Below are 144,179 nucleotides of genomic sequence, written 5' to 3' on the forward strand. Positions count from 1 at the left end.
TATAATATGATGGATTTAAATCTTCTTTCATGATAATGGTGACAATTAAGCTACTGCAACATGTAGGGTGAATCAATCACAAAACCCCATTTTAGAGTTTGTAGAGATTGAGATCTAGAGCTTTTTGATTACATATTTATTTGCTTGTTATTGTTATTCTGATTACAAGAGTAAAAGTTGCAGTTTTGTTGAATTATTTTTTGGGGTTGTTTCAGTAAGCAATCCAAGGGAACAAGTTGCAGATGCAGAAGCCCTTTTGGACATTGCCAACACCTTAGCAACCTCAGTTAAATCTCAGTGCAAAGAGGGAATAACTCTGTCAGATTTCATGACTTCTCTGCTTCAAGACTTTGGGAACCAAAATGGGGGAGCAAGCATTGTGGATGCTCGGAACTTGATGGCTTGGGGTGACATTGGCCTCATCGTTTCTCATATTTTCGGCAAGGTTCCTAGATGCAGCACTATGTAATTAACACATACTTCCTCTGTTTCGCAGTTTTTTTTTTTTTTTCTCGATTTTATAGTTTTTGAGTATCCTATTTTTATTGTTTTTGTAAGGCTTGGGCCTATGGATACCAAATTGAAACAACGGAAGACCGTGGTTCGGAGGAAACGGGAGAGGCCAATTGGACGTGCTTGCCCTGAAGAGGTGCGCTTGTGTTTATTTATTTTTCCATCTTCGCAACTTGTTTTCAAGATCAATTTAAATTCTATCTGATCTAACTACTCTTCTACGAAGGAACTTAATTGATTAATTTTTGGTGTTGAGCTATACCTTATTGGTTATTTTATGGTGTTGTATAAGTTCTTTCTTGTTCAAATGCAGCTCGATAATAGTGGTGCAGAAGACAAAACAGATACCGATAAGAACATGGCAATTATCTTTGATATCTTGAAGAAGAATAAGAAGGGAGTACGTCTCGAAAATCTAGTGTTGAACAGAAAGTCCTTTGCACAAACAGTAGAGAATATATTTGCTCTGTCGTTTCTTGTTAAAGATGGACGGGTTGAAATAACCGTGAATGACAGTGGTTTACATCTAGTTTGTAAGTTCAATCATTAAAATTTTTAGGTTTTATTGTAATTACTGCTTATGGGTTTTGTGTTTATTTATTATTGTATTTTTTTTATTAGCTCCAAGGAATGCTCCTACTGCAGAAGCAGTAGTCTCAGGGGATGTTTCTTACAATCAATTTGTCTTCAGGTTCAGCTTCGATGATTGGAAGGTACGCATCAGAATTGCAATTACAAATGAAGAAATTGTTTCTAAATGTTCTTTTTTTCTGTCTCTAAACCTCAAAATTCAACATTTGTTTTGTTTCTATTTTCTCTTTCGATCTCTTATGTTAGTTTTCAACAATCTGCACTGATTGTGGTTTGCAGTTGATGACGAACACAATGACAATCGAAGAGCTCATGCCACTTAGGGATCACAAGAATATATTTACTTATTCACGGAGGAAGCGTGTACTTGGAGTGTCATAGACCACAATGCCCACAACACTGATTAAAAAAATTTCATGGAACCATGATCTTGTTGATAAAAAACAAATTGTATTGGAAGAGTCTCGAAATTGATTATCAGACTGCAAAAGTTCTCCCACCTTGAAGGGCCATGCTTAAGCTTTGATGACATGGGTTCAGAGAGTTCTTTTTTTTTTATTATTGTTGTTATTTTTTGGTGGATGGTCTTTTGTTCTTTTTGATCAGCTAAATTAGAGTTCTGTCTACTAATTATATATATATATATATATATGTAACTAATTATATATGTAAGCTGCATTTTTCTCTATCTATTAAATTGTGGATAGCTTTATGTAAATTATGCAAAACCTTCACAGATGGCCGTCTTTTCAGTACAATTAACATTAACATGGAAGCATGAATACTAAATTAGTCTATTTGTATTCATGATGTTAATAGTTCTTTCTTTGCGACAAACAATGTAATTTTAAGTTTATTTGTATTCATGATGTTAATAATTATTTCTTTGCGACAAACAATGTAATTTTAAGTCATCTTATTTGAATTTATTTGACTCATCTCAAATGAATCCTCGACATAGTCTCGGTTGGTCGAAACCAACTTGATTTTTCACTTTTCACTATTTTTATGGTTTGACATCTGCTCTAAAAAAGTCCTTTAGTATAAAACAATATCAGAAACTCCCTCTTGATTTCTCCAATATAAATAATCCTCTCCTGGATTTTAAACAAAAAAAACAATTTTTTTTTATCACAGAGACAAGGTTGGTGGTGACTTAGGGCTTTCAACCTCTATTCTTTGATCCACTATTCTTAGATTTTTCTACAACCGGATAACCGAGGTTGTAGAGATTTACCTAAATATCGTTGCACAGATTTCATATCACATAACTACTCCATCAAATCTAAATTCAATTCGAGATATGGTAGTTGTTAGAACTAAAACAACCAAGCACAAAAAAGATAATAATTTATTTTTTCAATTCCCTCCATTATCTCACTCTAACATGTAATTTACCAATAAATTGTTTAAAATCAGTTAAGTAATGAATAATTTTGAGGATAATACAATTAAGATTAAAAGGGAAAATTCCTACAAATTCTTGAGAGATATTTATTTTAACTTTTGAAAATTTATAAGAAAAAATCATATGAGAAATATGGTTTCAATAATCATGTCAAATGTATTTTTCGTCTACATGTTCTAAAATAATATTTATGTAGTTTGTTGGACAAGTGTCTAATTTCTTCAAAAACGGTGCATGGTTTCTGCATGTCATTCATGGTTTAGATATGCTAATCATTCTATCTATTTAACAAATTACCATTTGGATTGGTGATTATGACCATTAATTCTTGAACTATACCTCTTTTTGAATAATACAATAAACAATTAAAACTTCGTCCAATTCAATTCCATGTAAAAATGGACAACTTTTTGACCTTTCTTGAATTATTCACGATTTTTTTTCAAATTAAATTAATAAAAAATACTTTCTACAAAAGGAATTAAAAACACAAATTAACCCATATTATATATATATTATATATATATATATATATATATATATATATATAGGGAGCGGTTCAGCAACCCTAAAGTTTGCGAAACATTTTTCAAAACATGGGTTAGAAGCTTTGGAATGAGCTGGTTTGTGAGGATGATCTCTACGGTGAATAGATCATCCTCTCCAAAAATCAGCTTATTTTGAAATTTCTAACCTTAGTTTACAAATTGAAGAATCGTTGACCGTCCAATTTTTGTAAATCACTTTTGATGGGGATATAAGCCTTTGAATGGGCTGATTTTTGGTGATGATGATCTCCTCAAAAAATCAGCCCATTCCGAAACTTCTAACCCATACATTGAAAAAATGTTTGACTCTCTTTAAGGCCTTCGAATACATATATATATAATATAAAAAAAAAGAATATATCATAAAACATTACTATGGTGTTAGTTTTAAATTTATTCTATGCTATTTTAGAATTGGAATTCAAATATCTATTAAATATAATTAAAAGTATTAACATTTTAATTACGGCCTGAGATCTGTTGACTCCTAAGAATGACTCATGAAAAAACACATGATACCAGCCCTTTAAATGCAAAATCCAATGATTGAGATTTAATCTCGGAATAAGTATCTCCGAGATTTATATTATTAAGATACTCATAAACCTCAAACATTGGATTTTGTGTTTAAAGGATTGAGATCATGTGTTTTTTTCATGAGTCATTCTTAGGAGTCAACGGATCCCAACCCTTTAATTAATATGTGTAGAAGTATATATTCTTGATTTGCAAAATGGCATAAATATTTGATAAACATGCATGGAAGTATCAAAATTTCTTAACTTACATAAGGATGGATTTAAAGATGAAGCTGATGGTGTCCATTATGAGAAATGAGATAATGAAAAATAATAAATCTTAAAGATTAGGGAGTTCTTTAAATATGTGAATATGTGTAATGTGAAAATTTTAGTATATTTACGGAACAATTTTTTAACGTTCTCTAGAGTATTGAAATCGAATTATACCCCAACCATTTTTGCAATTCTTTAATTTTTTGACTAAATTTTTAAATGCACTTGAATTAATCTCATAACTTTTTTATTGTACACTGAATTGCTAATTATGATTATGACCATCGAAATTGAGTTTAAACATTTCTATGCTTCATATTCATAATGGTCAAGGTTGATAATCTTTATCTTTACTATTCAAATGAGAAAAGTTCAAGTAGAAGTTGTTTGACACAAAATTTTGGTTTCTCGCAAATGTCTCCACATTTACATTTAAATTTAATATTATTAAGGTAATTTGTGTAAAAGCTCCAAATGTTGCAAATCTTGGGCATGAAGAAAGCTTGTGTGGGGGAAGTAAATTCATCATGAAGGCAAACGGTATGCCACTTGTCTCACACAATTATGGAATATAGAAAATTTTAAGGGTGAATTACTATTTTGTGAGCTGAAAATGAGTAATTTACAATTTCGACAATTTTCTATTTTAATTACCAAAACATAAACAATCATGTTTTCGTTAAAAAAAAGAGTAGTGCTACAGTGACCTTAGCGACAGACACATAGGGACACCTTAATGTGGTGGTGTGCATATTCGTAGATGCGTTTTACTCATATCTCAGAGAAACACATCTACAAGTATGCACATACCACCACATCAAGATATCTCCCGTGTGTCCTCCATTAAAGTCACTCCAGCATTAATTAAAAAAAAAAAAAAGAGTGCTGATTTTTTAATTCAACCTGATAGAGAAACTCAAAAATTCACTAGCGTGGCATGAGCAAAGAATCGTAGATTTTGTCTCTTAGGATACACAACCAACCTGCCTTATGTAGTTGTGTATAGCGAAGGTACAATTGTGTATCCCAAGCGAAAGAATATGTGATTCTTTGTGCATGACCCATTGGTGAGTTTTGAGTCCGATCCAACTGTCAGGTTGAGTTAAAAAATCATTGTTAAAAAACAAAATCAAAATGAAATGACTATTTTGCAAGTTTAGAGTAAAATTGTCACTTTAAATTACAAACCTCCAATTTAATTATCATTTACGTTTTGGTAATTAATCTGAACAGTGAGCTGGAATTGTATATTCGTGAGAAGTCGATCATTTTTTCATAAATATCTCAAAATTTTAAAATAAAATTAATAATTTTAAATTTTAAATAACGAAAAAAATAGAATTTAATGGATTATAGGATAGTAGTTATGGGTTTCAAATTCAAATCTTATGGAAGTAGCGATATTTACGGAAGAGACTTGAATTTGGAGGGAATCTTTTACCATACGGATCCCAAACTTTTTAGTATTATTTATATATTCTCCCTAAAAAATTGAAATAATTCCCCTCCAAACCTTGTCTTTTGAACTTCCTAATATGTTCTCCCTTCATTTCATTGTTAACCTATTAAAAATAAATAATGTTATTCTTTATAACAATTGACAAGTTATTTATTCTTTTCAAAATATATTATTTAAAAATATTAATATATTTATCTGTGAATATTTTGAACTTTTATTTTTCACTTAAGAACCTGAGAATGATAAAAAAAAAATTGCCACACCAAATTTCACTGATACCGCACCAACTGTGTGTAATTCTTTGGTGATTATATAGGAATTGGTATGGCATTAGTAAAAGTTGGTGTGCCAATATCAACTATTTTTTTAAAAATGAATTACATAACCTACCACAATTTTAAAATTTTAATATAAATAATGCAACTGTGCAAGAACTTGAAAATGTCTGTATAAGAAAACATCAATTAAAGCCTCTTACAACAGTCTATGAAAGTGAAGACATATCTCTCTTGACCTAAGTCTTCTTAAGAAGAAGAATAATTATAAATAAAAAAACATTTTCAATCTCAAATTTAAAATCCTCAATTTTTGTTTCCAAATCATTTCATTTTTGAAATCTGCATGACATATTCTATTTTTAAGAGAGCTACTATTGCCACACTAATCTTTACTTAAGAGGACATTTGGTGTTAATTCTTTGATGATTTCAATTGGAGTGCTCTTAGCAAAAGTTTGTGTGGCAATAGATTTTCTCTTTTTTAATTCTGCTGACCTTATCTTCAATCTATCTTTTCAACTAGCCATTAATAATCCTTTCCAAAAAACAAATCCTAGATTTTTCTATCCAAAATGCAATCATTTAGTATACATAAAAGACTTTCCTTACTAACTTAGTTACATTTAAAATCTTACTAAGTGTCATTGAGTTCACATGAATTATCAACCAATCCAACCTAGTCCTCTAGTTTTTGGGAAAAACCTATATGAAAGAATTCAATTTTTTTTATTTTTTTTAGAATTGATATAAGATTTTGAAAATGGATGCATAGCCCAAATTTAAGTCTCATTGAGCTCCCAAATTTAAACTTAAAAAACAAAAATAATCATTGAATGTTGTTCTTTATATCCCTATGGCATTGGATCAACGTTTTTGAATGCTACAAGGTGAACTTGAAATTTTATTAAGTAAGATTAACAATATCATATATTTTTTTTCCTTCCAAAACCCAACAATTCAAGCACTTCAACCTCTATTCTTTCATCCACCATTCTTAGATTTTTCTACACCCAAATAACACGATAGATTTTTCTACACCCAAATAACACGAAGAAAAATGAAGGGTTTTTGGCCTAAGGGCATTAAAAAAGTAATTGTTTTTAGTCTTTTTAAGAAGACCTAGGTGAAGGGAGTCATGCATTGAGTTTCAAAACATATAGGGGTATATTTTATATTGAGAAAAACGTGAGGGGCATGTGATATGAAAGTGTGAAGACTCCATCAACTTAAATTCGAGATACTAGGAGATAGTTAGGGTAGTTGTTACAACTAAAACAATAAATCTGACTCCTTTTTCTATATATCTTTCCTCTCTAAATAAATAAAACCCCCCAACAACAAAAAAAAATTCATGTTTTCACAGTTATCGTTCTCTTAAGAAGGACAGACTCTCTCTCTGTTGTCACTTTTCTTTGTTACTATCATACCTTAAATGACAATAGGATTTACAGATCCTACCCCAGTGATTTTCTGGCTACATTTCTCTGCATTTCTCCACATTTGCTCCTCGCCTTCACCAGAATCCGGTAGAATTTGGGAATACATCACCTTATCAGTAACTAAATCCCGCAAAAAGCAGGTAATGTTTTTTTTTTTTTTTTTTTTAAAATTTTCCAACGTACAGTAAAATGTTTTTGATTTTTTGAGAAAATCTTTATTTATTTATTTATCTTTTTTGGAAAAAATCTGTAAAAATGAATTTTCTATGGAAAATTAATTTATATATATAATGTGCAATGATAGATCTATGTTTTTTTTTTTGTCACAACCATATAGATTGCTTAATCTTATATATATATATTTTTATAAATATACAAATTAAAATTTAAAAAAAAAATAATAATAATTCAAATTAGAATGATAAACAAAAATAAATTTTAGATATTTAAGTGTGAAGATGCATGGGAAATCTTTTGTTATTTAGTTGTTTCTCTCTTTTCACTTAGAAAGTTTAAAACGGTTGTAAGGAGGGCAGGGCAACGTGGATCAGGTGATGTATATGAGTAATTGACTGGTTGTGTTGTGGTAGCCATAAATTAGGAAAAATCGAAAACGACATTTTTACCCTTTTAGTTATATTTTTAATATCTAATCTCTTATGATGTCCACTGAGTTGAGCCAATTCAACTACTCACAAGTTAACTCAGATGAGATGAGTCAAATCAATCAAATAAGAAATTAAGTTTATTTTCTTTTGAAAAAGAGTATCAATTTGGTGAAGTCCATGGAGTAGTCTCAGTTTTGAGTTTTGTACACAAAAGTCTATAGTCTTTAAGGCTTGAAGTAGACAATTAAATCCTAAGGACATCTTAGTCACTTTTCATAATAAAGCAAAATTAGAGAAGACTGAGGTGAAGAAGAGAGCATGTCCACCAATTTGAAAAATAGGTGGCGGTACCTCAAATATTCACCAAAACGTGGAAGGCTTAATTGATATTAAATAATTTTAACAGAAATAAAGGGTAGTGTTGTTTACTGGGTTTATGATGTTTTGACTTTCGTATATAATATATGTTTAACTAATTTTAAATTTATTTAATAACCTCTTAAAAAGAAATTAAAACTAACAGATAGAGTTTTTATTACAGGGTGAAAGTAATTTTCTGGCTACATTTGCTCCTCGCCTTCACCAGAATCCGGTAGAATTTGGGAATACATCACCTCACCTTATCATCAGTAACTAAATCTCGCAAAAAAAGTAAGTAATGTTGTTTATTTATTTATTTTTTTTTTATTTTTGAAATATTTCCAATAGTAAAAATGTTTTTGAGTTTCATATATTATTTCCCTAATATATAGAATGAGAAATAGATGATGCTATGTAGATAATAAAATTACTATTTTTAATATATTTGTGTGCATGGAGCACAACACTAAGTAGGTTATTATTATTCCCACTGGCCTGTATATGATTTTTTGAGGACTTAATACACCAAAAATTTGTTTAATTAGTGTTTTTTAGCCATTTTTTTCTCTTTAAAAAAAAAAAATATATATTAAACTGAATTGAAATAATATGGACTACTCAATCATCATATAAATTTTTTTCTTATTTATTTATTTATTTATTTTTTTTTCTTCTGTTATTTTGTTGTGGGTTCAAGTCCAAATTAACCAGCAAAAAAATTTAGAGTCAATGCATATAATAGGATTTTTTTTTTTTTTTGAGAAAATCTTTATTTATTTATTTATTTTTGGAAAAAGATCTGTAAAAATGAATTTTCTATGGAAAATTAATTTATATATATATATATGGGTCCTTTCAGCAACAAACATTTTGGCAAAACATTTTTCAAAAACATGGGTTAGAGGTTTTGGAATGGGCTGATTTTTGGTGAGGATGATCTCTACGGTGAGGAGATCATCCTCATCAAAAATCAGCCCATTCCAAAACTTCTAGCCCCATGTTAACAGGTTGAAAAATCGTGTGGACCGTCCATTTTTTGTAAACCATTTTTGATAGGTTAGACGTTTTGGAATGGGCTGATTTTTTGGTGATGATGATCTATTCCCTGTAGAGATCATCCTCACCAAAAATCAGCCCATTCCAAAACCTGTAACCCATATTTTCAAAAATGTTTTGCCAAAATGTTTGTTGCTGAACATTTCCCTATATATATATATAAAATGTGCAATGATGCATCTATGTTTTTTTTTGTCACAAGTATATAGATTGCTTAATCTTATATTTTCTTTTTCTTTTTTTATAAATATACAAATTAAAATAAAAAAAGTGATTGAAATTAGAATGATAAAAAAAATATAAATTTTAGATATTTAAGTGTGAGTGAGATGGCAAATCTTTTGTTATTTTGTTCTTTCTCTCTTTTCACTTAGAAAGTTTAGAACTCTTGTAAGGAGGGCAACGTGGATCAGGTGATGCATATGAGTAACTGACTGGTTGTGTTGTGGTAGCCATAAATTAGGAAAAATCGAAAATGACATTTTTACCCTTTTAGATATTTTTAATGTCTAATCTCTTATGATGTCCACTGAGTTGAGCCGATTCAACTACTCACAAGTTAACTCAGATGAGATGAGTCAAATCAAATAAGAAATTAAGTTTATTTTCTTTTGAAAAAGAGCACCAAATACAAGGCTTAACTTGGTCAAGAGTCTAATTTGTCAAGTCTAAGGGTGTCAATGAGTACCCATTTACCCGGAACCGAAATTAAAAATTACAGTTCTGGTTCCCTTTTTATTGGAGTTGATTAGATTCAAATCTAATATGAAACCAAACCGATAGGAGCCAAAAACCATTAGGTTCTATTTGATGGGTACCCGAAACCGATTTATTTTGTCATTATACATGATTCAAGGTAATCTTATATTTTTAAATTAACATATATAATATAAAGTTCTTCAAATTTCATATAAACTAAATATTTGAGTTTAAGATGAGTCATTTCTTTTTAAATTTATTACTTGTAAAGGAAATAAATTTTAATATTTGAAAATAAAAATCATTAAATCATCATTTTAGTAGAACAAATTATTATTAAGTTGATACTTTACAAATAATATATTATTTTTTAAAAGAATTTTTTTATAATGATGTTAAAATAATTTTTCTCATTCGATTCTTAAGAATTGGAATCGACGGGTACCTGTGATTTTTTTATGACTCCAATTCTATTTATTTTAAAATTGGAACCGGAACTGACAAGAACTGAAACTTATAAAATATAAAAAAGGTTATGATTTCAATATTCATAAGAATTGAACCGAAATTGACCCACTGACACCCCCAGTGAAGTCCATGGAGTAGTCTCTGTTTTGAGTTTTGTACACAAAATTCAATGGTCTTTAAGCTAGAAGTAGACAAAATCTTAAGGTTGGAGAGAAGGGCATCTTAGTCATCTTTCATAAGAAAAATTAGAGAAGACTGGAGTCAAGAAGAGAGCATGTCCACCAATTTGAAAAATAGGTGGTGGTGCCTCAAATATTCATGAAAACGTGAGGGGTAAGTATTAATATTAAATAATTTTAACGGAAATAAAGGACACTGTTATTTACTGGGTTTATGATGTTTTGACTTTCGCATATATGTTTAACTAATTTTAAATTTATTTAAGCTCTTAAAAAGAAATTAAAACTAACAGATAGAGTTTATATTACAGGGTGAAAGTGATTAATTTTCTGGCTACATTTCTCTCCTCGCCTTCGCCAGAATCCGGTAGAATTTGGGAATACATCACCTCACCTTATCAGTAACTAAATCTCGCAAAAAGTAAGTAATGTTGTTTATTTATTTATTTATTTTTATTTTTTTGAAATATTTCCAACAGTAAAATGTTCTTGAGTTTGATATATTATTTCCCTAATATATAGAATGAGATATAGATGATGTACATAAAATTACTATTTTTAATATTTTTGTGTGCATGGTGCACAACACTAAGTAGATTATTATTATTATTATTATTATTATTATTATTATTATTCCCACTGGCCTATATATGAATTTTTGAGGACTTAATACACCAAAAATTTGTTTAATTAGTGTTTTTTAGCCATTTTTTTTCGTTTTTTTTTTTAATATTAAACTGAATTGAAATAATATGGACTACTCAATCATCATATACATTTTTTTTTCTGTTATTTTGTTGTGGGTTCAAGTCCAACTTAACCAGCAAAATTTTTTTTTAGAGTCGATGCATATAATAGAAATTTTTTTTTTCGAGAAAATCTTTATTTATTTATTTGGAAAAATATCTGTAAAAATGAATTTTCTATGGAAAAATAATTTATATATATAAAATGTGCAATGGTACATCTATGTTTTTTTTTTTTTTTCTGTCACAACCATATGATAGCTTAATCTTATATTATTTATTTATTTATTTGTTTATTTATAAATATACAAATTAAAATAATAAAAAAATGATTGAAATTAGAATGATAAAAAAAAATATAAATTTTAGATATTTAAGTGTGAAGATGGCAAATCTTTTGTTGTTTTGTTCTTTCTCTCTTTTCACTTAGAAAGTTTAAAAGGTTGTAAGGAGGGCAGGGCAACGTGGATCAGGTGATGTATATTAGTAACTGACTGGTTGTGTTGTGGTAGCCATAAATTAGGAAAAATCGAAAACGACATTTTCAACTACTCACAAGTTAACTCAGATGAGACGAGTCAAATTAAGTTTATTTTCTTTTGAAAAAGAGTATCAAATGTAAGGCTTAACTCGGTTTACGATGTTTTGACTTTCGTATATATATATATGTTTTAAGGTCTTAAAAAGCAAAACTAACAGATAGAGTTTATATTACAGGGTGAAAGATTTGGAGAAAGAGAGATGAATTCTCCTACAAAATCTTCAATCAAAGTGAATAAAGGAGGATGGAAATCAGCAAATCTCTTATTGGGTACTAATAATAAATTAATATTGAAATTAAATTTAGTTTTTTATTTTATTTTATTTAAAGTATTAATTAATTAATTATTTATTTATTTATTTTTTATTGCAGTGAACCAAGGATTAGCAACACTAGCTTTTTTTGGTGTGGGAGTGAACCTTGTTTTGTTCCTAACAAGAGTTCTTGAACATGACAATGCCGATGCTGCCAACAGCGTTAGTAAATGGACTGGAACAGTTTATATGTTCTCCTTGGTGGGGGCATTTCTTAGTGACTCATATTGGGGACGATATTTAACGTGTGCAATCTTCCAATTAATCTTTGTCGTGGTAATTATTTTATTAAAATAAAATTTATTTTATTTATTTATTTTTGTGAATAATTTTAGATGCCCAAAACAAATTTTCATTATTTATGATTTGGGTGTTCATTATGAACTTTCCAATTTTGATAAGATGTTTATAAATAACTATTAATTTGATTTTATTAAACAGGGATTGGTGCTCATATCAATAACATCTTGGTTGTTCTTGGTGAAGCCGAGTGGTTGTGGAGATGGAGAATTAAAGTGCAAGCAAACATCTACCATTGGTATCGTAATTTTTTATTTATCAATTTACTTGGTAGCTTTGGGATACGGTGGGTATCAGCCATCCATCGCAACGTTTGGGGCTGATCAGTTTAATGAGATGGAACCTACGGAAAAGTATGCAAAAGGCATCTTCTTTTGCTATTTCTACTTTGCATTGAATGTTGGCTCCCTTTTCTCGAACACCATTTTAGTCTATTTTGAGGATTCGGGTCAATGGACAGTTGGATTCTTGGCATCAGCGGGTTCTGCTATCATAGGTCTTGTTCTATTCTTGTTGGGGACTCGTAGTTATAGACACTTCAAGCCGTGTGGTAATCCATTGATGCGTGTTGCTCAAGTATTTGTTGCCTCCACTAAGAAATGGAGGGTTTCAGTTCCCACCAATGGGGAAGAGCTCTTCGAGTTGGAAGGTTCAGAGTCTGCAATTAAAGGGAGTAGGAAGATCATGCACAGTGATGGATTTAGGTAAGTCATAATTTTTTATTTGAATAATGCTGTATTGACCTCAATTCACTTCACATATATTAAATTGAGTCTACAATCACTTGGATTATATTACATGCTAATTTTCAATTTATTTGAATTTGTTTCAGATGCTTAGATAAGGCAGCAACAATAACAGAGAAAGACCAACAAATGAAAATGAATCCATGGAGATTATGCACTATAACTCAAGTAGAGGAAGTGAAATCCATTTTAAAGATGCTTCCCATATGGCTATGCACCATCATTTACTCAGTCGTCTTCACCCAAATGGCCTCATTATTTGTCGAACAAGGAGATGTCATGAACTCCAAAATTGGCAACTTCCATCTTCCCGCAGCAAGCATGTCGGCATTTGACATCATAAGTGTTCTCATCTTCACTTTCGTCTATCGTCAACTCCTCATACCGGTAACAGGGAAAATAACTGGAAATCCCAAGGGACTAACCGAGCTTCAAAGAATGGGAATTGGGCTTGTTATAGGTATGTTGTCAATGGTGGCGGCTGGAATCACTGAAATCGAAAGATTAAAATGGGTTAAGCCTGGTTATGATTCTAGTTCTTTAACTATATTTTGGCAAATACCTCAATACATGTTGGTTGGCGCTTCAGAGGTTTTTATGTATGTTGGTCAATTGGAATTCTTTAACAGCCAAGCTCCCGATGGTCTTAAGAGCTTTGGTAGTTCCCTCTGCATGGCTTCAATCTCTCTGGGGAATTATGTGAGTAGCATGCTTGTTAATATGGTGATGACTATCACGGCAAGAGGAGATAGTCCAGGTTGGATTCCTGGTAATCTCAATTTCGGCCATATGGACAGGTTCTATTTTCTGCTCGCCGGATTAACTTCAGTTGATTTCATTTTCTACTTATTATGTGCAAAGTGGTACAAATGCATTAACCTTGAGAAAAAAGAAGGTGATGAAATTGAAGAAGAGATGGATGATATTCTAAGGAGAGTCTAAAAGTGTTATGGGGATGAAGATCTTTAGTTCCACGTGTGCATTTTAGCCTTGTTTATCTTAATTTATTTGTTTGGATTTTGGTCGAATTATTACTCTTATCTAATCCGTGTCTATTATCTGTTTCTCTAGTCCTTCATTACAGGGATTGTATTATCATTATCAGACTTCTTTACTTTATCTCTTGTAACTAATTATATGCATTTAATAAGTTAATGCTCTTTTTATTAAATAAAAGATTTAATATTTTTAAAAATAATAAAAATACTAAAATTATTTTGTAAAAAAATATTTAATAAATATAATACATATTTGACTTTGACCAATCAAAAATCAAAGGTTCGGGCTATAGCAACTAGGGGTGCACCTTGGTCCGGTTCAAATCGAGAATTGAACCAAACCGATAGCTTTGGGGTGGTTTGGTTTGGTTTGAAATAAATTGTGCTTCGGTTCCGGGTTATGAAAATGGAGAACCTATCAATTTGGTTCGGTTCTTGGATCAAGCTTGTATAGAACTGAACCAAACCGAGAACCGAACCCTTATGCAATAAATAAATATATATGTATATAATAATAATTGTAAATTATTTTAAGAGTTAGTACATAAATTAGTGATCTTTTATGGATAAACTAATGGTTTTTATGGATAGATTTGTAATTTATTATATGAAATTTTATGTTTATTTTTTCATTAAAAAATATTACTTCTAATTTATAAAATATTTGCTATTCGTGGAATCGAACCAAACCAAACTGACTTTAATTTGGTTTGGGTTGGTTTGATTCCAATGGAATTTGATTCGGTTCTGGTTCTTATTTAATAGAACCGACCTATGTCGGTTTGGTTCCAATTTAACCTCAAACCGAACCGAATCGAATCAAGTTGCACTCCTAATAGCAACTCTGTACCTTGAACTGAAGGGGCTAATTAGTAAGATTTAAAATCTTACTAAAGGTTATTAGAACCACATAACTCCACAATCTTCTAGATTTCATGAAAAAACTCAGATTCAAAGTGAATTAGAGATAAATTTATTGGACAAATCAGAAAGGGAGCCTGATAGAGAATCATTTATGTGAGGCTGAGCCTCGATATGGTATATATGAAAAAAAATAGAATGAGTCGAGTAAAATTGACATAGTTTAAATGCTTTAAATTCTGAAACAGTTTACCATTTCTTGCCAATGCTCTGGATTGGATCAAAGTTTGAAAAGTTGATTGATGTACTAATTCAAAGTGAGATCTAAATAAATGATAGTTGATCATTGCACGACAATCCAAAATGATTATTGGTTTTGTGCCACGGTTGTCATAAAAGTTATAAGGCTTCATCTTGCACTCAAATCTTCAAGGTGGAACAAAACATAAATCATCATTAGAAGGAAGGAAAATAAAATTAAAATTATTTCCGCAAGTCTTACTTCCCATAGGTGCAGAAGATTGCCTGGATTTAACATTTTTTTTTTCCTGCGGTGTTGGATTTCCAATTTAAAATAATAATTAACGTGTTTTTGAAAATTGTAATCTTGAGAACCGACAAACGTGATTCTAGAATCGTGGGCTACACTTTTCATTGTTTTTTATGAAAATGACTCTGATCATATTAAATTTAAATATAAAAGTAGGGGCATTTATGAGAATTTATCAAGATAGAGTTTTCAAACTTATTTACAAAAATGGTAAACTGTAGCAAAATCATAATTATATGTCTACCATTTTTATTGATAAAAACAAAATCATAAAATTAAAGAAATTAAAAAAAAAAAAAAAACCACTATTTTAAACTCCAGTCTAGTTTTTTAAAGCTAAGAATGCGTTAATATTGAAAGGAGCAATGAATGAAAATATCATCTAATTACTCACCATTTTCTTTAAGCAGAAATTTAACCCAACAAAACCTGTATGCCACCAACCAAATGAGAAACACTTTCTTTGAGAGTAACTTTATGTCCACAGATATACTCCACAAGGAAGTAGGATGACCTGAAGAGAATTAATAAAAGTTAATTTTATTAATTAAAGATATTGTATATTTAAGGAATGAATGAAAAAACAATTACCTTTATCGGCTAATTTTTATTGATTTTCAATTTCCTCTAATATCTCAGAATTTACTTGTAATTCCCCAATAATTATTCTAAGCAAAGTATTGGATTAAAAAGAAAAATAACTTTACTACTTGATATTCTTTAGATATATTTTTTATTTTGCTCTTTGGATATTTATATAAAATAAATCATATGAAAAATGTTGATGAAATGATCATATCAAATGGATTTTTCTGCCAAATGTTATAATATTGTGTTCTAAAAATATTATTTTTAAATACATTTTTTTTATTATTATTAAAAACTAGACTTTAATTTCTTCACTCAAATAGTGTGTGGTTTTCTGTTTCATTTATTATGTAGATGTATTAATCCATACCATCTATCTAATAGACCACCATTGGATTTGATCATCTTTCAAACTGCATTGGATTCATTATGACAAAGATTTGTTTGATATGTACATAATAATGAGGCAATAATATTACCACACCACTATAAAACGAATACACACCATAAGTGAGTTTATTATAAAATCACACCCTAAGTGAATAGAGGTTACATTCAGAAAGAACAATGATGAATGCATGTGAAATCATACACGGTTTATACGCAGTTAACATGGCAAGGGCACAAAATCAAAGATCTTTTTCCTAATATATCCCGAAGAAAAGGATATAAGGTTCTATGCCCTTGTTGTGCCAAGGGCCCGCATTCATCGTGACTCATTCAGAAAACCTCATTTTAGGTGAAGTGATTTCATAATAAAATAACTTTATGATGCATATTCATAATATAATAATGTGCTAGTGCTAATGACAAAGCCCTCATATTATACCATGGAAGTATATATATATCTGCCCAATCCTTCGCCTACAAATAATTGACTACCCCCTTGGCAAAAGATTATTTGATGGGAAATGCTGAAATAACATTAAAATTAACATTGATTCTCACATTGTTGATGTGGATGTATGTATGGAACCATAACTACTTTTCACCAAGATACGAGTGAAAACATCTATGGTTATGGTTATGGTTATGTGTGCACTTTCACATCAGCAATGTGAGAATCGATGTCAATGTTAATGTTACTCCAACACGATTCTTTTTTGATTGTATCTCTTCATATGATTATGTTGAGCTGAATTATCTCGAACTAAACAATAGCAAAAACTTATCACATAGTTACCTGAAAATAGTAGATACATACTTGAATAGAAATAGTAATCAATACTGATGTACTCTGTCGAGCATGAAAAACATGATTAAAAGTTATTTATGTAGTATTGATTTTATTAATAGATGAAGCCCCGTAATTTTCTCGAGATGAAACATTTTTTGAATCTACCTGAATTAACCAGACCCCCTACTTAATTATTGCCGAAAGATTAATATATGAATAATAAGATTTTTATTACCCAGCCTTGTTACCAAGATGATTGGAATAACGTCAACGCTGTATGTTCCTAATTGATAGCTGGCTTTTTGATTCTCAATTCAATTTTGAATTATTATAATCATATTTGAGTGCATAAACTACACTACCCATAACTGGAATCTATTATATATATTCAAATGGTTACGACTTAAAATCAACATTCTTATGTATTGATTAATCAGGTATCCATGGACATCTAATAGTCTGAAGATGAAATTAAAAAAAAAAAAAAAATTCAAATAATAAGAGGGTGAAAATGTAAAAAAATAAAGTTTGAAAGGGTATTATTAAAAAAATTAAGATTAAATGGGTAAAAGATGAAAAATAATAAATGAAAAATTAACTAGTAAGATAATCAAAGGTCATTGTGGACTCAATTTAATATAAGGTAGATTTCTAATTAACAAAAATATTCAATTTTTTAAGAAAAATATTTCAAAATAATAATAATGATGTAACATTGCAAATTTTGCCATCTATTTATGACTTAACTAAATTCATTACTGTTCATGTAATAGGCTCAATTTAATTAAAGGGTAAACAAGCTCACAAAAATATCCAATTTTTCACATTATGCTGACATGGAGGTGCACATAACCATAGATACTTTTCACTCGTATCTCGATGAGAAGAATCTGAGTGTCAATGTTGAAAGTAGCAGAAGCAAAATAATATGGCTGTTTGAGTGTTTGTTCAGTAGGTTCCACTTCCATCTCGTTACATTGATCGGCTCCAAACATATCCCAAAGCTACCAAAGAAGTTGATAAATAACAAATGATTACAAGTCGTTATTTATACTGTTTAATAAAATTAGATCAATAATTATTTAATAAAACAACATTGTTATTTGTACTGTTTTGGTCATCTCTAACAACATTTCTCCTAATTCCCTGAATTTTCTTTGTTGAGTTATTTATCTTATTTTGATGTGTTATACATAATTTTATTATATGAAAAGTGTTGTGTTTGAAAATAGGGAAAATTATTAATAAATAATAATAATAATAATAATTTGCAAACATAACTCAATTTTTTAAAAATTATCAATGGGAAGCAATTTCGGCCGGCCGAAATTTCTCTCTCCAATACTCTCTCTCCTAATTAAGATCTCACGCTCTTCATCATGATCACAATCTTAATCTTGACTTGATCACGATTACGATAATGATCACGATCTTGATCTTAATCAACATGATATTGATCGTGATCGTGAGATCTTAATCTTGATCTTGATCAAGATCGTGATCGTAAAATCTTGATCAAGATCGTAATCGTAATGAAGATCGTGAGATCTTTATCATGATTAGGAGAGAGAAAATTTTAGCCATTTAAGATCATAATAGTGATCATTATCGTAATTGTGATTAAGATCAAGATCGTGATCATGATCATGATGAAGATGGTGAGATTTTGATTAGGAGATCAGGATCGTGATTGTGATCAAGATCGTGATCATGATGAAGATCGTGAGATCTTGATTAGGAGAGAGAGAGAGAGAGAGAAAATTGTAGAGACTTAATTGGATAGAGAAAATTTCGACCATTAATTTTTTCATTCTCTAATTATTTTTATTATTAAAAAGAGGAGAGAGATAATTTCGGTCGTTTAATGGCCGAAATTGGTTCCCATTGATAATTTTAAAAAAATTTGGTTCTTTTTGCAAATTAATTTTTTTTTTTATTCTTTTTTATAATTTCCCCTTATTATAATCTCTTTAAAATTATATATATATATATATATATAGGGTCCCGTTCAGCACCCTAAGCTTTACCACACACTTTAACAAACGTGTTTTGTCCTACATGGGTTAGAAGTTTTGGAATGGGCTGATTTTTGGTGAGGATGATCTCTATGGTGAGGAGATCATCCTCACCAAAAATCAGCTCATTCCAAAACTTCTAACCCCATCAAAAATGGTTTACAAAAAATGGACGGTCCACGATTTTTCAACGTGTAAACATGGGGCTAAACATTTCGGAATGGGCTGATTTTTGGGGAGGATGATCTTCTAATCATAGAGATCATCCTCACCAAAAATCAGCCCATTCCAAAACTTCTAACCCATGTAGGACAAAAAACGTTTGTTAAAGTGTGTGGTAAAACTTAGGGTGCTGAACATTTCCCATATATATATATTCAGAAATTTGTCTTGTGAATTTTTGGATTTTTTTTTTCATTTTTCTGAATTTGTTTTTTGAGGTGAAACAATCAATGTCTTAAAAGTTCATTCTCCTCTCCCCCCTGCAAGGGTAGATTTACAGTGGGAGCACTTGCCTCCACAAGAAATTTCAAAGTCTATGGACTAGGGGCTATTGTGACAGCTTTGAGCGATGGATAACAAAATCTACCACTATTGCCCCCCCCCCCCCCACAAAAAAAAACTCTACTCTTAGCTACCCTCACAAATATTGCTTTTCACTCTTAATTGCCCACACAAAATTTTCCTACTCTTGGTTACCCCCACATGGGCAAAATCGTGGCTCCACCCGTCCCCTATATATTTGTGACCTGAGAAACTCATGAAGAGAGAAACCTAGATCTTTTTGCTCTGTTTTATCTTCAACCTTTTCTCTTTTTTCCATGCAAAGAGACCCAAAATCATCTTCACAGATGTCATCTTGAACATTGAAATCGATTAACATTTTTTTTTCATTAGATCTAAAACATTGATTTTAGATTTTTATTTTATTTTTTTTCATTTGTCACCTTTGATTTCATATTATTTCCTATGAAATTTGTGTTATAGAGATGGAAAAACCACAACTTCGAATTTAAGAAGATTTTTTTTCATCAACTACTTCAATTTGATTTTGTACAAAATATAAAGGGAAAATTTCAAAGCAGTTTAAGTGTTTTATTTTATTAATTTTTCAATACACATGGCGTCATGCCATTGGTTCATCATCTTAGCACATACATTTCTAAACAACAAATCTCTGATCAAAATGGATCACCTTTTTTGCAAAAATTTGTGAACACAAGCAATAATTTTTATAGGCATGATTGAAGAGAAAGAATTAGAAAAACGAGAAAATAGAAAGAGTGCACCTTTTTTTTTTATTTGAGTGGAATCCTACAAATTTGTAATGGGGGATTTTTAAGTGATGAAGTGCAATTGGTAATGGGAGGCATCGGTCCCATGTAATAATTAGGGGTGCAACTTGATTCAGTTTGAGGTCAAATTGGAATCGAACCGACAAAGGTCAGTTTCACTAAAGAAGAACCAGAACCGAACCAAATTCCAATGGAACCAAATTGAACTAAAGTCGGTTTGGTTTGGTTTGATTCTATGGGTTGCCATTATTCTATAAATTGGAAGAAATATTTTTTAATGAAAAAATAAATAAGTAATTTCATACAATAAATCACTAATCTTTTCATAAAAAGTCATTATTTTATCTATAAAATATCATTAATCTATGTCTTAACTCCTAAAATAATTCATAATAATTATTGTATACATATATTTTTATTTATTGCATAAGGACTCGGTTCTCGGTTTGGTTCAGTTCTATACAAGCTTGATCCGGGAATCTAATCAAATTGATCGATTTTCTGCAACTTATTCCAAATCGAACCAAACCACCCCAAAGCTATTGGTTTGATTAAGTTCTCAGTTTGAACTGGACCAAGTTGCATCCCTAGTAATAATATAGTACTTATTTGACTTGCCAAATCAAAGGTTTCATCCATTGGACTGTCACTTGTTTGGAGCTTGAACCGATGGGGGCTAGCACCCCTTTCACCTTTGATCTTGTTTCCCTCCTTCCCATTGGATCACCATCAATCCCGACAACTAACAACACGGTTATAGAATATCCTCATACTTGCCACCACTATACCAATATAATTACATCAACACTTAGAAAATTTAAGAACGAATTTCACAATTTTTACCAGATGAAGCTTGTTACCCATCTAACTTTACTTTATCAAATTTGTCTAAAAAATTTCACTTGCGGGGCCGAATTAATAAAATAATGATGAAATTAGAAAAATTATAAATAATAAGGGGATTTTAGAAAATTGATTTTCAATAGAAAATAAGATGATCTAGAAGCAAAATCTTAAAAAAATAAATGAGAAAGGATTGTTTACTAACTTCTTGCAAGTCAAACACTTGGTGAAAACTGAATATATAGACCTAATTGTAGTATTTTTATTACAAAATCTCCTTTGGAGTTCTGACAATTCCAAGGGAAACTTACTTTAGGAAGTTTGTTACCCACCGTAATTTACTTTATTAAATTTGTTATCATCAAACCTTGTATTGGGGATCAACATCATAAAAGTCAAATTGATGTAGTTAATTTGTGGCATCCAAAAAACATGATCTAATGCCACGGGGTTATAAAACACAAATTCAAAGAATTTTGATAAAGAGAGAGAGAGAGAGAAAGAGAGAGAGAGAGAGAGAGAATTTTCACTATTGAATTTTAGTTTTACAATTGGGAGTTCGGTAGCCATCTATTTTAAACACTTACTTTTTTTTGAATTTTTTTTTTTCTTTTGAATAGGAGTTCTTCCATTAAAACTGAAAGATTGTGGTGTTGGATTACTAATTTGATAATCCATGTGGACCAAACAACCCTTAGTAAGATTTCAAATCTTACTTAATCATGCTAGCTTGATTCATAAATTAGGGTTTGTTCAATAACAAACTTAATACTAGGAGGGCACATTGGATCGGACCAAACTAAGAATCAAAGCGGACCAAAGCATTTCGGATTGGTTTGGTTCTTGGTTCGGAGAATCCTAGAACTGAACCGAACCAAATTCATTATATATAACAAAGAAAAGCTCTCACTATTTGCTTTATGTATTCTAACAAATTTAATCACTAATCTGAGTGGTCTATATGACATGACCCTAACCATTTCATGAGTTTCAGTTTTGGAAACATTGCTAATGTTATTAACTAGATAATTGAGTAAATATTAACATTATATTGTCAATGTCATTCTCTTTGTTATGTCTTTTGATTGAAATCATTGATGGTCGTGAGTTTTTTAACTGTAAGATTTGATGATTGGTGTTTTCATATCTATATTTAGAAGACTCGATAATCGAATTAATGTTAGTTTGGATTAGTTCGGTTCAAGGGGTTGTTGGTTCAATTCTAATTCTGAATTTATAGAACTGATCAAGTTTGATTCGATTCCAATTTTACTCCCAATCCAAACCGAACCAAACCAAATCGTATGCACCCATACTTAATATAACCCCCCCCCCCCCCTCTTAAATCTTGAGTTAGACTTTTAAGCAGACAACCCGCTTCAAAATGTGAAGAAACCATGCTCCTTACATGACAAGTGTTATTTTGAATTTATTTTACGTCCTTACATTTATGCCAAATTTTGAAATAAAAAATGCCACGTGTCATCTAATAGAGAGGGTACTTTCAAAATTTGAAGCGGCCTGACCCCTTAAAAGTTTTTTCCGTAAATCTTTCTAAAAAACTATTTATTGGCAGCCACGTTGTCACGGCCCTATTCTTTCGAAGCGGGGTCGTGCGGCGCAAGGGGGTCAAATCCACTTGCAAGCCTGTAAAATGATCGTACACCACACACACGTAGCTAGCAAACAAGTAAACGAGGCAACACGTGATAAAGCCCGGAGGCAACTTTGTTGATATAATATTGATTACACGGTGCAACGCGTTATAAAAGCAAATAGATGCGTTACAAGCAATTGATGATCCCATGACACGCGGGACTTCCACGGAGCTGGGCTTCAAGGGCTTCAACAACGTGGGTGTAGGCCTGGAATTGGGATAGCACTGACACCCTTCCTACAAAGTGTATGCTAAGTCTTTACTAGATTTCCAGAAGGGAACATCAAAAGTAGAGGCCGGTCATACTCCCTTATTACTAAAATGCCACTAAGCTAACAAGGATGCCCTGGCAGGGGGCTGACACGTACCCTAAGCAAACAGATATGCCCTGGTACGGGGGCTGACATGGCTTCATAACGAGCCTTACATAGTATTACATAGGGGCTCCCGGGTGACTCCGGGGTGAGCTACACCTAAACTCTAGGTGTCAGAGTACATGGCCGTTACAGTCTCCCCCACCTATTCTGCAGACGTCATCGTCGCATTGTCCCTGACAAACTCTTCAATCTTCTGCTTGAATGGTTGTAGGTTCTCTGCTCTTTCCCAGGTGGCTTCACATTCTGGCAAGTTCTTCCAAGTGACAAAGTACTCAATGTGCTGCTGCTTGCTTGAACTGCTGCTGACTTGACGCTCGGCGAGAACTTGGTCGACAACACGTTCCGGCTGGATTGTTGAACGAGAAGGTGAACGTGTTGGAATGCTGCGTGCTGGATCTGCATGGAATGGCTTGAGACAGCTGGCATGGAAGACAGGGTGGATGTTGCGTAACCAGTGCGGTAACTTCAGCTTGTAGGAGACCTTGCCGACTCGAGAGAGGATGAGCATTGGACCTTCATAACGCTGTAGTAGACCCCTGTGTGCTCGCTGTACTCGGTTGAACCTTCTCAACTGATCTGTCTTGAGTAGAACTAAGTCACCAACTTTGAAACGATCTGGTCGACGATGTTCATCAGCCCATTTCTTTATCCGCTTTGACGCTTTTTCAAGGTAAGATCTGGCAATTTCATTGTTGTCCTGCCAAAACTTAGCAAACTTGTACGCCCTTGGACACTGTCCCTGATATCCTGAAACAATAGTATGAGGAGTTAAAGGTTGTTGGCCAGTAATAAGTTCAAAAGGACTCTTGTTGGAGGAAGAGCTCTTCTGAAGGTTGAAACAGAATTGTGCGACATCAAGTTGATTCGCCCAATCCTTTTGGTTAGCAATGACAAAATGCCTAAGATATTCCTCCAACATGGCATTAAATCTTTCAGTCTGCCCATCTGTTTGTGGATGTCCACTGGTCGAAAAGTCAAGCTGAGACCCAAGTAATCTGAACAATTCGGTCCAGAATCTTCCTGTAAATCTTGAATCTCTGTCACTGACAATGTTCTTGGGCACACCCCAATACTTGATGACATGCTTGAGGAACAAGTGCGCTGTTTCTTCTGCTGAGCAATATGTCGAGGTCGGTATAAATGTAGCATATTTGGAGAAACGGTCCACAACCACAAGGATGGACCCATACTCTGCAACCTTCGGCAAACCTGTGACAAAGTCCATAGAAACACTTTCCTAAGGCCTTTGGGGAACTGGAAGAGGTTCCAGTAGCCCGATAGGTTTGTCGCGCTCGATTTTGTCTTGCTGGCAAATGAGGCAGGTCCTCACATAGTCTAACACATCATCACGGATGTTCGGCCAGTAGTATCCTCACTCTAGGAGAGCTAATGTGCTGCGCCAGCCCGGATGGCCAGCCCATGGAGTGTCGTGACACTCTTTCATCAGTTCTCGTCTTAGCCCGTCCGCACGTGGAACAAACATGCGGCTCTTGGTGGTATATAACAACCCATCCCGAAGCCAGAAACGGCGTGCTTTCCTCTTCTGCACCATATCCAATATGGCCTTCGCCTGGGGATCACTGTTCAAACCATCCTGAATTCTCTGCTGTAAAGTGCTGGTAACTTGAGAAACTTGTCGCTGAAGTGCTGCTAGCTCTGCTTTGCGACTCAAGGCATTGGTCACATTATTGTTCTTTCCTGGCTTGTAATCCATGGCCAAGTCAAACTCTGCGAGGAATTCTTGTCAACGAGCCTGTTTCGGTGTCAACTTCTTCTGAGTCAGGAAATGGCTCACTGCCACATTATCAGTCTTCACATGAACTTGTGATCCTAACAAATAATGTCTCCAAACTCTCAAACAGTGGACGACGGCTAACAACTCTTTCTCCTGTGCGGTGTAGCGTCTCTCAGCATCATTGAGCTTCCGACTTTCATAAGCAAGCGGATGCCCATCTTGTAACAACACTCCTCCAATAGCAAAGTCAGATGCATCTGTCTGAACTTCAAACGGCTTGGTGATGTCGGGTAGAGCTAAGACTGGGTCTTGCATAACAGCAAGCTTGAGGTCTTCAAATGCCTCATGACACTTGTCCGACCAGGACCAAGTGTGATCTTTCTTCAACAGGTCTGTGAGAGGTGCGGCTCTTTTGGAATAACCTTGGACGAAACGTCTATAATAGTTCACAAGACCGAGGAATGACCTGAGTTCTGTGACAGTAGAAGGGGTTTTTCATTCATCAATAGCTCGCACTTTCTCCATGTCCATCCGGATCTGTCCATTACCCACAACATGGCCAAGAAACATAATCTGCTCTTGGCGAATGAACACTACTCTATTCTGCTTAACATACAACTAATTGTCGCGAAGCACTTGAAATACCTGCGTAAATGTTGAACGTGCTCTTCTAAGGTAGAACTGTATACCACAATGTCATCGAGATATACCACAACAAACTTGTCGAGGTACGGTCTAAAGAGGTCGTTCATCAAGGTGCAGAATGTCGCAGGTGCGTTCGTAAGGCCGAAGGGCATGACTAAGAACTCATAAGCACCATACCTGGTAGAACAGGTAGTTTTCGGCTCATCACCATCTGCAACCCGTACTTGATAGTACCCTGATCTCAAATCCAACTTGGAAAAGTACTTGGCTGCCCCAAGTTGATCAAACAAATCAGCAATCAGTGGAATCGGATACTTATTCTTGACGGTAACCTTGTTCAGTGCTCGGTAGTCTACACAAAGTCGCAATAACCCATCATGCTTCTTCTGGAATAAAACAGGCGCCCCATAAGGTGCCTTAGAAGGTCTAATAAATCCAGACTCCAGAAGTCCATCAAGTTGCTTGCGTAGCTCAGCTAGTTCCGGAGGACTCATCCTGTATGGCCCCTTTGCAGGAGGCTTGGTACCAGGTACTAGTTCGATTTGATGATCAATCGGCCTCGTGGCGGTAGGGTCTTCGGAAGCTCTTCCGGCATAACATCATCAAATTCAGTCAAAACTGTTTAACCAATGGGGGAGTTGAACTATGGTCCTGATCATCAGGTTCAACTCGTAAGGTAGCAAGAAACGTTTGCTCACTTTCTTCAACCCTTTCTTCAGCTGAAGGGCTGAGATCATCTTTCCCTCTTCTTTACTTGTAGAAAGAGGAATGAAGCTTGGACTTTTACCTAGCAAGCCCAAAGTGTTGGCAAATGGCATCGGAACGGCCCTGTTCTGTCGCAGAAAGTCCATCCCAATGATAACTCGAAACTCATCGAGTGGAACTACGAGAAGATCTAGCTTACCCTTCCATGGACCTATCTTGATGGCCACGGACTTGGCCGTCCCTTGTATAGGAGTGGCCGCGGAGTTAACAGCTTTCATACGGCTTGAATCCTGTTCGAGCCGGACATTGAGGCGCTTCGCCTCTGCAGGGGCAATGAAGCTATGCGTAGCTCCCGTATCTACCATTGCCTGGGGTGGTCTTACCACCAATCTCCACATCAACATACATGAGACCCTTACGCTGACGGATCGTCTTAGTCTCAGAGGTCTGTTTCATTGCATTCAACAAGCATTCAAGCATAGCCCATATGAGAAGATTCATCCTCATCTTTCTCACTTGAACTCTCGTGACTAGGGTCACTCTGGGAAGCTAACAATGCATTCAACTTGCTTCTTTGTGGGCAATTGAACGTCTTATGAGGACCACCACACAAGTAACACTGAATCTTATTGCGGTGATTGTTGGACTGGGTACCGGTGTTCTTCGAAGGGGAGGAATCCCGGTGGGATCTCTTGCTTGGACTGTGTCTAGATCCTCCATTTTTACCTTTGGAAGACCCATGGGTGTGTTCACTCTGCGAAGATGACCCTTTCGACTGATTGGATACCTTCTTCCTATTCCCATCCACGGGAGAATAGTCCGTCAACCGCTCAGCTGCGGCTATAGCAGTCGTGAGGTCTTGCACACGTTGTCTCTGTAGTTCTGCCTGAACCCAAGGCTTAAGCCCTTCTGTAAACGAGAACAGCTTGTCTTTCTCCGACATATCACGGATATCAAGCATCAATGCGGAAAATTGTTTGACGTAGTCGTGCACGGTACCAGTATGTTGGAGTTGCCTCAACTTCCTGCGGGCAATGAACTCCACATTCTCGGGTAGGAACTGATTCTTCAGCTCCCTTTTGAGGTCTTCCCATGTATCGATGGAGCATTGGCCACTCTCCATCTCGGTGTACTTTGTTCGCCACCTTACTGCGCCACCATAGCTAGCGAAAGATACATAAAGAGTTGTTACTTTTACCTCTTCTGAATCCGGTCGAGCTGCACGGAAGTACTGTTCCATATCAAACAGGAAATTCTCGAGCTCTTTCGCATCGCGTGCACCACTGAAGGCGCGTGGCTCGGGGACTCGCAAGCGCGAGGGAGGAGCATCACACACCGGTAGGCCCGCTCGTTACCAACGGCTCTTACCAGGAGGCCTACCTTAGTAGTGAGCTCCGTATCTGTTCCTGTAACATGGCTATGGTTCCTCGGGTGTCTTCCTCGAGGTCAGTCACTCTGGCTCGGAATGTCTCGGATCTTTCCTCCTCCTCCAGCGGTTCTGTCGATCATCCCATTGCGCAATACCATCAACTATCCCGGATAGCATAGCCTACCTACCTTTTCCTCTAATACCTCAATGCGTTCCTTGTTTGTACGTGGTGCTGGTGTGTTTGGAGCGGGTAGATCCGCGGTACTAGTAGTTCCTCTTACCATCGTTCGCGTGAACTAAATGGAATCTCGGGGGAATAGCTAGGGGGAATACCAACTGTGCTCAAACAACTGCTGCTCTGATACCAACTGTCACGGCCCTATTCTTTCGAAGCGGGGTCGTGCGGCGCAAGGGGGTCAAATCCACTTGCAAGCCTGTAAAATGATCGTACACCACACACACGTAGCTAGCAAACAAGTAAACGGGGCTGACACGTACCCTAAGCTAACAGATATGCCCTGGTACGGGGGCTGACATGGCTTCATAACGAGCCTTACATAGTATTACATAGGGGCTCCCGGGTGACTCCGGGGCAAGCTACACCTAAACTCTAGGTGTCAGAGTACATGGCCGTTACAGTGGCATCCTTGTTAGCTTAGTGGCATTTTAGTAATAAGGGAGTATGACCGGCCTCTACTTTTGATGTTCCCTTCTGGAAATCTAGTAAAGACTTAACATACACTTTGTAGAAAGGGTGTCAGTGCTATCCCAATCCCCGACCTACAATCACGTTGTTGAAGCCCTTGAAGCCCAGCTCCGTGGAAGTCCCGCGTGTCATAGGATCATCAATTGCTTGTAACGCATCTATTTGCTTTTATAACGCGTTGCACCGTGTAATCAATATTATATCAACAAAGTTGCCTCCGGGCTTTATCACGTGTTGCCTCGTTTACTTGTTTACTAGCTACGTGTGTGTGGTGTACGATCATTTTACAGGCTTGCAAGTGGATTTGACCCCCTTGCGCCGCACGACCCCGCTTCGAAAGAATAGGGCCGTGACACACGTACACACCGTAACAACTGTGAAAGAGTTTTTAGTCGTTTTTTTTTTTTTTTTTCTCAAACACTCCTCAGTGTTTGCCACGTGTATAAAGTAATTTTATAATTAACATGGGTGGTTTGTAAATTAGGAATGCTATTCAATACACGGGAATACATGTGATTGGAATATCCCAGATTTCAGTGAGCAAAATAAATTTCAGAGTTTTTTATCCCATAATAAGTCGTGATGAAGTTGGTCTCTTTACACAAATCAAATAACATTGCCATTGAACCATTGACTTTATACATGAAAAAAATCACAGACCAAGTTTACATAAAAAATTAGCAACTTTTTCTCCATTCCATGCTACATACATATGTAGAAAGCATATATAAACTCACTCTTAACTATTTAAGATTTGACTTTGGAAATGATAGAATTGAAGAACATGATTCATTTAGCCAACCCGAATCATTAGGATAAGGTTTTGTTGTTGTTTGCTTGTTTGAAGAAAAAATAATAATAATAATTTTCTAATGCCCCTCCCTAACATATGTCTTTTGTCGTGGCATGTGTTAGAATTATAAATTCTTTTCTTAGGGATAGACAACTGCACATATTCATGGGGATGTACAGTTGTGTATCCTGAGGGAGAAAACCTATGATTCTAACTCATGCCACATCAAGGGACGTTAGAAAATCACAGCTAAAAACAAATTCATATGTTCAAATATTCCACCATAATAAGATGTAATGTGATACACCAAATCACATTCGTATGAAGATCAAGATAGGTTATCTTTTGAATGATTTGGTTAGATTTACATTGATTTTAATTTTCAATAAATTAATATCTATCCTAATAAGATTTGTTTAGGAAATACACAATCTTGAATAGAAATAAAATCTATATAATCTGTATCTAATCTAACCAAATCTTTTGGAAGATAATCTCTATCCTAATCTTCATAAGAATGTGATTTGATATATCGCACTACACCTTATTACAGTGCATCAACCTAATACTTTGTTATAATATTCGAACCAAACACACCATTTTGATCATTTTTTAGGGATTCCATTGTGGTCAAAAGTCAGGCCCATAGGTAGACAATGAGATTTCATATTAGGCCCAAATAGTGCTAAGAACAGCTAATAGGTTGATGTGACACCCTCTTTAGAGTTTGGACCACATATTTGCGCTAACATCATCCCTTTAGGATTACTACTTTGCAATAGGGCTCAATTGTATCCTTAGAGGATATAATCAAACCATTATTTAAGGTGAATAATTTTGAAGAATCCCACTTTCTTTTGGTGAAAATTAGAGGTACCCACTGTTTTCAAATTGATGACATACCCTTTTGACTTCAAACATTCTTAAGAGACTAACATATAATGACTGAAATGCCCTCACTCCCAACCTTTAAAAAAAAAACCCTTGATTTTTCCACAAATTCCAATGTCAAGAACAAAATATGGTTTAGATTTTTAGGAAGAAAATTCAGGGGGAGTTGCCAAGAAGTTGAAGATGATGGGTTGAAAAGAAGCCTTAAGGGAATCAATTTGAACCCAAATCTTCAATCTCAACCCTAATTTCTAGGATCAAAATGGATTAGAATTCGGGTCTAATCCGATCTGTTGTCAGCTCTAATACAAAATGAAACAAAAAACAAAGACAAAAAAAAAAACCGTTTAGGGCCCGTCTTCTTACTCAGAACATTTATTGGCCCAATTTGTTGTCCATGGGCCAGTAGATTTGGCCCGAAAGGTTGAATTACAATTCAAAGTACGAACAACTAACAATTAGCTATTATGTATGATTGACGTGAGATCCTTGTTAACATTTCGGAATATGGTAAAAATTCGAAATGTGAAAAATTCTAGTTCTATTCGATTATGGATTGCCAAAAATCCGGTCTAAAATTTGATAAATAGAAAATATGCAGCATATGCTTCATACATGTATAATCCGTCTCATTTCAAAATTTCCAAAACCAAAAATTCTATTATATGATAGTGATGATGAAATTGGTGATGGTGAAGGTGATGACATAGGGGTGGTAATGAGGGTATTGAGGTTATTGTTCCATTGATTTATAAAAGAAGACCAAAGTCAAGGGACAAATCATCAATTTGAAAAATTAAGGTGTAATCTAAAATAAATGTAGAGGACCATGTCGTTATTATTTTAAAGATAAAAAATGATGTTTTTCATCTAAAAATGTGGATTCCTAGAAAATTTTGAAGCATGACTGCTTCAAAGTCGACTCATGTTACACGTCACAACTACAAGTTTACACTTTGCAAAATAAAGTAAGTCACTGTAGCATTTTTTTCAACCGAGTTTTATAAAAATTCGGAAAATTCAGAAAAAAAAATATGTGTTTTATTCTTTTTTAACTTAAAATACGTGAATTATGCGAAATAGTTTAATAATCCATAAAATAATACTTTCATTCAAAAAATGGTAATTATAAAAAACACCCCACCCCACGAATTATAAGGCAACCCAAATCATAGCCAAATTGTTTTATCTTATAAGGTTTAAAAGTTTCAAAATGAGCTAATTTTTTGTGAATATGATGAAGAGATAACAGCACAAAAAATCAGCTCATTCCAAAAAATTTAACCAATATAAGATAAAACAATTTGGCTATGGTGTGAGTTGCTTTTATTAATTCATGAGGTGCTTTTATAATTACTCTTCAGAAAATGAAAAATTCGTGAATTGAATTAAACAAAATATTGCTAACAAGTAACTAAGGGTGTCAATGGGTTGGTTCCAGTTCAGTTCCCAAGGAACTTAGAACCATAACCATTATATATAGTTTGATTCCGATTCTTGTTGATTTCGGATCCGGTTCCAAAATAAATGGAATTGGAACTACCAAAAAATCACAGATACCTATCAGTTCATGTTTCTCAAGAATCGAATGAGGAAAAAAAGTAGTTCAAATCATTATAACAAAAAATTTGCTTCAAAAAATTAACATATTATCAACAAAATTATTAACTTAGTTATAATTTGTAATACTAAATATACAAATTAATGATTTTTTTTTTAAGTAAAAGTAATAAATTTTTAGAATAATAACTCATTTTAAACTCCAATTGATAATTTATATGAAAAAATGTATATAACATGCATTTAAAAAAAAAAAAAAAATACATTATATCATCTATAGTATGGAAAGAAATGACAAACTAAATCGGTTCCAAGTACCCGTGGGCACCCATTGGATAGAAGCTAACGGTTTCAATTCCATTTTAGACCCAACTTTGATTGATTCCAACAAAAATGGAACCATAATTGATTTCGATTTTGGTTTGGTTAAATGGGTACCCATTAACACTTGAAACTAGAATCAAAACCGAAGACCCCTGTTCCAGATCCATTTTATTAGAATCGATTGGAGTCGGGTCTAAAATGAAACCAGAACCGTTAGGTTCTATCCAATGGGTATCCGAAACCAATTTATTTTGTCATTTCTTTCATACTATAGATGGTATAAGGTTTTTTTTTTTTTTTTTTCAACATAAATGCATGTCATATAATTTTATTTCTTTAATTTTTCATATAAATAATGGATTGAAGCTTAAAATGAGTTACTTTTCTAAAAATTGATTATTTTTAACAAAGATAAATTTTTTATTTTTGAAAAAAAAAATCATTAATTTATATCTTTAGTATAATAAATTATAAGTAAGGTGTTGTTTGATAAACTGAAAAAAAAATAAGTGTGGAATAGCATTAAGTGCTGAAAAAGTTGTTTATTTAGATGCTGAATTATGTTTGTTACACATTGCTGAAACTAGTAAATTGTCATTTTTATCCTTACAATCATATTATACATTGTTTGCATGTTTCACATGCCTATTTTTTATCAAACACAATAAAATATATTATTTCTTATCAAATTAAAATATAATTCATTTTTAAATAATAAGTAATACTCAAATATTCGATTTATAAATAATAATTTTTATTTCGAAAAGCCCACAAATTTCAAATTAAAAATAATAATGTCATACAAGTCACCAAAATTTGAAATCAATATTAAAAGAACTTAATTTTGGATGAATAATTTTCAATGGAAATGAAAGACGTGTAATTGTAAAAGCACCTTATGAATTAATAAGGGCAACCCACACTAAAGCCAATTTTTTTTTTTTTTTGTCTTATATGGGTTAAAGATTTTGGAATGAGCAAATTTTTTGTGAGGATGATATATATTAATTTATTCTAAAACTTTTAACCACATTAAAAATGATTTTTTTTTTATTTAAAAGGACGGTTTATGGTTCTTGAACTTGTTTTGACGGGGTTAGAAGTTTTGGGATGGGCTAATTTTTGGTGAAGATGATTTTCTCATTGTAGAGATCATCCACATCAAAAATCAACTCATTCCAAAGCTTTTAACCCATATAAGACAAAATAATTTGGTCATGGTGTGGGTTTATTAATTTGTGGGGGTACTTATATACTTAACCATGAGATATAAGATGTAATATCCATTTAAGTATAAGGGCAAACTTGTCCGTGTCCAAAAAAATGAAGGGCATACTTATCCGTACTGAAAAAAGCAAAGTGTTTATCACTTCAGCATTTTTTTTTTAACATCAAAATAGTATTGAATTTTTTTCACTTATTTTTAGCAATAAGCATTGAAAATATGGAGTAAACAAACACACTATTTAACAAAAAGTACTGACTTTTTTTTTCAGCAATAAGCACTGAAAAATAATGTAAATAAATACCACCTAAGTTAATAATTTTGTTGTTAATATATTATTTGTTTAAACGCAAAAAAAAAAGATTTATAATGATTTGAAATACTTTTTTTCACATTTGATTCTTGAGAATCGGAATGGATCATAATTTTTTGTGGTTACAATTCCAATACCATTTATTTTGGAATCATTAAATATGATAGTCATGGTTCTAAGTTGCTTGCCGAACCGGACAGGGATGAGATCACTTGCAAGCTGACGTCATTTTTTCAGCACGTGACAGGTTACGCGCGGGATCGAACTCAAACAAAACCCAATTTAAACACTCTATTTGAAATCCTTATTTCCTATTTATTTCTATATTTATTCATTTCTTTTCTCTCTGTAGCTCTTTCGTCCCCTCTGCCCAAACCCTAGGGTTTTAGTCTCTCTCTCTCTCGAGTTTGCTTTTGTCATTTTTATTCTAGGGTTTTCTTTTTTTCTCTCATTCGCTACTTTTGTTGGTTCGATTGATCGATCTGATTGAATATTTTATTTATTTTTATTTGGTCTCTCGATGGATTTTGGATTCGGTCGTAAACGTGGGAGGACAGATGCTTCTTTCACTGGAAATGGAGGAGTTAAAAGAAACAGACAAGGTTCTTTTTCATGTTCCATCTGGTCTTCACTGCTTTTAATGGATTTTTTTTAGGGTTTAGATGGATCTCTATCTATCTCATCGTTTCTTGCTCTGAGATCGTTGGATTTGTTTATAGCAACTATATGATTTTCTTTGGTTAGATTTGTCGTGTTTTTGTTGTTTATTTATGGTTTTGTAGCTCTTCCTGTGTTTCCTATGTTGTGGTCTTGAGTAAGTGAAAATTAAAGTTGCATTTTTAAAGATATTTAGAATTATGGGTTCCTCATTTAGGCTGATTCTGATGCGCATCTGATGTAGTTCATGTCTCTAAAACCTGAAAATTATTAAGTGGGTTAACACATTTTTCTAATTTGTCGATGTTTTGGAGCTAGTAGTTCTGTTCAAAGTCAGGTTTGGACACAATTTTCGTTTGTTCACATGGATTTCAAGTTTCGTCCAAGAAATATTTGAACATAATCGTGTTGAACGTTTAAAAAAAAAAAAAAAGAGGGTAAAAAAGGTAAAAAATAAGACATGTTGAACTATTAATGGTTCTAGCATTTATTCGCTTTATCTATGTCCCTAATCTCTCAACTATGGTGTTATTGTTTGTTAAAAAATGATAATTTTTAAAGCAATTTTTTTTGGCTAACGATGGTAAGTAAGGTTAATGTGGGTCTTGGATTTCTGTAAGTACCCAGATTAAAAACATGCTGAAATTCGACTGAGAAAACGTAATTAATGTTGTGCAACAGAAATGGAGTCCTTTTCAACTGGTATAGGAAGCAAATCAAAGCCATGCACCAAGTTTTTCAGGTTTTAATCTTAACCCATCTAATATATAAATATTCTAAATGCAAATTTTGACTCTTAGGAATGCTTATAATTTTTAATAAGAATTTATGTTTACAATTTTGCTAGCGAACACATATTTTCAAGACTAATGAATTGGGAATCTAAAGTTGTGATACAGGTTCACACCGCTTGTTGCTATAATCACATTAACACAGATTATTCAACAGAGATAATGGACGATTTACAAGAATGTGGCTGATTGTAATCACTTGGTGGCTTATCTGTAACTTGAAAGAAGTTCTGTTGGTCGCATAATATGTCCTCTCCATTATGGCTATATTTTGTAGCATTTTGTGCCGTGCATTTTTCGTTATTCATATAATCGATTAGGTAACATTGGATTAGATTGTTGCTTTGTTAGCTTTTAGTGGACCGACAAAGGTGTTCAATTTATCAAATTGTCGTTAAATTATTCTTATGAAACTTGGTCTAGTTGCGGATTTGGAGGTTGGCCAAAGGTTTTCAACAAAGGTTTGACTTGTGAGGCACACTTAGATCTTGACCCTGCTTTTAGTAGTCAACTCGATATTTCTTTCGATGCAAATCCTACTAGCTACAAGTCAGTGAGATCTAGTGACATTTTCATTTTAAGTTTCAATCTATTGGTTATTAACTAAGTTCATTGATTGGGATAAAATGAAGTTAAATTATTTTTTGCTTGCTTGACTAGTTCATAGTACATATTCTTTTTTGTTTTGATTATTGTAAAGTCATTAAAAGCAAAAGAAGACACAACATGCTAGAGAGGTGGAGGAGACCTACAAAGGAATTAAGCAAATAAATGGATGCTGCCTTTCCTCATTTACAATAAGATCCCACCACAGTCTCTACCATCTCTGGTTAAGTTGACTTAAAAGAACCCCATGGTATTCTCCTTCCATTAATCGAAGTAGGCCGCTATCGGTAAAGATCTCCAAATCCACAGTTGAGGTACATTGTTTCCTTATGCATTGTAATCAATGTTTTTAGACATTGAGGCATGATGAGCGTCCTCTCTTTCCATTAATCCTAGGAGAGTACAATTGATAAGGATCTCCCGATCGGCCATTGAGATACTTTGTTGCCTTATGCATCGTAACTAGTGTTTTAAAATGTTGAGACCATGAGGCTAACTAGCAGCTTGAGATGTAAGATTCACATGCATGGACTTTTTACAAAAGTAACATAATATATGTAACAATTTGTATTGAAAAATAAATATTTAAGGCCAATCAAGGTATTAAATTTCAATTTTGATGTCTATTTCGGTTATCTTGGAAATGGAAATCTTTTGACCAATGTAGAAATCAATACAATTTTATGGAAATTATAGAAATATTAAGAAATGATAGAAATGTTGTGGAAGTTTTCATTGAAAGTGTAGAAAATAATATATGAAAACATACTCATAAGTCATCAAACTGTAATAAACGATCATATGAATTATAGAAATGAAGATTAATCATGTTTCATTACACATTGGCATCAGTATCTAAGAGTTCAACACCTAAAACAACAATATGATTGTTAAAAATGAGAATGATAATAACACATAACTACAAATACTTTAATGGTTACCACTTTTCTTAAACGAACATAGTATATGAACTTCATTATCACATTATTATAATCTATAAACTATACATTCCCACATTATAATCTATTATTTTTTATCTTTATATAAATAATCCGTTTTTGATAAATTATCTTTATATGAATAAATTATTAATACATATAACTAATTTGAACATGAATGATTGTATGTGTGTACTTATATGAATATTTCCATCGAAGGTTACTACTCATCAAAATATTTTATAATTAACATTTTGATTATTTCTGTCAAAATCATCATTCGTCAAAATATGTTTTGAAATGAATAGTGATTTCGACTGAAATATATACAGTAAGAAACTATCGGTTAAATTTTATGTCGCAACTTGTGGAAATGGAAACTTTTCATTATATTTCATGGAAATATGTCAAAATTTAATTCTATTACCACCATATATTTCCAAATTTTAAGTTTCTTTCCTTGCATTAGTAGTAGAAAAAATTAATATTATTTAAATGCTTAACAAGAAAGAAATGTTTATGTTTGAATAATTAAACATCAATTTTTTTGTAAATAATTAATTTATATTTATTGAAAATATAAGTAAATACTTTTCTTTAATAACTTTCTTTACATAATATTAAATACTACAAAATTTGAGTTATGAATCAAAGAAATTGAGCAATTTTCTTTGCTTCTATTAATATTTTTTGTTCGAATTGATTTCTAAGTGATTCAATTATGTTGCGTACATGCATCAATGCAGACTATACAATAAAATAAAAATCATCAATAAAGACATAGACGAAGAGAAAAAAATCGGTTGAGTCGTATGCCTCGAACAAAAGTTGTATGCCTTGGTCATGTCATGCCTTACGCTAAGGGTTTGTTTGACTCATAGAGATTTACTTCTGAAAGTTGACAGTAAGAATTAATTACAACTTCAATGTTTGGGTGAAATTCACCCTAGAGTTGTAGAGAACTCCAACGCTAGTACTTTGTCCATTTAAATTGTAGTTGGATTGGGTGGTGTGGATCCTTTAGTAGGCTTTGTGGGCCACATTGATCGAGTGGTGGGCTATTAATGTGATTTCTCTGTATATTATTTGGGACATAAAAGATGTTTTGTTGAGGTTGGATTCTGATTTATATTAGTATTAGAGTAAACATGGACACCCTCTTTGGGGTCAAGGGGGTATAAGAGGAAAGACAATAAAGTTGGAGAGGGGTGTTATTTGAAAGGGGAGAAGAGAGCAAGCAATAAAGTTGGAGTGGTATTATTGGAAAGGGAGAGGAGAACAAGTAATAGATAAAGTTGGACTGGTATATTTGGAAAGAGGGTAGAAGATGAAATGCAAAAGTGTTGGAAGGGTATTATTGAAAAGGTAGAGGAGGAATGACAATAAAGTCAAAAGTTGTTCTTGAGATTTGAAGGGAGATTAAATTCCAACCCCTCTTTTTGTGTGAGATAAGGAAGTGGGGGCCACCTTTGTGTTTTATTTTGTAGATATCTAGATATAGGTGGACGATCCTCATCTTCGTTTTCTTCATCATCATCTTCATTTGTTTCCTTATATTGGGATCCTGGGTGAGTTTCAACGCCCACTTGATAAGATGTTATAACTTCACTTCATAGGTAGAAATTGTAACTCTTGGACATTCCAATCACACGCAGATATAACAACTTCTCTGAGTTGCCAACTTCCAAACAAACCCTAAGTCGTATGCTTTTGGGCACTATTTGGGCTGCGGTGTATGCCTCAACTGTTTTCACATTTCTTCCTTGGGTGGTCTCAGGGCACTTTTAATGCGTCTCATTTTGAGGTTAGCCTTGAGGCATAAGCCTTGCATATCTTTAGAAACTCTTATAACATAAAACTTCTCTTGTTTTTTGAAACGGTCTCAAGGCATTTTTAATGTGTCTCACTCTGAGGTTAGCCTTGAGGCATAAGCCTCACCTGTCTTTAGAAACTCTTATGAATAACAGAACTTCACTTTCCTAGACTGGAAAAGGTGCTATTCATCAGGAAAAATATATTTAAAAAATTACCACAACTTGGGTTCAAATCTCACTTTCACCTACTAATTACTAACCACCATCCCGTGTGCTTAGAAAGTTTAAATTCAGGTAATATCGGAATTCTGTAGTGTGTTATTTGGGTTGGGTTTGTTTTGCTTGGCCTTGTACCGTTCTTCTTGAACTCGTCTTCTCAGCCGGCTCCGCCCTTTGTAATACAATTCTGCTTATCGAAAAAAAGCTTAAATTCAGAAACAGCAAGGATACATGCAATTTTAGGTTAAAAATGCAAAAACCATTTGAGGGCATTTCTTTTTTCATGTTTGTTTTCAAAAAGTGTAGCTGGATATTCTGCATTTAAATAAAGCTTGTCAGTTTAGGAAATTTGCATGTAGATTATATACATAATAATTTATGTGTTAAAAAATTGTTGGAGCGTGTATGTTTCTGTTTAATTCAGTTGTTATATATTGGAAAGTTTAATACTGACTATTAATTGTGAAGTATTAACTGGGTCTGTGTAATTCTTCTAATGTCTGACTGTTCTCCTGTGCTTTATATATATATTTCAATTTACTACATAAGAATGTTCAACTTGCTTTTTTTTTTTTTAATCTTTTCTTTTTGTCTGATCTGATTAATTGGTATTTGTCAATTATTCAAACTTCCTGTCTTTGAACCTCCTTCCCCTTCCTATCCTTTTTTGGGTTTTGTTTTTATCAACATAAGATACTCATATGATCCTCCCAGAAAACCTTAATTCTTTCCAATACAAGCATATTGTAAGGTAAGATCATAGAGTGCACTGGTGACGATGCCAGTTTAGGTTAAAGAAACTACCTTTCTCTTGCTACTATAGCTTTCTTAATGTTAATGCATCTATTGAATTTTCTTTTAACAATTTGATTTATAGTTTTTTCTTTTTTGGTGCCTCAATGTGATTTTTAGTTTCTTTTTCTAAGTGTATTCAGTTACCGACTCTTATATTCAAAATGCCTTCCTCAAGACTACTTTCCCTCTCCAATCATAAATCTTTTTGGGCTGATTATTGGTAATACTTTTGGATGCAGCACGGCCGGGTGTCCATTTGGTGAGAGCTGTCACTTCTTGCACTATGTTCCCGGTGGCATCAATGCCGTGGCTCATATGACCAACATGGGTGGTAACCATTCTCTCCCTCCATCAAGAAACCCAATGGGCCCACCACCCATCCACAATGGTTCGTCTCCCGCAGTTAAGACCCGCATCTGCAACAAACTCAACAGTGCCGAAGGATGCAAATTTGGGGACAAATGCCATTTTGCTCATAGCGAGAGGGAACTTGGCAAGCCCATTGTTCCTTCACACGAAGACCCCCGGGCTATGGGAAGCAGGTTTACAGGTCGTGTTGAACCACCCCCACCAGGCCTTGCCGCGGCTGCAAGTTTTGGTGCCTCGGCAACTGCCAAGATCAGTGTAGATGCCTCCCTCGCTGGAGCAATCATCGGGAAGGGCGGTGTGAACTCGAAGCAGATATGTCGTGTCACTGGTGCCAAGCTCTCGATACGGGAGCATGAATCGGATCCTAACCTGAGGAACATTGAGCTCGAGGGGACATTTGATCAGATAAAGCAAGCCAGTGCAATGGTCCGTGAGCTAATTGTGAACATCAGTTCAAACACAGGCCCTGGCATGAACCCTACTGCTCCGGCTGCTGCCATGAACCCTGCAAACAACTTCAAAACAAAACAGTGTGAGAACTTCACCAAGGGGTCATGCACATTTGGTGAAAGGTGCCACTTTGCACATGGTGCAAACGAACTGCGCAAGTCAGGGATGTGAGCTCTCTTTTTTCTGATTGACTGCTTCCGTAGTGGTTTTCTTTGGTGACAAAGCTCTTTTGAGAGCTCTTTTCTGAATTTTATTGTGGGGAAAAAAAAAACCTAGAAATACAGTGTATCAGAGTTTTCTAGTCTTTGTTTTGGTGAGTTACATTGGTGGTTATTTAAAACTTCTTGGCATTTTCATATATATGGTATGTGTTTTGCCTACTACGCAGGTTTGTTGTGGCTGATCTTAAGCTCATCTCTGATGAACTTCTGATACCTTTTTTTTTCTTTTTTTTTTCCTTCTAGGTTTATATATCGATTCCAACTCATATTTATTTTCTTCTCATTATTGTTGGTGATGAGTCTTTGTATATAGCCAGGGAACCCAATTACTGCATTTAATCTGATGCTACCCACTCCTTTATATGGGTTAGGGGGTGATTGGGCAACAAGGATCCTCCTTTGATATTGACTTTGCAAAATGTGTATTATAACCAATTTTCTGGATGCAAACTGCTCCTTTGCTGAAGCTCTGGATGGACAATGCAAACCCTTTATTTAGGACTTGACAATCTGCTAATAGAATTTTCTTGATTCTTTTTCTGGATTACAAGCATGGAGGAGGAGATGATGATGGGTTCCAAGGCAACAAGCTTTTGAATTAATTGTGCAAACAAGGTTCAAATTGATGTGCCCTGTCTAAGTACACTCTTATACTTTTGGCTGTTTTGACCAACTCTTATTAGGTTTATTGTGTTGGTGTTTTATGTGTTCTAATTTCCACGAATCTCTTTGTTTGGTTTTGTTTGTTCATCGTATTTGTTTGTAGTATCTGCCTGAGTTAGATTTGTAAGGTTTTTTAGTTTCTGGATGGAACTGGGTTTGTGTTGAACCCAGTGTTTCAATTTGATCATCCATAAATCTCCTTACTTCTTTTATTGAATATGTCAATTAGTTATTGATTTAAATGGTTTAATTCCCTACCCCCTGAACTCATTTACCTGTTTTCGACCCCAAATATGAAAAAATTCCCCCAAGTCTTTAAAGGGCAAGTATAGAGCAAACATAAACTCAACAAGTTTGCATTAGGTCTGCCTTTACCAAGACGAAACTAATCCCAAGTGGTTTTTTTCATTTTGGAACATATTTGCTCCTTTTGTATCAAAATCCGACTTCATGAGTAACTCAAATAAAAGTTGCGTTAAAGTTGGAAGTTGATATAGATTCCATGAATCGGGTCAAAGAACCTTACGGATATTCAGCCATACGACTGCTAAAGGATGGGTTTGGTCCAAGCTTGGTTGAGTCCTAACTCGGCTCTCAGGTTCATAGTACCTTCTATCAGTCCTAAGTTGTAAAAAAAAAAATCCATTCCCTACCCATCAGGTTGGCTTTCGGATTTTATAAAGAAATTAAATTCATCACCTTTTTAAAGTTGTTTGTAACCATTTGATGGTGTTTTCGTCAAAATAGAAGTTCAACCTTCATTCTATCCCCATTTAACAAAAAAAAAAAAAAAAAAAAAAAATTTGATTAGAGATGACAGAAATGTTGTTATTTTGTAATATGTTATAATTTTTAATTTTATTTTATAAAATGCTTCAGTGACCTAAAAGCACTCGGAGTGGCACTGAGTGTACATGAGCGTGTGTAAAAACATATATGCTTTTCTCGAGTTATGAGTTATATACACTAAGGGAAATCAATGGTTCTCTGCATACCCAAATATAATGTGTATTATGCATATAATAACAGGTCGGGTTGGGTGTTGTAGGCTCTAGCCCAACCCAAATATATGTGGGTTAAAATCTTTTGAGCTCCTACTCCTACCCTTTGCTAGCAATTCGGAATATGGCAAAAATTCGGTTTGTGAAAATTTTGAGATCTATTCACTTTTGGATTGCAATAATCCGGTATAAAATTCGGCCAAAAATTTGATAAATGAAAATGATGCCACATATGCTTTATAAGTGTATTATCCATTTCATTTTAAAAATTCTAAAATAAAAAATTCAACCATATGATAGTGACGGGGATGATGGAATTGATGATGGTAATAATGACGATGGTGATAATGAGTACATTGAGGTTATTGTTTCATTGATTTTTAAAAGAAGACCAAAGTCAAGGGATAAATCATTAATTTGAAAAATTAAGGTGTAATTTCAAATAAATGTAGAGATAAAATAAACATTTGTCATGTAAAAAGGTGTATTCCTCCAAAATTTTGAAGCATAGCTGCTTCAAAGTTGACTTATGTTACACGTCACAACTTACAAGTTTACATTTTACAATATATAATAAGTTATAGTGGTATTTTTTTTTTTTTTTCATCGAATTTTATAAAATTTTATTTTTAAAAAAAATGCATTTTATTCTTTTCAAACTTAAAATCTGGGAATTATTCAGAATAGTGCAATAATCAAGAGAATAATACTTTCATTGAAAAGAACGAAGAATTCTTGAATTTTTCAAGAATTAAACGGGAGATTGCTAACAAGGCTTCTACATCTGTGGGCTAAAGTTCAAGGTCCCAATCCTCTTTTTCAGCCCGACCAAGGTTAGCAGGCCCAATTTGTCAGGCTGTTGATCATTTCTACTTGTTGATTTTTCGGCCCGAATGTACTAGGAATTTTGAAAAAAAAAAAAAAAAAATCCGATGTAAACAATAAAGATAAAATTGATTTTTAACTTGGTTCATTTGCAAAATGATTAAAAACAATTCTAAGAATGAAAACAAATGATAAAAACTCGTCTTCATCTATCAAAATACTTAATTATATCAAATAATGGTAATAATAAGATTTTAGTGAATGATGTCCTCCAAAAATAGATCAAAACACGATCTTTTGATGAATCTCTAAAGAAAAATCATTCGATGATGTGGATTCAATTGAACTTTAATAAGATTTTTCAGTCGAATTTAATATGCTTTGAATCGATAAGAGGGATAAATTATGTTTGTTCAATGAGTGTTAAGTATTCTATGCAATAAAACATAATAAAATCCAAAAAAAGTTTTAATGTTAGGTGGGTGTGAGGAGAAAAAAAAAAAAAAGTGGGTGTCAATAGCGCGCCCTTTACTTTAACTAATTTCTAAATCCCTTATATCGAAATCTGAAAAAGAGCATGAATCCAACGGTCAGAATATAGTCAATGTTCTAAACTTGTTGACCTGAAGTTCGTACGCATGGTTGATGCGCATACAAGCTCACGTTAGCACTTGTCGCCTATCTATGTTTTATTTAGTTCGTGCTGCCCCAACTGCCCCAAGAGAGGTAAACGTAATCCAGTACAGTTGGTTTCCGCTAAGGAAACGAGGAGACCAAGCAGCACTGTGCCACGTGTCAATAAAGGAGTGTCTGGAGAATCCTGTCAGTGTGGCCTGCACTGCCGGCACAAATCTCGTGGGCTCCCTCCACTCGTTTTATGAAAGATAATATCTTCAGTTTCTTATCGTCAGATCTGCCAAAATCACAAGTAAATCGCACGGAAAATCGAATCTGCAATACTTCAAAAAATAAAGATTCATGTATGATTAAAAATAAATTAAACATTATTTAATATTTTGTAATGGCTTTTTATTAAATAAAATAGAGATTTATAGTCTTATTATCTCCTAAAAATAAAAAACTTAAATTACTAATTCATAATTTAAAGAAAATAGAAATGTCATGGTTAATTATGTTATATTTTTGATAACTGGGTATCCTTGAAGAAAGCGGATCGAGCCTATATCTAAGTTTTGCCCAATCTATAGACCATGATCTTGTCTAAGGACTAATTTTTGGACACGTGTAACGCTGGTACATCACACGCATCAAGAAAGACGAGTGGCCCATGAGGAATTAATACTCGTAATGATTATCGAACTCACAACCTACAAGCATTAATCTCTCATTGGTTGGGACTTGCCATTGAGCCAACCCCTCGGGGTTAAATGTCATGGTTAATTCATCAACACAAAGGGACTTTTATTAAGGCACAAGGATAAATCTAACCTTGCATTTTTTTTTAGGAGGTAAACCTAATATCACCAATTTTATGGGTGTATTACTAATATACTCTAATATTAAGTAAGGTATTTTTCAAAGATTATAATAAAAGATGTTTTTAATTACGATTTTAGAAGTCTAAAGTGTGGGTTTATAGTTTTATATTGTAATAATCTTTTTAGTAATTTAAAATATTACTATTATTTTAAACTATTAATATTAATAGCCAACCCCCTTAGGATATAGTGGTCAATTTAAAGAACCCTATAAAAAAAATAAACACACACACACACACATATATCAGAGATAAATGATTCTTCTTTTAATATTTTCCATGCAACTCAAGCCCACCAAGAACACCTAATAATTGGGAAGCATATTTTATTTGAGAAAAATACCTAAACATGTTACATATTTTTTGTCAAATGTTCTGTTATCCTAAGTTTTTGAAAAATTTATAAAGTTCCATATATCCATTTTTGTATTTCTTTATTTTTACAAAAGTCCAAGTCATAATTTTGTAAAATAGATTGATATATTATTTAAGGTTCAAAAGAAGGCTAAAAATGTAAAATTGAAATTATGATAGTACAACATGGTAGCTAATTTATGAAAAACAAATAAATACTAAATAGGTATACAAATCATAAATATTTTAAAAGCATGGTTGGACACGTAATTCTAATCTCGTGAAAAAAAAACACACGATCCCAACCATTAAAACATAAAATCAAAAGTGGATATATATATATATATATATATATATATATATATATATATATATATATATATATATATGTCCTTATAATATTCCTTTAAAAAAAGAGTCATGATTTTCTTACTTGAAAATTTTCACTCGGCCTGTACTCAACTGAGATGGCAAGGGCACAAAATCATATATCCTTTTCTTCGAGTACATAAGGAAAAGATTAACAGTTTTATGCCCTTGACATGTCACTCGAGTACACATCAAGTTAAAAAAAAATAATTAAAAAATAAAAAAAAATATCTTGAAAATATACATCCCATTTGAATGAGTCAAATCATGTGAATTGGTTATTTATTTTATTATATTTGTACATGTATATTACAATTGCTAGGATTTGAAAGCTCTAGCAGCAATTCAAGTATACGTACATAAGGAAAAACAAATGGGACAAATCTTTTAAATTAAAAAATATATATTAATTAAGGCCAGCAACTGAGATACAGACATAATTAATATAAAAATCACAATATTTTAGAATTAAAGTATATATTTGAAAGAGTTTACTTAGCACCAACATCTACCAGATTCCAAAGACTTGAAATCACCAAAATCAATCTGATTATCTATTTATAAGTCCACTGAAACAGTGCACGGACATTCATGGAGTCAGTGGGCCCAAATGAGTGTGATACATACGTGTCCTAAAAGGAAACACGAAGTTACATAAGTTACTTGCTTCTGAATACAAGATTTCCACTCTTTTTTAAGACCTGAAACGCGGATACGTACGGCTGTCGTTTGTGCAAATTATGATATTCTTTTGTCCCTACGCGGATTCGTGCTTGTTGTAAGGTTGAAGCCTAAAATTTTGATATGACTAAAATACCCCTATTATAATGAAATGATCTTAGGTTTTTTTTTTTAAAACTGCCCTTATACTTTGTTTATATAATAATTTCATGGGTTGTGATCCATACACTCATATTCACTGATCTTGATCATATAAATTTTAAATCCAATGATCAAGATAAAGACATACCTGAATGTATTACATATCTTTAAGATAAATCTAAACCGTTGCATTTTATATTTACATTATCAGAATTGTACGTGAATATATAACTTCAATTCGGTGAGTTTTCAGATTCGCAACCCTTATATTACATATTGAAAATATAGTTAGAAATATTTTGGTCTCTTCAACATTCTTCAAAAGTTAAAATAATTCTTTACATTTTAAAATTTTACAAAAAGACCTATTGTTTCACTTAATTTTGCAGAAATCCACCAATATTTTTCACTTTTCGAATTTGTGTCTTATAATTATGAAGTTTTTTAACCATGTACATAAATTAATGAAGGAGAAGAGAGGCGGAGAACATGATAGTAAGACCAAAACCTTTACAAGTTTTTTCTCCTATATTGTAATTTAGATTTTCCCAATTAAAAGTAGGGGAAATTTAAGAAAAAACCTCATTAAAATAATATTTTTGATAAAAAAAAATTTAATTACAAAAAAAAAAAAAAAAAAAAAAGTAAAATTGAAGAGCCATTTAAATGACATTTTTGAAAAATTATAGAAAAATCCCATAAAAAATGCCTATTATAAATTGTTTTTTTAAAATGATTGAAAAACTCAGTTCAAGTGTAGTTTTTTCAAAATTACTTTAAAAACTACGATTTAACTCATATATATATCCATCAGATATTATAATATTTTAGTATTATATTTTAATATTTAGTATTATATGTTGTTATTGTTATAAGAAGAAATTAAAAAAATCTAATTAAAATAATAATGTTAATAAAAGTAACAAAACTTTCAAAATTACTTAAAACTACACTTGAACGGTAGTTTTTCAATCATTTTGAAAACTTGTCAAAAACATCATTTGAGTGGTTATTGAGTGGTTATTTATTATTATTTCTAATTTTTTTTTTGGTAATTTTAAAGAATTTGTTATTTTTACTACAAAAACGAATTCCCTTAAAAGTATCTATTGTACATTAAGAACATTCATTTAATTAATGTCACCTTTGAGATTTACAATCAGATTGTTTTTATTCATGCACATAACCAATTAAGAAAATTTTTATGAGGTTTATCTCTTACATTATATAGCTCATCAAGTTCTTCTTTCATTATCTTTTTTTCTTTTTTGTTAAAATTATTTCAAAATTTTGAGGGTCGTCAAAATTGCATTAAGCTATATCAACCAAATGAGCTGAGTCCAAGTCCAAAAACACTATAACTTAAAATTGTTGAACAAAAGGGTCATTTTGGTCATTATATATTTCCTATTACAGTGAGAGGACACAGGGGTATTATAGGCAGTTTATCTAGGATGAATTTAGAAACTCACATTTACACATTTTGTTGTTGAAGCTTTCTGTGTTTGGGAAGTTCATCTATTACTTACTTTATTGACTAATCTGCCTTTTGTCAGACTAGGATTCGCTCATCCAATACTTGCTCCTCAACTGACAGATTTTGTCCTTTTAAATTAAATAAGATTTTCTTGGTTACCTAATTGTTATTTAAATATTACAATTACCCTCCTAGATTAGAAATAATTTAGAAATATCTCCCTTGACCATTAACTTTGACAAGTGTATGGCAAAAGCTCTTAATAATCCAGGAAGGCAGATCTAGATAGCCTGCCTAACATAGGGAGGTAAGTCAAAATACCCATTAGATGATCCAATTGCAATTAGGGTAATTTTTAGACACATCCCTCAAATTCTTAGTGAATATTCGAGATATCCCTATAATTCCAGACAGATGAAATACTCCCATTTATCATGATCTTCAATGAGAGACTAACAGACAATGACCATAATACCCTTATCTTCATCCTTTGCAAAAAACTTTTTTTTTTTTTTTTTTGCCTAAAATTGTATCCCTTCAACCACTTCAATCTTTAAGAATAAAAAAGTTAGATTGTCTATTATGAGCCCTAATTAATTTCTTTTCCTAAAACAAGTCAGATTTTTCTCAAAAATTTCATCATGTTCAATTATGCATAAATAAAAATATTATCTATTTTCTTCTCATTCACCAAACATTGTGAAACATAAAAGTATAGTCTGACTAAGGCTTCTAAGCAAGCCATGTGGATGAAATAGTCAATTTTCCTTCACGTGGTATGGCTAGAAGACTTAGTAGGGCTTTCTAGCCTACCTATAGAGAACAAGTGGTGATCTTGTCACCAAAATCCAAGGTTGAAGATTAAAGGTCTATTTTATTTTTAAATAATAACAATAATTAGAAAAAAAAAAATCAAAGGATTTTGGCAAGTGATTGAAAATGGGGGTATTAAAGTCATTTTATTAGTCTCTCGTGAAGATCATGGTCAAAAAAGATATGTCATCAGTTTGAAAAATAAACCTTTAATCTTCAAGGTTGAAGATTAAAGGTCTATTTTATTTTTAAATAATAACAATAATGGCAAGTGATTGAAAACGGGGGCATTATAGTCATTTTAGTAGTCTCTCATGAAGATCATGATCAAAAAGATATGTCATCAGTTTGAAAAACAATGGGTATCTAAAATATTTACATAAAATCAGAGGAGTATGTCTAAATTACCCTTAAGTTTATAACCCCTCTTATTTAAAGCTTAAAGCCTATCCGGCTTTTCCCTCACAGTTCCAAACATCAAAACCAATCTCTCTCTCTCTCTCTCTCTCTAAACTTTGAGCTTTGGTGATGCAAAGGATGGTGAATCCACACACGTGTGAGCCTAGTACGGCTCCATCTCCTCGACTCATGAACAAGGACTCGCACGTAATATCGAAATTCAAGCCGAAAATCCGCATAATTCACATATTTGCCCCAGAGATCATTAAAACTGATGTTGCAAATTTTCGAGAGCTAGTTCAGAGACTCACTGGAAAACCCACTGAACGGAAATCTGGTAAGAAGGGAGCATCAAATGCGAAGAGAGAAGAATCAAAAACTGTGTTTGTTAAGCCGACAAAAACGATCGAATTCGAAAATGGGTTCCAGAATTTGGCCTATGGAGACAGAATTAAGGAAGAAGAAATGTGGAGATATGAGAATTCTTCAAGTGGGTTTGGAGATTTGGATGGTTTTGTTTCAGGGCTTAATGGGTTTCCTTTACTTCCTTTTAATGCTTCTAATTCTTATATGGATTTGTTTGGAGAGACTCATCTTTGCCAGTGAGATTAGAGTTTCTGTTTTAGATGTTTTCTGACTGAATTTTTATTTATGTGTCTTCATCTAATTCTCTAAAAATTATGTTGTAAAGTCTATAAGAGAGTTATATTTCTTCTTCTTCTTTAGCTAGTAAATTTCAATGGCATTTCTACTCTAAATGGGTTCGTCATTTTTCTCTTGTAAAGTAATAATTTGATTTTTCTTTTTTAATTTCTCTCTCTCTAAATATTAATAGGTCTCCAGTTGCCAAGTGAATGATTTCTTTTCTTGCAAGTCTCATTTTATTTACATTAATTATCATTATTATATAGAGAGTCGTCTCCAGCAATTCAAGAGTAGCCACCATGTTTTTTTTTTAAATAAATGTTCTCTTATCCTTTCTATGAGCATAGCCATAGTCATGCAAATCCTCTTTAAATAGAGAGAGAGAGAGAGAGATATTTTACATTTTTAATAACATAAATTAGATTGGACTTTTCTAACCTCAGATGAAGTTTGCGGCTGTTCATCAAACGTGTGGCTGAGACGTGTGGGAAAACATATATTTTCTACAGATCAGTATTATTTTATTTGTAGAGTTTTTTTTTTTTTTTTCTTGAGAGTTCAAAGGGTTGATATTCTTCCATGCCAGCTACTAAGACCCTCAAACGTGATATAACCAACTACAAATAAAATAAATAAATTTTAGAGTTTTCTAAGATATAGCAACGTTGGACACTCGGTGTCCAGCTAAAGGTTGATGTTTGACACAGAAATGTAGGTTTTCTAGAGATCAGATTCCTGTAGAATCCCAAGGTATTGTATCTTACCGACTCAGAGTACTCTAGAATTTTCGTCAATTTTACTTACAAACTTGAGTTTTTCAACACCTACAACATAAACGCCTTTTTGGGTTAAATTGTTAAAAGGGTAGAAGAAAAAAGATAATAAAATTTGAAGGATGTTATTTTAGAGAGATTATACCCTCACACCAACTTTTGCTAATGACTCACCAATTCATATGTAAATCACCAAAGTATTAGCACACATCTTAGGATGGCATTAGTAAAAATTGGTATGACAATAGAAGAAGTCTTATTTTATTGGGAAAAGAGTGATGGAGGAAAGATAATATTTGGAGGAGTATTCTTGAAAAGGGAGGTAGATAGAAGGGAAACGGAAACAAAATTAAAAATCATCCTCGAGATTCATAACAAGATGAAATTCCGACCCCTCTTTATGTGGAGAGATAAAGAGACTAGGACCCACAGTTGTGTTTGATTATATAAAGTGTATGATTTAGTTTGGGATGCTGATAAAATCGGACTAGTGACTAATTAGAATAAGAAAATCCTAGTGCCATCTAATGAACCAATGAGAGAATGACAAATGGGTAAAGCTTATTCCCCAGGTAAATTGTATTCCTCTTTCATTCCCACGTCGCACTATCTCATTGAGTCTGGTCCACAGATTGAACAATCTCCACCAATGAATAGGTGGGCTCATTAGAGGGGGCCTGGCACTTTAATTTTACTGAGTGAAACCAAAGGTCAGACTTCCTAGGGATTAGACCAAGTTTTCTAGGATTCAATCTCTACAGAAGGATCATAGGCTTTTTAACGCAGTGTTTGTATTGAGAGAAATGGAGAGAAGAAAAAAAAATGACTTCCTCTCTAGTTTTCTTGTTTGGATTGTTAAGTAGGGAGAGAAGAGAAATCCTTTTAAAAATATTTTATAATTTCAATTCTGCCCCTAAATCTCTTTTAAGATATTTTAAAATTCTAAAATCATCTCGAGTTTTCTCCAATCAATCAAATATGGTGGAGAGAAATGAAATTTCTCTTTTCTTCTCTTAATGTGTTTCTCTTCTCTCAATCCAAACATAAGTTAAACGTCCAATGTGGGTGGACACTAGCGATCAAAGAGCAGAAAGCTTTTTGGTCACTCCTGGGTCCTGGCTGACATAGGATAAATCATAAATTTCCTAGGGATTCGCAACATGAACTTCCTCTCTCAGCTGTTTTGCATTGCATCCAACGACGTTGGACACAAGAATTTTTCATAATTTCATTGTGAAGGGACGAAGACTTTTCATTTTGTCAAAAAAAAACGTGTGAAATAGAAAAGTCAGAATGATCGATTACAAGCACCACCCTCGGTTAAAGAGTCACCGCTTAGATACCAACCAACCTCATACATGATTGATACATTACTGACTTCATCACCGCCAATTGACTTTGAAATTTCACAAATTAAGATGGAAAAAAATTCACCAAAATGTTAATAGTTTTACAGACAAGTAGAAAAATATAAACATCCTACCAACCTGGTTAGAACATGGAATTGGTACATATGTAATAATATATTGGAAAAGGAATCATGTGTTGATGATTAGCTCTCATACTCCAAGACGGGTTCGGCATCAAGGGGAGAAGGGGGATCATCCAACCTGGTTAGAACCTCTGGTACTCCAGCAGTGTCCCTTATTATCTGTAAAACCCAACACATTCGATCATCAACCTATGTGATTGTGACAATTATGAGCCTTTTTTTTTTTAATCTTCTATTGTTTCAATGGCACATGAATCTGCATGTCAACACATTACAAACAAGATACATCCTTATCCTAATAGATATAAAAAGCGTAACACAGTAAACATTTCTATACGGTTAGTGTATCTAAAAAAATCAAACATTTCTGAAAATATATTAGCCCCAATAGATTATAAACTACATGGAAAATCGATTGAGATGTCACATCTGCAATGAAAGCCAATTCATCTTCATCATCATTGAAGCTTTATCTAATGAAGAAGGCCAATTACAATTCTAACTAAGAAATGAGCAATTTGAAGGTTCTAAAAAGACAAGAAACAGTGTGGATACAAGAAGAAGTCAATATGAAAAAACTTAAATGGTAAGTAACAATGAAAGATATAGAAGACAAAGCTTAGTCAGTGCATCTATAATAGTAAGTAACAATGAAAGATAAATGTCCCTTGCCCCCCACACAAAAAATAAATAAAACCCTGCAATCACGGTGGCTCATAAAACACATCGCTGCCGTGGTTTATTCAATAGATGGCCACCTCTTACGTGGCACGCTTGGAGAGCAAAAATATGACGGTTAATTTTCAAGTCAAAAAGCATATTGTTCTGGTGTTGGAAATGAGTCACTCCCATCCAAGAAACACCACATCTTTTGAACAACAAAGATCAATGAATGGGTGAGACCCATTAGTACAGGAGGCACTCAGATCAACCAAAGGCCTTTAGGGCCATCATTATTTTCTTTTTTTCCTTTTTTTTTAAGTAGGTCCATCATTATTATTATTTTTTATTAGTTTATACTAGCAATTTTTTATGACTTGATTTTTTTTTTTTGTTTGAGGTCCATTCATTATTTTCTATTTATATAATATTTGAATCATTGTTGACTTATTAAAGGATAAATTCAAGGGTCAAATAGGTGTGGTTGGGATAAATTCGGCCTTGCTGCAGCAAATATCATCAAGATAACAAATCAAAGGGTGCACGTCTACCATTTTTGGATTTAGTGGAAAATTATCTTTTGTTCTTTTTTAAAACAATCTTGCAAATTCCTTCATGTAGATCGAGCTTAGAAAGAAACTTACAAGTATTTCTTCATCAAGGTAAGAAATCATAAATAGTCTCTCAAAAGTCCCACCTGAATGACATAAAAGAAATAGAATTTAGTGTCCATTCATGAGAGAGATCTAAAATGGGAATCTAGAACAAGTCCTTTATTATTTTCCAAAAACTCCACAATAAACATCAATATTTCTAGTTTTGGAGAAATCATCTCAACCAATTCAGAGGAATTGAACAAGTCAAAGATGTCAATGGTTGTCAAGAACAGTGGCTTGGAAATTAAAACAAAAATATTCTGAAGAGATGCATATAACAAACTCTAGAGAGGTTAGGATTCACAGAATAAAGGTGTAGAGCTATATATAGCTGTAAAGTATCAATTAGGCGTTATGTGTTGGTCACATGGCATCTAACACCAGCTAAAGCTATGATGCAATGTGCAATCTAAGTTGGCTGCCTTCAAGCACGCAAAAGAGGTGGAAAGGTTTTTTAAGGTTTGAAGGCCATGAGGAAGTGACCCGCATGTGTTGCCGTTTCGCTTTGATCACATCGAAGGTGACATCATGCATGAGCCTCCATCAAGAGAATGATTTCATTTTGAAAGCAGAATGCTGTCACATTGATGTGTGACACAGAATAGCGTGATCAGTGCCAACCAAGACACATCAGGAGACTGACATTTTCATATTTTCCCACGTAATCAAGATTCTACAAATACAGACCCTCTGGAAAGGAAAGTGGACTGTCATTCAAGCATATCTTGATCTTCTCCTAGCCCATTTGCTCTACTTCTTTCTCTCCTCATCTCCATCCCTAGACACATCCTCTAGCACCCCCTTTCATTGGCTATTGTAACAGCCTCTTATCGGACATGTAATTGGTCAAAGCAGGGCACAAGAAACCTCACACAAGCTTCTCTCATGTGACACTTCCCCCATGACGAGCCTCCTCCACACCCTCTCTACGCTGAGTAATCAAAACGTGGGTCAATGCATGAAGTAGTTGGCAGGACACCCTTGAGAAACCCAAAATGCAGGGACATTTGTTAGGGGTGTAAACAGGTCATTTCTAGTTCAGTTCCTGAGGTACCTAGAACCGAGAACCATCATACCTTCCCATTAAGAACCAGAAGAGGAACCGGTAAGAACCACAGGTACTTGTCGGTTTTGGTTCCCAGGTACAGTCGAGTCTAAAGGGAATTGGCATTAAAACCATATACTGAAAAAATTAGAGAAATAGTATAATTTTTCTTAAAGGGTGCAATTAAGATGATATTATGGTTCTTGGCAATGCATCTCTGTTTGGAGCATGAACTCACGAAGACAACTTTTTGAAACCGAAAGTTAACCCCTTCATCCCTCACCCTTATCATGTTGACATCATTTAATAGGGCTAACGGGAATTGGAGCCACCATAGATCCACTAAACATCCTCAGTCCCTCTAGAGAGGTTATAATTCTCTTCTCTAAGTTGCTTATCCCATTTTGTAAGTAATGACACAGCGACCTTCAAGAAAATGTAGGAGTAGCTCCAATAGGTAATAAATGAAGAAAAACTTGATTGAGATGGTTTGGGCATGTTCAACAAAGGCTGATTATAGCCCCAATTAGAAAGAATATATAAGTTTAAGGTTTTGAAAGAGCAAAAGGAAGGCCCAAGAGAATGTGGATTGAGATAGTGAGAGCATATATGAACTCACTTTCACTAACATAAGATGTGGCTATGGATATAATTGAATGGAGGAATAAGATACATTAGCAAAGCCCAAATCTTCGATGATGATGATGAATAGATTAGATTGACCAAGGTTCCTCATTTTGGTGGCAAGGTTCCAACATTTTGGGAGAGGAGTTCAAAGAAGGATCAGTTCCCAAACTATAGGATCAAGGTTTTAAATTTAATGAAATTCGAAGCAATATTCAATACAAATATTGAAGTTTCAAAATATCTACATAAAAGGCATAAATGTTTAATCTCTATCTTTCTTCAATATTAGCTTCAAAAACAAATTTTCAAGACATCAAAAAGACATTATAGCATACAACTAGGGTGTGGCAAACCTAATGCACTTCAAGATTATCAATTATATAATTGGTAAAAAAAATTTAAGCAGTATTAAAACTGAAGCATTGTTGATAGGCGTTTCTGGTCACACATCCCGAGGGCGCCAACTGGACATACGCACGCCGACAAGACCACCTGCTGAGTCCTTAGCGTAAGGATATGGCAAATCTACTATCAACAACCACGCCATTACGATGGCGGGTGCCATGGGTAACGTGTTGCCTAAGACACACAATGCAACTCGTGCGCCATCAACTCTTGGGAAACAAGTCAGATGAAGTCACGCGGGTACAAAGGGGGGAGGTTTCTAAGCCTAAGGTTTGGTGGTCGTAGGATGAGAGGCATGCTGAGGTTGTCAGGATCAAAGGATGGCAATACCCTGGGATTTCTATCCTAAAGAAGTGTCCGACATCCCTTTTTTTCCTCTATCAATCCCTAGGGAAACCTGTCGTCGCAGGAGGAATGTGTCAGCCTTGCTAACATATCCTTTAGTCAATCCTAAGGAAGGTTTGTTATCCAAGGTTGACCTCTATTGACACTGATAGAGAGGAGGTCAGCCTTGGACAACGACCATTCCTGCCTATCACTGACATCCTAGCTGTTATACATTGCCTGGGCAAGCAGAGAGAGAGGGATCCTCTATTTAAAGTAGGGTGGTCCCATTGGTGGGACAAGGATTCTGGACCGCAAGAGCCGAAACTCTGTCCTAGCATCCATGGGTCCCCATTCTCTCTGGTTGTCACTGTCATTCCTCCCTCACCACCACCTAACCTCACCTCTTCCCTTCATAACGAACAGGCAGGTCTGACTTGTCTTCTTCCCAACCAAACAGTGTCTTTAGGGCCACGTGTTGGTCCCTTTGGGCATTGGATCCTAGTCAAACTCCTAAATCTAACCACGTAATCTAAGTCCTTATCCGCGGGCAGTTCTTCGGTTGAACAAGCATCACATGTGGATCACACGTGGCCTCTCCTAATAGTTAGTTTAAGCCAACACCAAACATACTTGGACAAGATGGGGCTTGTACACAGCTTTCAAATAGCTTACATCGTCAACTCTCTAACTTAGTACAAAACATCAAAAGTTGATCGTACTCTCCCCAAGCACAAAACACGCAACGGGAAGTAAGCCATGTAGACCACATCCTAGAAGTTCACCAAAGGAGGGGTAGCAGTGGATTCTCAAAAATTCCGAACATTCAACAACATTCTAGGTAGAGAGTAAACTTGGAAGTTGATTTAAGAATTTTTTTTTTTTTTTTTTTGATAAGTAATAAAAGGAAAATCATGAAAGCCCAAGGACACCCTCTCTCTAAAGATCCGCATTTACCATTTTTCATATATATGGTCAATGCATGATTTTGAGTTTCAAGCAACATTATAGTAATTAACCACAAAGGATGATGCAGATCCAGACTAGCAGTCTTAAGGGTTACCATGATAGATGCTCAAATCTTAAATTTTCCTTTTTCACACACATAAAGAACAAGGCAAAATAGCATGGAAATCCTTACTGAGCGGAAGTTTCACCCCATTGGACATCACATCCCTAACAGGCACAGGAAGTTGCTGCAGCGTGCCAACTACTTGGCCAAATGCTCCTTTTAGCCGTTCAGGTATTGCCTCTTCATTGATGGTTGGTGTTTCAAAAACACCTTCAACATATTCTTCTTTCATTCTAAGTGGTCCCTCAACAGATAACTTGGTGGTCAGAATGAATTTGCTCTCTATCTGATGTCAGCAGAAAGAATTTAAGAGGCATCTAACAAATAACGACCAGGACAATCTAAAATAAAATGCAAATAAACGAGGGCACATGTTGGGGAGTAAAAACAGGATTTACCCTATAGCTACTTTTATTTCAACATTATAGCATCAGAATTCTTAGAATGGTAATTGGACTAGTGGGAATTATTCTGATTTCAAAAATTGCTCTATTCTAATGAAGCTTAGTTAAAAGAGATTACTTAAAGTATCTTACAAATACCAGCCTACTAGCCCTGCACTTCAATGGGTTAAGGCACGGCAAAATCAGTTACAAGTTCAGGTACACCACGTACTTATCTCCCTGTTTGACTAAAGCTGGCTCATGCATAGCACTGTTGTTTTTTTTTTTTTATAAGTATATAGATGTTGCTTTTCCATCAAGTAAACTCAATGAACCAACGATAACATCTGTTCTGTCTCTTTGCTGCATTGCAGAAGTGTTGATAATGCTGATTGCCATTGCTAAAGTAAGGTCAATTCAATAAATTGCAAGCAATTATGTGGTTTTAGCGTTCTGTTACTTCAATCAACTAAATTTAACTCCCAAGATAGGCATAAAAGGCATTATTCCTGAGACTTGTTATTTAGTTGAGAGTTACGAGAGAACCAATATACTTATCAAGAGAGAGAGAGAGAACTAGCATCTTCACAGATGCACGACACTGCTTCAAATCTCATTTAGTTTTCATCCATGTACATCTTTATTGAAAACTCCTCTGGAACTAAAATGTCTTGAAGAAAAAAATCTTGGATCCAAAGTTCTATGTAAAGAAGGGGCATCAATTAGTGATATTTAATTCGAGTCAAGAATTTTTGCCCAATTAGCAAAGAACTAGACATCAGTGAGTGGTGACTTTCTTAATACTAGCAAACAATTATATGAATTGAAACAAATTAAATAAATTTTACATGGATGTGATAAGCGAACACTTCATAGAGTGCATAATACAAAGACTGCAATGTAAATAACAACAGAATATAGAACAACGATTTGTGATGGAGAATCTGTACTTCACCACACTTTGATACATGTAGAGGGAACGGATTTAGATATCCCTACTGAGGATAACTAAATCACACAATAATAAATAAATAAATTACCGAGTTCAAGAGCTTCAAATTTGCTGTAGACTTTGCATATCCATCCTTGATCATCAAATCCATCGCTAAAAGATTTCCTAAATTTGATGGGAATCTCCTATGAAGAAATCAAGGTGCAATGATGCAATTAGCTTCCATTAAATTGAATGTAATACCATGAGATGCCCCACTAGAAGATCATTGAAATCAGATGTGACTCAAACTTCAAATACTATGCAATCAATCAAGTTTTATAAAGAGAAGATTCAGGGGATCCATAAATAAATAAACTCACTCAAAGAAGAATCTTGCAACAAATAATATTGGGCTACCAGACCCAAGCCACTCGAAATTCCATCGACCTTCCAAAAATGGTGACCTGGATTGAATAAATTAATAAGTAAACATTAAAAAATATCTAATATGAAAAACAATAAATGAAAGATTGTGTACGTTGTAGGTCGTGGGGTGGGATTGAGCCGCTCAAGACTAGTAATTCTCTCATTCACATCAATTCGCTGCACATCTGTTGTCTTTCCATTTATTAAAGACTCGAAGCCCCCAGAATCCTTAAACTGAAATGGAAAATTATTTACACATTTTAGAGAGAATTAAGAGGAACCAATAGCACAAAATAACAATTGTATAAAATTCCCTAAAAGGAAAAATGTAGAGTGGGGTCCACACTACTCACTTTATTGCCTTTCTCCTTCACCCTCTTCAACTTTATTGTTTTTCCTCCCCCCTCCCCCTCCCTTTCCCTTTTTTCAATAATATCCCACCAATTTTAATATCTTTCTTCTTTTACCCCCTTTTCAATAATGCCCCTTTAACTTTACTATCTTTCCTCACTTACCCCATTTTCAATAATACCCCTCTAACTCACTCTTTGTAACTAACTTGTAACTCTTTGTGCCTATCAAAAAATAATAATAACTCTTTGTAACTTAGTTTGTCACTTTGTTCAATTGTAAGGTCATCTCCAACCATGAATTAAATCTTGACTCAGATTTGAGTAAAAGTTTCTTTTGATATGGAGCACTCAGTGGTAAACTCAAATTTTTACCTTAGATCATTTTTAAAATTTTCATCATCTCTTTCTTTCATTTTTTCCTCCAAAACTATTTCCCCTTTTATCTTTCCTCTATTTCTTTCCCTCCAAAACCGCTTTCCTTCTCAATTTTCCCTTCCCTCTAAAAACCTTCTCTACCAAATTTATTTATCTCATTTTTCACTTTTTCCTCAAATTAAATTACAGACATTATATTTCTATAAATAAGCTCCTTCACGTATGATTCATTACTCAACTCATCTCCAGTATTGTCAATAGTATGGAGCCTTCAATAACCCAAGAGGTTGGCTCAATGTCAATTTTGGACAGATAGGTAGATAATGCTCATAGATTGTGAGTTCGATACCCAGTATGAGCATTAATTCCTTAGGGGCACACCCTCACTTACCTGGTGCGTGTGATGTGCGGGCATTGCACGTGCCCGAGGACTAGTCCTTGGACGAGACCATGGTCTATGGACTAGGCAAAGCCAAGATACATGCCCAGTCCGTTGTCTACAGGAATACCTGGTTATCAAAAAAAAATGGGGCCTTCAAAGTGTTTTTAGCTTACTTCTTTTTCATCTTTCTCTTCTTCATTTTTCTATGGAAATAAATAAATAATGGCACTTGTGGCTCTTCAGGAGGGGATAATGCTGAAATAGTAAAAAATTTAAGAGAAGATACAAGAAAAAAAAAAAACAAAACACGGTGACTCTGTTTTAGGATAGGAGTATCCACTGCGAATGAAGAAAAAGTCATGATCAACTGTTCGATGATTATTTTTCTAAAGATCCAGGTTATAAATGTATAAATAGCAATATTTTACGTCAATTGATGTTGATTATTTAATATTTGATGAGGTTATAAGAGCCTAATTGTTTTAATTTTATTCTTATAGGAGTTCAAGACTTAAAATGCTAAAGGAGGACTAAAGATGGATTTTTAGAGAAGAAAACAATGACTTGAGGGTGAAGAAAAAAAAAATTCCAAAAAGAGAGACCAACACAACCCTCACCTTTATTTTCTCTCTTCCACATAATCTACACACCTTCCTATTTTGTCTTTTTCCTAAGATTCTCCTAATCTCTCTTTTATTTTTTGCATGTGTTAAGCATATAGAAGATCTTGTGGCGCAATACAGCTAAAAGATTGGAATTGAGTTATCCAACTTACTGAATACAATCTGGACCTAAAATATTGTTTTCAACTACCAGACTTCCAGACGAGCAGTAAGATGCGTTGTTCAATGCTGCTAAGAGCTTCCATCCTTCGTATAAAGAAGTAGGCACCAATTGACTACAACTAGAAAGAAGTAGAGAATGGCTTCAAAGCAGTAGTGCCCCACATGAAGGGCACTCTAGGTTACGAAAAACGATTTACATTCTCCCCATCTTTGCAGCTATGGGCATATGGTGATGCCGATTGGGATGTTTTCTGGATGAACGCCGCTCAACAACTGGTTTCTATATCTTTTTGGGCCTAATATAATTTCTTCGGGCTCCAAAAAAAGCAACCAATGGTGTCTCGTTCCACTACGGAAGTTGGATATCGTTCCTTAGCTCATGTTGTGGCCAATATCGTTTGGATTTGGTATATTGTACAAGACTTGGGTATTTTCTCCACAAATTCTATTGTTCTATTATGTGACAACCGCAGTGAAACTTGCCTAGTTGCAAATCCAGTTTTACATGCCCGAACGATTCTCATAGAAATTTATTATCATTTTGTCTGAGAACAAGTTGTTTGCGGTTCTCGTATTCAATTTATTCCAAGTCATTTAAAGGAGGTGTAACTTTTGAGAAGAAGAAATAATTATTCTACTTAAAAAAATAATGAACTAATACATATATTTATAGCAAAATAGTAGTACCAGTTCTGGAACTAATTTTGCTATAAAAAAGGAACAACTAATTACAACAAAAAATGAGGAAACTGCCTAACTAACTAAAATTTAAATTTTAAAATACTAATTTCAAAAAATAAACATCCTAACTACTTCCTAAAATTTCGACACCCCCCCCCCCCTCAAGTTGGTGCATAGATATCAATTATGCCCAACTTGCTAACAAGAAGTTCAAATTTAGGTCTGAACAATCCTTTGGTAAGGATATCGGCTATTTGTATACAAATAGCTCCACTGTCAATCTTCTTCTTTATAAAGTGCCTATCAATCTCCACCTGCTTTGTACGATCATGTTGTACTGGATTCTGTGCAATGCTGATGGCGGCCTTGTTGTCGCAGTACAATTTCATTGGCATATTCACTGGTAACTTCAATTCTTCTAGTACCTTCTTTAGCCATAACATCTCACAAACCCCATGAGCCATAACACGAAATTCTGCTTCAGCACTGCTTCTTGCTATCACGTTTTGTTTTTTACTCCACATAACTAAATTACCTCATACATATATGCAGTACCTTGACGTAGATTTCTTGTCAGTAATTGAACCTACCCAATCTACATCAGTGTAGGCGTCAATGCTTTGCTGTATAGTCTTCTGAAAGAGTAAGCCTTTACCTAGTGTACCTTTCAAATATCTCAGGATTGGATAAGTTGCTTCAAGATACTTCTCATAGAGTGAATGCATAAACTGACTTACTAGACTCATGGAAAATGCAATATTTGACCATGATGTGATAAGTAAATCAGTTTCCCTACCAAATTCTGAAACCGAGATGTATCTACATGATCATCTTCTTTGTTATCTCCAAGTTTCTGATTGGGATCAATTGGGGTGTCTGCTGGTCTACAACCACTCATTCTGGTCTTCTTAAGTAGATCAAGAACATACTTCCGTTGTGAAACAACAATTCCCTTCCTCGACCGAGCTATCTCCATCCCGAGAAAGTATCTTAGAGACCCTAAATCCTTGATCTCGAACTCTGATACAAGAGACTTCTTTAATCGGTTCATCTCAAGCAAATCATCCCCAGTGAGGATTATGTCATCTCCATAAACAATTAACACAGCTATCTTTCCATCCTGCAAGCATCTTACAAACATGGTGTGATCAACCTGTTCCTGAGTGTACCTTTGGCTTTTAACAAACTGAGAAAACCTCTCAAACCAGACCCTTGGTGACTGTTTCAACCCATACAAGGATTTCTTCAGTCTGCACACATTCGAACCAAATTTCCCATCGAAGCCCATGGTGCATCCATATATACCTTTTCCTCCAAGTTTCCATTAAAAAAAACATTTTTCACATCTAATTGCTGCAAGGGCCAATCAAGATTTGCTGCAAGTGACAAGAGAACTCTCACAGTATTTAACATTACTACAGGTGCAAAGGTTTCTAAGTAGTCAATGCCATAGGTCTGAGTAAATCCTTTAGCAACCAACCTAGCTTTATACTTTTCAAGTGATTAATTTGACCTGTATTTAACTGTGAACACCCATTTGCACCCCACAATTGTCTTTCTTCTAAGCAAATCCACCATCTCCATGTCTGATTTTTCTCAAGAGCCTTGATCTCCTCAAAAACAGTCTCCTTCCACTCGGGAACCTTTAGAGCATCCTGCGCATTTTTAAGAATCTCCATACAAGACACTTGTGAGGTAAAAGCACAGAAATTGGGTGAAAATTTTCATATGACACATAATTAGACAATGGATGTTTGGTACATGACCTTACACCTTTTCGAACAACAATAGGAATATTAGAATCAATGGACTCACTAGACTCAAACCTAGGATTAGTACCTAAAGTAGATGGGACTAATTGTGCAGGCTCAGAGAAAACATTACCTGGAGGATTTGTAAACTCATGGCGGTGTGGGAGATCAATCGACTCTTCTCCTTGAGTTGTATTCTTTCGTGAGTAAACAATATCAAAGGGTATTATCCCTGTGTTCTTGGTGCTCATTTTTTCCATGTTTGATTCATTGGATTCATGACTTTCATGTGGTGGCATTAAGGATGGGCATGTATTTTTATTATTTAAAGAACCTAATTCACAAAAATCTAGTACAATAATGTTTGGGTTCTTAACTTCGGCTAAGGGTGCAGGAGACTGGTCAACTTCGGCTATGGGTGCAAGGGAATGATCAATCGACACATCTTTGAGTTGGAAATATACATCCGAATCTTCATTTTTTCTCCACCCCTGAAGATGAGTACTAAAAAACGAATTTTGTTCAAAAAAAAGTTACATCCATGGTGACATAATTTTTTAGTAACCAGGCCAAAACATTTGTATCCCTTTTGATTAGAGGCATATCCAACAAAAACACATTTTCGAACTCGAGGTTCAAGTTTTCCTTGGTTATGATCATGAATGTGAACAAAAACAGTGCACTCAAATATCTTTAGAGACAAATTTGATGAGAGCCTATTATTAGGATAAAACTTATGGAAAAAAACCAATGGAGTTTCAAAGTTTAAAACCTTACTAAGCATTCGATTTATAAAATAAGTTGCAATGAGAATAGCCTCGCCCTAAAAATATTTAGGTACTTTAGTTGTGAAAAGCAATGCCTGAACTACTTCTAATAGGTGTTTGTTTTTCCTTTCAACGACTCCGTTTTGTTGAAGAGTATCATTGCAAGAACTTTGATGAACAATCCCTGTTTCTAAGAAAAAATTCCCCAAAACTTTGTTAGAGTACTCTTTGCACCAGGTGTAAAAAATTTTAAAAACCGCTTCTACATCAGATTTTTCCCTCATTAAATAAACCCAAATTTACCGTGTATGATCATCAACAAATGTGACAAACCATCTTTTTTAAGAATTTGTAGGCACCTGACAAGGTCCCCAAACATCACTATGGATAATTGCAAATGGCTTAGACGCTTTGTAAGATTGGGGAGAAAAAGAATTACGATGGTGTTTAGCAAACTGACAAATGTCACATTAAAAAAAAAGATGAATTTTTATTTCTGAAAAGAATCGGAAACAAATACTTTAAATATTGAAAACTTGGATGGCCTAATTTATAATGCCATAACATTATTTCATTATCTCTGGAATCAGAAACAGAATTAAAACAAGTACTAATGTTTAGTCTACTCGAGTTGGGTCCATCTTCAAAAAAGTAGAGTCCAACACACTGCCAATCGACCTCCTCAAACTCAAATCCTGAAACTCACAAAATGATGGAAAAAAATTAACACAACATTTGTGATAAAGAGTGATTTTACTAATAGACAATAAATTACAAGAAAAGTTCGGAACATGAAGAACATAATGAAGAATTAAGGAAGAAGAGAGTTGAACAGATCCAATTCCAACTATGGCAGAAAGGGCACCATATGCAATTTGACCTTTTTATTGCCTGCACAAGGACTATAAAAGGAAAAAAGTTTTGAGCAACCGGTCATGTGATCAGTCGCTCTAGAATCGATGATCCAAGGATTTACAAAATTTGAGAAGACACTAAGGAAGGCTAAAATAAAAGAGTTACCTTTCTGAGCTAAAGAGTAAGGAGTTACAGATGATTTTGGAGATTGAAACAATTTGTATAGGTACTCTAATTGCTCCTTTGTGAACGAGACCATTTCCCAATTGACTTGATGCTCTTGAGAATACTCAATTGCAATCTGGAATGCACGTCCTTCTCCACTATTCTTCTTCTTCCAGTTTGGTGGTTTACCGTGAAGTTTCCAGCAGGTATCCTTCGTGTGCCATGGCTTTCTACAGTGTTCGCACCACGGCTTCTTCCTTTTGTCACCTTCGAAATCCAATTCTCTAGACACGAGAGCCGAACCCTCTAGTTCATTGTTTGGACTCAGCTCTGGATTTCGCAGATTATCCTTCGTCGGGACTCCTCACGGCGAACTTCAGAAAACACCTCACGGATTGAGGGCAAAGGTTTCCAACAAAAAATTCTCCATCTAACCTCATCCAAACCGCAATTTAGATCAACAAGTAACATATACACACTATCATTTTCTTCCCTTTTTTTGTAATGAGCACAATCATTAGGATTTTCCCAATCATTATCGCAACACTGATCCAATTCCTGTCATAAAATGACCATTCGTTGTAATAAATGGTAACTTCATGATCACCTTACTTTGACTGCTAGAGTCATGTCTTCAAATCGAAAATCTGTGATGAATTCTCCAAATCAAAATAACAATCTCGCACGGTCTCCCAAACTTCTTTGGCTGTCGGTAAGAACAAATAGGACTTCCCATTGCTGGCTCCATCGAATTGATGAGCCATGCAATGACAAGAGAATTTTTAGATCGCCATTTTTTCAAGTATGGGTGAGTCGCTACAGGTTGTGTTACTTTGCCTGTCAGATGTCCCAATTTACCCCTTCCATCAATCGTCAATTTCATAGATTGCACCCATTCGAGATAATTTTTCCCATCGAGTTTGTGAACTATGAGTTGCAGGTTAGAAACCTGGGAGAGAGATTTGCCAGATGATGTTGATGTCATCAATTGGGTGATCTCGGAGGAATCTGCCGAGGCAGTAGGGTTTTTCGTTGCGCCGATCATCGCTGTCTTCGCCATGGAAAATCAGATCTAGAGCACAAGGCTCTGATACCATGTAACTTTTGAGAAGAATAAATAATTATTCTACTTAAAAAAATAATGAAATAATGCATAGATTTATAGCAAAGTAGTACCAGTTTTGGAACTAATTTTTCTATAAAAAAGGAACAACTAATTACAGCAAAAAGGAGGAAACTATCTAACTTAAATTTATATTTTGAAATACTAATTTCAAAAAATAAACATCCTAACTACTTCCTAAAATTTCGTCAAATAGATATTTTTACCAAAGGCCTTTCTTCCTTGAATTTTCGATCGTTGCAATACAAATTGACCATGTTGGACGTCCACCCACGTAGTGTGAGACTTAAGACTCTTTGAGACGTGGGTTATCCTCAATGCCACACACACACACTATAGAGATGTGGTTTTCTCTTATTGCAACTAAGTGACTGTTTGTGAATGAGTCTACCACTTTGCACAGTTGTGACTGATAATTCCTTAAGCTTCCATAGTTAACAATCAAGTCTCAATCTTTGTTGGACACGTGTCCATATGAAGGTGTTCTGGCAATTTGAACAGGGATAAGCGAGTACCAAAATCAAATTATGATGATAATTCAGAGGTTTTCATGAGATAACATTTTCAAGATAGAAACTGAACCTTTCCAACTGTCGAAGAAAAAAATTAACTCACAGCAAGAATTAGAGATTCCTTTGCAGAAAGCCTCTCCATCTCTTTCGCATAATTCGCCGAAGCTCCTTGGAATGTTTGTTGAACCATCGCTCTGCAAACTCCAACGTTCGATTTCCAGACATCTCTCCTACTATGGAACCTTTTCCCGCCATTTTTCGTCCATCGATTCACAGAAAAGGAAGACGAAGAAGAAAGAAGACGAGAAGAAGAAGAAGAAGAAGATGAGGGCAATAAAGAGCGATGCCCTGAAAAGACAGGAATTAGGTCAAGAACAGCAGCCATAGTTGAAGAGAAATATATGAAAATTTTGTAAAACAGAAGACGATGATGATATCTAGAGAGAATTCAGATTAGAATAATTTGAAAATCCCGCGTGATTGAATATTTTAAGACCAAATTCATCGATTAGTTGAGAAAAGAAACCCTAATTTTTGTCTGGCAAACCCTAGTTCCTTGCTGTTGGTTCTTGGACTACTGGAGAGGGCGATAGTGAAGAGGGTTCGCCTGGACAGATTCTATTGCCATACCTACTTTTGCTAAGAGCACCCCAATTCATATGTAAATCAATTTCCGAAGGATTATCGTACATCATGGGGTGCTCTTTATAAAGATTGATGTGGCAATAGAAGTTATCTTTTTTATTATTATTATTATTAGGGAATTTTGCCAACAAATTTCATAAGTATGCTTTGGTAATGAAACAGCCTTACTTTTATTTTAATACACAAATTAGAAAGTTTGTTATAGTGACCTTGATATTTTGACTAAAATACTCTTGTCCACTTGAATGATTTAACTTCATTGTCTTCTATTCATCTTAATATTTCAACTTTAAATCAAACACATGAATTGATTGAAACTTGAAGAGACTAAGAGAGTTATCAAAATCTCGTCGAGCTCAATCGCCCAACCGTCATCGTCCTCATTATCATTATCGTTGTTGTCCAAACCTCTGATCTACCATCATCATCTTCATGGATACTTATCACATAGAGCGAGTTTATGAATTGTTTTGTTGAAATTGATTGAAATCTCGCCGTTGTTTCGTCGTCAATCTCACCGTAAGTTTCTCTCTTTCACTTACACAGATTTATTTTTAATTTTTCTTCTCTTTCCCATTGGAATGTTTATATGTCTGTGTTATTTCAACAGTCAAAAGAAAACAAAAAATGATTTTTCTCCATTTACGATTTGAATCGCCATTGCCGATTTGAAGTCCCTGCTGTCGCATGTTGACCATCATTGATCTTCAATCCATTTAAACCCCACAAATTCCTCACCTATTCATAAGTTTATCTTTGCCCTAACTCCTTGACATAAACCTCTTCAATTTGTTTTGTATGTTTACAAACTGATTTTAGACGCCACAAAATTCCTCACCTCTCCATAAGTATTTTGTTAGATTTGAAATGTTTATTTGTATATGTTATTTTGAAAACAATTAATGGGATTGTTATAAAGTTATGATTTAATTTTATAGGTTCTTAGCTTATGAATTTAGCTTATGATCTAATTGAAGTTCTTTAGTTATCGGAGTAATTTTATAGCTTCTTAGCTTATGAATTGAGCTAATGGTCTAATTGAAGTTGTTTTGTTATCGAGGCACAAATGACTATGGCTTCAATAGAAGATGCCTTTCACAGAAGTGGCTTCAATTACTTTAAAATCCAGTGAAGCACATCTAGAGGTACCTGATTGCATAAAATTGATTTTAAAGTCTAATATACACAAAATGTCAAATATAATCTTACTTACTACCCTATGGTACTGGTAACTGCAATTCAAAATTTTACCCCCATCCCCTCTTAAGGAGAAATAAGACTTACTTTCTCAATTAATTCAAGATTTCATATAAAATTTGTCTTCATCATTCAAACCACTTCCCACTATCCTATACTTTATTATAGGCTTAATAGCTAAATTGGTCACTTTAAGACCTTCCAGACAGGGTATGGAAGTATATTTTTATAGTAGTTTTGAATAAATTATTGAATTGATACGAGTTATTATGTGTATTTACTCATTTTAGTCTATATATTCCACCAAGTTGAAGTATGGATGGAAAACGCACGTATGCATGTTGGTCTTGTAATGAATTGAGACATTTTGCACCAGATTGTTAAAAAAAATTTGCATGCCCCAATTGTCAATGAGGAATGATTGTAAATTTCATCGTCAAAGCAAACACGAAGAATAAAGGCAGTGTATTTGAAAAATGCCTCAGAGATTGTGGGTATTTTCAATTCACTAACACCAGAGATAAAGGGGAGATGTCAGCAAATAAAGGTCATCCATTTGAAAAATTGTTCAATGTTGATAAGTTTTCTCGACTTTTTGAAGAAGCAGCCTGTGTAGCTTCGTCTGAGGATGTAGAGGTGAAACTCAAAATAGATTTAACTGCCACATTTTCTAAGCCTCGTGATTGAACATAGTTCTCCAAATTATATTTATTAGTATTTTAAGACAGTAATACAGTTTAAGGAATTTAAGTTACTTTTTGTTATAAGTTATATTTTGTGAATTATTCCCTAACTTATTGGTTCATCTTCAATCAGTAACACCATGCAAGTCCATCAAACTGAAATCTGCTTCAGGGTTGTATCTATACTCTTCTACTCTAAAAGAAAAATCAGCAAGATAGCAACAAATTCTCTGGAGTTGCAATGCTTATAATCAATTTAGAGGTGTAAAAGAAAAACAATTCAAATTCCAGCATCAAATTGAAAAAAGAAAGACAATGTAGTCCTTACATAATTTTCACGTAAATGACTCATAAGTGAATCCAAGAATTTGATAATACTGTTTCAATGATTGCTCAATGACTATTGAGAGCACCCCATGGTGATTTAGATGATTTTCTACTATGTATTTGCACAGTTGTGGGTGCCTTCTGGAAAATATAGCAAATATATCAAATTAGATTAAATGTTGGATCATATTTATCTTTCTAAGACGCATCAAGCAAGACATGAATATCAGACTTACCTGAATGCAAAAACCCAGAAGTGGGGAAATCTCTTTTTTCAAATTATCTCGTATCAAACCAAATATCTTCTCCACACATACGGTCAATTATTGCTTAAATAATAAAGTTGGATATCGTGCTTCAACATGTGACTTATATATCCTCAATTCCAATATATTTCAAAGGAGATGTGTGACTATTGTGAGAACAAATATGTGAGTAAATAAATGTGTTTCAAAGACAATAATTTTGGCAAAAAGTGGTTCCTTCCAAAACAAAAAACTCAACTCCAATGGTGATTAGAGTTCTATTACTTATTTTGTGATACAAAGCCAATTAGAGAAAAAACCAAGTTTTCACCATTCAAAACTGCAAATCTCCCGTAATGATAAAATGAAACGGTAACCTAAACAGGGCAATAGGGATCATTGGATGAGAATTTAGCTATGTTTCAGATCAAATTATCTCATAATGTATCATGCACAAATGATTGTGCCTTCAGTACAAGATTTATGAGTACTTCTTAAAGTGTTGCAAATCATCCCAATACATTGACTTGACTAATGAAGGAAACTTACCTAAAGATTCATCCTACTTAAATAATACAAACTTCACAGAACTAGCAAACCTAAGAGAGACAAGGTTAAATCAGTTATAAGACAAACATTAGTTCTAATCAAGAATACATATAGGTCTCATGCCAAGCCCATTGGCAACCCAGATAGGCCCACAGAGTGTACCAAGTGCCACCACCGCCACCAAGTCAGATCAAAGTTAGGCCAAACACAACTGCATATAATGACATCTTCCCTACCTACAATGAAATGGGTACATACAACATTAAACCTCATCACTTTGTACAAATTTGAAATTAATAAAAATAGTTATCTAAGAAACCATAATACATAAATGGGTATGAATCCAACAATGCATGAATAATTGTAAAATACAAAATAGAAATGATCAATACAAACCTCAAGTATGACTGGGAAGAAGTCTGCCATTAACATAAGGTAAATTTTTACATCATCACCTATTGTGTCCAAATTCCTTACACTTGGAGCAACGAACATATACCCGTACAGTTGATTGTGACTCAATTTGTCTCTTATACGATCGTCCAGCTTATTTTTTACTTGTTGGTGGAATTATTTTTTGTCTATCATCAACAATTGGCAACTGGGAAATATTGACAATAGAAAAAAATGTTTCGCATATGTAGCACGATAAGTATTAGCCAAGAATCATCTCTCGCGATAGGAATAAAGATCATAACCCTGTTTAGCATGCAAACAACTGCATGTTTGCATGAAATCCCTATTATATCAAATTTACGACAACTACATGTTTTTTTTCTAAATCAACTCCATATAAAAAACCATCACAATGAACTTGGAAAACATTTGGAGAAAATGGCATAGCCAACAAACCATTAGTTTGATCCCGTCTTGTCGTCAAATAGTTCTCAACCCAAGTATTTAAATGTGTTGTCATTTTGTTCCCACATTCTTTTCTTTGAAAAAAATACTTAGCAGCTTTCTTTCAAACCTCTAACACTAAAGCGGTGATCAACAACTTTCTTGTATGTATGAAGACATTATTCAAGCTCTCGGGTAGATTTATAGTAGTGATATCATATTTTTGACCTTCAAAGTAAGTAGTTGCCCAAAGTTTTTCGTTCTATTTTGTCAATCCACTTGCGTGTTTTAGGTTGGATAGTCTGTATCTTGTCTAATATCTCTTCACATTCTTCTTTCTTATAGGCATTCCCTACTACAATTAGTAGAGATCTCAAATAGCCATCTTTTATTGTATTGAAAAAAAATTTCAGCATAACGTCGCAAACAGATTGAATGATGAACTCTAGGAAAGAGAAGTGGGACAAATCTCATTAACCCCTTGTGTCGATCGGTAATGATAGTCAAATGTGACCACGATGAACTATAATTGACAACAAATTCACTCAAACAATTTAAGTATCATCTCTACCGATGCGAATTCTCTATTGGGACAACTATAAAGGCAAAAGGTAAAATGTTGTTCTACCCATCAAGTGCTGAAGAAACCATTAAACATCCTTGTACTTCGAGGCCTAAGTGAGTATCATCAATGGAAAGTAGTGGTTGAATATGATTACAAAATGCTCGTATTGAAGGTCCAAATGCCAAAAAAAAAAATATATATTTCAAATCTTCTTTCATCACTCAAGATTAGATGAGTCACACATTCTGGATCAACTCGTTTAAGTTCGGTTGATAACGAGGCAGTAAATTATATGATTCGGTGAAAGAACCATAGATCATAAACATAGCCTTGGTTTTTGTTTCCACGACCTTATAGTAAGATAAGTCTATGCCATATGTTGTGTTAATATCCGTTACGATCTCATAAGGGGTGGTGGTACAATGCTCACGTAACTGGGAGACTATCTTACTTGCAACCCATTTTGTAGTAGGTTGTTGAAAGCGCCCTCGATCCGCGGGGTACGCGGATCCGCTTTTGACCCTTGAGGTTTGGGAGTCGCCACCTAGTTATTATGGTCTAGGAACCAAACTGACTCTAAAACGGATAAACACTAATCTACTACAGAAAATCTGAATCCAGGGATCATGTTACGGGGTTGGAAGGTGTTAGGCACCAACCCCGCCCGGCCAATGCTGGTCTCTACTTATTCCAAATATAACTATATCGCTAATGACAAAACCTAGATTAAAAAATAATAAAAAACCTTACTTTCGATCTGCAAAAGTACTATTCCCTCAGATCTGGTGAAAACAGCTCCTTGTACCGTACTCCTTACTTTGTTCTGTCTCCGGATCTGATTTCTGATCTCCGAGGTAAGGTATCTCCTTCTTGGATTGGATGCTTTGAATTTGTTGTGGATTTTTGGGGTTTTTGAAAGGTTTCTAGGTGTTTTTTTAAAATCGGAGTAGGGGTGTTAGGGAAGGAGTTGGGGCTCCAAAATTAGGGTTTTGGGGAGGTTGTAGGCTTCTTCACCTACTTTTTTAGGGTTTTTTCTTTGATGCGAAAATAGGGTGTGGAGGCTCCTATTTATAAAGTTTTTAGAAGCATTAGGGTTTGATTATGGTTTCTTTTAGAGTTTTAATTAGGATTTTGACTTTGGTCTCATGAGATGGACTTAGTCTTTAGGGCTTTGACTTAGGGTTTTGACTTTAGTCTTATGAGATTGACTTAATTAGTTTAGATTAGGGTTTTGACCATAGTCTTATGAGATTGACTTGATTAGTTTAGATTAGGGTTTTGATTTAGGGTTTTGACTTTAGTCTTATGAGATTGACTTTAATACTTGACTCTAGTCTTACTTAATTGACTTTAATTTTGACTTTAATCTTATTTGATTGACTTTAATATCTTGACTTTAGTCTTGCTTGATTGACTTTAAATTTTTGGAAACCCCCCTCTATATATCTTTGATTCTTTGGACCCCCAAATGGAGGGGTCATTAAAGAAATATCTTGCGAACCATCAACAATTTTTCTTGAAAGCCTGATTGATCAATTTTTTGGTTTAAATTTTATAATTAATTTTATTAATGTTTCACTTTACTTTATTTAATGATTTATTTATTAATTTCAAAATTTTTAATTATTAAAATTATGAAATTATCATTTTGCCCTCGGAGAGGATTTTTTACATTTTAAGTCTTTTTTCAATGTTCCAGGATGTTTTGAAATCAGTTTTTCGTAAGGAATTCAATGGGAATGTTGGTTTTTGTCATTTATGAAATTTTTGTGTGAAATGATCGTGAATTTTATGAGGGGTATTTTCGTAATTTTGTCAAATTTTGTGAAAATTGGCGAAATGATTTATTTGGTTTCGATTTGTCCTTTTATGTATTTGAACGGATTTTCCTAAGCGTAATGTAGGCTCTAAGGTTATTTTGATGTTAGGGGTATTTTGGTAATTTGGTCATTTTTAGTGATTTTTATCGTGAAGCTTCTTTTTGGTTTGCAGGATGATGATTTCTATGTTTCTAGGGTAGTATTTTCCTAGCGTAGGGTGGTTTCTAAGTTTTGTCAGTTCGAGATACCTCATCCAGATTTCTGAAACATATCTGGTAACAAAATAAAGCATTAGAATAGACATCCATCATTGGGAACCTTTGCGATCGGGTTGACGACTTGATTAATCAGGCGGATGCAAAAAATGGGGTGTCTACAGTTGTCCATGGCCACTACATCTCAATTCTGATGTATGGAACATGTGTGTGGATTTTTGTAAAAAGTAACTTTAAACTTTGGTAAGTCTCTCTACTTTGTTCCACGAAGACACCACTTACAACATTCAACCTTACATTTAACTACAATCCGTAATGGAGAGGTTTTCACACTTATGATATCTTTTTTCTTCCTCACAATATATTTAGTTATTGCATGCTTGAAAGCATCGTAATCAGCAAATATTTGACCCTATATGAAATCGAACGTATCACTAAGTCCATTACTTATAAAGTTGGCATTAAGATGTACCACTGGTCTATGTCCTCAACAACATAGTGGTTTTGATTGACATAGTAATTATCATCTATGTTTGTCGATATTGAGTGAAACTCAAGTCACACCAACTGGTCAAACCTAAAGTGAATTTTCATATTACCACAAATTAAATTTGGAACAATCTTAATCATTAATTAATAAATGTATTTGTGTCACCAACCTTTGGGGCTCATTAGTGAGATTACTTAGCCCATCCATTTCTCCAATGCTCATGTTTGTGTTTTGATTTCTTCTTCTGATTGGAATTACGTCATGACGTATTTATGAATGATTGGCTTACAATGTTGGAATTTCAACGTCATACGCATGATTTTCATTCAGATTGACGTGTTCATCATTCCTTGATAATTGGACAATATTCTCAGGATCATTTGTCTAATCAAATTCAAATGTTGGATGAGACTGAAGATCTTCAATTTCCATAGTGTGAGGTTCAAGTAAACTAGCTCCCTTTTCACGTACGATGCATAGTGTTGGTTGTACACTAAAGTGCCACATATAGTCATTACTATAATCAAAGGTTATCATGGACTTTTAAAATAACTACATTCAAATTTAAAGTAGTTTACCTATGATTCATACCCAATACATCTTCACCAACATTCGGATTGACTTCATGATGTTACCTACTTTCCATAGAAGACCTTGTAGTATAAAATAGATTTTTCATAAATATAAATAAAAGTGTATAAAATATTATATAATATCAAGGAAATGTGAACACGTCAATTTCCTCAAGCTTTGTAGAGTTGGACGATACACACTATGTTCATTGATGTGAAACACCAATGAAGTACATAGATGTGATACAACTATAAATACATCGGCTAGTGAAGCATCGTCTATTATGTCCAACTTAATAAAACTATTAGTCATTGCAGTAATAGGGTACCTACAAATGACTCTAACCTTCGAATCTTCTTTTATATCGAAAGTACTCATCAGTCTTATACAAAACTCTGAATACTTTATTGTCTTTTCTACTTGTAGAAGCCTACTTATGCCTCTAATGTCATATGTAGTGACACCCTCGCTAACCCTCCCACCAAAATAACAAGCAATGAACACCATGTTGGTGTTCATCTCGTTCGCTGAATAGGTCAAAAATATATATCAATAAAAATATTATATAAGACATAGGTACTACCTAATCTTATATCAGTGAACACCTTATACTTTTAGTACCAAAATAGTACTATTACTAAGACTTTTGGGTAAAATACACACATGATAAAAACACAAACCTTATTCACCCAAATAACGGTGATAAAATCACAAACCTTATAAACTTGATTCCCCCAAAGACTACTACTAATATTATTAAGACTTTTGGGTAAAGGTGGACTAACTTGCAATGTTGGACTTTTGGGAAGAGGCTCATCATTGGCATAAGGTGGATATCTTTGAAATGATCAAATTCAATAAATATATATATTAATGAAACATGAATAGCCTAAAAATAAGTTAAACAAATATTGGGATCTCAATAAATCATTATTCAAAATACTCACAATAAGTCTTAAACCATATTAGAAGAATTTGCAATGTTACAAGTATACCAGAGAAACATACTCAAATTTAGTTTCAAGAAAACAACAATATTAGGTAGATCCTAATAGTTCACAAATTTAGTTGTTTAATTAGAAGTGATCAAGGACTTGCATAAATCTCATTAACTATTTTCAAATTAGCACATACATTCATATCTAACAAAATATGGAGATAATAATTTAAAGATAAAAAAAGCAACAAAGAAAATCAATTCATAAAAAGTAATTCAAATCGAAGAAGTTGATGTCAAGGGGCTAGGGTAGAGATGAACTTACAAATAGGTGAGGAATTTGTGGGGTTTAAATGGATTGAAGACCGATGATGGTCAGCACTCGACAATGGAGACTTCTGATCAGCAATGACGACTTCCAATCATAAATGGCGAAAAAACCCTTTTTTGTTTTATTTTTTATGTTGAAAAATAAAACAATGAGAGGAAGAATAAAAATTAAAAATAAATTTGTGTAAATGACAGAGAGAAACTTACGGCGAGATTAACAACGAAACAACGATGAGATTTCGATCGATTCAACAAGATAATTCATAAAATCACGTTATGTGATAGGTATCTATGAGGATGATGGTGGTAGATTAGAGGTTTGGGCATCAACGATGATAATGATGAGGATGATGATGGTTGGGCAATTGAGCTCGACGAGGTTTTGATAGCTCTCTTCATCTCTTCAAGTTTCAGTCGATTCATGAGTTTGGTTTAAAGTTGAAAGATGAGATAGTTAGAGAACAATGAAGTTAAGTCATTGAAGTGGGCAAGGGTATTTTAGTCAAAATACCGAGGTTACTGTAGTAAAATTTTCAATTTATTATATTAAGATAAAAGTGAGGTCGTTTATTTAACAAAGTATACTAGTAGACTTTTTTGGCAAAATTCCCTTATTATTACTAGTAAAATGAACGTGCATTATCATAATATTTATAAAAAAAAACATAAATTTATTTGAAAATTATAAATATAATAATCTTATCATCTGAAAATGATAAATAAGTCATTATTTATATAATATAAATAAATTTTCTCACTCCAAAAGCATGGCTTCTATTGGTTAATAATCATTCTTAAATAAGTATTATATGTTATAAATATTACTTTTTTTGTTTGTGGCATTTAATAAAGCATCATTCTTGGAACAATGATGCCAAAGACTTATTTTTTAAAAGAATTATGTTGAATGCATTTGGTTGGGTACGCGATTGATGTGTCAAAGACACAGAATTGCACATCTTTTTCCTGTGTATCCTGGTGAAAAAGATCTATGGTTTTGTGCTCTTACCATGTCAGCTACATACCCAACCGTATGCATTCATCACAATTCTTTTTAAAAATAGAATCGTGATGAATGCACTCAATTTGTACGTGGCTGACGTGGCAAGAACACAGAATCATAGATTTTTTTCTTTGGGATACATAAGAAAAAGATGTGCAGTTATGTGCCCTTGCCAGATACTAAAACCGTGTGCATTCATCATTGTTCTTAAAAATATGTCCTGAAATCTTACATAAAAAAATATGGACTCTTTAAGACATATATTTTTTTTAAATTAATCTAAACAACATTATTGAAAGTCTTTATTTAAAAAATTCCACAACTACCAAGCTGGAACTTCATATCGCACATCTTGACGTGAAAGTATATGGGAGCCATAGATGCTTGTCATCGAGATACGAGTGAAAAAGCATATATTGTTCCTATCCACTTTCACATCAAAAAGTACGATATGAGGTTCTAGCTTGATGTCACTCTCTTAAATGACGTATATGTTGATGACCATCATCATCAAATTAATTTTTGAGGTACAGACCAATCTAAGGTATAGAATAAAACAAAGTTTTTAAACTTTAAGTCCAATCACACAAGTGAGCCAAGGTTTATAAGTATTGAGCCTATTCAAGCATAAGAAGACTCATTTGTTGAGTTTCCACCTCCATCCGTGGATGGCATTGATATATTGTTCAAAGAAGATTCCAAAGAGTCAAGAAAAAAAAAGAATGAGAGCCCGTCGAGCAGGAGTCGTAGTATGTAAAGAAGAATTACCATTCCCTTTCAAGATTGATTGGGATCTGTTATAATTTCACCCACCATTGAGGTGTATATCCCCGAATCCGATGATTATTAGTCGAAAGTGATATTCATATCCAAACCATCAAGGGAACTACTCTCTCAACCTATCTACCATGTAGAAGAAAGGAAAATCCTTAAGAATGGAGAGAAATACTTAATCACTTATGAGGCTGCAATAGGGTCTAGAATCCATACGGCCTAAAAAAACCTTATTAGCAGAATCTCATTTGTCCGATGATCATGATGAGCCTTCGTTCTCAGAACAAGATTATTTTGAGGGCTCACCTTTGTCGCTAATGAATTTGTATGATTTTTCTTTATCTTGTTTCAAAAATTCAAAGAATTTACAAAATTCAAAAAAATATAAAATCTTTCCAAAATTAAAAAATCCAAAACATTCCAAAATAAAAAATAAAAACAAAAAACCTTGAAAAAGTAAAAAAAAAATGAATATTTTTAACAATAAAAAAACAATCAAAAATCTTCAAAATACCAAGGATTTTTAAGGAATTGCCTTAGCTGAATGTGCCTTGTAATAGAACATAATATGAAAAAGATGAACATCATTTTGACCTCGAACTCGATGTCAACCTTATGGAATTGAAAAGGAGTTAGAGGAAAATATTGAATATCCTCCAAAAGAAATCAAAGAACTCATGAAACGTCAGGAGAATGGTGTTCAAGAGGATACATACTCAATGAACCTAAGCATCGAAGATGACCCATGAATCATCAAAATTGGGGTTTAATTAACGATTGAGTAATAAAACAGATGACACAGTTCTTATAATAGTACTAAAATGTCTTTGCATGGTCTTATCAAGACATGCCCAATCTAGACACAGATTTGATCGTTCACAAATTACCTATCACACCGGGAAGCAAACTAATCAAACAAAAATTAAGAAGATTAAAGTCAAAATAGACACTTAAGGTCAATGACGAAGTAATGAAGCAATTTCATATAGGATTTCTAGTGGTATTCACTTATCCCGAGTGTCTCACTAATGTCATTCTTATATCAAAAAATGATAGAAAAGTATGCATGTGTATTGACTATCAGGATTTGAATAAAATCAACCCTAATGATAACTTTCCATTATCGCATATTGACACTCTAGTTAATAATATAGCAAAACATGGTGTGTTCTCATATTACAATCAAATAAAAATGACTGAAGAGGACCAAGAAAAGACTACGTTCATCACACCTTGGGGTACTTTTCACTATAAAGTCATGCCATTTGATCTTAAGAACGCTGGGACAACTTATAAATGAGCAATGACTGTCTTATTTCACGACATGATTCACAAAGAAATGGAGATATACTTGGACGACTTGATAACCAAATCAAATCTCAATGAAGATCATCTAGTAAATCTGAAGAAACTATTTGATCGGTTAAAGAAATACAGTCTAAGACTTAATCCAGCAAAGTGTGTATTTGGGAAAATATCAAGAAAGTTATTGGGATTCATTGTCAGTAGAAGAAGCATCGAAATTGATCCAGCCAAGATGAAGTACATTCTAAGCATGGAACTGCCAAAAAAAAAAAAAAAAGATCAAGGAATTTTTAATAAGGATTCAGTACATTAGTTGGTTCATCGCATAACTCACGCCTATCTGTGAACTAATATTCAAACTATTGAAGAAGAATGAGTCAAAGGAATGTAACAAAAACTATTAAAAAGCTTTCGACAAGATCAATAAATATTTACTTAATTCACCAGTCTTGGTTCCTCCCACACCCGAACAACCTTTATTGATGTATCTCTCCATACAAATAAACTTTATAGGTTATGTGTTAGGGCAACATAATGAAACCGATAGAAAAAATGAATCATCTACTACCTTGTAGACACCCCATTTTTGCACCCGCCTAACTCAACAATTTGTCAGCCGACTGTAGTGGATTTCTAATAATGAACACAAAGAACTTGAAAGCTTGTGAGAGACCTTCTTCCAATTCCTTATGTTTTCCTCTCAACCTTTATAATTTCACTATCTTTCTTCTCATTTTCACACGACATAGAATTACACATGCTTAAGATCACTACATCATACACTCGATTTAACAAGTCTGCACGATTAAGTTTGTCATACATTTCGATAACTTAGAGACATCGCAATGCTAGGAAAATAACACTTTGAGACTTATAAATAATTATATTGGGACCAAAAGAAACTTCACGTCAAAATTCATAAAATTTGTAAAAATTGACAAAATAACGAAAACACTCTTTGTGGGTCTCACACTTCCGAAATGTCTCGAAATGTGATTACGAGTCTAATGAGATTAAAATTGATAAGAATGGAGAATTTTACAAATAGTTGTAAAAATGATTAAAATACCCCTTGATTCCAAGAAAAACAAGATTAAGAATAAATTTTCAACAACATTGATGTACATCGAGAAAACCTAGAAATCCTACGCTCAGGAAAATTAAAAAATTTCACATAAAATGACGAACATTTTTGCTACGTAGAAAGACACCAATTGATCACATGAAACGACAAAAAAAAATCGAACTTTAATTAAACGACCAAAATCAAATTAAACAACCAAAATTGAAAATTTTAAATTCAATTAAACGACCAACTTGAAATTTTAAATCAAATAGAAATTAAAATTTAATCAATCTATTGAATTAAAATTAAAATTCAATCGACCAATCAAATTAAAATTAAAATCCAATCGATCAATCAAATTGAATTTAAAACTCAATCGACTAATCAATATTTAAATCAAAACACAATCAACCAATCAAATTATAATTTTAATTTAATTAACCAACAAAAATAAAAATACAATTAACTCATCAAATTAAAATTTTAACTTAATCATTTACCTAAACCATTTGAAATTTTAACTTAATCAATCAATTAATCATCAATTACCTACCAATGTGCGACGGGTTGCGAAGGATGGGATCATGGTCATTTTTCTTTTCTTCCATTTAAACTCAAATAAAAAGAGAAAATTTCTTTTTGATTTGGTAAAAAAGGGAACACATAAAAAAAAGGAATACAAAAAAATCAAAACAAAAAATGTCTTAATGTGAATCGATACAAAATGGAACAAATAAAAAAAGAAAGTAATTAAAAAGGGGAAAATACAACTTTCTTCTTCTTCTTCTTTAAAAAGCAACCCACAACTCACAAAAGAGGAGAGCAAGAGCAAAATAATAAAAAAAAACTTTCTCACATTTTTTATAGCACCAACAATAAGAGGAGGAGAAAAGAAAAAAAAGATAGTTTTCTTTCCTTTAACGTCATCACCTTCTTCTTCATTCATGCACCAGCCATTAACCCCTTCCATTTCATCTTTCTTCTCCATAATATCTCTTAGCAACAACCCTTGACACCATTTTCTCCCAAAGCAGCCCAAAAATGTCTTCACCTATTCTCCTTATAGCATCCTATAACAACAACCTTTAACACCCTTTTTCTTCTATAGCAGCAGCAAAACAAAGAAGATTAAAAAGTCTCTCACGTTTTAGACAGCAGCAATAAAACGGGAAGAAGATAAAAAAACTAACGTACCTGTAGCAGCTCCATGTTCCACATCATTTTCTTTATATAGCAACTATGCCTTAAGCAGACGTTCCATCATTTTTGTTCATGCCCCATCACAACCCTTCTTCAAACTTCAATTCAATTTTCCTTGATGTTCCAATCACGCTTTCTATCCCCCAAATTACCTCTCTTTAAGCTTTGACTCATTGTAAGTGCAATAAGGAGTTGAATATTCGATTATTACTCTTCCTCTAAGAGAATCACAGAATAGCCACCTTAGAATATAAAGTTAGGATCTTGTTTAGTTTTATTTATTTTACTAATGTCATTGATTACATGTTTGTAACAGGTCATGGTGGAAGATGTTGATCATTGAACGTAGACTCCTTATAGGAAGAATATTTATTGTCATCGACCTAATGCTCACATTCAAAGGGACATGAATGCATCCATTTTTCATTTAATAATTCTTGATGCAAGTTATGGTAGATGCATTCATGTCTCCAAAGAAAACACAATATTCTTTATTTACATGGGTTGATGGATCCATGTTTTAAAAATATAGTTTGTTTATTACATGTGGATTTATATATAATCTAATTTTCATGATTGAAACCATACCTCTACTGATTTGAAAGTTTAGATCAAGGTATAACTCACAAAATTTAAAGTGGGACCATAAGTATGCAAATTTCAGATTTCTTCATTTGAATGCATGTAAAATGGTTCGGATTTGGCTAAGTAATCATATGGTTATAGAGGTTTGAACCGATTCATTAAGATTATAATTAATTTGCTAAATTCATTAACCGATTTAATTAATCTTGCCACGTGCACTCTCAAGGCATCAATTTTCGAATAATTTTTATTTTTTTTTCTAAAAATATCATTTTTTTTATCACCCAATCAACTAAATTTTTTTTTTAATCATTATGATGATTTAGGTAACGTTTGGAGTTACATTCGTATCAATTCATTGAATCGATACAACGATTTGTCTTGCTTATGATGAGATTTGAGGCTTAAAGTAAGGTATTGAACCAATCAGACCCTTTTTGCTATTTAGTAAAAAAGGGTTGAGGCGATTTCATACCTTAGCAAGAAGTTCACAAGTTACAAGGTAAAGTATTCGGCTCTCAAAAAAAATATGTTGTGCTCTCGTCTGGCCATCACAATATTTATGTAATTACCTACTCAGTTATTCGACCATGCTCATTGCTTAGATGGACTCCTTAAAAGTATTTTTTCGAGAAATCAGTACTAATGGAACGCATTGCAAAATGACAATTACTATTATCTGAGTTTGACATTACCTATGTCACTCAAAAAGTCAATAAAGGAAAAGTCATTGTTGAACACTTGATCGTTTAAACATCATTTGCCCGACTATGAGTCACTAAGGACAAATTTTTTCGATAAAGCCATCTTATTCACCGAAGTTGAAGATGATGATGAAGTAAAAAATTTAAGTTGAAAAATGTACTTTGATGAAGCAATAAGCCAAAAGGGAAACAAAATTAAGGCAGTCTTGGTCAAATTAGATGGAGCGCACATCTTTATTACAATCAAACTAAAGTTTTAATGCTCTAACAACGAAGTCGAGTATGAAACATGCATTGTGGGATTGAAAGCAACAATTTACATTGAAGTATATGAGATAAATATGTTCGGAGAATAAAATTTGGTAGTTTACAAGACAACGGGAGAGTTGAAAGCTCGCTAGTAGAAATTAGTTTCTTATCATGAGTATCTCGAGGATTTAAATTCAAATTTCACTAGAATCTCATTCACTTACATGCTAAGGGCTAAGAATCAATTTGTAGACACACCGGCCACTTTTACTTCAATGGTCAACATTTTTAAAGACACCATCGTCGACCTTCTTGAGATCAGTATTCAAGACAAATCAGCATATTGTTATCTTGTGAAAATTGAAAAATCTCAAGAAAAATCATGGTATGTAGACATTAAGACATTTTTGGAGGATCAAACTTTTCCACCGGATACCACAATGAACGATCGGAAGACTATTCAGAGATTGGCAAAATAGTTCTTCTTGAGTAGCGAAATCTTAGACAAAAAATCAAGCCACGAGGTCCTCCTTAGGTGTGTAATGAAAATAAAAGTTTAATGTTTGATCAAAACTGTACACGATGGAGTCTATAAACCTTACATGAATGGATATATGTTCGCAAAAAATATAATGAGAATGAGTTACTATTGGATGACTATGGAAAGCAACGAATACCAACATGTATAAATTATGAACGACAAACGAAAATAAAAAACTTCTAATCCGCAATAGTATAAACTGTGAACGACTAAAAATATAATAATAAAAAAACAAAAAGTAAAAAAATCTCAAGCATTTGATTTTAAGCTTGACCTAAATCTCCCTTTTAAACAAGTTCATGAGATATTGGGAAGAGACATAGATCATATTTTCGGAACAAAAATAAAGTGTCTATTCTATCTCTCAATAAATTCAGATTTTGTCTTTCTTTATCTTTTTACAACCCTAGCCTAAGTTTACGTTTTATCCTACTTAAAGTCTTTTCAGCTCATGGAATGATTTACGGTAACTTGGTAACGGTGGAAGTATGTCGTGGAAAATAACATTAAGGTATATTTGATCTTACAACTCAATTTGGAATTCAAGCTGCTAAAGTTATTAAAGGACCCCGAGAATGGAGGCAAGGTCAGATATTTGAAAAAAAATGATTTGAAGTGTAGAGTCATTGATCTCGAAACTCAATTTGAGTCACTGCATCATGAAAAATTGTTAGAGGAACTCGATTGGGGAGTCCAGATCTATTACCCAAGAAAAAACACCACTAAAAGAGTAGAGTGTTCAATTTCACAACTCAACTTAAGTCTCTAAGCCATGAGGGGCACATAGAAATCGATAAGAAATTTAAAGTGAAATCTACAAAGTGAGTGACGATAATAAATTTTGCAAATCTACCTCGAGATAAGTAAAATAAGATTACAAATAATTTTATTGATTTTGATAAAAAAAAGATCCAAATCCTAGTATTATCCTCTGATTAACTGTCAAATACAAAAATAAATATGACGTGTATAGCTTTCTTATCTCCGGGTTTCGCGTGTGATCGACTGAAAAGGTTGCTTTGACAGTGATTTTATTTGTGCTTGATTTTCTTAGAGGCTTCTGTAGATTTTATTTTTCTCAAATTTCACAATTTATCTTTGAGAAAGTTTTCTTGGCTTTCGAATAAGGGATTTAGACTTGATATTCTTCTTTATCGAAATCCGAGTCTCTTGAAGAACTTTGCTTTGTATCTCGATGATGGCTTGAGAGCTTCTTCTCTACAAGAAGAACTTCTATCTTCTGAGAGAAAGTGACCTAGATCCCTCTCTTAATGAGGGATGCTTGTTATTTATAGATTTAAAGATAGTTCAATTTTCCAAGTATGTCTTAATTTAAAGAGCTTTGATTGGTTTGTTTAAATATTAAACTCGTCCAAATCCAATTTTAAGGATTATATGGATTGTTGATGGGCCAAATTCCTTTATTTGGGTATGGGACCCAACATTTAATATGTGGATCACTTAACTTTGTTTTATATCATGAGCTATATCTGTGATAGTCCAAACTCAAACTATATGATGTCCATCTCAATCAATCCTAATTTAAATGTGTATGTCTAAGTCTAATTTTAGGGATTTTATTTTGATTTATAAAATTTATTGAGGACCTTATTAAAAGTTTGATACTTACAGTGAGCATAGACTGAAAAGGCACATCAAAACCCATAAAAGGCACTGTAAGTAAAAGAATCACTCTATGAAAAGATCAAAACCATCGGCACGATGGAAACCCGAAAAGGGTGTCAATACTTTAAAACGTGGAAATTAGGTCTAGTGAAAATCGTAACTAACACCATGGGCAATAATGGGAATACACAAATAAATAAAGAAATAAATAAGGATTATAATTCCTGGTCTACAAGAGTATAAATTGTTAATGACAAAAAAAATTTAAAGTCCTCAATGTTCCAACAAATACGACAAAGATAGCTCAGTAAAAATTCTCATAAATTTTCATCCCCAAGGATGACTCTAAAGACATTAAGGATTAGTTGATACTTGTATTCTCAAACATTTGGCAGAACACCATGATCGTTAAAATTCAGAATTATCAAACATTGGTGTGTCATGAATTATTTAACAAAAGGCAATTTAAAAAAAAAAAATTCGAGAACAAAAAAATGCATCATCAAAATTACTATTTTTGGCTTGTGACGAAGAATCTAAGACTTTCTCAAAATCAAGAGTTTTCAAAAGTAGTAGATATATCTGAGGTTACTATGTAAAATTTTTAATCATTTTATTCATTTCAAAAAGTATAACATCACTTTTCTTAAAAGTAAGGTACTAAAGGAAACAACGGAGGAAGAATCGCTCAAATATTTCCACAGGAAGCATAGTAGACATCAATCCTATCTTCTAAGGCTTTGACTTGAGTAGCCTAGTCAATAATGATTCTCTCCCTATAAAAAAATATGATGCCTCACCAACTACTTTATAATCATGTCAGCATGCACCCTCGAAGCAAGCCTCTTTTACAAATCGACGATCTCAAACCTAAGAATCCCAGTCTCATCACTCATCAAAGACTCTAATGGAGATATCTTTGACTTTAATTGAGTTACTTGGGTCTATATTTTTTTCTCGGAGCGAAGTCAAATTGTTTCAATTCTCTTGTTCGACACCCACAACTCTTCCAAATTATCTCGATGGTCGAAAAAATGAGTGGAATACGACCTCACCTCAACAAGAGGTACAACGTCAACACGTACAACAATCTATCTCCTCAACTGAAACACACAATCATGAAATGAGTAGTTAGGAAAAATATGATGATCATGAATAATCACGTTAAGCAAAAAATACTCTCCAAACAATCATGTAACTATCATGAAGGAAGAGAAACAATTCAAAATTCAAAGTCAACAAAGAGATGAAGAAAAAATATTTCAAAAATTACATTGCATAGTTAGAAACGTATATTACTTTTAAAAAAATGTCAAATTTTATCTAAGATTCCAAACGATCTCTGTGCCACAAAATTGAGGATTTCAAAAAATGACTAACTCTGTCAGACCCTGTGCTTGGGTAGCCACATTCTACAAAAAACCTTAATTCTATATGACATTTTCAACTATTTTACAGTGAGTCATTTCAGGTTCGTACAAAGAGGGGTAGTTGTAGACACCCCAATTTGCATGAACCCATTAGAAAAAAAACTCAAAATTTTAAAATCTCAAATTGATTTTAATTAAAAGCTTAAAGCCCTTCAACGGATCCATATTGCATAATAATTGTCATTTGGTATATTTCTTAATGCACACATACACACATACGCCATCTCATATTGTTTTGCATACCCAAATCTAATCCAATCTCATACTCATTTCCCTAATCCAATGCAATCCCATACTCACTTCCTTGACCCATTTCTCTGAATCCATGGACCGACCCAATTTCATAACTACTTGTTAATCTAAACTCATTCTCCATTAATCAATACATTATCCATACCTTAACCTAATACTAAACCCACTTTTAAGCTTGGTCAAAATATCCAAACTTAAGTAATCTTAAGCCCAAAATCAAAATCCAATACCAAGCCTATGGTCTTACATTTCCCCCAAGAAATGACACATGGTGGTCTCTCATAAGCCTCAACATCTAAAAAGGCTCATCATTAATAGGCCAATGCTCCAATATAATTGGAGAGTCAACTCCTTTAAGAAATCCCAATAATGCCCTCCTCAAAAAGTAAGGTCAAATAAAAAATGTATTTTAGTCTTTGATAAAAATTTCTAAAATTAGGAGAACTTCTAATCCTATCCCCAAAAGGTAAAAATCTTTAAGTATATGCATGGAACTCTCCCATTGGTATATTTCAAAAATATCTATATATCATTACTTTTGAGAATATTTACGAGAGAATCAAAGTCTACTTTTTACCTACTACCCTACCTTTACACATGCTACTCTCTTATTCACCCTCTTAAAAACATTTTTTTTTCTCTTATATATTTATCAAAAACTAAATAATAAAAAAACTTTTAAGGTTTCTTCTCATAAATTTTACATTTACCCTCATGAAGATAAAAAACCCTAAAAGAAACAATTAAAACCCTACGTCTTTTCTCTTTATTTTTAGGATTGGATCAATTTCTCCTCAAAAGTTCTCAAAAAACTCTACAAATACCTTCATTTCATATGAGCACTTCATGTTTTCAAGTCTCTATCTCTCAACCTAAAACTCTACTAAAATCTCTACTCAACATCTCTAACCCTCTCGTAATTTAAACCTCAATTCAAAAATTCCCATCAATCTTTCAACTCCCAACTAAGAACCATCGTCTTCTTTAATCCCTTACCCTCAATTAAAACTCTCGACCTTCAAGTTATTTCTTTCGAGACTCAACATCATTTAAAAATATCAAGGGATGGGTAGGTATAGATAAGATTTTTATTTAAATACTTGTATCTTCTACTTCTAATCCTCTATTTATTTTTATATTATAGAAAGCCTTTAGGATATAATACATACCTTCTCCTACCTTTGGTAAGTTGGACTTTGATTCGGTTGAAATGGTGGGGGATGAAACCCTCTTTCCCCTATAGTGTATCTCATGCATCATATTGTATACCATGCACCCAATTATATATGATCGACGATGATGAAGAAATGTGGCACCCTTTTATTGGGTTGAAACACTAAGGTGCTGTTTGTTAAACTGAAAAAAATAAGTGCTGAATAGCATTAAGCGCTGAAACTTATAAGCGCTGAATTTAAGTGCTGAAAAAGTTGTTTGTTTAGATGTTGAATTATGTTTGTTACACATTGCTGAAACTGATAAATTGTCTTTGTTACCCTTATAATCATATTATACATTGTTTGCATGTTTCAAATGCTTATTTATTATCAAACACAATAAAATATATTATTTCTTATAAAATTAAAATACAATTTATTTTTAAATAATAAATAATACTCAAATCTTCAATTTATAAATAATAATTTCTATTTATAAAAGCCCACAAATTTCAAATTAAAAATAATAATGTCATACATGTCACCAAAATTTGAAATCAAATTTAAAAAGAACTTAATTTTGGATGAATAATTTTCGATAGAAATGAAGGATGTATAATTATAAAAGCACCCTATGAATTAATAAGGGCAACCCACACTACAGCCATTTTTTGTTTTGTTTTATATGGATTAAAGTTTTTGGAATGAGCAAATTTTTAGTGAGGATGGTTTATATGGTCTAGAGATCATCCTCACCAAACTCGTTAAAAATAGATTTCAAAAAGAAAAAAAAAGGACAATTTACGGTTCTTGAACTTTTTTTGATAGGGTTAGAAGTTTCAAGATGTGCTGATTTTTTGTGAGGATGATCTCCTCATTGTAGAGATCATCTTCACCAAAAATCAACTCATTCCAAAAATTTTAACCCATATAAGACAAAATAATTTAGCTATGGTGTGGGTTTATTAATTTGTGGGTGTTTATATACTTATCCATGGGATATAAGAGGTAATATCCTTTTAAGAATAAGGGCATACTTGTCCATGCTCAAAAAAACAAAGGGCATACTTGTCCGTGCTGAAAAAAGCGAAGTGCTTACCGCTTCAGCACTTTTTTTCAGCATCAAAATAGTGCTGAATTTTTTTCACTTATTTTCAGCAATAAGCACGAGTAAACAAACGCGCTATTTTGACAAAAGTGCTGAATTTAATTTTTTTCAGCAATAAGCGCTGAAAAATAGCGCAAACAAACACCACCTAAGTTTCTAGTTTTACATACATGCATTGAGATCCTGACATTCAAGGAATTCTATGTAATTTTTCTAAAAGGGCCAAACTAACATTCATAATCATAAAAATAATATAGGCTAGATGGGTTATCATTTTCCATAGGATGTTATATCAACAAAAGATAAATTATTTTCCATCTGTTTAGTTGTTGATTTTTTTTTATAATATGTCTTGCCTAATTTCCTAATCTAGAAATATTGATGAATCTAAGATGTATAATTAATTTTAGTTTTTTATTTTTAAAGTTCTTGCATATTTTTTAAAGTTCTTAATAAATTTCTCTTCAACAAATCTTGTTTATAAAATTCTATTTTTTATTTCTCCTTAGTCCTCATCTCGGACGTGATCCATTATTATTGGGGAGAATCCATTATATCAGATGCTTGTTGTGATGTAGGATAATTGGACGATAAAACTTTTGAAGGAAAAAAAATCTTAGCCAATTATTAAATTTATAAAAAAAGAGTTTTTATGGTTAAACTTTTCGAATCAAGAACCTGTGTCGATTTTTTATTTGAGTTATTTAAAAAGAATTTAAAAATAAATTTATTTAAATTAATTATTCTTGGTGGATCCAGTCTCCTCAGATGTTTTTCAATATATAATATTTTTTATAGTTAATTTAATAAAATCTAATTTTTCTCCAAAATCACACTCTTTTCCTGGATTTTTTAAAAATTGAAATATTAGTTCCCAATTCTTAGTGGAACAACCCTATTTGCTAATTTAAAGTAGATTTTTTATTTTATATTATGGTCTTGTCCTTTTCAGAGATATCTTACGAGATGAACAATTATTTTTATATTATTAAATATTATTTTTAAAAATTTTTAGTTGCATGTTTTTGTTAATTATTACTTTGAGGCTGTCATTTTATTTATGTTGATGGTATTATTTCATTATTCTTCAACATGTAAAGGGTTTATTATTAGTTATTTTTTAGGAATCTCCACCCTCTACAACAAATAGGTTTTAAAAGAAAAATTTTGTTTGAAATTTTTTTCACAATTCCACGTGTTGGAAGGATAATTAATTTTATTCTAAGGGCCTTTTCTAAGGGTGGGATATAATTTTACAAAATAATCAAAATATATATCTAATAATAATAAAATAAAATAAAAATTAGATATAAAAAATTACAATTTTGAGTATATTGTACTCAATTCATCTTCATGTCACTTAGGGGGTGTTTGTTTAACGCTGATTTTAGCACTTAATGCTGAATGCAATTCAGCTTTAGCAATCATCATGTTTGTTTACTCCACATTTTCAGCACTTATTGCTGAAAAATAAGTAAAAAGCATTGAGTGAAGTTGGATCACTTAATTTTTTTGCTGAAGCGGTAAGCATCGGTCTTTTTCAACACGGACAAGTATGCTCTTATATTTGAAATGATATTACATCTTATGTCCTATGGATAATGATATAAGCACCCCACAAATTAATAAGGCAACCCACACCAATATTATCTCTCTCCTATTTTCTCTCTCATCTACGTATTTAAATAATATTAATTCAAATTAAATAATATTAATTCAAATTAAAGAGAGAGAAAATTTTGACCCTTAAAGGGTTGAAATTTTCTCTCTCCTCCATGCATTTAAATAATATTAAATATTAAATATTTCAAAAAAATAAAAAAGGATAGAGAAATTTCCTCTTTCCTTATTATTATTTTTTGAATATTTAATATTTAATATTTAACGAAATATTTATATTTAATATTCTCTCTCTTTAATTTGAATTAATATTATTTTTTAATTTGAATTAAAAAAATTTAAAATTTACTTTTTAAATGATGTGGAGGAGAGAGAATTTGTTCGGTTAGCTTCCCAAAACAAATTTCATTAAATCTAGTTTTTTTTAATAAATAATTTTTATTTTTGAATTTTATTAATAATTTCTCCTTAAACATACAATTATTGAAAATGGTAATATAGTCAATGTACCAATTTTCAGCATTAAATAACAAACAGATTTATGTTGAATCAGTTCAGTACAATTCAGATCGGTAAATAAACAACAATTTCAGCACTTAAATTCAGCGTTTATACAGTTTCAACAATTATAATCATTCAGCACTTATTTGTTCAGTTTAACAAATAGCACCTAAGTGTTGATAGGACCACACGATTTATGTGCGACATTGTGAGGGGATATTCGATAATTATGTCATGCATATTTTTATTCGGATAAAGAAATGGTCAAAACATTGAATATCAATGTTCATTTCCGCTAGATTAGGCAATGACTCTGAGCCGTTAATTCAGACCACGTGCTCCTAACAAAGGTCAAAGTTCGTAGAGGTGTACAGTCGGCCCTAGGGTGTCTGGTAACCTTCGTCAGGACAATTTCGGTATTAAAAAAAATAAAACAAGGGTATTGTAGCATTTTTCCTTTCTTTTTGGGTCGGTAGGTGGAAGTAGCGCACAGTATCATTTTAAAAGCTTCAGCCATTTTTAACTTTCGTAATCAAATCTCTCGCTCTCTCTCCCACACGCACACGTACGCTAAGTTATTCCTTCGCTGTTCTTCTACTTTTTATTTCTCTATATTTTTTTGGGTAAATTTTAAATTCATGGAGAACTGTGGTCATTTAGATCTGGATTATGCTGTTAGGGATTGAATATAAAAAAAATAAAATATTATTATGATTTGTTTCTATTTAAATCTCAATTGAAACTATGAAACAATTCATAGAATCGATTTTTCAAGGTTGAATCTAGAGCTCGAGATTATGTTCTTGATGTCTTAATTAATTATGATTTTAGTTTATTTTATTTGTCTCTAATTATTGCATCTGAAATATTTGTTTAATTGATGCAGTAAAAATCTTTGTTTAAGCGATGGTTTTCTTCCGAAGCGTTTCTGCGCTATCGAAGCTCCGTTCTCGCCTCGTATGTAATTTTGTACTTTCGATATCGTTTAGGAATTTTTTGGTTATTTAGAATTATAGACTCGCAAGCTTCTTGAATAATGCACAATAATGTTCATAAATGATGGTGATCTTGTTGACTTGTTCTGTCTCTCTTAAGGGACTGTTTGGTTGCACGCTTTGGCATAACTTGTTTTAAAGCGTTAAGTTTTTCTACCCAAAATACCTGCTGTAATAGGCATCTCATTCTCCCGCCTTTTGGTGGGTACCTTTGAACTTTATCATTTTTAAGAAAATTCAATAATGAAAGTGAAGTAACTAGTTCAAGAATGAAGAAAATGAAGACTTAAGTTGGGAGTCCTACTCATGGTTTTAAAACTTGGTTTCACATCTCATTTCGTCCATGTCAGATACCGAGTCGTCTTGGACGAGTTTTCCGATACCTTTGAGATGTCTTGTTAAACAATGAGAAAAATGAACGTGGGGTCAGGGCTGGAGCCAGGATTTTCTTGTATTGGGGACAAACTATGGTTAGTTGTATAGTTGAAGAACTTGAAGATGAATGATTTTAGGGAGAAATGCATAGGTTTTTGGTTAGAAGTTGAAGAAAAGGATATTTAGGTCATTTCCAATTAGTATATAAGAAGGCTCGGTCAAGAGGCAATGTCATCAACAAAAAATTGAAAGAGGGGGGTGGAATTAGTGGGAGGTGAGGGTGTGGGGGCAAATGGGGAGAGAGGTGAGGGAGTGGGGACAAATGGGGCATGTAATTAGTTGAAAATATAGGGGTGTCTCAAAGTTCTGTGGGGGTAATTAGTTGAAAATTGCCCCCACCAGCTCCTTACTAGCTCTGCTCCTGCGTGGGGTTTTAAATCTCGTCTAATACATTGACTTGCTCATCCATCTCGTCCATGCATGATACTGAGATGACTCGGGTGATATGTCTCGTTCGAGTTTTGAAACCATGGTCCTATTTGATTTTGTATTTATATTTTAACTTGGCCCTATTACAATGGGTAACCTTTTAACAAGTCTTTTTAATTTAAAAATATTTGGAATGATACATGGAATGAAATTTTAAACTAAAATGCTAAAAATAATATACTTAAGCATGAATGAAGTCAAAAAAAAAAAAGGAGCTATATGGGGCTGGGAAGTTGTTACTGTTCTATTTTGTGCAGACGATCAGTTCTTCCAAACACTACAGCTTCTTCTATTTAATTTTGTTTTATAGAGGATGAAAAGTAGACTTCATGATGATTCTTTGAGATTTAGAATCAAGCAAAAAGATTTCTGAATTCGAGAGAATAATTTCTTCAAAGTCCGCTTTCATGCAAATAGAATTTGAATCACCACAATCATAGCTATACAATAGGAGCTGTAGGGTTGGGATGTTGTTACTGTGCAGACAATCAGTGCTTCCCAATACTATAGCTTCTCCTATTTAATTCTAATTTTTACTGGATGAAAATAGAGTTCATGATGATTCTTTGAGGTTTAGAACCAAGCAAAAAAGTTCTACAAATTCAAGAGAATCATTTTGACTGTTTTTAGCTTCTAACGCTCTACACAACTAGTGAGTGTGTGTGAAAATGTCTAAAATAACAATATACTCTATTTGATACATGAAATGCTTCCCATGTTAAGGGAATGCTGTTGGCAAAGAAATGTACGGGTTTTCTCATGAGACTCCTTTTTGTTTCTGCCTATTGTGCTAATAAGATGCTAAAAATGAGTTATAAGCCTAAAGGTGCCTTTCCCTCTGGGCCTCATTCATAGGCGCTATCCAAGGGCTTGTTCAGGATTTTAGATGAGGTAGGAGGTGATTTTCACAATAAAGACTCATTTTCAAGAACGCTTAAAAATTAAAATTAAGATAGTGAGAGGGATAGGGGACACAAAACTTACATTAAGACCTTATCTATAGCTTCCTTGAATCCTCTTCCTGTACTACTTCATCTTCAAATGAGTTCTTCAAGGTTGGGAGAAGGTTGAGTATGGTATCTTCAAAGGGGAATCTATGCAAATTAACAGAGTTTTAAGGAAAAAAAATACTTGATCCTAAAAATTGAGAATTCATATATTATTTATATTGTTCTCAAGAGAAAATATGAGTGTATGTCATTCAAATTTCCTTTCTTTATGGAGTATCCTGTCAAATTAGGCCTAAGAGTTGGATGGAATTCTTCATAAACATGAGATTGAGATGGTAATTTCTTTATCATATTCATGTTATTTATCATAAATATAGATTCATTGGGATGTGGAAGAATAATTTTCATTTCAGATATTTTTTTAATATCTTGAGACTAGGCCGTTTTTACATAATGGACCACCTAAAACTCCTTTGATCCATTCTTAAAGAATGGACACAGTGGTCCTGTCTTGAGATTTGCTCTGCCATGTGGCCATGAACAGTTAGGGTTTCATTCTATAACCATGTATCTGAATACCTTCATGCTTGTTTGTTCTTGATTGTGCACTCATGGGATTCCAAAACAATCATTTCATTTTGCTACGTCATATAGGGAGCACCGTTTTGCACATGAGATAGCGGATTCTGTTATGGGTTAGTTGTTCAAGAAGAGATTACTTCCTTTTGCTTTGGTCAATTTTATTGGAATGGACAACTTTATTTGTAACTGGTCCATTGTCTTATAATGGACTCAGGCCAGATAATTTCTTGATTTTACAGAAAGACCCTTGCTTATTTGCTTATTTTGCCAATTCCTCACTTTTTCGATACTTTCTACTTAATTTTGGAATGCTTTGAAGGGTTCGGGCAACCTGGGAATCATTTGTGCAATTTGGGGTGTCTACAACGACTAGAGAGTGTTCTCTAGTGAGAGTTTAACCCTTTGAGAAAGTGGTCTCTCTCCTTTTGTAGCCTTGGCTTGCAATCACGGATCTGGTCCATTATAACCTGACACATAATTGCTTCCCTCATTATTCCTTATTATTTTGAAATCCCCCCCTACCCCCCAATTTCGCCCTTAATTTGTAAGCGCTTAGAGCAATAACAACCCACTTTCCGGGTGTTGCATCACATGTCAGAGTAGTTGGTGAAGTGCATATCTCTCTAGGCTTTTGAGATGAGACACCTCATGATTTGTACTAAGATAAATCTCATATTTGGAATACCTTAGGATTTTGACATAATTGTATAACATCCGTGTAGTTTATCAAGAGAGATAAAAGTAGGTCCGAGTGCTTTGCTTCCAAAATGATAGGGAGTGCTCAAACTAGTTTTCTGGCTGAAGTTTCTGCTCCTTGGGAGGGCTGGGGTACTCAGTTGGGGTTTCTAGAGGACTCCTCTATCCCTGGGGGTGGAACACTCTGCTTGTAATGGCAGTGTCCTTTAACCTTGGGGGTAAAGTACTCGGTTGGGGTTTTGCTGAGTCCTCTTCCCTTTGTTAAAATTTGACTAATACTGTTTTTGTTAGTATTTTTTTTTCCAACTCACGATATCTTTTTTCTCATGTTATGACATGTTAAAAATAGTAAACAACCCACAAATGAGTTAACCATTTTGTCTTAGCATCCATGGCCTTTAGCTCTTCAATTATAGTCTTTTGTATCATCTTAATTCAATTGAAAACCAAAATCCCTCTCATAAATTGAACCAAAAATCACTTAATACAAGTTCCGTATACCAAACAGAAATTTAGCATTACAAACTGACCTTATTATGCATTAAAAACCAATATCATAACATACCGCGGAAAAACATGTTGCCTAAAACTGATGACCAAGAATCCATAAATTCCTTTCCTTTTATTATTATTATTATTGGAAATTTATTTATTTATTTATTTTTTACCTGTTGTATAAATATTGTTTTTTACAGGCTCAACAGTCTAGTGTCAACCAATCTGTTCGATGGCTGCAAATCCAAAGTTCTGAGCTAGTAAGAGTTCATCATTCTTTCTCTTGTATATATTGTTTCATTGGTCAATCTATTGATAATTATGCCCTTTTTCCTGTATGCCATTGATTGATATTTCGGATGCATATATGTATGTATGTATGATTGTTTGGCTGCTTGTATAAGATATTTCTTAATTATACTTATGTTAGACATGTATCTGATACTGTCTTCTTTCATCCAATTTCAAACTGTCATACCACTATATCCGAAATCTGAATGGCTATCAGAGGGTCCATTTAATTGTAAGATGCTACACCTGGAAGGGGTGGAATCTCTAGTATGAGAATCATAGACCTATCAAAAAAAAGTGAATCATAAATCCTCTATCTACTCCATGGTTATGTGGAGCACGTAAATACTTCATGTTTGATGTACTGGTTGGAGTTGTTCTGTAAAGTACTGTTCTCTTTTTTCTCATTGTGCTACTTTCTTTTGCTTTTGTTTTTTATGGCTACTAGGACAGTAGATCATGGCTTCACGATAGTATGATAACTCCCCTTTCATATCCCTCATGCTAATCATGTATTCACGAGTCTTTATTTCAGCTACATCTTGTACATATTTTTTTTAAATACATATTGGGTAGAATATCTTACATTACTTCTAATGGTTCTTGTTTTTCAACCACGTCTTTTATTTACTTGTACAATTTTACTCATAGAATTTTTTACAATGTAGGATCTTCATTCTCAATTGAAGGAATTGATTCCAGAACAACAGGTTTGTTTAACTCCTTTCTTGGTGTCTTATTTCCAGTTGGGGGATTACATTTCATTTATGCAAGATTCAAGGCTCTCATCATCTACTAATACTTTAAAGGATTTTTTTTGCTTTCAGTCAAACTTATTTGTTGTCTCTTTCTAGTTTTCAGTCTTTATTGTGTTCTTTGATAGATCATTTATCAGGTTCTGATGTTTGGGTGAACTTAAATATTATTTAGTCTTGCAACTAGGGTTTATATTGAGTACAAAACTGGACGGCTCCCTTATTTTTTTTTCTTGAAATTAGTGACATCTCATTCAAGTGTGTTGATGTTCCATGGATAATCATTTTCTTTGATGATAAATCAAAAGAAGGTTTAAACACAGGATAGTAGATGTTTTCTACTTGAGTTACCAAAAAAAAAAAAACACTTTTATCTCTCATTTCTATTCAGGATTTTATATTGTAAAAATCAACATCTAATGACTTTGGTTGCGTTTTGCTACTACAGATGATCAAACCTTATAAGATCTTTTCATAGAACTACTTTGTTATGTCCCAGAGTTCACTTTCCAGCAGAGAACCTTAGTTTTATTTTGTTTTGTTACAGGAGCGCCTGAAGAAATTAAAAGCTGAACATGGAAAAGTTCAACTTGGTAACATCACCGTTGATATGGTAAAAATATTTATATCGGTTAAACTGCACAGTTGTCTTTATGTTTGTCTAATTTCCCAATTTTACAACCTTAGAACAACATGTAACTTTAGTTTGAATTATCCGTGCCTTATAATTTGGAAGGTAATTGGTGGGATGAGAGGAATGACAGGGATGCTGTGGGAAACCTCTTTACTTGATCCAGATGAGGTATATTACCGTATATACATTATTGAAGTTATTACAACACAGGAGTTTGATTGTTTAAAGGTCTGTGGAATTCCTGAAAAATTCTATGCTCTTAGACTGGAATATGAATTTTGGAGCAATGCTTTTCAGGGAATTCGTTTTAGGGGTCTCTCTATTCCTGAATGCCAGAAAGTATTACCAGCTGCAAAGCCTGGGGGTGAGCCATTGCCTGAGGGTCTTCTGTGGCTTCTTCTGACTGGGAAGGTAATCTTTTTTTTTTGGCTACATGTATGAAATCTTTAAGAATTCTTTTATAGTTGTCTTCATGTGCAGTTATTATATATTTTTCAACATTGTAAAACACTAGAAAAGAATCCTTTCTACTGTGGTGGAAAGTGTATGAACATTTGATTTGCAACATTTCGATCAACGTTAAAACCTTGCTATTTCATTGGTCCAGAAACTTCAATGAGTGTTCGGGATATTCTTTGTAGGTTTGATTTTCAATTGGGGTTCAATTGTAAATTCATAGTCGTTGTGTGCTTTTTCATTTGATTTGGTTTGTATTTGTAATCTTTTTGCAAAAAAAAGAGCCTGTAATTTGTTAACCTGGTCAGAGCTCTGGATCCAAATTACCTTGTCTAGATCCAATACTTGTCAGAATGTAAATTTTTTTAGCTGATTCAATTCCTGTGTTGTGACATGAGGAGTACTTGAATAGGGAAGATGAGAAGAAAGCTGCTATTCTGTTTGTGCTAAAGGAGTTGGGAATTTGATGGCCCACCGGAGATCTTTCAGAAAAAAATAACTACCTAATTGGATGATCATTTTAATTCATTCTATAGGCATTTTCCTGGATTTGTCCTGTTTTTTTTTTTTTTTTTTTTGGGGTGGGGGGGAGGTGATTGTCTGAGAGAATTTGAGACTGTATGGTTACTATTATTTGGATGGGTCTTTTTTGGGTCCTTAGATAACTCTTGAGTAGTTATCATCATAGGTTGTAACCCCACTGCATGCGCAACCCTATATACAATGCAAGTGGCTAAGACTTCTTCCTCTTGATCATGCCTTGTGCAAATGTTAATCTTGAAATCTATATCAAAGAAGCGGAAGTCTTACCATATTGACGGGGGCATTAAATCTTGAAGAGTAGATTTTAGTTTTTATTTAGATTTCTGTTTTAGGGCTTTAATTATATGTTTTTATGGCTTATTTTTCATGTTTTATTGGCCCATGGTCTTAGTATACTATTTAGGGGCAGTTTAGTAACTTATTTTATCTTTTATTTAAGTTTATTAGGATTTGAAAATTAGGAGAGAGAAAGTTACGAAAATTAGGTTTATTTATTCTGTATTTTAGTTTGACTAGGATTCTTGATTTATTTTCTTTATATAGATTGTATTAGGGTTTATTTATGAAGAGAATGAAGGGAATAAACAAGAAAATTTTGTTTTCTTTTGAATGTTGGTGCATTCAATATGGTTGATGCCATGGAAATCATTGGGGTGAATCTAAGGTAAATATTATTTTTTTCTTTTTTTAATTTTCTTCTTATCCTCTATCTCTTCTTCAATCCATCTTTTCTGTTTTTTTATTTATTATTATTTGTGAGAGATCACAAAACCTTTAATCCTTTCAAGAAACTAGGCGTTGTTTCCAAATTGAATGATTCTACTTCTTTTTCCTTGTATTTCTCCTCGAACTCCTTGATTCCATAAGTTTGTTTTCCCTCTTCTTCTTTCTTCTTTTTTCCCTTCTTTTTTTAAAGTTTAATTTTAAGATTGCTGTAATCTCTCTCTTTCCCTCTGGGTCTGTCAGGCAAGCCGGCCATGTGGCATAGTCCTTATCTCTCTTAGCTTCCGTTTTCCACACTGTAACAAAGGGACTTACCTTTGTGAAGGTTTGCATTATACACGTGGGGGTTGGAGAGCTGTTGCTCTGCCAGTTGGTTGAGTGAGCCTTCGCTTCCTCTGGTTCCTTCTCTTTACTTGCTTTCAGGCCCTTTAACTTAAGAAGAGGGGGGTACTCGTGGTGCTACGAGAGAGAAAAAAGAGAACTCTCTTTCATATTTCATTGACCATCATTTCTTTATTCTCAATTCTTGAAACCCCTTTCTTAATTATTGATTATTGATTCTTGAAATCCCTTTCTTGATTCTTGATTCTTGAAACCTACAAACCCCATTCTATTTTACCCTTAATCCTTCCCCACTTTCTTTAACCCTTCATTTATCTCTTTTCCAAATCTTTAACCCTTAATCATTTCTTTACTCTACTTTAACCATTTTCATTGGGATTGTGGTCGTACTTGTACAAAATCATAATTAAATTACCCTATCCTACCCAAATCCTTACCCAATCCTCCCTAACCAGATTTCCCTAAAACCATCATCATTTTCTTATCTCCCCTTATCGTCCTGCATCACATATGCCCTACTTTTCAGGCTCATTGGCCTCAATGAATGTATGGTCCACCCCCCGTGGTGAATCTACACCCCACAAATTTGAGTATGTTTCCATCATGGGCTTGGACCCAGTGTTTTTATCCATGGAACTGTTCATGCAGCCCACGATGAAAAACAACTAAAATTAAAGGTTAGATATCCCTGGCTGGGCTGATAATGAGAATTAGGTTTACCAAGAGGGGTCAAACTATTATGGGTTGGTGGCCCCAAATTTTTTGACTTGGCTAATGTTTATTTGTGGCCTCACTGACAAGTCATATATTTCTCTTAAATTTGCATAAATTAAAGTGGTACTTCTATTTACAGATCCATACTTTCTCTCTGAACATTGTTTGAAAGGTATTTCTTCTATCTAAGTTGAGACGAGCTCAAATCAGTGAGAGAATTGGTGAAATATAAAGCCTAAAGCTTCTTCCCAAACTGATGGGTAGAAACTGTAAATTAGGCCCCTACATTGTGGGCAAATGTATTCATTTTGCACCTGTTGGTCAACCCCTTTTCATTCTATCTACAGCCTTTTCTTTGGCCTTCATTATTCTCTCTTATTAAGATATCCTTCATTTGCCTAATTTGCTTCTCTATCTCAAGAAAAAGGAAAGAAATATGGAATGCATACATAAATTAAATATGAAATTCCCGGCAAGATATTATTTCTGCTAAATTTCTTGCTTAAGATTATCTTCGTAGTTTGTAAATATAATTGTAATTTCACTGGCCCATGATAAGGATCTGCCTACTCCATTGTTCTTTGGAGTTTGGACTTTCTAGGTATAAATATCCTTTGGCACTTGTCATCATGATCATCATCTAAGCCTCTTCCCAAAAAATATTTGCCATTTTATAATACTGCCACTTGAAATTTTCAGGATTAAGCATGCCTTTTTATACATCTTAGGTACCAAGTAAAGAGCAAGTAGATGCACTATCCAAGGAATTGCAAAGTCGTGCAGCTGTTCCAGGTTTGTAGCTTACTATTATCCCTTTCATAGCTTGAGTGCCATGTGAAATTATATGGATGCACATGCACATGCATAGTCATTAATATGCACATTTAACAAGAGTTTCTAGACTCTTTGAGTCTGCCACACATTCAGGATGACATTAAAATTTTCAGAAGATGCTGTATGTTGTCCGTTTTTCTATTTCATTGCCTTAAGTATATTTCACTGTTACACAACAATAGTAGTAATAGAATAATATTTAATTATAATCATAATAAAATTGCATTCTTTTATAATGATGTTGATTACTGAGACTTTATTTAGATGAATTGCTACTTGCTCGTGCAAATAGTAGTACTTATACTGTTAATAGTATATTTCATAGCCACTGTCTGTAAGAAAAATAAAATAAAATAAAAACCATTTCATATGCTAATCTCAATTGAAATTTCACTTCCCTCTGAAAATTATGTAGTAGATGGCATTTACCTTTTTGTCCTTACATCTAGGTAAGGCTTTAAAACCTCATCATTTTTAGAGGATCTTTATATTTGGTTGCAGATCATGTGTATCAAGCCATCAGTTCTCTCCCTGTGACAGCTCATCCAATGACTCAATTTGCAACAGGCGTTATGGCACTTCAGGTTGAGAAATGGACATAATAGTTTCCAGTTTTTTTTTTCCTGTTCTGGTGTGCTTGTGTACGTTCCTATTCAATTTTCAAGTAATCACCTCAATTAGCTTCAAGTACTAGGCTAACAGAATATCTCCACCCCTCTCCCCCCTTCCCACCACCACCTAAACACATGGAAAACAAAAGTAGCAAAATAGATTGAACTTCTCTCGAGTAAGTTAAATTGACAATCTCATTTGTTTGTTATTTGCTTTCAGGTTCAAAGTGAATTTCAGAAGGCATATGAGAATGGGATTTCAAAATCAAAGTAAGGTCTTTTAAATGGTTATGTTTGTAAGATGGTTCGTTCTGTTTCGGATGTTTCAGTGAAACATTACAGTTTTGGCTGAGTGGAACGGAACATTGACCCAATGCTTTATACTGTCTCGGAATGTTTCAGTCGAGACTGTCTCGGTTTTTCTCCTGACTGATGCATTGCCTTGAGACGAGATTCTAAAACTTGGTTGTGACAACTTCTTCAGTTATGTATGTGCTCTTATTTAATATTGTTTCATTTATAGGTACTGGGAACCCACTTATGAGGACTCACTCAATTTGATTGCTCAAGTTCCAGTTGTAGCTTCTTATGTTTACCGAAGGTAATTAAAGCAAATTTTTAACTCATTTATCAGTTTACTCAAGAACTAGTTTGTTGGAATAGCCCATTCGCCACCTCAACCCTGCAAAAAACTAAAAGTTTGTTGGTGTAATAGTCTGTTAAAATCTTATTAAAACGCATTTGATTCTTCTATTTGGGAAACTTAAAACAACCTTCCAAATTTGTTCCAGAGTTCGTTATTTTTGTTTTGGAAGGTTCCAGAGTTCATTGTTGTACTATGTAGTAACTTATTATGTAAATAGCTTTTATTTAGTTCATAAATGAGCACATATGGTTCTCATACTTGATTCTTTTATTCGGAAAACTTCAAGCTTGTAAACACCCTATATTTTCATAGTGTGGACGCTTCCTTTCTCAGAAAAATTTCTGTTCTAGGCATCTGTGCCCCGGTCTCCTGACATGGCTATTTAAACAAAACCTAATAGTTCATTATGATATTTTGTTCTACTTATTTACCCTTTATATAGTTATAAAATTCTAACATATTTATGTCTATATATGTTCACACTTTTTTTGAAGAGCGATATTTGCACTCATTTTATAGTTCTGTTTAGTGAGATTTATTTAATAATGCATTAGTCCGTACTATCCCATTACTCTATGGACATGCCAACAAGCTAGGATTTCTAGGGTTACTTTTATAAGCAATACCCAACATACTGGGATTTCTATCACTCTATGCACCTTTTATTGTGGTTAGTGTGCCAAGCAGCTATAATAGAATTAATTTGATTTCTTTCCTCTGCTTTGAAGGATTTATAAGGATGGGAAAATTATACCTGTGGATCATTCTCTGGATTATGGCGCTAATTTTTCGCACATGCTTGGATTTGATGATCCCAAAATGCTGGAGCTCATGAGACTATATGTTACCCTTCATAGGTGGGTATTGTTTATATCACTGTCCAGGCTGTATTGTATGGTCTCTGTCGCTGCAGAGTGCAGAGTTCTATGTGCTATTTTCTTTCTTTCTTCCTTCCATAAATATTCAGGCACATATAGTGGAGAAATTTAACTCTGTCAATCATTACCTAACATATGTATGTTCACGGTGTGTTGCAGTGACCATGAAGGTGGAAATGTTAGTGCTCACACTGGTCATCTTGTAAGTGACCATATATTCAATTTGATGCTCTTAGTATCTGTTTGAATGTTTGTAATATTCACAGTAGTTATCCGTTTGTATGTTTGTAATAATGATTGTTTTCTTTTTATATGTTTGAAATATTTATAGTTATTCTGATACACTCTGCTGTTATACTGGGTGAGTACTGTTCAAAGACTCAAGCATTTATCCACCGTATTTAACTGTGTTCACTGTTGCAATGCTTAATTGGCAGGTTGCTAGTGCCCTTTCAGATCCCTACCTTTCCTTTGCGGCTGCATTAAATGGTTTAGCCGGTCCCCTCCATGGTTTAGCTAATCAGGTATATTCCTTTACTGATACTCTCTCTCTCTCTCTCCCCCCCCCCCCCCCCCCCCAACCCCCCCACACACACACACACACACACGCACGCACGCACAATTATTGTTATTTTACTTATATAAAAAAAAAAACAATTATTGTTATTTGGAGTAAAAATTGTAATTAAAATGCTTGCTACTTGGTAGTATGGTAAAAAGGTTGAAATTATTCATTTGACATTCTCATATTAGTAGATTTACTGGACTCTGAAGTCAAAAATGCTGAAAAGGATTGTGGAGATTGCAAAAGAAAAGCATGTACTGTGAGGCATACCTAGAACAGAGAAGCTGTCATCCAAGCATTTTTTTTTGATAACCAAAGTAGTTATTGAAAAGAGAACAAAGAGTCCTCGAAGAAGGTACAAGAAAAGGAAAAAGTGAAAAAACAAGAGAAGAAAAAATGAAAAAAACAATACCTCAGCACCCACAAGCAATCAGCCTCCACTCACAAGATCCCACCTAGACAAGACATCTTCAAACCTGAGCCCTCTAAACTCCACAAAACTTTTAAAGTCTCAAAGGAATTATATGCTGCAAAATGAAGGAAAAATGGAGCCCAATGCCTGCCTAACCAATGGTCTTATTTCACTAAATCAGCATCTGAACAGGCCTCTTGAGATTCCTACTTTTAGTATGAATATTGTTAGGGGTAATAAGTTATTATTAGTAGGGGTCTTTTTTCTTTCTGGTTATCATATATAATAGATTGAGTAGCTAGGGTTGGACTTAATTTCGACTCCTCCCACTTTTCTCCAATCTCTTCTTCTATTCTCCTTCTCAAACTCTTAATCTACAAATATGAAGCATGGAGTTTATTTTCCTGTTAGAAGGAGCTCATGCATGGTGCCGCCCATGAATACTTTATCAGAATGGAAAGTTGTTTATGTTAGTTGAGTCCCTGGTTCCCCAGCAGATTGACCCACAATAATACTCAGTGTTTCTCATAATTTGACCAGGTCGCCATGAGTAGGACTCCGAAACTCTCCCTCTTATTTCTTCTATGGGAAACCAGTGTAGTATTGGTATTCCTGTGTGTTGGAACATTGACTTTTATGACATGGGACCTGATTAGAACTTAACATCAGCTGTGGTTTATACTGGAATTAACTTTCCCTAATAGTTGAAACACTTTACATTTCTGTATATTCATTGTATTAGTAGGTAGATTGTGCTTCTGCAAAACAGGAAATTTAGGTTCTTTAAATACATACATGCATGTCCAGTGTGTAAAACAGTTAGGCACGACCAATTAAAAAATAAAATAAGCACGCATGTTTTCTACCGTATAGTCGATAAACCTTCTCAAATAAGTTCCATTTTAAAATTTCGAACAATGTTAACACTTTCAAACAAGGTTGGCACTTCTACTTCTTGCAAATTGAAAAGGCTGAGGAACAAAGTAATATTTCTGTTGTGGTAGATATTCTTTTTTCCTTTGAAATAAATGTGTCATTTAGAATATATATTTTTGAAGCCAAAATCTTATTATAGGCCCACATTCAGGCTCACTGATCCCATGAATACTCTTTCTCTATCTATTGCTAAAGTAGTGGAAGCTTGTGAATCAATAGATTTGATAGATTGTTTTCAATGGAATACTTAAAATCAATTTGAATCAATAGATTCAATTGATAAACAAACAATAACTTGAAATAAAATAAAACATAAAGCTAAAAAGTAATAAGAGAAGATAATTAAATTGTTATATATTGATTAATTGTTGATTTTCGGATTTGGGGTTTCTTACATAGATAACTCCATCATAACAACTTAGAATTCTACTAAAATACCAAAAATTAACATTCCTAACCTATCTATAACATAATACTAACTTTCTAATCCTATTAGAATTCAAATTAGACACTTCTAATTATAGCCTAAATAATAGAAATGAATTTAAAACAAATTAGAAACTAATAAGGAATTGTATTCCTAACATAACTATGAAATAGAAATCCTACTAGAACTAGAAATAGAAATCCTATGAAACTGTAATTAGGATTGTAGATGTTCTACATTAGGCCCCCGTTCCTGAAGTAAACTCGTCCTCGAGTTACTCTTGAAGGCCTTTTTTATTTTTTATTTGTTTTCCATTCATCTCTCGCTCTAATCCACTTTCAGTGATATTTGTTCTTCAGACGTAGATTAAAGAATAATAGACTATAGCATATCATCAAGTAAATTCTTCACATAAACATTATCGTTTATCTTCTTCAAAATATGTAGGGGTTCAATTTTCTTCAACTTGGGTTTCTTGTAAATTTTGGAAGGGAAAACAATATTTACTAAGATAAACCATGACCAAGTCTTCTTTTTCATATCTCTTGAATCTTTTATCGACACCGATTTTGTACTTATTAGTAGAAGTTTCAAGGTTCTTTTTCAGTTGTTCCTTCACTATGGCATGTTCTTTCAAATTCATCCCATAACGGGACGGATTTGGGAGACTTGCACCAGGCACCAAATCGGTCTGGTGTTATATATTCCTCATAGGAGACAATGAATTCGACATTTTCGAAGGAAGAACACGAGAAAATTCGTCAAGGAGGGGTTGAACTTGATGAAAAACTTGAGTAGGAGGGTCTCGGTTGGAAGTTTGCACTACCATCAGGAACACTTGACTTGTTTCCTTTAAATCCTTGTTGATGTTGGTAGAAACAAAGCATGTTTTATTCTTCTTGGTTGGTTGGGTAGTCTTGGGCTTTGAATGGGAAGGGGGTAAGATCACTTTGACATCATTATGCATGAAAGAATAGGTGTTGGCTTTGTGACGTAGCGGAAGCGTGTGAATCAATAGATTCGATAGATTGTGTTCAATGGAATTACTCAAAATCAATTTGAATTAATAGATTCAATTGATAAACAAGAAATAGCTTGAAAGAAGATAAAGCATAAAGCTAAAAAGTTATTAAAAGAGAAAAGATAATTGAATTGATTATTAATTATTAATTTTCCAATTTGAAACTCTTTATATAGATAACTTCATCAGAACAACTTGTAATCCTACTAAAATACTAAAAAGTAATATTTCTAACTTATCTATAACATAATACTAACTTTCTAATCCTATTAGAACTCAAATTGGAGATTTCTAAACATTTCTAATTATAATTTAAATAATAAAAATGAATTTAAAACAAATTAGAAATTAACAAAGAATTATACTCTTAACATAACTATGAAATAGAAATCTTACTAGAAGTAGAAATAGAAATCCTACTAGAAATATAAATAAAAAAGAAATCTAATAAAATTAGAAAACTACTTAGAGCTGTAGATGTTCTACATTAGGCCCTTTTTCTTTGAAAAAAACTCGTCATCGAGTTTTTTTTTAAGGCCTTTTTATTTTTCTTGTTTTCCATTCATCTCTCATTCTAATCCACTTCCAGTGATATCTGTTCTTCAGACTTTGTTTAGAGAATATAATTGACCATGGCATATCATTTGGTAAATCTATCACATAAGCATTATTGCTTATCTTCTCCAAGATATGAAAGGGTTGAATTTTCTTCAACTTGGTCTTGTAAATTCTGGCGGGAGAACAATAAGATAAACCATAACCAAGTCTCCTTTTTCATACCTCTTGAATATTCTATCGACACCAATTTTGTACTTGTTAGTATAAGTTTCAAGGTTCTTTTTCATTGTTCCTTCAATATGTCATGTTTTTTCAAACTCATCTCATAACGGGGTAGATTTGAGAGACTTGCATCGGGCACCAAATCGGTGTGGTGTTGTATATTCCTCATAGGCAATAATGAATCCGACATTTCCGAAGAAAGAACACAAGAGAATTCGTCAAGGAGGGGCTGCACTTGATGAAAAAGTTGAGTAGGAAGGTCTTGGTCGGAAGGTTGCACTACCATTGGGAACACTTAACTTGTTGCTTTTAAGTTTTCGTTGATGTTGGTAGAAATAAAGCATGTTCCACTCTCCTTTGCTGGTTGGGTAGCCTTGGTCTTTGAATGGGAAGGGTGTAAAATCACTTTGACACCATTATGCATGAAAGAATAGGGGTTGGCTTTGTCTCAATAGGTGACATCATTATCATGAAGCCAAGGCCTTCCCAAGAGAATATGACATGCTCTCATTGGGATGATGTCACAAATAACCTCATCATTATATTGTCAAATACTAAAAGAAAGAGAGCATTGACTTGTCACATTTTTCTTGCATTCATCGTCCACCCAACCTATAGAATAAGGTGTAGGATGTTGCGTAGTGGGTAGCTTGAGTGCATCGACCATGTGGCTTGAAATTATATTTTTCGAACTTCCACTATCTATAATTAATTGACACAACTTGCCTTGCATCTTGCATGTAGTTTGGAAAAGACTATGTCAAGTTGAAGGAACAACATGTTGTATTGGCATTAAGTTGCGAATAATGCAGTTGAGATGTTCACCTTTGTCAAACTTTTCGAATTGGGCTTCCAACTCAGTTTCAATGATGAATTCTCCTTCACCAATCATGAATGTGGATTGTAGCAAGAGCTCTGATACCACTTGACGTAGCGGAAGTGTGTGAATCAATAGATTCAATAGATTGTGCTCAATGAAACGCTCAAAATCAATTTGAATTAATAGATTCAATTGATAAACAAGCAATAGTTTGAAAGAAAATAAAGCATAAAGCTAAAAAGCAATTAAAAGAGAAAATATAATTGAATTGATTATTGATTGGTTGATTATTAATTTTCGGATTTGGAGCTCCTTATATAGATAACTCCATTATAACAACTTGTAATCCTACTAAAATACTAAAAATTAATATTCCTAACCTATCTATAGCATAATACTAACTTTCTAATTCTATTAAAACTCAAATTGGAGACTTCTAAACACTTTTAATTATAGTTTAAATAATAAAAACGAATTTAAAACAAATAAGAAACTAACAAAGAATTGTATTCTTAACATAACTATGAAATAGAAATCCTATTAGAAGTACAAATAGAAATCCTATTAGAAATAGAAATAGAAATAGAAATCGAAATCTAATAGAATTAGAAAATTACTTAGAGTTGTAGATGTCCTACATCATTTTGCCTCGGTAACTGACATCATTATCATGAGGATATGACATGTTCTCATTGGGATGATGTTAAATAATCTCATCCTTATATTGCCCAATGTTAAAAGAAAGAGAACATTGGCTTGTCACATTCTTCTTGTATTCGTCGTCCACCCAACCTATAGAATAAAGTATAGGGTGTTGCGTAGTAGGTAGCTTGAGTGTATCGACCATATAGCTTGAAATTATATTTTCCGAACTTTTACTATCTATAATTAATTGGCACAACTTACCTTGCACCTTGCATGTAATTCGGAAAAGACTATTTCAAGTTGAAGGATTAATTTGTTGTACTGGTAATAAGTTGTGGATAATACAACGGAGATGTTTTATCTTCTTCAATTCAGTTGTAGTGATGAGTTCTCTTTCACCAGCCATGGAACGTGGATCATAGCAAAAGCTCTGATACCATTTGACGTATTGGAAGCGTGTGAATCAATATATTCGATAGGTTGTGTTCAATGGAACTCTCAAAATCAATTTGAATCAATAGATTCAATTGATAAACAAGCAATAGCTTGAAAGAAAATAAATCATAAAACTAAAAAGTAATTAAGAGAGAAAAAATAATTAAATTGTTATGTATTGATTGATTGTTGATTTTCAGATTTGGGGTTCCTTATAACAACTTAGAATCCTACTAAAATACCAAAAGTTAACATTCTTAACCTATCTATAACATAGTACTAACTTTCTAATCCTATTAGAACTCAAGTTGGACACTTTTAAGCACTTCTAATTATAGCCTAAATAATAAAAACGAATTTAAAATAAATTAGAAACTAACAAGGAATTGTACTTCTAACATAACTATGAAATAGAAATCCTACTAGAACTAGAAATAGAAATCCTACGAAAATTGTAATTAGGATTGTACATGTCCTACATCAATTGCTCAGCAGATTTCATGCTGTCTATTGAGCAATCTCAGAACATGAACACTCCAGCTTCTGGATTTCATCTCTCCTGAATACTATTGTCTTCTAATGTAGTGCTTCACAACTGAATACGCACTTTTGCTTACTTGATGTGTGATTTCTTGCTGTATCTTTATTTCATGATATCGTTGGTACAGGAAGTTTTGCTATGGATCAAATCTGTGGTAGAAGAGTGTGGGCAGAACATCACAACTGAACAACTGGCAGACTATGTGTGGAAAACATTAAACAGTGGAAAGGTAGGGACTCGTTACTAAAGTAATCAGTACTGGTACTGTACTTAATTCGTTATTTGATAAAACTTAGAGAGCTGAAATTTGCATGCCTTTGGTTTGATGAATAGTTGGAGTCCATTCCTAGTCCTGATCAGCAGTTCTTTAGTTTCCATATTCCCATTATAGAGTTGTTGCTTATGTTCTCAATTGTTTTGTTTAGTAAGTGAGGGACATTATAATGTCCACGACTTCTGTGATACAGAGGACTTTTAATTGTATTTGATAAACCCTTAGTTGATCAAGTATTTTTTGAGCATACATGTGTACAATTTTATTAATTAATTATTGGATTTATTCTAGGAAATTGGGTCTCCTTGTGCAATTTTTGGTTATCGGCCTAATATGATCTTGGGGATTTGAAGCCCAAGTTTAATACTATTTTTTTAATAACAAATTCATAAATAAACTCGCAATAGTTCTATCCCTAATTTTGACATACTTTGAGTTTTATCTCTGATTCTTGGTCTCATTTCTTATCCCGCTTTCACATATAGGTTGTTCCTGGATTTGGACATGGAGTTTTGCGTAAAACAGATCCAAGATACATGTGCCAGAGGGAGTTCGCATTGAAGCACCTACCTGATGATCCACTTTTCCAGCTGGTTTACTTCTTAAATCCCTAATTAGAAGTGTGATTATAATCTAATTTTCTGGTAAGCTAACCTAGCTTCTTAACTCTACAGGTTTCAAAGCTTTTTGAAGTTGTGCCTCCCATTCTTACTAAGCTGGGCAAGGTAACTTCTGTACCTTCTGAAGTTTGTAAATTTGGAGTATCTAAACATGCTAGAGTGATTTGAGGAATTGTGGCTTGTAATTGGCATGCGATCAGTAGTTGGCGCACCTGCAACATTTCATTACTTTTGAATTCTTGTCACCTCTAAGTGTCTTAAGATGAGGACCAAGGTTGATAGATCTAGGATATAAAAATTGTTATTCACAAAACCAATGATTTTTTATTTTATTTTATCAAGTAAAACTTCATTGATGAAGAAAATACAGATACACTAGAAATAAAACCAAAGTAGAACACAAGACAGCTATTAGAACATACATGCTCTCATCTAAAAAGAGTCCTTGAAGATAAACCCCTTGAGACTTGTACCAAACAAAAATAATCCCTAAAGAAGAGATAATGAAATCAGAAATAAAATTCTCCTTCCCTTGAAACACCAGATCATATCTCTCTTCCATAAGAGCCAACAAATAGCAAAAGGCGTCAATCTCCGCGGAATCATCTTCCTACCACCAAAGCACAAGGATTGCCACCATTGGAAAATTATGAAATTACGCTAGGAAATGGGTCTCAATAATCATAGAAAATGAACAATGAATAATATGCAATCGACTGATTTTCCATCACATTTACAAAGAGAACATAAATTGGCACATGATACCCCCAGACATGACATATGATCAATTGTCTATGTTCTAAGGCCATAGACCAAATGAAAAAGGCACCTTAAATGGGATTTTTGGGCCCCAAATGGCGGACTCCGGGAATAATTGAAAACTGGACTCAGAGATGACAAACAAATTCTACGATCCTCATTGGACACATTGACAAATACGGTAGTGATTATGCTGCTCAGGTCAGACAAAGGCTAAATCTCCCAATCATTGGAGTTCCTTTTGAAGTCAAGATCCCCTAGATTTTCCAATACATTAACTACCAAGGAAGTTCTGGACGGGAAGGGATTTCTCGGAGGAAATAACAGAGAGATTTGGAAACTTGTCTTTTAGAGGGGATGAGCCACGAGCCACACCAACAATATTCCCGAAACCTAACTTTGTTGCCTTTCCCAACTTTAAATGAAATCCATTTGTGGAACTTTGCAAGCACTTTGGAGGTACCTTTCCAAACACTACACCCACATGAAGATATCACTACCACACTTTCCTACCTCAAATTGCTAGACCATATTTTTCCTGAATGATTACCTTCCAAAGGCTGTCCAATTTCTCCCCAAACCTCCACAATTATTGATGCAAGACTAGGATGCTCAAACTAAAAGATGGGTTTGAGCTCAAGAGTGTATTACTACAAACAATAAATTGACCCACAATCATGCATAACTAAAAAGAAAGAGATGAAGGACGGTGAGGGGAGATGAGAAAATGAAATTTGATTTAGGCAAAATAAGGGATTTAGAGAAATCTGGTTGGGGATTGGGTAAGGATTTGGGTAGGACAGGATAATTTAATTTTGGATTTTGGGTAAGTATAACCACAATCTCAATGAAAATGGTTAAAGGTTAAGGTTAATTAGGTAATGATTAAGGGTTGAGGTTTGCAGATTTGAAGAATCAAGAATCATGAAAGTAAAATAAAGATTAAAAGAAAACAAGAGAAATGATAGAAAGATAAAACCTTGGAATCATACCAAGAATGGTGGAGAACTCATTTCACTCCATGAAAGAAATCCATTCTTTATTCATCAAATTTTTTATTGTTCATTATTAAAAAAAATTTAATACACTCTATATAAAGAAAATAAACCAAGAATCCTAGTCAAATTAAAATACCAAATAAATAAACCTAATTTTTGTAACTTTCTCTCTTCTAATTTTCATACCCTAATAAACTTAAATAAAAGACAGTAAATTTACTAAATTGCCCCTAAATATTATACGAAGACCATGGTTTAATAAAATATGAAAATAAGCCTCCAAAGCATAATAATCACTAATTGAAATAAATAACTAATCTAAAATAATCCCAAATGATAAATCTAGTCCCAAATAAATGAAAACCTAAATAATTATAAATTTTCCATCGGAACTCTTGATGGTTGACTTGATTTGCGCTCTACATTAGAAAGTCAACTAAATAACCATGTTAATGTTAAGGCTATTACGATCCCACAAAGTTAGATCCCCCTTCCCCCCCAAATATGAAAAGGATGAATGCTGATGGAAGATTGGATTTCCATGCTTGCGATTTCGATCACTAACCTAATGTGAAAGGTTGATCCCCTCAAGGATTTCAATAATACGTTTTAGTTCAAAGGGCTGTAGTTTTTGGAAGATTAATGATGTATATAGTGTTATAACTTATAACCTTGTTTGAATATCTAGGATTTCAATAACTAGTTTGGGTGGTATGCGAGGCTGTGGAATTGGTTTTAGGTGAGTTGAAGGGTAGATTGTAGTCCGTTTTAGTGCTACAGCAGGGCCAGCGGGTGTAGGGTTAGAGTTCAGGGCTTAAAGGATGTATATAATCGCTCCAAGGGGTAGGTTGGGACTGGGTTTGGTGCTGCAGTTGGGGAACAACAGAGCTTAATTTAGAAAGTTTCTAGGGGGAGATAGGTTTCAGTTGTGGCCTGGATTTGAGACTGCTACAACAGTATGGGCTGCTATGGGGGATTAGGTTCTAATTGATTGCAAAGTAGGTTTAACAATGTTTTAGTGACAAGGGTCGGGTTAGGGCTGTTGTAGATGTAACATTCAGCAAGGTTTAAAGGTAGGGTATGGTTTGGTGGTGGTTTTTGGGGCAGCAGCATATGTTTTTAGATCTGGGGATGGTTCACTAGTAGGTTCAGCAGTTTGTGGTATGGATCGATCTCACTTTTGCTTCACACCAAGAACAAGTGATGGCTTCACATCATGTATACGGTCACCGGACAACTCAGGAACTCCATAAGAAAACCTGCATATTGATCCATTGATTCCCCAAAAGAAGAAAAATGCATATATATAGTATCCTTACCATAACCTACTAACTCCAAAATAGCAACTAACTAAAGAGTCCAAAAAATAGAAACTACTAAAGAGATCCCATGTAGCATTTGAGCCATCTTCGGCTAGAATGGAAATAATAAAACCAATACAACTCCCTCCCCAACATAAAAAATGTGGACCACTAGAACCTAAATAGAAAACATAAAAAAACCCTAATAAAATTGGCCCATGGGCCTGATTTCCCGTCAACTACTTACCCAACAAAGCTCTATATGTATCCTAGGGTCTTTGGATGCCTAGACCATCAAATTTCCTTGGGCTACAAATCTTCTTTTAGCTAAGTAGATGGAATTTCCTTGAATCATCTGTGTCATTCCAAAGAAAATCCCTCGCTAACTATCGAGACTTATCTCATCATGCTTCAGAATGGAGAAAAGTGACACGAAAGTATTGAAATGCTAGCCAAAACACTCTTAATCAAGGTCAGTTTCCCTCCTTTTGAAAGAAGTTTTACTCCCTACAAACCAAACGTCTTCCCCACCCTTTCGATTACAAGAACCCACATTGCTTTGTTTCTCTAAGGAGCCCCTCAAATTGGAGCCTAAGATAATAATTTGGAAGAATGCCCCTTCCACACCCAAGAGCCAAAGTGAGGATATCTATGTTCTACGCAGCAAAATTCCGAAGATTTTACTTTTGCTCAGATTGTACCGTTAACCTAATGACAACCTTGACACAACATTCCATAGCTCTCAAAAACCTAACCTGCTTGAAAGAATCATCCATGAAGGTCAAGTATCATAAAAAATTGCATTTGAGAGATTAAAGGATCACTGACACTGACCATAAAACCCGGTTACTCTCAGTCAACATAGCTCTAGATATAAGCCTCCCAGAGCTTCAATAAGTAGCACAACCAAAAGAAAGGGACATAGGATCACCTTCTTTTACACTTCTTGATCTTCTAAAAAAAACCAACTGAATCATGCACTTGGATGAAGAATGAAGGAAATGAGATACATTTCATCACCCATGAAATCCATCTACTTTTGAATCTATACCCCTCAAAAATATTCCTAGAACTCCCAATTAACATGGTCATAAGTTTTCTCAAGATCAACTTTGCATACAATGCCAGGAACCTGAGCGCAATCTTGAATCAATTCAGTCATTAGCTATCAATGCCCAATCCAAAATTTTCCTCCCCTTGACAAAGGCTTCTTGATGGTGGGACCGATCAAATTTGGAAAAATAGATTTCAGCCTGGTCGCCAGAAGTTTGACGCTTATCTTATACGTAGCTCCTACTAGGCTAATTGGTCTGCTCTCCAAGATGTCTTCAAAGCCTACCTTCGGAATCAAAGCAATAAAAGTGGAATTTGAAGCATAGTCAAGAAATGCCTCCTTGTGGAACTCCTTGATAACTGCAAAAGATCGTCTTTTACAATCTCCTAGCTAAAATTAAAAAAAAGATAAAAGAAAAAAAGAAAAAAAAGATGCCACGGTGAAGCTGTCCAGGCCAGTCTTTTTATCTCCTTTGATTTCGCATACAAATCTTGTATCTTACTTGAATGACCTTGGTGTTTTGGGCTAAGGCTATCAAAATGGAGATTATCAAGCCTTGGTCTATAGCCCTGATTTTCTGAATAAAGATTCTTGTAGAACTCAACCACTCATGAACTCTTCCTCCCTTTCCAACATTTGCCAACTTTTAGTCTTGTGAGGTGGTTAGGTCATGACTCTGTTTTATACATTATAATCTGAAAAAATGTAGAAGGGGAAACAGAAAAAATCCTCTCTTGCTTCTGTGTTGCAGGTCATCATGTAAACTTTAGATGCTATTATCATGTATGAATTCAAACCATAAACATCTCTACTAGGATCAATGTTCTCATGAAATAATTATTTCCCCCAACATAAATACCTGATAACTTTAATACAAACTTGGTAAAGGTGACGGCTGATCCTCTGTTGCATCCATGAGATTCGTGCAGAAGTGTAGCCCTCTATCCACCTATCTATCTATCCATCTAATAGCATTTTCTGTTTTCTGGATTCAATTATTGTATATCATGTTTGAAATTCTTGAGCACCAAATCTTAATCTATCCGAATAGAACTAATCAATTACATTTGGGTTTTTGGGATGTTTGTAGGTTAAAAATCCCTGGCCCAATGTTGATGCTCACAGTGGGGTATTGCTCAACCATTTTGGTTTGACGGAAGCAAGGTAAATAGTTCATCCCATTCCATGATTTTGAGAGCTATTACAGGCGGGGGGAAAAAATACTCCCCTGTAGAAGCTTGCGTCATTTAGTTTTTAAACATCCTATAGAGTATTTCATTTTATTTTCCACAACTGACTTATCCTAGATCCTTTCATTTGTGCACTATCTCGGATCAAAGCTAATGAATGATATCCTCTGAAATCTGATCCTTGGCAGGTATTTTACTGTTCTTTTCGGTGTCTCAAGAAGCATTGGAATATGCTCCCAGGTTCTTTTCTCAACCCCTTCCCCCTTTCAACACCTCTGTTATACTTTCCATAAATCTGACTAAACTAAGGTTCTTGGTTCAGCTTATATGGGACCGTGCGCTTGGCTTACCACTTGAAAGGCCGAAAAGTGTTACAATGGAATGGCTTGAGAACCACTGCAAGAAGGCGGCTTGATGCAAGATATTGAAAAAATGAAACCAAATCCCTCTCCATTATATTATTACCAATAATAATTGCCAACAAGAACGTTTTTTCTTCTTCCCTTCCCCTTTGTGGAGGTGGTGGCTTTTTGTTGGTGTTATTTTAGAGCTATTTTGTTGTAACTATCGAGACTTGTGTAGCTCATAGGATCAATCACGGATTGATTTTGATATCTTGTTCACATTTCTCTTCACGTTGATAGCTTTTCAAATAAATATAAACAGCAAATAAGAAAATCAGAAGGCCCCATCTGTGATGCCCATTTTTTCATTGAAGCATTTTTTCCATGAGCTTGGGCTACTACACCATTATTCGGTGCCAAAGGTGCTAGCTAGTGATGGGTAGGAGGCTGTCAATGGATTGGATCAGACCTGAAATCCGATCAATTACTTTGGATTTGGATTCCAATAAGGATCCACTCCAATAACCTATCGGTTCGGTTATGGATTAACTATGTTCCAATCTAATATAATGTGAGTAAATTTATAATTTTATTTATATAGAATTCATTTATATTTTGTATATTAAATCAGGTTTGTTCCAATCTGAACCTGATCCAATTGTTATCTGATCAGTTTTGGATACTAATTATCAAATAAAATCTGATCTGATCTTGGATCAGTTCTGGGTCTAATCCGATCCTCATCAGATTGGACCCAAATCAATCCGACCTGATCTGGACTGGTCCATAGACAGCCCTAGTTTGAGGAGTTCTTCAACAAGAACTACACTACATAGTAGGGCACGCTGAAATTCAAGCTGGTCCGTGGATTGATATCAGATTTGATCGTGGTCGATCCAGAACTGATCTCATAACAATTGGAAAGGATCGAATGCAATCCCATATCTTATGGGAATGATTCTAATTGGATCCTGAGATCTAAATCTGAATCTGATCCGATAATATAATTGGATCAATCATGATCTGACCCGACCCGAGATATAAACCAAAATAGCATAGCTTGGGTCGGGCCGAGTTGTCCATGGTCTTCCATTCAATTTTATGTCACATCTTTTGTCACCATCCCTTGGTTCGAAATGGAAAAGTAATACTTAGCCCAACGCCGAGACTATGATAGTAATGTTAGGCTTACAAATGGTAGACTTTTGTCTATACTTGGTTTCGAAAGTCATAATTTTTGAGTCTTATTCAAGCACGCACTTTATGTTCACTCACACTTTTCTCCACCAACCAACACCAACACAGCTACCCCTCACTTCATAATTCATATATACCCCACCCCCAAACCCTTCTTCTTCCCCCACTGAAAATTTAGTTTGATATCTCTGAGGTTTCCATGGCTTCTTCATTCATATTTCTTTTTATATTCTTCTTCTTCTTCTCTGTTGTTTTTGTCGATGGGAAACCTTATGGTTCCTCTAAAACCTTAAAGCCAACTGTGAAGAAAGAGAAACTAAGCCACTTTCGGTTCTATTGGCACGATATCCTTAGTGGTAGTAATCCTACGGCTGTCCAAGTCACAAAACCATCAAACAACACATTAACAGGGTTCGGTCTAATAAATGTGATCGATGATCCATTAACGATAGGGCCAGAGATGAGTTCGAAACTAGTTGGAAGGGCTCAAGGATTCTATGCCTCCACGTCCCAAAATGAAGTTGGATTGTTAATGACCATGAACTTTGCTTTCATAGAAGGGAAGTACAATGGGAGCACGATAACGATAGTAGGGAGGAACACAGTGTTTTCGAAGGTGCGAGAGATGCCAGTGATCGGAGGGAGTGGATTGTTCCGATTCTCTCGTGGGTATGTTCAAGCCAAGTCTCATAAGGTGAACCTAAGCACAGGAGATGCCACAGTTGAGTACAATGTCTTTGTCATGCATTATTAACGCTTTTGCCTTTTTGGTTTTTTAAATCAAAGTGCTCTCATACTTTTATATTTTATATATTGAGAGGAGAGAATTCAATTATGTAGGCATGTTGGGCAAGTGAGCTGTGTGTGTCCGTATGTTTTTATTAATTATGACAATGTGACTTGAGTTTTTTGTGGTGGTTGTTGGACTTGGTGTTGCACTCTTGTGTAGGATTGGTGATTGGATGGGTTCATGGGCACCACCCAAACTCTGGCCCAATATTGATTGGAGGGATTTTCAAAGTTTGGCTTGAGGTTGGGCCTATAAATCTGAACCTTCTGAATTAGGGTTGGGCCATTGTTAGCAATTTGATTACAGCAAAAATTCTTCATGTGAAAAATTCGAGTTCCATCCAGTCAATAATTCAATAAACAGAAAATATGTGATATATGCTTTATACGTGTATTATCCATCTCATTTAAAAAATCCGAACACCAAATTTTCAGTAACATGATAGTGATGGTGAAGGTGATGATATAGTGGTGTTGGTAATAATGATGGTAGTGTGATAATGAAGGCATTGTTCTATTGGTTTATAAAAGAAAATCAACGTCAATGTATAAATCATCAGTTTGAAAAATTAAGATGGTACTCAAATAAATGTAGAGGGACATATCCTTATTTTTTAAAAGATAAACGGTACATTGGTCACCTAAAAAATGGATTCCTCCAAAATTTTAAAGCATCTCCGCTTCAAAGTCGAACTTGTATTACATGTTCCGACTTACAAGTTTTACACTAAACAACAAGTTATAGTAGCATTTTTTTCCAAGGAATTTTGTAAAAATTCGTAAAAACCGTGTTTTGTTCCTTTTTAACTTAAAAACACATGAATTATTCAGAATAATTCAATAATCCGGAGAATAAAACTTTCATTGAAGAAAAAAACAAAAAACAAAAAAATCATGAATTTTTCAATAATTAAACTGGAGATTTGGGCTGAGGTTTAGAAATGGAGATCCAAGTAATCCTAAGTCCTAACCCTTAGCCCATATGAGTTTGAGAAATGGTATCGCTTGTTGACAAGCGAGAATGTCATTTTTTTTTTTGTGGGTGGGTCGGAAGGTCCGTCTCCAAGGAGTGACAGCTGGTGGAGGATGTGTTATTCAAGATCTTCATAACTTGTGTCCCACTTTGGGCCATTTTGAAATTTCTTTCAAACTGCAAGGGACGGTCCACCTATGAGTGGTTGTGGTGATCAAATCCACTTCACCTTGCTAGAATAAACTGTTGGTCTTTAGTACAATACACCATAGTAACAAATGGGGTAAATTTCAGGGAATTCGTAAATGATGTTTTTGGATTTCTTTACCAAAACCCATCATAGTCAACTTCCCTAAAAATCCTATCTTGTTCTTGATATTTGAATGGTGAAGAAAATAAAATTTTGAAGGTGAAGGGTAAAAATGTTACCATATTTGACAATCAATAAATTTAAGATTGGGAGAATTTTGTGATTATGTTGTAGACAGGCAGTCTTCTAATGTAGTCAAGATACAGGGAACACATGGCAATCAGTCGGGTGTGGGACGGAGGAAGCTATCTCCATACCCTTATCCAACTCTATATCCAATTATCCATTTCTGATTTTTTACCCACTTATGCTAAAGATATCATATCTAACTACTTATCCACTTTTTGAAAGGATTTTTGTATCCGGCTTTTACCAAAATTTCAAGCGGATATCCAAGTTGGGTATATATATATACCTCATTGTGAAGATAATGAAAAAAAACCTTAATTTTGGATTATACATACATTTTATTATCAATTTACCGTATTAAACTCGGATAAATGAATATTCGGGTTGGATAGGACGCATTTCCATATCTGACCCTAAAAATATTCAGATAAAATAATTACGGATAAATTTATCTAAATTCTTAATCGGATAAAAAATTTGTACCCATATCCGAATAACTCAGATAAGCGGATATTATCCTACCCATTGCCAACCCAACTAAAGAAGTGAATGATTGGGAGGTCAGCGCATCAAAGCTGGCGTGTTATCCAACCAATAGGAATAAAACTGCAGCTCGTCTAAGTCAATTTTTTGGGCATTACAAAAGTCATGTATATCTTATTTAGTTTATTTGAAGTAAGGGAGCAACTACTTGCACCCCACGTAGAAGCGGTTGCACCCCAATCACTTAAAAAATCTCCTTTGTACTCTATAGATATCATTACGCTCTTAGAGAAGAAAAAAAAGTTGTAGTCCTTCCTTCATAGAGAGATTTTTTTTTTTGGAAGATTAGGGTGCAAGTGGCGACTTTTGATTTGGAAGTAGTTGCATGGTGAAAGTAATTTCTTGTCATTTAGTGGCTGTTTGATAACGTTTTTTAACTGCGCTTTTAAGCAATTTTTACTTTTCAACCGCAAATAGACGACGCGTTTTGCGTTTGATAAAAAAATCCAACAAAAAACTTGGGGCCCGTGTAGATACAGGAGCCAGAAGTACTTAGAACATAAGTACTTTTTGAAGTATTGTCTGAAGTAGGTGGATAATTGTTGTGTGTTTGGATGCAGGTTCTGAAAAGTACTATCAGAAGTACTTTTGATAGAATTTTGTGTTTGGAAACTGTTTTGGATTCTGTAAAAATGATCAAAATGCCCTTATAAGTATCAATTACTATTTTTAACATTTTAACTCAACAAATTATTCTTCAAAAGAAATAAAAGTTATTGTTTTTATCCATAAAAACTAATATAAACACCCAATAATTATTAACAAATAGAAGATATTGTGAGCAAATATATACAACCACTAAAAATATGAAGAAGCTTTCATCACATCAATGGATAGTAAATTTGTGTGTAATTGTTTACATCAATCTTGCAATAAGAAAATTTCAACCATGATTGGAATGCTCATGGATAAATCATTGAGTGAGCAATTAGGAGAGCTAGAAATCCAAATTCAAATGCTACACTAAAAGGTTACCACCACATCAATGGGTAATAATAAAATATTATTTAATTACATTTTTGAGGGTATACTTGTCCCAAATGCTACACCAAAAAGTTACCACCACATCAATAGATAGTAATATAGTATTACTATAATTGCATTTTTGAGGGTATGCTTGTAATTTTCAAAATTTATGAGGGGTATACTTGTCCCAAATGTTACACCAAAAGGCTACCACCATATCAATGGATAGTAATATAATATTATTCCAATTGCCTTTTTGAGGGTCGATTTGTAATTTTTAAAATTTATGAGGGGCATACTTGTCCCAATCCCGTCATTTTGACAATGTTTTGTGGCTCTGCGAAAGAGTAGTTTAGAGAAATAGCACTTTTGGTACTCCATGAAAAAGCACTAAAATGACTCCACAGTAAAGTAGTTTTTTCTAGGAATTATTTATCCAAACACCTTTAAAGTGCTTCTGACTCCCCGCAAAAGTTAGAAGTACTTAGAAAAGTCAATCCACATAGGCCCTTGGCTTTTGAATCACTGTTTCGTGTTACGGTAAATTGGAGCTTTTCCAATTTGCATTTGCGAGAGAAGTAAATGACAATTTTGAGTTAAAGTAAAATGACCTTTATACCCTAATACTACTTACCTAAAGACAACAAATATCCCACAATCAAGATAAACCCATCTTCCCTACAGTAAACCCTTATCATTTTCAAGCTCGAACCTTACCGCCATTGTAGTTATGAGAACCCTGCTGCCATTGTTGTCGTTCGAATGTTGATCGATGAAGAACACAAGGACGATCACGAATCATTTAAAGGTGAGTCAAAATATGAATTTTTTTCCCATTTTGAGTGAAACGATGAAACCCTACTCATCTTCCTTGTTCAATCCGTGATTTCTTTCGATTTGGGATTATTATTTACTTTGATTGCGTGTCTAATAAAGTTATGGTTTGGTTGTAATGGCTTCACAATTTGGGTTTAATAGTTTGGTTGTAATGGCATCACAATTTGGGTGTTAATGGCTTCACGATTTTGGGTTTAAAGTTTTGAGGGTTTAATGGTTTGGTTGTAATGGCTTCATGATTTGGGTGCTAACGATTTTTATTGTAATAGATTCAGTTTAAATGGGTTTAGATTCACGATTAACGACTTTCACTGTAGATTCACGATTTAGGAAAATTGATTTCTTGTGTAGTTGATCTTTTTTTTTATAAACTTTATAGCAAACAAACAATGTATTATATATATTTGATTAATATTTCTTTGACAAAATTGAAATTAGCCTTAATTTCATGTTCAATTCATATTAACTTGTTTAGTATATCGAATTTAAATATGTGGATGCCATATGATACATGTTTTTGTTGTTCATGGATATATTTATTCATTAAACTATTATATTTCGATAGAATTATAAAATTTATAAATTTATTTAAATTAAAATAATTATTTTTATAAATATTTAATATATATATATATATATATATATATATATATATATATATATATATATAGGGAACGAATCAAGGGACATATGAAAAAACATATGTAAAAACAATGTAACATAAATAAATTTTCAAAATATGGGTTAGAAGTTTCGGATTGAGCTGATTTTTTGTTATATATATATATATAGCTAGGGAACGAATCAAGGGATATATGAAAAAACATATGTAAAAACAATGTAACATTAATAAATTTTCAAAATATGGGTTAGAAGTTTCGGATTGGACTGATTTTTTGTGAGGATGATCTCTATGATATGATCCTTATCGAATTGGTACCAAATTAAACACGATCCATTGACAGCCCTAGGCTTTCCTATCCTCTATCTTTCTTCTAGGGCATAAAATGGGTTGAATTTTATCTGAAATTCAAATTTAGCTGGTTTGGACCCTTGGAATGTATCCGAATAGAAGGAGTCAGATATGGGTTGACATCCCTTAATCCGAGTTGGTTCTAGGTATGATATGGACCTTCCCTATATCTGCTTAAATTTGAATGATATATTGCTTTAAATATTATATTTTTATGTTTTTCAAAATATCTTTATTATACTACTTTGATATAACATGAATTCTTATGAAATAATAGAATTATAATGGTAAAATAGAATATTACAGTAATTAAAAAAGAAATATAGCAAAATAAATGTTGAAATCCAAAAATTATCTGAATCGACCGACCCAAACCAAGTAATTCGATGGGGTCAAATCCAAATTTAGTGAAAGCAAAATGATCCAGATATGATTTTAGCCAATAGGATTCGAGTTGGATTTAGATTCAAACCCGAATAAAAAATTTGGATATGGATATGGTTATACTTAGATTCTGCCTGAACCTGGCCCATTTTAACAGTTGCTCTCTTCTCTATTTATTTTACAAACAATGCTAAGCCCAATCCAATGCAATCTACAAATTGGCCTAAATTTAGTTGGACTAGACTTATTAAATTTTTTTAAAAGTCTGCCCTATCCATAAATGGGTTGGGCTTCGACTAGGTTTTGTTTTAAACTCGTCCAAGATCGAGACGTATCGCCCGAGTTAACTTGGTATCAAAGCTGAACGAGACCAACTCACAAAGTATTTTGAGACAACCGTGTATCGTGAGATAAGCGAGTCGTCTCGGACGATATTTTCCAATATCTCAAGCAATACAAACGAGACAACACAGAAATGTTTAACTCACGAGTTAAATGAGACGTATCAGATGAGATTTTCAAAATCTCGTCCGAGTTAACCGAGTCAAACGAGTTAAAGCCTCAACCCTTTATTCTTTCACCCCCAAATAGATTTTTCTTAATCTTCTCAATCAAGTGAAAAAAAAAATTAGGTTTTGGGAAAAAACTTCATCTTCTTCATTCGATTCAAGACGAAATCGAAGTGGATTTGCTTTATCTTCCTCCAAATCAAGTAAGTTTTATCTTATTCCTTTATTCCTCTTGAGATTTTTTTTCTCTATTTTTTTTTCTTTTTAATATTTTGTGTAATGTGTATATTAACTTCTAATTTTTAATGGTCAAGAGGTGGAAAATATATTATATTTTAATGGATTTCAATATTGAAAATGATGGGTAAAGTAAATGGATTTGTGAGATGGGTTAGAGTTTAGAATTTTTTTTTATGAATTGAGGTTTAGTAATTTTTTTAAATGTATTTTAATATTTTTTTATCCATGTAATGTGTAATGTGTATTTTAACTTCTAATTTCTAATGGTTAAGAGGTGGACTTATAAGATTTGTATTTTAACTTCTAATTTTTAAATTTTTTTTATGGGTTGTGTAATGTGTATTTTGACTTCTAATTTTTAATGGTTAAGAGGTGAAAAATGTATTCTATTTTAATGTATTTCAACATTGAAAATGAAAGGTGAAGTAGATGGACTTATGAGATGGGTTAGAGTTTAGGATATTTTTTATGGATTGGGGTTAAGTAGTTTTTTTAAAAATTTATTCTAATTTTTTTTATTATTCATGTAATGTGTAATGTGTATTTTAACTTCTAATTTCTAATAGTTAAGAGGTGGACTTGTGAGATGTGTATTTTAATTTCTAATTAATTTTTTATTATGGATTGTGTAATGTGTATTTTAACTTCTAATTTCAATGATTAGGGTTTATAGTAATTTTTTTTTTTAGATTGAGATTTAGTAATTTTAAAAAAATTATGATTTGAAGTGTGAATCATAATTTTATCCATGTTTTAATTTGATAATTGGAAAGAACATTTTTAGTTGAGAAATTGATTTTGCTAGAAAATAAAAGTTTTCAATAATAATGGATTTTTCATTTAAAAATATATATTTCAAATAAAATATAATTATAGTGAATAATGTGTTGAAAATTCTAATTTTTCATTGCACGTGGCATCATGTTGCATTTTACTTATATTGATTAATTTTACAACATAGTTGATCTATATATTTATTTATAAATTATAGGATGCCTAGGAAAGATAACATTGATTGGCAACATGATATTGTAGTTGAGGAGAATAAAAAGAAAGTAAAATGTAATTATTGTGATAAAATAATGAGTGGAGGCATTACACGTATTAAAGAACATTTATTTTCTAAAATAGTAGAAGTGACAGTTTGTTCAAAATGTTCTCAAAAGACTCGATTATTGATGAGGAAGTAAATGATAGCGAAATCAAAATTAAAAATAGCGAAAAAAAAATATCAATAAAAAGATTACATGAAATGTCTGGAGGTGAGACTGAGTTTGATGATAGTATACCTATGAATGACTCAGATGATGAGTCGCTTTATAAAACCCCGAGTTTTCAATTCGTATCTCGAGAAAAATAAATAGTGGAATTTTGAGAAAATCTTGAAAGTGGAACTTAGGGATAAAATTTTAGGATGTTTTTGATCATTTTTAATGGAATCTGACCTCACCATTAAATTCAAAATGACTTAAAAACATACTTTAGCCTGTAAGCACACTCGAATGCGAGTCCGAATATAAAAATTGCAAAATCCTCGATTATCGAGTTAAACTAGGTTAAAATAGTTACTTTTTACTAGAGAAAGAATTATTAAGATTTGATCATACCATTGGATTCGTAACGAAAAATTATTGAATATAGACTATTTATTTATCATTTTTGGAGCATAGAAAGTCGAATTATCATCAAAAATGAAAATGACGTCAATTTTAGGGGTCACTTCAGACCAAAAATGTAAATTTTTGTTAGAGATAGAATTTATAGAAATTGACCACACCATTAGATCCGGAATTAAAAATTAGGTAAAATAGAGTATTCATTCGTCATTTTTGAAGTCCGGATGGTCAAGTTATAATCGATCAAAATAATAGGTGAAATACCGATTTTGTCCCGAATTTTATATAAATAAAATTTTAATTTTTTTTAGTACTTCATCTTCTCCAACCCGTCTAACAGCCAACATTTTTTTAAAAAAAAATTTGTTTTTTTTTTAACTTTCACCTTAGATCCTTCGCAAACGGCTTGCCGTCGACGACCGACGTAGAAGGGAGAAACGTCTGCAGCCTCGTTCTCTACAAAACCCACTCAAATTTCTTTTGTTTTCTCATCTTTTTCACCCCGTATTGTCAAAAAATAGTTGTTTATATATATACGAGGGTTTCGTAACTTCGATCTCTAATTTCATCCGTTTCGGGGTCAAACCGTCCTCCGCCGTAGAAGGGAGAAAGGACGATGACATCGAGATCTTCGAAACCACAGGGCCAGTTTTGAAAATCAGTCGTCTCGAATAATGAGTTACCTCTATTTTCACGCCGATCATCTCGATTTTCGCCCATGTGTTTCAATTCCGTCATCTATAGATTGTAAGGAACTCTCAATTTCTATTAGTAATCATTGATTGTGAAAATTGCATTTAAGATTTTATTAAAAATTTGTGGTGAGTTTCCAAAAATATCGAATTCAATTGGTTATTTCAAATTCACGTCAGAACTTGTATGTTTGATATGTTTAACTGTATTTTATAATAAATTATACGTGGGTAGGATATTTCAATGGGTTATTTCTATCAGTTGGGTCCTGTGCACCGCTTGGACCCCGTTTTGATCTAAGTGTTGTACTTTTTCAATATTATTGATGAAAATGAATTTTATAATTAGAGAAAAAAATGATTTAATATTCAATGAACTCAAATTGAGTTGATGAATATCAGAAAGTGGATCTTTTGTCTGAAAGATTGAAAACGGTAAAAATAAGAAAAATGGTATGAAATGGTAAAATGTCAGAGTCACACCCGAGGGTTGATGTCTGCATTTTACATTGTTGTGTTGTGTGTAAGATGGTAAATGGATATCCATGGATAATATTACTGGTTGCATATTTATTTACTTTCTGTTAGCGCGATGCGCTGTTTACTTTTCCGTTCTATTATTTATTTCAGGCCGTTTGGCCACAGTTGCATGGTAGGAAATTGGATATCCATTCTCAACCTTGTATTGTTAATTTCTCTTTTATTTTCAAATGAAAAATATATATATATATATATATATATATATATATATATATATATATATATTTTATGAGCTGTTAAAGAGTTTGTGAATGCCTGAAGGGATTATACGTCATATCATCCGGAGTGGTGTACTATCCTGGGATGTATGGTAGGGACCACCAAGCTCATACGTGGTATGGGACACGTATGAGAGTAGAGTCACAACTGGAATCCGGGTTTATTCCTCTCTATCTTTACTAGTGAACTTGTAATGTAAAGGTGGTCGTATACGAATGGTTTGTATATTTGAGAATCACATGTACGCCTGATAAGCATAGATGAAGATGATTAGTCAGTGATCACTAACAATCTATAATAGTCGAACGTTCTGACACATCGAAAAGAGACCTATTGCTTACGGTTACATCAAACGACCAGCTTGAGCCGGATAAATGGTCAACCAAGCGTGGTAAGTGCATCGATCGACCACAAAATCAGGAACTAAAAGTCAGAGAAGAATTGTAACATCATATCCCGACTGGGAGCAACTAGTCGTGAATCCCAACTCTCTAATTCCAGTACTCCACCATTGTGTATTATGTATTTGTTGTCTTATTTTGATATATAAAATGAAATGTATGTTTAATGTTTCCATTTGATCAATTAGATTTGTATAAAAAGAAAATGTTATAGTGAGTAATGATGATCGATGTAATGTGAGTTTTAAAATGTTTAGTTGCTCATCCCTAGCTATATGTACCTGTTAATCTTAATCTTATTCGTTAATGTTAGAAGAGATTATTGGTAGAAATTGTGTTCTTCCTTACTGGGTAACCATTGTTACTCACCATTTCCTTCTCCATATTTTAGTCTCAGATTCAAAGCTTGACGAGGCAGGTATAAAATACGAGTAAGAATTATCTGGTGGGTCAGATAAACAGCCAGAACCCGTTACTTGGTGAGTATTGGGGTTATTACCCCTAGTGATGTCGATTTGTCTAAGAGTAATATAGATTTTTGTTTTGAGCATTATGAATTTTGTTAGAGTGAGGAATCTTCATATAATCCTATGTATAAATTTTCTTCTTCCGCATTCTGATCTATCATACATTATTAGACGTATATAGGCTTCCGCTAGTATTATATTTTGTTTGTTTATATGCAGGATTGTATGTCGTTTATCAGGTGCAGGTTGAACGCTTTGTGAATGCTAACATAAACAGAGGAGACTATGCCGAAATTTCGAGGTGCTACCTAGTACCTCGAGATCTGACATGGGGAATTGTGTTAGTATTCGGCGGGGCATCACACGCTTGATTCTGCTGAAAAAGAAGAAAATGCCCAGATGAGAATGACATGTGATATGAGTCAATGATCTTTACAAAAAGACGATCGTTGAAGAAGACATTCAGTTTTAAAGATCCTTAGTAGTTCTAAAGGTGGGGGTAGAGGACTTGACACTTCATTTGGGACAACGAAAAAAATTGGAGGATTATTCCAAACTTTCAGTGTTAGAGATGATTATGAATTGTGAAAGACAGAGAGAATTTAAAAATGCCGAACAAGATTTGAGACGAACAGAAAAAGATGTACATGATGTTTTGAACAGAGGATTGGATCATTACTTGTATATGTCAAAAGAAGTCACATATAAAAAATTGAAAGAACCATGGAGTAGAAAAAAATTATTAAATAAAGGTGGCCGAGCAATTACAAATTTTTTTTCTTTTCAACTCAATCCCATTTCATGTAGTCAAGAATCCATATTTTTTAAACTATGGTAGATTCTATTGTAGAGGCAGGGAATGACATCATGGGTCCTACACAATACGAGTTGGAGAAAAATATTTGGATATGGACATAGATGAGTTAAGAGATTATATTGGATCCCTTAAAAAAATGATCAATATATGGTTGTACCGTGATGTGTGATGGGTGGACATAAAAAAATAGGATATCCATCATCAACTTCATGGTATATTCTCATAGAAATATTATTTTTCACAAATCAATCAAAGCAATTGAAATTACTAACACATGAGAGTATTTACTTGGATTGATGGAGAATGTAGTAGATGAAATCGGTAAAAATAATATTATTCAAATTGTGATAGACAATGAAACATCATATCGGGCTGTAGGTTTGGATTTAATGTTAAGAAAATCTCATTTGTGTTGAACACCTTGTGTCGCACATACCATCGACTTAATTTTTGAGGACATGGAAAAATTGTTGTTATTTATTCTTTTTATTTCAAATGGTTGACAAATAATAGGATTCTTATACAATAATAACAAACTCGTGAGTTTGATAAGAACATTTATTGAGGGGCGTGAATTGTTATGTCTTGGGATCAAATGATTTGCTATGCAATACATTGCTCTTCAAAGTGTTATTCGACATCAATCGGCGTTGAAAACCATGTTTGCATTTGATGAATAGTTGCGAATGAGACTTATGAGAGATAGGAAGAAAGGAGAGTTAGCAAACAATGTTTTAGATTTGATCATGTAACATAAATTTTAAGAAAAGGCAGAAGAGGTCTGTAAAGTCATGGGACCTTTGGTTAAACTTTTGAAAATTGTTGACCAAGATAAAAAGTCCACTATGACTGTAATTTATGAAAATATGGGAAGAGTTAAACAATTAATAATAAATTCGGTAAGATGTTATTGACCGTATATCCAATTGATTGAAAAGAGATGGCTAGATCATCTTAAATCAGATTTTCATATGGCAGGTAATAATTAAATGTTTTTAATATAATTTAAAATTTATTATTTTATTAACATTTTGATATTAAGAAAATTGATATTGCCATTTATTGCAGTGAACTATTTAAATCCTTAGTTTTAGTATGATAACTTCTTAGTGGAAAGCAATAAACTTTTTCAAACAATGAAAATGGTTATCAAAAAGTTGGAAGTAGATATGATTAATCAAGGGAAGGTGATAGACAAGGTATTAATACATACTATTGTCAAATAATTCAAAGTTATTTTAAAATTTTTGTATTTATAATTTAATTATAGTATATAAACTTTTTTTATATATCATTTTTGAATCATTCTTTGCATTTTAAATAGATTAAATTGTTTATTGACCTGATGGAGGAGTTTGGTGATGCTTTAACTAGAAACATGAGTAGAATTTCTTTATCAGATAATATATAAATAATAATAATAATTTATATAATAACAAATATTAAGTATTTAACATTTTTCTTTTCTTCTTATCAATTGATTGGTGGTATAATTATGGTCATGATGCACTTGACCTCAGAAAAATAACGATTAAAATCTTGAGTCAGACTTGTTTGTCTTCATGCTGTGAAAGAAATTGGAGTACCTTTGCTTTAATCCACACTTGTTATCGTAATAAATTCAAAATGGAAAAGTTAAGGAATTTGGTGTTTGCACATTATAACATGAGATTACGAATTCTCAATATCATAGACTGTAGATCAAAAGATAGTTATTACAATCCTGTTGATCTAGATTCCATATTTGAGTATGATGACGTATTAGACTAGTGGTTGAAAGAGACGAAAGATCCTTTAATGGATAATAACGACTTGTCTTGGTTGGATAGGGAGATTGGTACCTAACCAGACAGAGGTACGAGTAGATTTCCATCTCCGAATGGTGGTAATGATGATGATGGAGGTGGTCAAGAGACATAAAATAGAGCATGAGATGATAATGAACCTGATAACGTGATCACGACACAAGATACTGACCATGGTGGTAGGCCATTCGAAGAAAGATGCGAGGAATTGACCAGATTGACAGAGTTTCGTAGTGATAATGATGATGAAACTCAGACTAAATATTATGGTGGTGGTGATAGAAGTTATGATTATTATGGATACCCTCAAGAGACGGGTATAAACGAGAATAATGCCTTCAATAACTATGATGTTGAGTTTGGACATGGTGGTTCTTATTATGGTTATGACCAACCTACTAGTGTGTATGGGTACAAACGTTCTTATTCATACAATGGACAAATAAGCTCAAACTATGAATAAAGGGAACATAGTCTTACCAACATGAGTGACACCACAACTGACACTTTTACTTTTTTTTTTCTTCTCTGGAGACTATCGATCTTATTCGCACTACGAGGAACAAGAACAGTATGTTGATTTCAAATTACTTTTATGTTATTGTATTTTGTATATGTGATTTTAATTTATTATCAAATATCTTTTGTAGGTGAGTGAGTTATATGTTCTATCGGACATCGGTGCAAATTTCAACTCATGTCATTGTAGCGCTTCGCTTTCATGATTTCTATTTTTACAAGTCTTTCTTAATTAATGTTTGTTTTGGATTCGAATTACCTTAAACTCGAACTGAGTGTTATATTAGTATTTAAATTATTTTTATATGTATGAACCTAATCGTTAGCATGTATTTGCATTTTATCGAATTGCAATTAATATTTTAATTGATATTTTTAATGGTAAGTTTAGTGCTCTTTAAATGTTGTGTTTGGAAAACAAGTTTGGTGCACTTGTGCAATGAAAATGAAACATACGTAATAATGTACATATTTAATTTATTTATTTTAATAGGTATATTATGATTTTTTTTAATTAAATATATTTTTTAGGTTCATTTTTTAATATGAATCATTTCTGAATTTTTTAGAATTTTTCAAAATTTTTAAATGATTAAAAACCATTGTCTCAATGTTGAACGAGACGAGACGTATCGTCCGAGTCAACTCGGTATCGGAGCTGAACGAGACGAGACGTGATACCTAGTTAAAAAACCATGTTTGTTAGAGTTCTAATCATGATTTTTAAACTCGTCTGAGACCGAGACTTATTGCCTGAGTTAACTCGGTATCGGAGTTAAACGAGATCAACTCACAAAGTATTTTGAGATGACTGCATATTGTGAGATAAACGAATCGTCTCATATGATATTTTCCAATGTCTCGAGCGATACAAATGAGACAGCGCAGAACATGATTAACTCACGAGTTAAACGAGACGTATCAGATGAGATTTTGAAAATCTCATTCGAGTTAATCAAGACAAATGAGTTAAAACCTTAACCCTTTGTTCTTGTACCTCCAAATCGATTTTTTTTAATTATATATTTTTTTGGGTTCATTTTTTAATAGGAATCATTTCTGAATTTTTATGAAATTTTAAGATTTTTTAAATGATTAAAAATCATTGTCTCAATGTCGAATAAGACGAGACGTGTCGTCCGAGTCAACTCGGTATCGAAGCTGAACGAGACGAGACGTTATACCGAGTTTAAAAACCATACTCCTAATTAAAAGAAATTTCCAAGTTAGGAACGGAACTCCGAAGAAACTGTGTAAGACAGAGCTTGAGACTTGAGAGACATCAACAAGGAGGGATGGGGACGAGAGAGGTTTACGAGGAGAAACTCAGGTCTGGTAATCTCTACCACGATCCCACCATCAATCCTGGCCTCGGTTCCTCTCGCTGTCCTCGCTGTCTTTCTCTCTTAAACCCTAATTCTGTACTCTCTCTCTCTCTTCTATATTTGCAGATTAACTGTTCGACAATATTCCCCTGAGAGATCTTAATTACTTGATTTTACTCATATTTTTAGATATATTTTGAAACAGGAAAACGGAGAATGGACTGTAACTTCCGTTTTAGACGACGCAACCGCTGTGGTAATTCGATCGATACCCGTCTCGTTGTTATATATAAATTCCCAATTTTTTGCAGATTCAGAGATGCTGAACTCATTAATTGAATAAAGTTCCACTCAATTATTATTATTTCGAATTTTCACAAACTTTTTTTTTTTAAATTCTGTTTGTACTTTGTATCACCACCAACACGTTTATATTGATTTATCGGTTGTGTAGGCTGGATCTGGTGCTGGTGGGATGATTAGTGCCATCCATGGTTTCAATACAGGTTTCAATCATGTTTTTAAATTTTTTTTTTTTTTAAATATAAATTTTTTGAGATTGGCTTATTCATCATCATCATCAAATCCTATCTAAATTTTTTTGGGGTTGACTAAAGGAATCTTGTTTCGCCATTAAATTCTGTTGAAAGAGCTGACGTGACGTCTATTATTGCAATTGTATTGTAGAGAGTTGTTAATATTTTTCTTTTTCTTCACAGGGATTCCATTTGTTCAGAAACACATAAAGGGACCTAAATGGCTTCCTTTTGTCATTGGGGTATGTATAATCTCTTCTTCTATATCTGATTTATCAATTAGTGTATCCAATGCAACATTGTTTTGCTCTTGGTATTAAATATTGTTGTCATAGTGAGTTTCGTGATGCAAAAATCGAGATTTATTGTGATTTATTTCCATATTGTATTATTTAATAAATTAGGTTAATTTCCCCCTTATGTATCATATTGTTACCTTTAGAAGAAGATACATACGATACCGTGATGATTAGTACTAAATACCATGCTATTGTGAAATTAAGAATACAAAATTGCTATTTTTTTCCTTAGATGTTAAATCTTATAAATAAAGTCAAACTTCATTAGCTCATTTAGAATATTATCTTCTTTGTTTGTAGCTTCCTCCCTTTCTCTTGTTTTCAGCGGCCAGTGCGGCATTTGGAGGTATTATTCTTCTCCTTGTGAAATGGTTGTTAAACTTGTTCTTGGCATTCTTTAGTAATTTATTTAAATATCTAAAAAGTGCATGCTTGTGAGGTATAAGACTTAAGGGTTTGGCTAGTGAAACACCTCCACACACCTCATTGTTTAAAAATACTAGTTCAATTTACTCGTTTATATCACGAAATTTCACCCATTGTGCCCTTTTAGGCCTTAAATTAGTTTTTGACTATATGGTTAATTACGTAATATAGGTGTAACTTGGTCAATCGAAAAATACATTAATTAATTTTAGATTGTTGTATAGGATTTGTTAGGCTTTAAGTTGGCTTTATTTATTTTATTTTTTCATAGTTGTTAAGATTCATTATAAATGAGACTTCTCAGTTAATGAAATTTTCTTTTAGGATTTTAGTTCTCTTGTGAACTCGTGAGATTGCTTGGTTTAGTACCATGCCATAGCTTGTTTTAGGTTTTCATACAAGAAAATCTTAGTGGCATGTTAACTAGATCTTTCCCGCATAAAGTGATATGATTTGAAATTCTTTCCTTGTGATCTCGTGGCTGGAGATTTGAAGGTGGCATAAAGGATTGGAGATTCCGGAAGACCTTAGTTGTCATTGACTTGAGCTTACCTTGTGACAAGCGGTATTAGGGAAAGTACTTTTCTTCATATATTTTTCGGATAGAAATATGAAGATGTTGTCTTAGGGTGCCCATGATTCTGGAATAGATAAAAGACTGAGATTCTAGAAGATTTCAATATGGAGAATGGGGATCTCTATTAAACCTTAGCAAAGAGTGGTTTGGTATAACAATAGTTGGAGAACACAATAGTGGACCATCTTTGATTATGAAGCCATTTTCAATGAAATTGAGAATAGAGACATTGTTTATGCTAAAAAGGATTTTTTTCCTAGGGAGGTCTTTTTCTTTTTCATCGGTTTGGTGGGATGGCTGGGTTTTGACACATTGCTTCTATTGCATCATTGTTTATGCATATGAAGGAGACAATCTATATAATAAAACAGGACGGTTATACCACCACAAAGAATGATTGTGATTTAATCTTGCCATGAATCTCGAGAATAACTCTTCACTTTATTACCTTTTCTCCCCTTTCCAAGAACACCCCGCCAATTTACTTGCCATTCCGCCCTTTTCAATAATAACCCTCCAACTTCATTGCCTTTCATCTTCTACCCCTTAACCATAGTAACAAAAAACTCCGTTTTTTTTTTGTTTTTGTTACGTCTTGTTTAAGACACGTTTCGTACCTCTTAATGATTAAAACAATAAAAAAAACTCAATTAAAAAAAAAAATCACATTTTTATGTTTTAAACATGACTTTTATTCTTTAAACACATTTTTTTAATAAAATAAAAACCAAAATAACCCATTTTTTGCAGGTCTATATTTAATTTCTATGGCCATATGGTTGTCTGTACTTTGGTTCATTGTTTAATGCAGGATTTGATTATAATGCTTGATGCTATAATTTTTTTTTTTTTTTTTTTGCCAATAGTGTGTTATTTTGCTCAAAGATACATAGATGGTTAGATTTTTTTTATCATCATAAAATGTATAATTATGTGTAGGAACATGTTATCATGCATAGATATTCGATAATATTTTTTTTGCTTAAATATTTTGTAAACTTAGAATAAATGTCTAATGTATTGTACTTTACATCATGAATACATTGTTTTTTCATAATTTTAATTTATGTATATATCTCATTTTTTCCTGATTTGTTCTTGCTTCTTTCCTGTTTTCTCCATTTTAAACTCGTTCTCCAACTTGGTGACCATGCCATTAACCCAAAAGAGGATGTCCGTGCCTGCCAGCACATGCAAACTCTAGTTCTACAATATGTTATCAAGAAAATTTTCCATAAACCTTGGATGATCGTGCCCTATCAATTAGTATCAAAAAGAAAGTCATAGATCGAAGATGGGAATATAACAAAACAAACTTGAAATTGATGTGTCCATTGGGAGCAAAATGTTAACATGACATTCCAGGAGTCATGATTTTTAACTTAAAAAATTTGTTTGAGAAGCTGTAAAATGTCCGGGAAAGCTCTTTCCCTTTTCTTTACGGATCAAGTGAGCCTCTATAGACAGTGTTCATTTTCTTGCCTCTTGGAGGGAACTATTTGGCCAAACAAAGTTGTCCATCTGATTGACTATTCCTTGGGTTGATCATATGGACATTGTACATCACATCCATGCCTACATTTATCACACATAATAACAACTCTTGAAACTTTCCATATGTTGAGAGGTGAGCTAGTAAAACAGTGGATTCCTTTGGGGAAGCCAAGTCAGCTAGTGTCTGTATGAAAAATCCACCCATCCATGCTTTTTATAGATGGTCTGTGCTTATTATATAAGGCTATTTAGAATTGTTTGGATCCATCAATTACAACCTTGAACATTGAATTAATGTTGAACCTTATAGGTCTGTTTTGTTATATCTTACAGCTTATGCAGTTCCTAAGTTTGCTCAGCTCTCTGTCACATCCTATTATGCTGCCTCGAGTGCTTCACATTATGCAATATCACACCTCACAAGATACATTGAAGAGGCTCACACCTCTAATCCACATAGAAGATCAAGTTGATCCTCTTTGGTGCAACATAGCGAGAAAAAGGTTTACTTACAATTTTGCAAACAATAGTCTCTCGTCTTTCTAGTTTGAGATATATATAAGACTTGCTAAGCAAATGGTTAAGGTTGATAGTTGTGTGCAGCTTTAAGCTATCATCCGTATGGTATTTTTTTTTTTCTTTTCTTGATAAGCTATCATCTAGTCACCATTCACCAATACTTCTTTTTCCTGACTTTCTTTTCTTTTTTCCTTCCAAATCTTGTGAATTCAGTATAATTTATGAATGATAATTTGCATTAAAGATTATAGTTTTGTTATGAATTGTCTTTGTTTTTTTTACTTCATTAAGAATTGCCTTTCGCTTCTGAAACCCGAAGAACACTAGTCGTAACGATCATGTTGGTGCACTTGCGGAGATCTTCTACGAGATACTTTCATGCATCCCCCATCCACATCAGAGAAATAATCAGACCAATTGTCTTCATTTTCCTGATGGATGTAGACTTTTCATTGTAGAGTAGATTACTGATTATTATAAAAAAAAGATTAAAATGATTTAGAAGCATTTCCTCCAACCCTAGGATCATAGACAATATTACCTCTAATAACAGTAGTGATCTCCTTTTGAGGTTGTGACTGTTGAAATAATGCTATTGGCCTGAGTGGACCGAATTTTTTCTGGCACATATTTGGTACTGAAATGCTTTCTTTTATTCTACATTTTTTTCTACAACAAGGATCTGGGATTTGGCTAAATGAATCCGATACCCCTATTCCATTCTATATCTGAAGTCAAGTCTTGTGTTATTAAGATTGAATTTATAACTCACTGGCGGTTAGCTGAGATGGTAAGAAGTGACTGGGTGTACTCCCCAGGTTGTGACTTTGAATCTCTATATGCCCCTCCACCAAAAGATGGCTACTTAATGGCTTCACGTGACAGGGTGGGAAGGTGTGTGCGGTCCGGGATTAGTCCTGTTGGATAAGGTTGGTTTTTGGGTCGGGCAAATCTCAATGGGCCAAAGCAGGCCTACTACCACAGGGATCACCTCTTTACAACAACAAAAAAGAAAAACAAGATTGAATTTATAACTGCTTTCACCATTTCCATTCATCTTCTTTTGGATATATATATATATATATATATATATATATGGGTCCCGTTCAGCAACAAACATTTTGGCAAAACATTTTTCAAAACATGAGTTAGAGGTTTTGGAATGGGCTGATTTTTGGTGAGGATGATCTCTACATTGAAAGAACTTAATTTGGGATGAATAATTATACAAGCACCCCACGAATTAGTAAGGGCAATGCACACCATAGTCAATTTTTTTTGTCTTATGAGTTAAAGTTTTTGGAATGAACCAATTTTTGGTGAGGATGATCTACATGGTCTAGAGATCATACTCACAAAAAATCAGTCCATTCCGAAACTTCTAACCATGTCAAAACTAGTTTATAAAAAAAAAATGGACGATTTATAGTTCTTGAATTTGTTTTGATGGGATTAGATGTTTCGGGATGGGCTGATTTTTTTTGAGGATGATCTCCTCATTGTAGAGATCATCCTCACCAAAAATCAACTCATTCCAAAACTTTTAACCTGTATAAGACAAAATAATTTGGTCACAGTGTAGGTTTATTAATTTGTGGGGTGTTGATATAATTATACATGGGATATAAGAGGTAATATCCTTTTAAGTATAAAAGCATACTTGTCCATGCCCAAAAAATGAAGGGTATACTTGTCCGTGCAAAAAAAAGTGAAGTGCTTATTGCTTCAGTACTTTTTTTTCAGTGTCAAAATAGTGCTAAATTATTTTCACTTATTTTCAACAATAAGCACTGAAATATGGAGTAAACAAATGCATTATTTTGACAAAAAGTGCTAAATTTTTTTTTCAACAATAAACACTGAAAAATAGTGCAAACAAACACCGCTTTACTTCACTCCATAAAAGAAACTCATTCTTTATTCATCAAATCTTCGTTTTAAAAAAAAATCCCTAATACAATCTATATAAAGAAAATAAATCTAGGATTCATAATTAAACTAAAACACCAAATAAACAATCTAATTTTAGTAATTTTTTCTCTCCTAATAAACTTAAATAAAAGAAAAACTAAAATTACTAAGTTGCCCCCTAAATATTATACTAAGACCATGAGCCAATAAAACATCAAAATAAGCTCAAAAAACATAAAATTTAAGTCCAAAAACATAAATATAAATAAAAATTAAAATATACTCTTCAAAATTTATTGCCCCCATCAATTCTACTTTAATTTATCTCGAAATAGAGTCTTCAATTCGATCTCTTCCTAGATGTTGAAATCATACAACTAAATTTGGACTCAATTTTTGTCAGGAATCAAAGTTGGCATAATTCATTGATTTAACCAAGACATTATCTACCTTCTTTTTTTCATGAGATAAAAATAAGTATTAAAATCAAAGGATCTAGTGGCTCTACAATTTCGTGTGCCAATTGTTTAGATTCTTCAGACTTAGATTTTTCTTCAAGAAATAATAGTGATATCTCACACTCGTCAATCTCACTCTCGCTTAAATCAGGCTCATAGATTTTTCTCAATTTTTTTATTACTCTCGTTGAGTTTAGGTGCATGGATTTTGATCACATTTACTTCATTCTCCCAGTTTGAGTGCTCTGATTTATAGTACCTAAAATGATTGCACTTACAGTACAAGCTTTGTTGCCTGAACTCTTTATACCATAGATCACGTAATTACTTGTGCTCTTCGCTTTCTTTTACAAAACAATCATGAATAATGAAAAAATATGTTTGAGAGGTGTGTTCAACGTATTTTTGACAACATATTTTCCAACTCTTATGAGAACATCTCTGTTGAGTCCATCTCCACTCAACGTGATCTGTTAATTTGTGATGTTTGAACTTAGGCTCTGATACCAAATTTGATGCAAGACGATGAGGAAAGAAAAATAAAAGACAAATAATGTTTTGGTTAAATCAATGAGTTCCGAATTTGATTCTTGTCAAAAAATGAGAGTTCAAATTTGATTTAATGATTTCAATCAAATTGAAGACTTAACTTCATGATGAATTAAAGTGGAAGACCTCCCCATGTGATGCATTGGTTGAGAAGTAAGTCAAGATCAGATTGCACGTGGATTATAAGACTTCATTTATTGGGAAATTATCACAATTTTATTTAGTCAGTGGAGAATTTTTCTTAGCTAAGGAGAATTAATAGGGACATCAAATCTTGAAGAGTAGATTTTAGTTTTCATTTAGATTTATATTTTTGGACTTTAATTTTATGTTTTTTGGGTTTATTTTGATATTTTATTGGCTCATGATCTTAGTATAATATTTAAGGGTAATTTAATAATTTTAGTTTGTTTTTTATTTAAGTTTATTAGGGTTAGGACTCTTAGATTTACTTTCTTTATATTAGATTGTATTAGGAATTTTTTTTTTAAACGGAAATTTGATGAATAAACAATAAGTTTCTTTGATGGAGTGAAGTGAGTTCTTTATCATTTTTGGTGTGATTCAAGGTACTATCTTTTCTATCATCTTCTTATTTTTATTTTTTTTATTGTTTCTTAATTTTCTTGAAATCTTAAATCCATCAAGAATAATTTTTTTCTTGATTTTCTTTTAATTCTGGTTGTTTTTTATTTTTGTTTCTCGATTCTTGATTCTCGATCTTTTATTCTTGATTTTTGACTCTTGAAACTTACAAACCTCAACCCTTTCTCCATTCTCCATTCTCTTAACTTTTAATCCTTATCTTGTAAACCTTTAATCCTTTTCCTTTAACCATTGTATTTTTTTGATAATTGGGATTGTGGTCATACATGCAAAAGGTCAAATTAAATCTTAAAATCTAAATCCTTTTGAGTTTATCCTATCTTACCCAAATCCTTAACCTAATCCTAAACCAAATTTCCTAATCTCTATTTTTTACTTTTTCTTCCCTTATCGTATTACATCTAATTTGGTATCAGAGCCTAGGTTCAGGTAACACAAATCAGCAAATCATGTTGATGGGAGATGAACTCAATAGAGATGTTCATATAAGAGTTGAAAAATATTTTGACAGAATTATGTCGAATGCACTATTCTTAAGCATATTTTTGCATTATTCATGACTGTATTATAATGGAAAGCGAAGAGCATAGGCAATTGTGTGATCCATGATATGAAGAGTTCAGACAACAAAATTTGGGCTTCAAGTGCAATCATTTTGGACACTATAATTCTGAGTGCTCGAATTAGGAGAATGAAGTAAATATGATCAAAATCCATCCACTTAAACTCAATGAGAGTACTAAAAAATCGAAGAAGAAATCTATGAGCTTGATTTAAGCAAGAGTGAGATTGACAAGTGTGAGACATCATTATTGGTTCTTGAATAAGAATCTAAGTCTGAAGAATCCGAACAATTGGCATAAGAAATTGTGGAACCACTACATCCTTTGATTTTAACATCGATTTTATCTCATGAAAAAGAAAATGCAGATAATGTTTGGGTTAAATCAATGAGTTATACCAGTTTGTTCTTGTTAAAAAATGAGAGTCCAAATTTGATTTGATGATTTCAACATTTAGGAAGAGATCGAATTCAAGACTCAACTTCGTGATGAATTAAAGTAGAAGATCCCGCCTTGGGATGCATTGGTTGAGAAGCAAATCAGAATCATATTGCATGTGGATTATATGGACTTCATTTGTTGGGGAATTACCACAATTTTATTTCGCTAATAGCAAAATTATCTTAGCCGAAGAGAATTGATGGGGACATCAAATCTTGAAGATTAGATTTTAGTTTTTATTTAGATTTCGATATTTGGTCTTTAATTTTGTGTTTTTGGACTTATTTTGATGTTGGTCCATGGTTTTAGCATAATATTTAGGTACAGTTTAGTAATTAATTTTTTTTTATTTAAATTTATTGGGGTTGAAAAATTAGGAGAAAGAAAGTTACAAAAATTAAGTTATTTATTTGATGTTTTAGTTTGATTAGGATTCTTAGATTTACTTTTTTTTTTATAATATAGATTGTAGTAGAGATTTTTTTAAAATGAAGATTTAATGAATAAAAAATGAATTTATTTCATGGAGTGAAGTGAGTTCTCCATCAATTTTGGTGTGATTCCAAGTGACTTTTGAGAGTGGCGCATTCAATGTAATTTTAACGACGTATTTTTCAGTTCCTCTGAGAACATCTCTATGGAGTCCGTCTCCCCTTAACGGGATATATTAATTTGTATCGTCTGAAACTAGGCTTTGATACCAAATTTGATGTATGAAGATGAGGGAAGAAAAATAAAATAACGAAGATTAGGGAATTTGGTTTAGGATTGGATTATGGATTTTAGTAAAATAGGGTAAGTCCAAAAGGATTTGATTGTTAAGGTGTAATTTTGACCTTCTGCAAATATGATTACACTACCAATCACTAAAAATACAAAGACTAGAGGAAAATGGTTAAAGGTTTATAGGGTAAGGATTAAAAGTTAAGATAATGGAGAAATGAATAAGGGTTAAGGTTTGTAGGTTTCAATAAACAAAAATCGATAAACAAGAATCAAGAATTAAGAAAAACAAAGTTTAAAAAAAATCATGAAAATATGATTTTTTGATGGATTCAAGATTTCAAGAAATTCAAAAAATAATAAAAAAAATAAAAATATGATAGAAAAGATAGTATCTTGGAATCACACCAAGAATGGTGGATAACTCACTTTACTCCTTAAAAGAAACTTATTATTTATTCATCAAATCTTCGTTTAAAAAAAAATCCCGAATACAATCTATATAAAGAAAATAAATCTAAGAGTCATAATTAAACTAAAATACCAAATAAATAACCTAATTTTTTTTGTAACTTTCTTCTAATTTTTTAACCCTAATAAATTTAAATAAAAGAAAAATTAAAATTACTAAATTACCCCTAGATATTATACTAAGATCATAGGCCAATAAAACATAAAAAAAAAATCTAGAAAACATAAAATTAAAATCTTAAAACAGAAATCGAAATAAAAACTAAAGTTACTCTTCAAGATTTGATGTCCCTATCAGTGGGTAGTGTGGATCCTATCCCAAAAATGTAATTGGATGGGATATTTATCCCCCATAATTGTAATTAGAGTGAGATCTACAGTTGTATTTTATTATATAGATTAGAGTTCGCTCATACTTATGGCAATGTCTTTATTGGTATTAAAGGGTATAAGAGAAAAGATGGTAAAGTTTTAGAGGGGTGTTCCATTGAAGAAGAGGGAGGAGAGGAAAGAAAGAACACTAAAAGTTAAAGTGGGTGAAGAGGAAGTAATGTGGACCCTATCCACTATTAGCTAGTTACTTTAAAATGTAATAAAGTGGGACCTATTGTTGTGTTTTATTATGTAGATGATTGGAATCATGTGTTTTTCATGAGTTATCCAATCTTGATCTATTCATATTGTCTTTTTCATTATTTATTAGTTTTGATGGAGGAACCAGACTGAGTGGAGTGGAGGGCAAGACAAAATAGAGTGTACCGAGATAAAATTTGATTGAAGAAATGTGATTTATTTAGCCGACCTCTAATTTTTTGCTTCCATGATTATGATTTCTAATTATGGTGTTAGTGTAACCGATCCTATGTCCTTAAGATATGGGTTTGACGACGATGATGTGAAGAGGAATCTCTTTTACTCGGGCAGCACCAAAGGGAAGAGTTATTTATATATTTTTCCCTGAAGTTGTTAAACCTCTTTCTAAATCTTATTTAAAATTTTTTTCCCCAAAACATGCACAATTTTGGTTAAAATTCCCATTTATGTACACTCTTCATTTCAATTCCCAAAACATGCATCACCATGGGGTAGCAAGATCACATGTATTTATTCTAATTTTAAAGTGGTGATCTCGCTGATAAAATTAAAGTACAAGGTAACGAGATCATATGTATTTTATTTTATTCTAAAAGTGACGATCTCGTTGTTAAAAATTAAAACTTGAGGTAGTGATATCAGGACTTAATAAATTAGATATATCGTAACATATAAAACAGAGAAATCACAAGTATTTATTCTAAAAGTGATGATCTAGCTGATTATGAAAGTGATGATCCCACTGAAAAATAATTCTCAAAACAAAACATGAGCGGATTGAGATTTTCCTATACTCAACACATGAAATGGTAATTTACCCAATTTTTAAATTTTTATTACTAACTTTTTTAGCACAAAATGATGGTTCTTGCAACTTGGTTCGGTTTAAGGTCAAATTAGAACTGAACCGACCTAGGTTGATTCCATTAAATGAGAATCGGAATCAAACCAAATTGCCATAAGACCAAACCAACCTGAACCGAGCTAAGGTTGGTTTGGTTTGGTTTAGTTCTATGGATTGTCATTATCTTAAAAATCTAATTGAATCAACATATTTTTAATAAAAATAAATAGATATGAATATGAAATCTCATATGATGAGTCATTAATCTATCCATCAATAATTTTTTTATTATTAATATATCTATTCAAAACAAAAAAAAAAACTCAATAGTTTTTTCATCAATTAAATAAAGTGATTAATCTCATCCATCCAAAAAAATGTCATTAATCTATTCATAAAAAATGGGTATAATTTATTAAATGGATTAATAATATTTATTTATAATTTTATTAATATAAGGATTCCGTTCTTGGTTTGGTTCGGTTCTTACAAGGCATGAACCAAGAATTGAACCAAATTGGTCGGTTCTCTATTTTGTTAACACGAAACCGAATCAAAGTTCATTGTAAACCGAACAAAACCAATACAAAGGTCTTTGTTTGATTCGGTTCTTGGTTTGAACCAAACCAAGTTGTACCCCTAGTTCTTGTGTCCAAAGATGTTCATCATTAAAATATTTTATTTAGTGAAAATTAATAAAACTTAGGTATGTATCTTCCAAAAATTACCAAGTCAATCAGCCAATCATTTTTCTAATATTTAAGAGAATTTCTACATACCCAATTTCATAATTATATAGCACGGTCATTGTACTGACAATTTGATAGATTTCTACTATTATACCCTTGATCGGTAAATAAATAAAAGATTGGGTTCCAAAGAAATGACACAAGATCTTGATCGTGAAAACACAAAATCCAAAGGTTAAAAATTCTCCTCGAGATAAGTATTATTGCGATATGTATTATTGAGATACGCATAAAATTTCAATACCATTAGATTTTATGTCTACACGGTCAGGATCTTGTATCATTTCTTGAGTCATTTTTTGAGTCAACAGGACCCCACCCATAAATAAATAGTAATTATGATATAACTATTTGGGTAAAAAGACATTGTTATGGAACTGGGTCTACCACCATTTTCGTTACCATAAGAAAAACATGGTTGATTCAATAATTTTTGCCAAATACTTGGGCCTTTACCCAAAACACAATATTATTTATCAGGTGGTCTAAACCCATCACTGCATATTTTTGTGATCAAGGGCAGAGCCAGGATTTTCTTATAGAAGGATGAATTATAAT

At 33.3% G+C, this 144,179-nt stretch overlaps 7 protein-coding genes and 1 pseudogene across 11 annotated transcripts in view; 7 read left to right on the forward strand and 1 right to left on the reverse strand.

Moving 5' to 3' along the window:
- The window catches only part of LOC147396811 (non-structural maintenance of chromosomes element 4 homolog A-like), a 5,155-nt gene extending 3,223 nt beyond the window's left edge, over nt 1-1,932 (forward strand). Inside the window, exons 3-7 of one of the 2 annotated variants that reach the window (XM_086449529.1) lie at nt 216-465; nt 559-649; nt 827-1,046; nt 1,205-1,226; nt 1,384-1,932. In XM_086449529.1, the coding sequence (XP_086305655.1) occupies nt 216-465; nt 559-649; nt 827-1,046; nt 1,205-1,226; nt 1,384-1,387 (587 nt within the window). In that variant the 3' untranslated portion in view covers nt 1,388-1,932. Of the gene's footprint in view, nt 1-215; nt 466-558; nt 650-826; nt 1,047-1,134; nt 1,227-1,383 lie in introns of both variants that reach the window. The other variant, XM_086449528.1, reaches the window with a different exon arrangement.
- An 8,793-nt stretch (nt 1,933-10,725) lies between these two features.
- LOC147396812 (protein NRT1/ PTR FAMILY 7.1-like) lies at nt 10,726-14,163 on the forward strand. Its single transcript, XM_086450692.1, has 5 exons — nt 10,726-10,820; nt 11,863-11,956; nt 12,059-12,276; nt 12,442-13,004; nt 13,133-14,163. Exons 2-5 carry the CDS (start codon nt 11,887-11,889, stop codon nt 13,986-13,988), a joined length of 1,707 nt encoding a protein of 568 aa, XP_086306818.1. The 5' UTR covers nt 10,726-10,820; nt 11,863-11,886; the 3' UTR covers nt 13,989-14,163.
- A 19,850-nt stretch (nt 14,164-34,013) lies between these two features.
- Nucleotides 34,014-40,711, forward strand: LOC147396813 (zinc finger CCCH domain-containing protein 14-like). Its single transcript, XM_086452018.1, has 3 exons — nt 34,014-34,275; nt 35,012-35,072; nt 39,733-40,711. The coding sequence occupies exons 1-3, from the start codon at nt 34,194-34,196 to the stop codon at nt 40,481-40,483; spliced, it is 894 nt and encodes a 297-aa protein (XP_086308144.1). The 5' UTR covers nt 34,014-34,193; the 3' UTR covers nt 40,484-40,711.
- An 8,181-nt stretch (nt 40,712-48,892) lies between these two features.
- On the forward strand, nt 48,893-49,360 carry LOC147396814 (VQ motif-containing protein 25-like). The gene has a single exon (XM_086450171.1). It carries the CDS (start codon nt 48,893-48,895, stop codon nt 49,358-49,360), a length of 468 nt encoding a protein of 155 aa, XP_086306297.1.
- A 2,204-nt stretch (nt 49,361-51,564) lies between these two features.
- Nucleotides 51,565-66,599, reverse strand: LOC147396815 (putative plastid-lipid-associated protein 13, chloroplastic). Its single transcript, XM_086452019.1, has 7 exons — nt 66,049-66,599; nt 58,309-58,430; nt 58,151-58,234; nt 57,877-57,973; nt 56,523-56,739; nt 52,969-53,021; nt 51,565-51,823 (listed from the first exon to the last, which is right to left on the reverse strand). Exons 1-7 carry the CDS (start codon nt 66,328-66,330, stop codon nt 51,725-51,727), a joined length of 954 nt encoding a protein of 317 aa, XP_086308145.1. The 5' UTR covers nt 66,331-66,599; the 3' UTR covers nt 51,565-51,724.
- Nucleotides 66,600-90,898: 24,299 nt separating this feature from the next.
- On the forward strand, nt 90,899-115,944 carry LOC147396816 (citrate synthase, mitochondrial). Of its 3 annotated transcripts, none has more exons than XM_086452020.1 (20): nt 90,899-91,044; nt 91,366-91,436; nt 95,262-95,321; nt 96,021-96,062; nt 96,655-96,720; nt 96,844-96,909; nt 97,039-97,152; nt 100,248-100,311; nt 100,855-100,937; nt 101,185-101,234; nt 101,488-101,565; nt 102,339-102,467; nt 102,648-102,690; nt 102,926-103,012; nt 109,198-109,299; nt 109,830-109,937; nt 110,019-110,069; nt 115,167-115,240; nt 115,455-115,506; nt 115,589-115,944. In XM_086452020.1, exons 2-20 carry the CDS (start codon nt 91,386-91,388, stop codon nt 115,679-115,681), a joined length of 1,413 nt encoding a protein of 470 aa, XP_086308146.1. In that variant the 5' UTR covers nt 90,899-91,044; nt 91,366-91,385; the 3' UTR covers nt 115,682-115,944. The 3 variants fall into 3 exon arrangements, with proteins under 3 accessions (XP_086308146.1, XP_086308148.1, XP_086308147.1); XM_086452022.1 differs by lacking the exon at nt 90,899-91,044 and adding an exon at nt 91,079-91,102; XM_086452021.1 differs by lacking the exon at nt 90,899-91,044 and adding an exon at nt 91,167-91,254.
- A 736-nt stretch (nt 115,945-116,680) lies between these two features.
- LOC147396817 (dirigent protein 22 pseudogene) lies at nt 116,681-117,715 on the forward strand (annotated as a pseudogene).
- A 14,033-nt stretch (nt 117,716-131,748) lies between these two features.
- LOC147396818 (uncharacterized) lies at nt 131,749-135,971 on the forward strand. 2 transcript variants are annotated; one of them, XM_086452024.1, is made up of 6 exons: nt 131,752-131,957; nt 132,067-132,117; nt 132,316-132,367; nt 132,581-132,639; nt 132,997-133,042; nt 135,527-135,971. In XM_086452024.1, the coding sequence occupies exons 1-6, from the start codon at nt 131,832-131,834 to the stop codon at nt 135,664-135,666; spliced, it is 474 nt and encodes a 157-aa protein (XP_086308150.1). In that variant the 5' UTR covers nt 131,752-131,831; the 3' UTR covers nt 135,667-135,971. The 2 variants fall into 2 exon arrangements, with proteins under 2 accessions (XP_086308149.1, XP_086308150.1); XM_086452023.1 differs by lacking the exon at nt 132,997-133,042 and having other exon boundaries at nt 131,749-131,957.
- Nucleotides 135,972-144,179: the final 8,208 nt, after the last annotated feature.

This window comes from Akebia trifoliata, chromosome 8, assembly GCF_017979445.1.
Source record: "Akebia trifoliata isolate Shusen 1 chromosome 8, ASM1797944v1, whole genome shotgun sequence".
NCBI classification, from domain to species: Eukaryota; Viridiplantae; Streptophyta; class Magnoliopsida; order Ranunculales; family Lardizabalaceae; genus Akebia; species Akebia trifoliata.

What these genes read in the sequence shown, in the direction of transcription:
- LOC147396812 (XM_086450692.1), top strand. Translation starts at nt 11,887, where the DNA reads ATGAATTCTCCTACAAAATCTTCAATCAAAGTGAATAAAGGAGGATGG. An exon ending in ATCAGCAAATCTCTTATTGG is followed by an intron (nt 11,957 to 12,058) that starts GTACTAATAATA and finishes TTTTTATTGCAG; the next exon opens with TGAACCAAGGATTAGCAACA. An exon ending in ATGCACAGTGATGGATTTAG is followed by an intron (nt 13,005 to 13,132) that starts GTAAGTCATAAT and finishes AATTTGTTTCAG; the next exon opens with ATGCTTAGATAAGGCAGCAA.
- LOC147396813 (XM_086452018.1), top strand. Translation starts at nt 34,194, where the DNA reads ATGGATTTTGGATTCGGTCGTAAACGTGGGAGGACAGATGCTTCTTTC. An exon ending in AGTTAAAAGAAACAGACAAG is followed by an intron (nt 34,276 to 35,011) that starts GTTCTTTTTCAT and finishes GTTGTGCAACAG; the next exon opens with AAATGGAGTCCTTTTCAACT. An exon ending in CCATGCACCAAGTTTTTCAG is followed by an intron (nt 35,073 to 39,732) that starts GTTTTAATCTTA and finishes TTTTGGATGCAG; the next exon opens with CACGGCCGGGTGTCCATTTG.
- LOC147396814 (XM_086450171.1), top strand. Translation starts at nt 48,893, where the DNA reads ATGGTGAATCCACACACGTGTGAGCCTAGTACGGCTCCATCTCCTCGA.
- LOC147396815 (XM_086452019.1), bottom strand. Translation starts at nt 66,330, where the DNA reads ATGGCTGCTGTTCTTGACCTAATTCCTGTCTTTTCAGGGCATCGCTCT. An exon ending in ATTTGAAGCTCTTGAACTCG is followed by an intron (nt 56,740 to 57,876) that starts GTAATTTATTTA and finishes TGCTGACATCAG; the next exon opens with ATAGAGAGCAAATTCATTCT. An exon ending in TGGGGTGAAACTTCCGCTCA is followed by an intron (nt 53,022 to 56,522) that starts GTAAGGATTTCC and finishes TATGTCATTCAG; the next exon opens with GTGGGACTTTTGAGAGACTA.
- LOC147396816 (XM_086452020.1), top strand. Translation starts at nt 91,386, where the DNA reads ATGGTTTTCTTCCGAAGCGTTTCTGCGCTATCGAAGCTCCGTTCTCGC. An exon ending in GGCTTCTTCTGACTGGGAAG is followed by an intron (nt 97,153 to 100,247) that starts GTAATCTTTTTT and finishes TATACATCTTAG; the next exon opens with GTACCAAGTAAAGAGCAAGT. An exon ending in CTATATGTTACCCTTCATAG is followed by an intron (nt 102,468 to 102,647) that starts GTGGGTATTGTT and finishes GGTGTGTTGCAG; the next exon opens with TGACCATGAAGGTGGAAATG.
- LOC147396818 (XM_086452023.1), top strand. Translation starts at nt 131,832, where the DNA reads ATGGGGACGAGAGAGGTTTACGAGGAGAAACTCAGGTCTGGTAATCTC. An exon ending in TAGACGACGCAACCGCTGTG is followed by an intron (nt 132,118 to 132,315) that starts GTAATTCGATCG and finishes TCGGTTGTGTAG; the next exon opens with GCTGGATCTGGTGCTGGTGG. An exon ending in CATCCATGGTTTCAATACAG is followed by an intron (nt 132,368 to 132,580) that starts GTTTCAATCATG and finishes TTTTCTTCACAG; the next exon opens with GGATTCCATTTGTTCAGAAA.